Source organism: Perca fluviatilis, chromosome 18, assembly GCF_010015445.1.
Source record: "Perca fluviatilis chromosome 18, GENO_Pfluv_1.0, whole genome shotgun sequence".
NCBI classification, from domain to species: domain Eukaryota; kingdom Metazoa; phylum Chordata; class Actinopteri; order Perciformes; family Percidae; genus Perca; species Perca fluviatilis.
In genome coordinates, this window is record NC_053129.1 from 29857606 (window position 1) to 30001784 (window position 144179).

General features: G+C 40.7%; 3 protein-coding genes and 4 long non-coding RNA genes across 11 annotated transcripts; 6 read left to right on the forward strand and 1 right to left on the reverse strand.

The window, feature by feature from the left end:
• The first annotated feature begins 3768 nt into the window (after window positions 1-3768).
• LOC120546866 (cysteine-rich protein 2-like) lies at window positions 3769-18219 on the forward strand. The gene is given in 9 exon segments (XM_039782099.1): window positions 3769-3963; window positions 3966-3990; window positions 10743-10837; window positions 13846-13903; window positions 14714-14842; window positions 15229-15297; window positions 15479-15573; window positions 15689-15746; window positions 17636-18219. Coding segments are annotated over 9 exon segments (615 nt in total). The 5' UTR covers window positions 3769-3945; the 3' UTR covers window positions 17704-18219.
• A 1096-nt stretch (window positions 18220-19315) lies between these two features.
• On the forward strand, window positions 19316-25119 carry LOC120546867 (proline-rich nuclear receptor coactivator 1-like). The gene is made up of 2 exons (XM_039782100.1): window positions 19316-19962; window positions 22302-25119. The coding sequence occupies exons 1-2, from the start codon at window positions 19642-19644 to the stop codon at window positions 22776-22778; spliced, it is 798 nt and encodes a 265-aa protein (XP_039638034.1). The 5' UTR covers window positions 19316-19641; the 3' UTR covers window positions 22779-25119.
• Window positions 25120-29258: 4139 nt separating this feature from the next.
• On the forward strand, window positions 29259-31279 carry LOC120546868. The gene is made up of 4 exons (XR_005636969.1): window positions 29259-29535; window positions 30252-30353; window positions 30790-30960; window positions 31117-31279. It is a non-coding gene; the product is annotated as an uncharacterized LOC120546868 (long non-coding RNA).
• Window positions 31280-37819: 6540 nt separating this feature from the next.
• LOC120546870 lies at window positions 37820-86228 on the forward strand. 5 transcript variants are annotated; one of them, XM_039782112.1, is made up of 8 exons: window positions 37820-37844; window positions 40064-40488; window positions 40684-41007; window positions 41135-41167; window positions 44202-44282; window positions 45807-45896; window positions 45991-46019; window positions 86019-86228. In XM_039782112.1, exons 2-8 carry the CDS (start codon window positions 40428-40430, stop codon window positions 86082-86084), a joined length of 684 nt encoding a protein of 227 aa, XP_039638046.1. In that variant the 5' UTR covers window positions 37820-37844; window positions 40064-40427; the 3' UTR covers window positions 86085-86228. The 5 variants fall into 5 exon arrangements, with proteins under 5 accessions (XP_039638046.1, XP_039638043.1, XP_039638045.1 ...); XM_039782109.1 differs by lacking the exon at window positions 86019-86228 and adding an exon at window positions 47975-49089; XM_039782111.1 differs by lacking the exon at window positions 86019-86228 and adding an exon at window positions 47975-49089 and having other exon boundaries at window positions 40687-41007.
• LOC120546875 lies at window positions 76989-77881 on the forward strand. Its single transcript, XR_005636975.1, has 3 exons — window positions 76989-77024; window positions 77278-77346; window positions 77625-77881. It is a non-coding gene; the product is annotated as an uncharacterized LOC120546875 (long non-coding RNA).
• A 23136-nt stretch (window positions 86229-109364) lies between the features above and the next one.
• LOC120546874 lies at window positions 109365-121462 on the forward strand. The gene is made up of 3 exons (XR_005636974.1): window positions 109365-109473; window positions 119986-120455; window positions 121364-121462. It is a non-coding gene; the product is annotated as an uncharacterized LOC120546874 (long non-coding RNA).
• Window positions 121463-131816: 10354 nt separating this feature from the next.
• On the reverse strand, window positions 131817-132222 carry LOC120546876. Its single transcript, XR_005636976.1, has 2 exons — window positions 132155-132222; window positions 131817-131865 (listed from the first exon to the last, which is right to left on the reverse strand). It is a non-coding gene; the product is annotated as an uncharacterized LOC120546876 (long non-coding RNA).
• Window positions 132223-144179: the final 11957 nt, after the last annotated feature.

Consider the following 144179-nt stretch of genomic DNA (forward strand, 5'->3'; position numbering starts at 1 on the left):
TAGAGACTTAGTAGAAAAGGATAGTCTTACTGGCAGCTAAGTCCACGTGCTCAGCTTCTCCTTCCAGCCTTGTGTCATGAACCATTACGTTCAAAAAGCTTGGGGTACAGAGGGGGCATTTGTAATTTCTGTTAAATTTTTTGCCCTCAAAAAAAAAAAAAAAAATCTATATTTAAATTGTATGTATTTTTATTCCACACAAAAGTCCACCTAAAAAAGGTGAGATAAGACAGACGTTATTAATACCGCCACTGGGGTAATTCCCTTGTTACAGCAGCTCAAAAGAAAAAAAAATCACAAACGCATTAAATGGATATAAGAGAAAATATACAAAAAGTATTATAAGAAATGAAAAAAATAGAATAAGAGTTATAATAATAGTAGTAATATGTACACTATAAACACCTTATTATAAACAAAACAGGAAAAAATATATATACACAGATATACAGATGAGTAGTAGATGTATAGAAATCATATATTATGTAGATGATAGAGTAATATACTAAATAAATAAATATGCATAGTGCGGGATGTTGTCAAGCGATGGCTCATGTTGCAGAATCAGCTAAGCAGTGCTACATTATAATGTTATATTAAATAGTCTGACTGCTGCTTGAATAAAGTCAGTTATGTCAGTTCTTTTTGTATCTACGGTGCCAGGAATGTACAGAGCAGATCTCCCCGGAGCTGCAGAGCATCACTTAACATTCCCTTGCTTAGAGCCGTGCTGTCCGGCAGCGTAACCTAACAACCACACAGACAACACAAACACATCTGAAGGGTGACACTGATGAATGCATGCGAAGAAAACATTGGATTTATTCACATTTCCAAAATAAAAGGCACCTGCAACAACGCACCGACGACGGGATTACACATTTGAAGTCAGGTCACAGATGGAGAATATGTGGACATCTTCACTGACGTCGGCCTTCTGTACAGGAAGTCCTTACACCATGATGATTGATGACATCAGGGTGTCCCTCATAAAGTGACTATATGCAACTTTTAAATGTTTCTGAAACTGTGAAATTTTTATTTGATGATCATAAGTGACCTGCAATAGCAACCGAGACTAACAGTGAAAAGAACGCTATTTTGATATAGTTTTTACTAATGTCTTTCCCGGGTCTGATTTTTTCCAAAAAGTCACAAAATGATTTACTGCAGGTAGACGACGCTTAAAATAACTTTAGTTGTCGCGATGATGTGGTTTTACGTCAGTAGCCGACATTAAATTAGGTCCCCTTCCATTTAGCACGGACAATTTTATTCCTTTTAGTCCGTCTTTGTGTTAGCAGACTATTTTCTTTTCCTTTGTCCCCCTGTACTTATTGTGTAAAGTGTCCTTGGGTTTTCATGAAATGCGCTGTATAATAATAATAATGATAATAACTTTTATTTATATAGCGCCTTTCATGAACACAGAACCTAAGCCAGTGGCTGAGGAGGTTGTAGGCTGTGGTAAACAGCTGGTGTTTCAGGAGTTTTTGAACATGTCCTGGGATGTAGCATTTGGAATATCTACAGGAAGGGTGTTCCAGAGGGATGGGGCTGCATCACCCAAAGGCTCGGGTCTCCGAAGGTACAGAGTCTGGTGTGGGGAATGGAGAGCAGGCGGTGTCTGAAGGACCGCAGGTTTTCGGGGGTGGGGTGTGGATGGAGGAGGTTGGAGAGGTACTGTGGGGCCGGGGGCTTGGAGGGATGTATAGGTGAGAAGGAGGATTTTTATATTGGATCGCGGGACTTAATTGGGAGCCAGTAAAGGTGGATGAGGGTTGGGGTGATGTGCTGCCACGTCTTGGTGTGGGTGAGGACCTTGGCGGATAGATCGAGGATATTACGTTTGTTGCTACAGCAAACTCTTAATGGTTTTAGCTCGTGACACAGGGACAGTGATACCCATTTTAGCTCACGTTGATTACGTTCCGGAATGGCGGACCCAAAAAGCAGAGGCAGCAGGCTGAGTAGAGCTTAAATATTTAATAAATTAAAATAAATACAAACAAAAGATGTCCAGCAAACAGCAGGCAAAGAAAAGTCCAAAATCGCGTGAAAGACGAAACGGAAAATAACAGGGACAAAAACAACAGAGACTAAACGGGTAACTGAAAAACTGACACTCCAAAACAGAAAAACAATACAATGATCTGACACAAGACAAAGGGGGAACACAAAGACTAAATACACTGGGTAACGAGGTAACACGAGACAGGTGACACAAGGGCAGGGAAACAGGTGGAAACACATTAGTGCTGGGCAGAACAATCAAAAAGGCAGGAAAACACAGGACAGGAAGTAAAACCAGACAAAACAACACAGAAAACCAGACTACCAAAATAAAACAGGAAACAAAAACAAACACAACCATAACACAACGAGACATCCAAAAGTAGGCTAAGATACCGTATGCTACACTTGAAAGTCAACAATGCATCTGTAACATATTCTCTTATTGTAAATGAATGATTTTCTGGTTGAGCAAAACATTCATCGCGACTATATGACCTCTCCGATGTAACGCTAACTCAGTAATATACAGTGGGTAATAAACAGTGTTGGGCAAGTTACTTCCAAAATGTAATACATGTTTGATGACTAGTTACTGTCATTTGAGAGTAATTGGTTATATTACAATATCACGGTGTCTGAATTGTGATGCTTTAAACTACTTGCGTTACTTTTGTGTTACTTTCATCAAAATAAAAGCGAGTATGACTTGGCAGTAGGATCAACGAAGTATCATCTTTATCCCCTATATACGTCATAATTTATTCATATTCTTTTGTATCATTAATCTGAATCTGCAAAGTAACTAAAGCTATAAAATAAATAGATAAGTAAAACGTACAATAGCCTGCTTGACTCTGGTGGAGTAGAAGTAGCCTAATAAGTAGGGAAAATGAAAATAGTCAGTTAAAAAGCACCTTACAATTGAATTGAAGTAGCCTACCGGAATAGTTTCTTTCCACCGCTGATAAAATGTAATGATATTACGTGTAAGCAAGACTAGCATACATTCCCGACATGTTATTATCTGTCAGGTGCTCGGTCACATTGCTGTCGGCACTGAAAGGACACAGATGTCCTAGCCTACCGTCTCTGGTTCTGGATCTGACCACGGGAACAGTGACGGGACAGCTACCTTCAATGCAGCGTAAAAAAACTCAGTCATTTCAACCAACGAATCCAGCAACAGCAAATAACACTTTTCATATTATTAAGTTATGGTGATAAGCAGCATTTTAATTGTGCCACTACTTTATGTTGTGCATTGTAATCTATACCAATGCATTCTATTTGAAAATGTAGTCTTTTTTCCAACTCTGGTAGGAGAAAAGACATACTATATATATATCAATGATGTTATTGGTAGTAAACAGTAGGTGGCTGAAAAAATAAACTCAATATGGATGTGTACAGTTAACGTTTCCATTTTATAATTTCACATCTGCTGTTTTTAGTTGTTCACTGACAACATGCATTATACACAGAATCAGGTAAACAGCAATAGCACAAAGTCATCAAGTCTAACGATACGAAATATATAAATAAATAAAAAACACACGAAATAATACAAACAATAAATTAACAGATACATTACATAGAAATAATAATAGAAAGAGGTACATGTAAACATATAAAATCACATTTAGTCAGAGGGTTTCAGGGTTTCATATCTGCTGTGTGTGTAAGGATGAGAACTGCATGATGTCATCCTGGGGGCGGGGTTATGCACGTGAGGCAGCAGAACCAAGAGGGAGGATGTGAGTGACCCTACGGTCTCTCCCATCTCCATCCGCGCCACAGCCACCACCATCCTCTGAGGTGTGTCTGCTGCCGCTGGAGCTCCATTCAGACACAGCCAGACATCCAGACGAGACAGACAGAGCGCCGGGACACCGACTGAAAACCACTCCCGTGTCTTTGTTCACACGGAACATGGCGTCAAAATGTCCCAAAAGTGCGACAAGACGGTGTATTTCGGTAAGAGTTTTTGTCTTAACCGCCCAACGTCGAGGCATTTATCACAGCCACAGACGGGGGTTTGACTACTGGTGGGAGTGTTAGCTAACGTTAGGCTACCTACCATCCGCTATTCTATTAAGTCCTCATATTGTTTGTTTTCAGCGAGGCTAGATACATTTTTAGCCATGCAGAGCTCTATATCTGAGGTGACGTGTTGACAATGAGGGTTTTCCATTTTGTAAGTCATCATTTTATAATTATATTATTTGATAAATATAGCCTAATTTAATCACATATAAAAGCTGTTTTAAAGAAGAATCCAGATATAGGCTATTGTACAATATGTATCCTTAATTCATGATGTCTTACATGTACATCATATATTTTTTAAGGAATATAGGCTATATGCTACACATTGTTCCCACAAGCTGGGGCTTCATAATATGGTTGTAACATTTATGTGGTAACATAGACACACCGGTTCAATTATTCCAAAATCACCTAGTGAAAAGTTATACCATTGAGTCCAAGTGATTTCTAATGTTTTCAAGTATTTAAGATCTCACTTTGGCAAAAATAGCCTACTTATTAAAGTTAATATCATGTAGGAGTGGTGAGATAAATTACAGTAAACTAATATCATGATATTCATCAAACCTTCCTTTAACAATACTATCAGAGCTGAAATATAGCAAAATTACTCCACACTATTTTTGCATTAAAAGTGCTCATATTATGCTTTTTAGATTTTTCCCCTTTCCTTTATTGGGTTATATCTTTTTGTGCACGTTATATGTTTACAAAGTGAAAAGGCCCAAAGTCCACCCAAAGGGACTTACCATCTCCAACAGAAAACACTGTTCACCAACTGCTCCAAACAGCTCTATTGTAGTCCAGCCTTTACTTCAGAGACAAATGTGGGTCACTTTGTAACACACGTTATAATGCTCGCCTAGCTGCTAAGCGTGTGCGCCCTCATACTCTGCTTCTGACTGGCTAGTAGTCCTTACCTAGATACTGCACATGTGCGACTCCCAACAAAGATGGAACAGAAGTGAGATGTCTCACTCTGTAGCTAAAACAGAGAGCTCAACACACAGGGTGAAAAGAGGAGCTGCAGCAATGTGCAGTACAACAAAAATATGGTGTTTTTGAAAATTAAACCGTAGCAAACCTATTCTGGTATAACCTCTAAATACAATTATGAACCTGAAAATGGGCATAATATGAGCACTTTAAAAATACTTTGTACGCTTTCACACCACCAGCTAGCTGTTAGAACAAGCTTACTTGGTATTCTCAGTACAGACATGTATCTTTTTCCAATCTACTTTAGAGGAAATCCACAGATGTGTTAAAGAGAACGAGGAAGTCACGCCCACTTCCGGCGTGATGAAAGTTTACTTTTAGCTAGCTAACGCTCCGGCCGGACCCTCGCCAGAAGGCCGGGGAAGAAAGCCGGCAACAACCGTAGCAAATCAAGTTCAGCCATCCAATTCCTGCATGGCATAATGTTAGTTATGATGTATAGGGGGAGTGGGTGGTTAGGCGCAGTTTGTATTTACGACAGTGGTGTGCTGTACAAATCTCAAAAATACCAATTCTTACCGTTGGTTTAACTTAACTTAGCAAACTGGCCGCTTGGATAAGTAGCTAATTTAGTGTTGCCAAGGTCATGAGATGCCAATATGGCCTGGCATAAAGTAAACCTTTATTTTTTATTGCACTTTCACAACAAGGTTACAAAAGTGCTTTACGAAGAACCAGCAGATAAAAACCAGGGAACAAAACTTCAGAGTCCCAACAGAATATTGTACATAGGTCTCAGTGGCAATTAAATGCTTTTAAAGTCATCCTTTACAGTCTGAAATTCTGTCTGTGTTGTAATCTGACACTACACTTCTGTGCTGTTCTTTGTCATACTGTAGTGCACCAGTTTTGGGGCCAAGACATTTTCATACATTAATGCAACAACACTTCAATTATAAACTCCCGGCTGAGTAGCGCAGCCAGTAGGAGCCTGAATATTACAGTGATGTTCCACCAGGGCCAAAAAACAGCTGACAACCTAATCTAATAACCCTCCTGCTGTAATGATCTGAAGTCTGGTCTGCTCTGCCTCAATTTTTTTTGCCAGTTTGAATGCGTAATTACAGTTTTTCTCAAAAATGTCAGTGCCTCAGATGGCAAGTCTTGTGCGCGCAGCCCAGACTGAGCTATAATTGGTTCACTATCTTTGGATAAGATATACAGGAAGCCGTTCACAGTCCTGTTTGTGGTCATCAGCCTAAACTGTGTTATCTGACGCGGTATTAAAGCACCGTCTTTACATTTAACTCCACTTTTAAAATGACCTTTTCCCCAGACTGTTAGCGGTATCATTTTCCCGTTTTACATGAGAAAAAAGTGGGATATGATCTGGCTCGCGAGTGAGTTAAGAGCCCACATATCGGTTTTCAGCTTTTCATTTTGAAGCCACACCACATGGCTTTGTAAAAAATTGATTGACTGCTTTACATACATCTACATGGATCGATTTCCTTTTTGTTCTTTTCATCTTCAGTTCTCTGAAGAGCAGCAGCCAAAACCCCGCCCTGCAGCTTTAACCAAGCATGCTGCTTTTCTTTTTTTTTTTCTTCCTCCCTTCAAATTTGGAAAAATATGTTTCCTCTGGCAGCGCGTTGTTGTTGTTATGTAGCTGCACAGGGAATTTATTGCGGTGGAGGGTCATTTTGAACATTTCAAGCTAAGACATTTGGTCTATTTTGGGATTTTGTTATGTACAGCTTATAATTTTCTTATAAAATGTGTATATACCCAGCATTTCATTTATATAACAAACAACAGCATTTCATTGGTACAAGATATTGATGTAAAAGGGGAAAAGGAAAGAACAAAATAACAAGAAAACAACCACACAGAAAAAGAAAATCAGCTCAGGAAGGGAAAGAAAAGGAAAAATAGCCAAAAGTGAATAAATAAAAACTCAAACAAAGCTGTTTTAAGCCGGAGACTATATATATACAATAACTCAAAATAACCCCCTTAGTAACCCGCTGCAGCGGGCCTCATGTGGACTATGACACTGCATAAACAGTATTTTATTTATAAACGTGCAATAACAGTATCTATTTTTCTTAACGTGCCATAACTGTTTTTATACGCTGCCATTCAATTTGTACAATAACAATATTAATGCTGCTTTCAAACTCCTTTTTATGTCATATTTAAAGATAACACCCTGTAGCATTTGTATTTATTTATTTTTAAACTAGTTTTTTAGTGAAAATACAGTATTTATGAACCAGTGGAACAACATTTCATTCATATGTGCACTCTGTATGTACAGTTGAATGAAAACAAAATATATATATCTATCTAAAAGGAGTAAAACACAAAGAGCATGATTGAAAATGATAAGAACACACTACTCTACACTTGTTCCACACACACACACACACACACACACACACACACACAAACAAACACACACACACACATGTCCTCCAGCATCAGTGCAAAGTGCTCGCTGTGTGCCAAGGTGACTTATTGTCACATATCACAGTGACAGGCTGGCCAGTGAGTCTAAACAGGAAGTGTCACATTGTATCAGGGCCTCAGTCTGTCTGCTGAGATATTCTGGGACTGTCCATGACCCTCTCCATCTCTCTTTACCTCCCTCTGTCCTTCTGTCAGTTCTAAAAGAAACAAAAGTGTCAGCATCAAACTAAACTTAAACATTTAAAATCTTCATACAGCAGAATGGCCCATTTCAGAATCATATATATTGGATTATTGGATTATAATGATGCATTTATGTGTTAAATCGGTAACGGTGAAGCTCATTTTAATAACTTTATATTCTGCTGGATAGCTTGTTAAGTCTCATCTTAATCTGCAATAATATGTTTTTTTTGTGGAATATATTTTGAGTTATTAAACTGCAAAGCAACTTTTATCTAGTAAATCAAATAAATGTAGTGCAGCAAAAAGGACGTTTCCCTCTAAATGTAGGAGACTAGAAGTCTAAATTAGCAGAAAGGGTCGGTGTTCACAGAGGTAGATCATAGACTGTATATAAATATGGCGTCGCATCTCCATTTCCTCCCATCTTACAAAAATTAAAGGTCCCATGGCATGCAAATTTCACTTCATGAGGTTTTTAACATTAATATGAGTTCCCCAGCCTGCCTATGGTCCCCAGTGGCTAGAAATGGTGATGGTGTAAACTGAGCCCTGGGTATCCTGCTCTGCCTTTGAGAAAATGAAAGCTCAGATGGGCCGATCTGGAATCTTCTCCTTATGAGGTCATAAGGAGCAAGGTTACCTCCCCTTTCTCTGCTTTGCCCGCCCAGAGAATTTGGCCCACCCATAAGAAGAGAGAGACATCATGGCTTTCAAACCGGCAAAGTGACAGTTGGTCAAGGCCACACCCTTCGGGTTCTCTTTTGGGGAGCTGTCATGTCCTCCATCTTTATAAACAGTGCGGTGGTGCTTTTTGTGGTGGAATTTCCAGAAACACCATGTTGTGGTATGATGAGACTAAGGGAAAGCTTAGACAACATCAGTTCCTTCATAGGTCACAGGTCAGGGGACGAGAATATTCATGCCAGTCTCTAATAACCTAGTCTATATCCACGACGTTCCACTTCCGGGATTGCTCCGTTGCGGGGGTTGGCCGGTATGTCCTTCTTTTCGGCCAGATGTCCGTTACCTTCTAATTTCTTTGTGTTGCCGTTCTAAACTCCGGTGGATTGATGAGGACTATGGTTAACTGCTCCTCAGATCTCTGCAGGGTAAATCCAGACAGCTAGCTAGACTATCTGTCCAATCTGAGTTTTCTGTTGTGCCGACTAAAACAATTTTGAACGTACACACGTTCCACCAAAACAAGTTCCTTCCAGAGGCTATTTTGCAGAGGCACCGGGGCTCCCGTCGATTGTGATTGGTTTAAAGAAATGCCAACAAACCGAGCTCGTTCCTCTCCCATCCCGGAACGGTGTGGAGGAAGGTCTGGCAATGTGAGACTACTAATAAGCAAACCTGTTCATGTATAATTATGTTTGTCTCTCTACAGATTCAGGGAATCTAGGCAGCTGTATGATAACGGAATGTTTTGTCTCAGGACTGTCTCCTATTGAAGGTCAGTGAGCCTGCCACACTTAAGCAAACTTCCGAGAGAGACATAGGTCGAATCTGTGTGTTTAGAGCGACTGCAATATCTTTGTTTACCTTAAAGGTTGAAGCACGTAAGGCCTCCAGCATGAGTTTGAATACACCTTCAGGAAGACAGGAACTTCAGAGAGTTGGGACGTCACTGCACAATAACACAGTGGTTAAACTGTACTGCCTGCTTAATTGTCTCCTCAATTGAGTGTTCATAAAGGCTTCTGTGCAGGTCATCAAGGTCTCCGAACTTTCTTCACGTAAAGTGAGTTGTATGTGTGGTGCTCCGTCGTTAGTTTTTCCTAAGCACTTTTCATGGGCCGCTTACAGCGCATTCTCTCTCTTCCCATTACCCGAAATCATTCCCCCTGCTCCTTCATGAAGGATCTTCCAGTCCCTTAAAAGCACCTCGACTATATGAGGAGCTTAGGAGAACACAGGTGTATCCTACGCGGAAGTCTTTTATCAAGTGACGTATACATACCGCACCTCCACATGACAGATACAGCTGTGCAGGAACTGACGTTGCTCAATACGGATCGAACCAAGATCTCTCATTTGGCAGCCGCTCCTCCTCCTTCGCATCTCTCTCTCTCTACATCCTCACGGGAGACTGCCAGCCTGTGAAGAAGAGATCAGGTGAAGGAAGCAAGGAGACCAATAGCATAATGAAAACACCCTGTGAGTTGGACGGATGGAGAGAACATGCAGTAGCCTTATAAAAAGCCAGAATGAATCCCTCCGTGTCACTCTGCTCTCCCTCTGAGCGCAGTGGAAAGAATGTGCTCTAGGTTGATATGAACACCCAAGAGCCTGTCGAAGTGTCTTTTATCACTTTCACTGGAATGGTCTGGGACAAACTGCTCTGCTATAATTCAGAATACATGTTTGCTTATGATCTGAATCCAGATTGTGGATCAGCTGTTGTACTGTACACACTACGGTGGAATCTTTCTATCCATAAAATCTGAATAGCATTGCATGTCAGGTTCTCTAAATAAGTCATATTTTACGTTGATCTCCTTTATATCTGGTATTAAAAACAACTTGTTTGAATTATGTAATGTAGATTAAATGCATTTGCAAGGGGCGGAGGTTTAATACAGAGGCAAAAGTAGGCTGTGCACATCCCTGAATTTCCCTTTTTACATGCTGTTGCTGTGAACTTCTTCCACCCTTTCTTCCATTATACAGCTTTCAATGGATGGATGTAATTTCCCCTTTCATAATTTAACCTAGATCCTATCAAATTAACAGTAAACACCTTTTTCCACTAGTTCTCTATGAGGTATTTTTGGCGAGGATGTTATAATCTTAGCTCTGATTTGATTGTGTTTTCTGGACCGTTTCTGTTTATGCATCTCTGACCCCTCCGGATGTGTCTTGGATGATTGGATCTTCATTTTTTTTTTCTTTGGTGCATTTATACTCAGAATGTATTTATTTACTCTTTACCCCATTATCATCTGGTTTCCCAGGGCTTAGTACCTCCAGGTTCATTAATACTGTCTGGATTTTTAGACACGTTTTGAAAGGCTTAATGTTCCGTAAACTCCATAAACATGACTACATCAATTCCTCATTTCTGTCTTTTTATTCTGCAGCGGAGAAGGTGTCATCCCTAGGGAAAGACTGGCACAAGTTCTGTCTGAAATGCGAGCGCTGCAACAAGACATTGAATCCAGGAGGCCACGCTGAGGTAAGTAGGATGTAAGAGGAAGTGAACAGAAGGAGTCGTCAAACTGGAGAGTTGATGGAGTACATTTAAAGATAATCTGGAGTGGTTACGTGTAATGGTGTGTGTCCATTGTCAGCGTCATTTCAGCGCTTCCCATTCATTTCTATGGGAGCAGCTGAGAAGGGGCGCGTCGCCCGCTCCTCATTTGCATAAAGTTGAATCCAGTCAACTTTACCCGCGACCCGATACCGGATAAGCGGACGAAGATGGATGGATGGATGAATCCAGTCAACTTTATGCAAATGAGGAACGGCTGGCTCGGCTGATGAAAATCTTTTAAACTGACCTTTATCGATCTAAAATAAAGACTGCGTAGCCTATTTCTCGCTTAAAATGTTAGAGATCGTATTCCGAACGAGCCACCATGATGGTCCGTTTTGAAATCTGGGAGTAGCCAGCCCCAAATGCCGCGTTCGTCCAATCAGCTGCATCCATCGCAGTTATAGGAGGGTGTAGACTGTTTTCTTTGCTTGCTGGTGGTCAGTGGAGATAGACTGGTGGCGAGCCTACTAGCGTGCAATGCTGGGAAGCAACGTGATCCCATCCGTGAAAACAACGCGCATATGGACATGTACTATCACAATGGAATATGTCAAAACCAGGGCTGCACAATTCATTGCAGTTTTCCAAAATCGCAATATGGACTAGTGCAATATCCAAATCGCATGGGGGGGGGGTGCAATATTTGTTAAAGGCAAAATATGTGTCAAACCATTTTGAATTTAGTATTGTGGTGCTGCAGAAACGTCCCAGGCAACAAATCCTACCCTACAGACTAAAGAAAAATCTTTGTTTGGTACAGATCCTCGCACAAATCACACTATAACCATTTTTTTTTTAAAAATACATTTTCAATGCAAATTAGAATAAAGATACAAAAAGGATTAATCCCTCCAATATCGTGAAACATGTAGCAATCGCAATATCAGTCAAAATAGCGAATTAGATATTTTCCTCGTATCGTGCAGCCCTAGTTTAAACACATTATTCCCAAATTTTTGTGCGAATGTGTCGTCACATTTGTATGTGTTTTTATTTTACTTTAGAATAAACTTTTGATTGATAATGGACAGAAAGGGTGTAAGAGCAGTGATATCTAAGTAGTTAAACTACTACGCAGTTATAGGCTGTAGCTGTTTCAAATACACTTGCTGTGAAAGTACACAGAACATAACCTCAGCAGGAAGTATTTTTGGTTTGCTCTGTTGACTTTCTAACCAACTGGGAAGTCTGCAGAAAAATCAGTGCAAGTCTGACCACAAAGAAAACACACGTACTTCCTGTTGAGGTCACGCTCTGTGGTCAAAGGTCAGAAGTGAAAGTATCTAAGCCTAAGTTTTGAGGATCTGTTCACACCGAGCTTAATTGAAGAATTTCTTTATTTGGTGCGTGTAAAAGAGACTTCATTTAAACCAGCGCTGGTTCTGACTGTCTTCAGATCAGTAGTACTTTCAGTCTATTTGTGTCCCGAGCTGTTACTACAGTTCAGTACAAAACTACACTAGCACTGTACATGAGCTGAAAAAAAACTGTAGCAGCCTGTTATTTTACGCCTGTGATTGTTTCTGTGGCTTTTTTCGCGGCCATTCAATGAAAGTTAAATGAGGAAGTGAAGCAGTGTGAATCACAGCTGAGCTGACAAATGAGGAGCTCCACTGCTGAAAGCTGCTGACTCAGAATACATGTGACAATGCTTTCTTTCTGTATAGCCAGTTTAGGATTTGTTGTAAAATGACTTCTGAACACATCTAGCGCGAGTGAAATACGAGCCTGGAGTAATTCAAGGAGAAGCTGGTTGTTCGGTCAGGCTGAAAAACATGGCTAAAAACGCCTCCTGGGTGGATGACCCAGACATGTCTGAATAAAGCCACTACAGAGCATTGACATAAAGGACACCAATGTCTGAATGACATACATTATTACTTAAAATAAGGCGAGCAACGTTGCATATGTTATGTCTGGAAAGGAGTCGTACATGGAAAGTCAAGCTGAGGACCTTTTCCTGGACAAGACATTAGAGCCCCTGCACGCTGCCTGCGTGGCGTGAGTGTGTCAGCTGCGTGGCGTGAGTGTGTCAGCTGCGTGGCGTGTGTCGGCTCCCATGTTAACAGGTTAGAGCTTGCACACTGCCTGCGTGACATGCACGTGTCGAAAACGCGTGCATACTATAAATAGGGCCGACACCTATTTTTCACGCGACACTCAAGCATGTTGGAAGCGTTTCCAGGCTAAATAGAATAGGAAAAGATGTTTATATGTCATTTGGACACAAATACATATTAATAAATGACATATTGATGTTTGAAAGTCTCAAGGTTTTGACGTAAATTCAATAAAATTTTTTTTTTTAAAATTTTTAATAATTTTTTTTTTTTTTTTAAAATTTTCCCTCTCAAAACAAAACAAAAATTTGCCTATTTTGCCGTCAATACTGCCGACGTTGTCTTTGCTGTAATCTATTATTTCATTTTATCAATGGGAAACATACGTGTGTACAGACAAGGCGCGCAGCAGCGCCGCGTCAGACACATCTCTGGTGTGCAAAGAGAGAAAACGCCACGCACAGCTGCACACGAACAACACGCACGCCGCACGCGCTCATGCCGCAGCCAGTGTGCAGGAGGCCTTAGTCTTTATTTGCACTGGGGCACCGAGTCTAATTTTCCAGGGAACTGGCCTTCACAGAGATTAGTAACTAATAACAAAATGAAGGTAAACACCACAGAATGGACTGATGCTCATATTTAGCTCTTTTGTTGTACTTTATAAATGGTTGTGAACAAAGAAAACAACAGAGAGCAGACAGGTATTCTAAACGTCTGTGATTAAATCCTGGTTCATTTTTTGATTGGCATTATGTGAATCCAAACAGACTAAATACAAAAAAATGTGTTTAACTAAACTTTTCCACTCTGAGAAACTGGACCTGGATGTGTGTGCTTACTGTCCATCCCTCTTGTGTTTTGCAGCATGATGGGACGCCTTATTGCCATAAGCCTTGCTACGCCGCCCTCTTCGGACCAAAAGGTGCCATTTCTTCTTGTTTACAGCTAGGGCTGGGCAATTTATCAATCAAAATCGATAATCGACTAGATATCGTCTTAGATGTTGGATATCGTAATATGACGTGTGTTGTCTGTTCCTGGTTTTAAAGGCTACATTTCAATCGGGAGAGACTTTGTTGCAGATATGCAAACATTTATTTGTAAGTTACAAGTGCAAAGAAAGAAGGTACATAAACTTTGGAGATTAGACTCCACCGTAAAAAGGTATATATATATTTTAGAGGTTTAGAAAAACCCAAACATATCCCCCGATGGAGTCTAGACACTGGTGGTGGCGACTAAAAACCCAAAGACCAGGGGAGAGAACAGATTTAAAACATGGTTGTCATGCTGTGATTGGCTTTAACATACATGCACAATTCTGATTGGTTTACACGAACGTAATTCCCACAAACCAGCTGATCAGTTTAAGAGAAGAGTGTTAACGTTAATGAAGAATTTACGCTGAGCTGTATTTCAGTAAAAGGTTGTCATTTCTGAGCTTACCAGACTGTTGTAACTGTTCTTATTTGCCTTTACCCACTTAGTCATTATATCCACATTACTGTTGATTATTTATCACAAATCTCATTGTGTAAATATTTTGTGAAAGCACCAAATGTCAACCCTACAATGTCGTCGCAATATCTTTATCGAGGTATTTCGTCAAAAATATTGTGATATTTGATTTCCTCCATATCGCCCAGCCCTATTTACACCTTTAGAGAGAACATTTGTAACAACGCTGGTCATTTTCAGGTTTGTAAATGCAAACTTTGTCTGTGTTTTTAAGGCGTGAACATTGGCGGAGCCGGTTCTTACGTGTACGAGGCTCCTGTCAACGAAGCCCCTGCGGCCGTTTCCATGGAAACAGATGCCAAACCAGAGGAGAAAAGAGCCCCCGCACGGGGACCTGTGAAGGGTGAGAGATATGTGGAGTAAAAATAGAAAAAAAACTGTCACATGTCGGCATGAGAAATGCAACGTCTGCTAGAAGAGAATTCTCTCTGGAGGGATTAGGGTTAGTTTAGGTCACCTCAGTTGCATAGGGGATTGACATACTGAAGATATGAGGGGCAGGTTTTAGAGGATAACAGAGGAAAATCAAGATGAGAAAAAGTGGAACCTCACAGAGAAAGAAAATACATAAATCTGAGAAAAAAAAACTGCTATTGGGCCGATGTTCCAGTCAAAGTCATCATTTGACTTTCATCATTTGAAAAAATAGGGGAAAGGATAATAAGAGAGATTGTTTGTGTTGAAAAAGCAAAATATTATTACAATTCAATGTGCCTTTTTTTTTTTTAGCTGCAAGCTTCTCCTCTTTCTCCGGAGGACCCAACATCTGCCCCAGATGCAACAAGACGGTTTATTTCGGTAAGCCGATTGGTGTCTTCATATCTCACAGTTTGCATGTATGAGTGTTGGAATGTGTCAAAGTGACTAAGGCAGCTGGTTTCCATGGTGACTATCTCCATGGCGGTATGTGTGTGCATGTGTGCGTGTATGTGTGTGGGTGTGTGGTTGTGTCTGTGTGTGGGTGTGTGCGTGCGCACAGCTGAGAAGGTGTCATCTCTGGGGAAGAACTGGCACCGGCCCTGTCTGCGCTGTGAGAGATGCAGTAAGACTCTGGCTGCCGGCAGCCACGCAGAGGTGAGAGACACACTCATCACGCTGGATGTTTCCCTGTATTTCTTATTTCTTTTTTCTTTTTATCACATACCCATGAGGAGGAATTAAGAGGGATTTTGTTTTCTTTCTTTTGCAGCATGATGGACAGCCATACTGCCACAAACCGTGCTACGCTGTGCTGTTTGGGCCCAAAGGTATGAAGTCAGAAACCCTGTCAGTGCAGTGCAGGGGACTGGGCAGCGGGGTGGACTGGTGCTTAGAACAACCATCTTTAAAGGTCCCATGGCATGAAAATGTCACTTTATGAGGTTTTTTTAACATTAATATGAGTTCCCCCAGCCTGCCTATGGTCCCCCAGTGGCTAGAAATGGTGATAGGTGTAAACCGAGCCCTGGGTATCCTGCCTTTGAGAAAATGAAAGCTCAGATGGGCCGATCTGGAATCTTCTCCTTATGAGGTCATAAGGGGAAAGGTTACCTCCCCTTTCTCTGCTTTGCCCGCCCAGAGAATTTGGCCCACCCATGAGAGAGAGAGAGACATCATGGCTTTCAAACCAGCAAAGTGACAGTTGGTCAAGGCCTATATAAAAGAGACTTCAGATACAGTATTAGGGGACCACTAAGGTCTATATAAAAGAGACTTCAGATACAGTATTAGGGGACCACTAAGGCCTATATAAAAGCATCCAAAAAGCACCATGTCATGGGACCTTTAAGGCTTCAAAAACCACCACCTCCCCCAATAACAATCTTCAGAAGGCCATTTAGCGTCTACAAATATTCACCAGAGGCAGTTGTATTGGTTGACTCAAACTTCAGTGGGTGAAGCAAAATAAAAAATGTTTTTGTGGCCTTACAGTGTCAGATTGAAGCTCAGTAACAAGGGCAAGAGGGACATGAAGAGGGGAGGAACACTATTATTATGAGCTTCATGCTTTAACCGATACCATAATTGAAAAAACTAGGTAGTCAGCCTTCATGACCCTAGTTAATTTAACAATTTTGTTTCTTGATTAGTTGTAAGTATTTAAATGTGCTGCTTTCCAGTCCATAAAAACAAGTATGTATGTATGTATGTGTATATATATATATACAGTCTGAAAATATATATATATATATAAGTAATTTCCCAGTTTTGGATTAATGAAGTCTGTCTATCTATCTATCTATCTATCTATCTATCTATCTATCTATCTATCTATCTATCTATCTATCTAAAACTGTGGCTGTGTACTTAGAAAGGGAACCATTGATGCAATCTTGTTTGCGAGTGTGTGGGCACTGACTGCAAGAATTAATATATGCAGATTACATAATCTGTGCTCTCAATTTAATATTTATTGGCCTGAGACAAACGCTGTCAGGCTCTGTCACTCACTCTCACACCTCACAAACTAAGCTAAGGAGGTCTGAACATCAGGCTTTTTTTAAAATACCATTATTACCATTATACCATTACAATATTGCAGCTTTTGATACACAAGATAACATTTGTGTGACTTCAGCTGCACACAGACCGTTCCAAAATGACAATCATTTTCATTTAGATCTACAATTTTCACACAGTCTGAAATCCTATTTGTTATCTTCATTGTGTTTTTTATTAATTATGCAATACCTGTAGTTGTCACACAGTAGCAGGAATGGTATAGTATGTTCACAGGCTCCTTGTTTACAGTAGAATGCATACTTTAGTTACAGTATTCATAATGTATTATATTTGTTGCACTCTTTGCATAGTGTCTAAGTTTTTTGCCTTATTTTATTTTATTTACCTTGTATCATGTTTTTTCTATTTTAGTCTGTGTGTTTTTCATTGCCCCTAACTGTGTACTTGACTCAAAGAGCCTGCACAATAATGCCTATGTGCCTGGACTGTTTGGTGTACACACAAAGGGCAATTAAAAATCTGGGATCTTGAAATTCAGAATGAGCTTCTTTTTTTTTACGCACGTGGCACAGCAGCAGTAACTTCATAATTGTTATTGATTAACAGCAATAACTCCCCTGAAATGTTTTTAAAATGTTGTTATTTGGGTGGACTGGCCCTTAAAAGGTAACGACTGTGTTGTGCCCTCTATCAGGTGTAAACACTGGCGGCGTCGGCAGCTACATCTACGACGAGCCTGCTGAAGCCGAGGCCCAGCCCTGAGCCCTGACGCTGCCTCCGACGCCTCCAGGACCCTCCATGGTTTGCCTTCTACAGTCACACAGGTGACGGATGATATGTACTGCGATCACAGGGATGGATATTTAGATGTTTCCGTTGTATTTGTATATTGTTTATATATCTATTTTTTTGTACTGATACTAGCCTTTGACATGTCCTCCCATGTGAGTTTTAAGATTTGCCTTTCAGTTTCTTGGTTCTCTTTGCCAAATAATTATTATGTAGTAGATTAAAGCGCCTGCGTCACTCATGATTAATAGTTTTTCAGACTTTTGTGCACTTACGAAATGTACTGTATGAAACGTACAAGTCCCACCAATTTATTGTCAGTGTTTGTTGAACATGGTTCTAAAATATTGGGATGAGTTGTAGACGTAGTTGCACGCACAGAAGACGTGAATTTTACTGAATGTTATGAAGTTTGGGGTCTGTTGGGAACAAAAAGTGGTCAACTGTGCATCGCATTTTCTACAGTAAAACTGTGTGGTACCAAACTTGTGTTAAGTGTCTGTGGCTATTTATTAATTTATTACATATAAGCAAAAATACTAATTTAGCAATGCTAAGCTTAGTTATATAGAGCATTCCATACACAAGGAAAAAAATCTGTACAGCTGCACCTAAAGAGTATTTTCATTATTTATTCATCTGTATTTTCTCTGTCGATTATTATTAAACAATTAATCATTTAGAAAATTCTCAAAATTGCCAATTTATCAGAGCCCAACAGTTTTCATATTGCTTGTTTTGTCTGACCAACAATCCAAAACCCAAAACTATTTCATTTACAGTCATTTCAACAGAAAAAAAATCCTTAAAAGAAGAAGCTGGAACCAACAAATGTTTGGTATTTTGGCTTGCTTAATGATTTAAAAATAATTAGATACATTAAGGAGAGCTACTAAAACCATGTTCACATAAAAAAGTATAAAACATTTCAGGCACATTCTAAGGAAGGTTGTTACTGTGAGCAGAAGCATAAAAACTCAAATTAGCCAAATCAAATAGATTTAAGCATATAATATATTTACATACAGTATATTCTGTTGCAAGTGCTGTTATAGACAAATAAGAGAACCTGACACCCAGTTTTGGTGCAGGGTAAAGGCTGATGTATTTGTTTTTCATCTTATTATTCCCTGTTAAAACTCATACTATTTTCTTAATCTAAAGCACAGAGTGAACAGCAGGGACTCATTTGGAGACACAGTCCAGTTTTCCAGTTGTACAGAATTTCTCTTTAATTTCTTTTATCATTTTTTTTATCTCTTACATTTGCCCCGCCTTAGAAAAGTTCAACCAAACGTCACCGACAGGATGAACTGTGGTAATGCATGACCCGCCCTACTCTCCCTCTGATAGGCTAGTACCCTGGTTGAGAATGTCAGGTTACGCCAATCAGAGGCAAAGAGGCCCCTAAATGTAAAGATTTGTCAAGCTACACTACAATACTTTCGGAAGTTGAAAGTTTCCTACAAAATAAGTGTACAGAAAGTGACAATAATGCTCTGACGTCAATAGAGCTCAACGGATAACTATCTTATTATGAAATACATCACCGGAAGTCATGTTTTACTCTGGCAAGCTTAACATTTTGAGATAACGCAGCGCTACTTCTGCTTTAACAACACGCTCACTAGGACCGACGCCATCTCGGAATAAGGGACGTCTATAGGGTGTTTTTGGAAGCAGAAAATATTCAAATACCACAAGTTGACTTTCAGAAATTTCTGGGGAAATATAACGTTTTATTCGTTTAGTAATTCTTTCTGCGTCTGCGGATAAGAAAGTGTATCAGCCGCCCTCGAAGAAGTAGCTTAACGTTAGCTAACTGTTAGCTTGTGACGTAGTTAGCTAAACTAGCTAACTTAACCGCGGAGGAATTTCACAGCCTGTTTATGTTTTCGCCAGTTCGAAAAAATGTTGGACGGATCCCCGACTCACGGTGATGAAACGAACATCGGTAACGTCGAAAACAACAACCCGATATCGTTGATAAGCAGCGATGGGGTGAACAAGACGAGACAGGCGCTGCTGAAGAAAGGGAGGAAGCTGCGGTCGACGGCGCCACTGCATCACCAGAAACCTCCGAGAAACATCCCCAACATCCGTCTGTCCGACCACAACAACAACAACACTTTATCTGCTAACAAACCAGCAGCTCAGCCCGGTACCGAGCTGCCTCTCGGTACACAGGCCGTGCTGACCCTCCATCATCTCAACCAGGGACCCAGGACAGAGGTAACTTCCTGGTTCATTGTTGGTCTGCGCTGAACTTCAATTAACGGACTGTTTAATACCCAGATAGTCTGAAAATGAGACAAAATACATCTGTATTGACCTCCATCGTTGAAATTCGGTTGTTGTAGCAGTACAAAATAAATAAAAACTGTATATAAAGTTACACGAATAAATTATAAAAGTACAAAATTGAGGTAGAATAGCTATACAAGAAATTGTGCAACTTTAATGAAGAGGCTGTTTAAACCTATTTATGAAATCCAGTTTCCCTCAATTACCTGAAATTAAATATCCCCAAATTGTGTTTACATCTGTCCTGTTTTGGTGATTGCTTGATTAATCGATTGAAGTCATTTATATCAGTTGTAATAAAAATAACTTAGTTGTAGTCATATGCACATCCCTGTCAGCAAACTTTGGAAGCTAGCTATGTGCTTATAAAGCCTCACTAAAAAAAGTGAATAAAGTCTATCAAATAATAAAAAAAAAAATAATCCTGCATTCTTAAAATAAAGTAGATTTAATCGTGTCAAGTGCCTGAGGCAGTTTGAAGTGACGCAGTTACTAATCCTTGTTTTGATGAATCGAAACTAGACAAGCCTGTCTTTATACTGGCAGCTTGACAGAGATAAAACGCCCAACTTGCAATCTGCTGGCAGGCTTGCCTGCCTATAGGCATTAACATGGAGAGGAAGCTCATGTAAACAGTGCAGGGTTCATTTAATCAATGTATTATCCATTGAAACTATTAAACTTCATAGATTACAGCATAGGCGGCACAATATATCTGTATTTTTTATCATCATCGCAATAATAACCGTTACATTACACATTGCGAAAGGCTGCAATGTATCGCCAAGGTAACTCTGATTTTGTATCAGTAGAAAACTGCACTTTGAAATGTACCTGTTGTTCTTTTTCAAGCGGTGCTTTTTCAATGTTCAATTTGTTCAATAAAATAATCTTGGAAATCACTTGTTTTAAATTCAACAAGAAATGTGTTGCATTTTAGCAGAATCCTGTAAGCAGCAGAACTGAGTACACTGTAAAATCTGTTTATTTATCGCAAGTAAATATCATCACATTCAACAACATTTTAACATATCTCATATATTCCTCATATCGAGCAGCCCTACTACGGCTGCAATTGGTTGCTTTCGAATGGGGCCTCCCTAGGACCCCCAATGCAATAATTAAAACAAAAAAAAATTATATGAATTGAGTCGATGACATTTAAAATAAGGGCCGCCCCTCAATGATCTCTCAAGGATAAATAATGGTTTGAATAAGGAACAAATTGATTGACAAAGTCGTAAAAGCTTGGAACGCTAGAATGAAGCACATGTGAGATATGAAATAAATAAATCCCTCAGTGAGATGATAAGCATGTGGGACGTCTCACCCAGTAAGAGCGTTCGCCCCATGTTGGCTGAGTCCTGCAGCGGCGCAAGGTTCGAATCCGACCTGCTGCCCTTTGCTGCGTGTCATCCTCCATCTCTCTCTCCCACTTTCATGTCGATCTACTTCCCAATAAAAGGGAAAAGCCCCCAAAAAAAAGTGAGCATGTAAACTTTGAGTTCAGATTTTTTTGCCAAACTTCTGTTTCCAAGGTCAAGAATGATCTTTCCTTTTTAACCCTCATGTTGTACTCTGGGTCAAATTGGACCCGTTATCAGAATGTCTAGACCTATATTTAAAAAAGAAATATGGGTTTCTTTTCCAACCAAATTACCGAGAAAATAACATGGATGGTTCCAGGTTCACAAGTGCAGTTAATGATCACTATACTTTCATATAATTTTGAGTTGTTTTATTAAATTTTATAGCATTTGAAAAAAAAAATGAAACTGTTTCTAAACTCAACTTTTACATACACAAGTCTTTGATTATCCATCATATACATACATACATTCCTCTAATATTAGTCAAAATAATTCATAATTTCAGCTTTTTTGACTCAAAAATTAGGTTTAATTTAAAAATCCAACGAGGTTTATTAACCATGAATTCCGAAAAATAAGCGTAACACTTGTGGTAATAAGTTGGTGTCTGTGGTGTGTATACAGTACTGGTGGTAGTGGAAAAAAGCGTCAACAGTGGGGGGAAAAAGCAACAAAAACATTGAAAAAAGTGTAAAATAAAATCAGAAACGGGGGACAAAAACATCAGAAAATGTGTCAAAAAGTGTTAATTTTCTATTTTGACCCGTGAGGACAACAAGTGCATGGTCAGCGGGGGGAGACAACACAAGGGTTAATATGAGTGTTGTTTTGTCCAGTGAATAATGCTATTTCTTTTTAGATAACTCGATTAATAAGAGTTTGTTTTCTGTTTCTTAGCTGCTGAAATCCAAAGGCGGCAGGTCGGAGCAAGGAGCCGCACAGCCCGGTGGCCAACCCGGCCGCAACCAGCCCCGACAGGACCGAATCGCCCAGAACATGATCACGCGGAGCCACAAGCCCAAGCAGGGCCAAACCCCCGCAGCCTCCCGCTCCGCTAAGAGGAAAGAGACGGGCAGCCCGAACAAGCCCCACCCTCGCCACCAGCCTCCGCCCCGAGAGCACAACCAACCCCTCCGCGCCTTCGACGCTGCGCCGGTCGCGAACACGCCGCCTGCCGAAGCCGCGCCCGAATACCTCAAAGACGGCGAGAAGGTCTACGCCGGGGCCAAGTTCAGCGAGCCGCCGTCGCCGAGCGTCTTGCCCAAACCGCCCAGCCACTGGGTCGGAGAAAACGAGCCTCAGCCGAGCGACCGGAGCCGAGAGCAAATGACTGTTCATCTCAAGTCGCTGCTGAAGGTTCAGGAGAAGTCATGACCACGTCTGCTGTCGCATCCACGCTTGAATGCCAACAATTGGAAAACAGGCATTCATGTAAAAAATGTAGTTTGGCCTTTTAAACACACTGAAATACAATCTAGGGAGTTTTTTTATTAACTGTAGTACAATTTCTCATGATTCAACATGCTGCCTGCATTTGTAAACATTTTGACGCCGCGTTGTTGCTGGACATCTGACTAAACAAATATTTTCTGCCGGCATGTCGGCAGAGTAAAAGAGAAAATGTTTGTGATTGGATTTGTGTACTAGGAAGTCGTCTCCAGCAGCAACGCGATCAGCGCCTAATGGTTACATAGTGCAAAGTGATTTTTTTACGCTATTGAAAAGGCAGTTTTGTGTTGATTTTTTTTCCAAGAGCTAGTGCAAATGTACATAATATATTGTAAACATACATGTGTGTATATTTCTCCTTGTTATTTTTAACTGAGATTCTAGTTTTGTTACTGAGGTTTTTCCAAAAAAAACAAAACAAAAAAAAACAAGAAAAAAGAAAGAGGAAAAATATCCCCTGCAAACTGAGGCGCTTTGTTACAGCTTCTTCAGCGTGAGGCTCAGTGGAAGCACGAAAAGACTTTTCTATCTGATTTGCACTGAAAATCAGGGGGAAGGGCAGGGAACCTTTCGATTTTTATCCAAACGCTTGACCAGCCACTTTGATGACTTCATCAGCCTTCGTCGAGCACAGGAGAGCACTTCCGGGTTCCCGGCTGGCGGGGCGCCTTTTCAAAATGGCTCAGCCAGCGGACAAATCACAAAGTCCGAATTTACCATCCGGTCGCTGAAGTTCTTTCCCTTCCCCCGAACACGGGTCCAGCCTGGTGGAAAGCCACGGGTGGAATCAGGGACCGTGAGGCCGCCGAAGCCTCGCTCACAAACTGAAGAGAAATGTGAAAAGTCTCACGACCAGCTGCTGCACAAAAAAGCCAGTATCCAGCATCAAGACCATGTGCTGCTGCTTCTTTTTTTTATCTTTATTGCACTGACTCCAAGTCAGTCACATTAAGCTGTCTACATTTGAAATATCTTTTTCTCGTCTGTCCACACAGCCGGTGTATTTCACACCCCCAAAACAGATTTTTCATTCAGATTTCATGTTGTGCGTGTACGGGTGAAACTGAACTTGACATACATTACATTAGCCTGGCCCGGTCGTGGCTGAGGATTGTGAGGCATTAAGAAAGACAATCTTCTGTCCCCTCCAGCTTTCTCTGTGATCATAATGGTCAATACTGGCGATCGCCAACACCGCTTTTTGACAGAAGATGTCACGATTAGAAGTAGTCGATTGCCTCAAAAGCTACCTGCAGCTCTTTTGATAATCTATTAAATGTTTGCGTCATTGCCTAAGCAAAAAAAAGAAGAAAAAAAAGCCAAGCATTTGCTGGTTCCAACGTCTAAAATGTGAGGATTTTCTATTTTATGTCATCTAAGTATGTTTGGATTTTGGACTACTTTGTGGCATTTTAGGCAATAATAATGAGAAACTATGGGCTAATCGACAATGAAATGAATCATTAGTTGTACCGTTGGACATAATCATAAAATAATGACATGCAGTGAACATGTAGCATTTATTATATACTAGTTATACCATTATCTGGCAGTAAAAACAGGTAAACGCAAGTGAGGACAACTAAATGGTGACTTTGGCTGTTTTCAAACGGCCATATAGGTGATCACGGAGAGCAGGAGGGGACAGAAAACAGGTTTAAAAGATGTTAATGTTTGTCCCGCTCTCTACCAGATGGTAGAGGTACGAGAAGAAGCTGTTTTTGTGTTATTCAGGTGTTTCAGGATGGACGGCACGCAAACAAGCGCTCATGTGGACGCACATAAAACTGCCTTTTTAAAGATTGTATGGCTTCATGTGGATGTAGTTTCTGTATGTTAGACTGTATGTTGTGTCTTTTAAAGGGGACTCGGTTCCACACACTTCGTTTTCATTTCTTTAAGGTAATTTAACGCACGTCAATGTTTACCGAGAGTGCGGGACGTGTTCCGTTTTGGCACAGATGATCTTGTGATTGTGTACGACGTGTTCTTTTGTTTCTTCTGGATGGTTTCCAGGGATGCAGGCAGCTGCTGGATCTTGTTTTCTTGACCTCTGTGACGTCACGCGAGTGGGAAATTGTATTACTGTATCAAAAACTGCCCATTTTTATGACAGTGTTTTAAAAAGATGATTTCATTCCAGTTATGAGAACATGCTAAACGAGGCACCTCCATGCCACAATTTGGATGGGGAAAAAAAGTTTATTTTATGAAGTCTTTCATATCTAAATTAAAAATTATTAAAATATTGGTTACCCCTATTAAATGTTGCTTCTGTGTTTTATTACAAGCTGAACATGTCAGTTTTTGTTACAGAGAACGCAAAGATATGGTGGTTATAAAGCATGTTTCCCACAGAGGTACATTTAGTAATGTAAACGTGTAGCATGAATTATGTGAAATTGCATCACGGTTTGACAAACTGTTACAACGGGAGTATGTCTAAACACATTGCACCCTTTTCTTTCTCTTTGGAGAGAACCCTCTGAAAACCTTTTCATGCAAAAAGAGGTTATGTCACTAGATTAGCATTTTGGTGAATGTAGTTTGGCTAGAGATGTCAAAATAATAATACAGAATGAACGCAGGCTATGGAAGCAAATGGACCTTTTTCACAGCAGACATTTTGACTTGTCATAGTAGGAAAAGCACAGCTGAGATTGATAACCTTAACGATGGCTCAGTTCCATCAAGTGTCCCAGTAAGATATTTCAGTGAGTCAGCATGCACAATACCAGGACCTCTCCTAAGTGGAATGCAGCCATCAGTAATAGTTTGGAATACACCTGTGCTTTTCCTACTATGACAACATGTCAGCATGTCTGCCGTGGAAAAGGTCTTTGATTTGAAACGTAACGTGATTGTGAAATTGAATCACAACTGAAAACTTAATATTGAAATGTAAATGTCAATGAGTTGAAAGCTGTGAAATATTTTATTTAGAAAACCATCTGATCTTATGTACTGGTAATCTCCAACAAGTTAAAAACAAAAAAACCACCTCTGACATATTAACTCCTTGATTCATTTATATGGAGAAAAAACCTTTTAACGGGCTGTACTTGACATTCAGAACATTAAAATAGCAGCAAACAAATGTAGAGTAATGGCGTCCTGAGCAGAGAATGAAGTCCCACTCCCGCTGTGTGTTGTAATCTGAGCTTCTCTGTTTTGGTCACCGTTCTGGCGTGCATGTGGGAGCTTTGTGCGTCGGTATCAGACACCGAGGGCCGTGATAAGGCGTCACTATTTAGCTATTTTGCAGCGGCACCGTGGCTCTGTCCGGCGCTTACCCGATTGTGATTGTGATTGGTTTAAAGAAATGCCAATAAACCAGAGCTTGTTTTTCTCCCATCCCGGAATGCTGTGTGGACTAGACAGGCCCTCCTCCGCAGCGCTGTGGAGGAGGGCCTGGCAAAGCGAGACTAGTAGAAAACAAGCTGCATTACTGCAAACGTTAAGTTAACCAACAGTTATTACACACTCAACTTCCTCAGTCCTCTTCTTTTCAGGAGGTGAAAAACATCAGTGTCACAAACGCACCATAGAATTGTGTTTACTGTAGTAAAATCTGCTAAAATAGTTTCCGAGCACATTTCCATCCCGCAATTTAGGGCTTTTTTAGGGCTAAAATGTGTTAAAATACAGATAGAAATGCACCAACAGTGACATCTAATCGGTCAAATTTCTTTTGTAAGTTCTCATGGTGGATGCACATGACTACCTACTGCAGCGTAATATGAATGCAAGTACATCTCAGACAGTATTAACTAACTAACTAACTAACATGTTACAAAGATTTTCATTTCAGAACAACATGAACAGACCAGACACTGCATTTGTGCAAAATGGGATGGTGGAGTTTAATGCTCTACCTCCAGTTATTTAAAGGGATAGTTCAGTTATTTTGAAGTGGGGTTGTATGAGGTAATTAGGTGTCTAGAATGTGTTTAAATGCTGCCCACAGCAGTACATTAATTAGCTTGCGTGCCAGTATTAAATTAGAGGCGTGCCGACCGCCATCTACTGTAGCGCATTACTTACCCAACAATTATTACTTAACCAACAATCAACTTCCTCAGTCCTATTCTTCTTTTCAGGAGGTAAAAAACATCAGTGTCACAACATTACCGTTAGAGGGTATTTAGTTAATTTTTTTTAGGGCTTTTCCCCCTTTATTTTAGAACAGTTGAAGAGGAAAGGGGGGATGACTTGCAGCCCCACGTTTAATGCACACCACATGTGTTGAGCACCATAACACTTCAACAGACTGCCCCGCTAACTCCATACTACAGCACTTCAACACACTGTACCGTCGACTGTTTTAACTGTTTTAAAATGTTTTTATCTGTTTTTATGTATTTCAGTCTATGTATTCTTTCATACGTGTCAGAATGTGACTTTAGCGTTAGCTTTTCATTTTGATCCCAACGTTGCATGTTTTGGTTTTAGCAGTGTGTATTTTGCATTTGGTTTTATTGGTACATGTGTTGCCGTTTGTAGATGTTTCAACAGTTATTATTTGCATGGTTTGGTGGATTTTCTGTTTTCTTAATTGTTTGTTGGACTGGGAATCAAGGTTATGAGAAGACGCTGTGTTTGCCTGGGTCTCCACACACACACACACACACACACACACACACACGCTCAGGATAGGCCACAGCGTAGTAAGATGTGCTTGTTTAAGATAGATGTGAAACAGGTACAGAGGAAAAGGAGGACAAAAGAAAAAGAATATCAGGGTGTGACCAGCTGGAGGAGCGTCTTCGTTTTTTTTTTTTACTCTTTATGCTGTACCGACATAACCTTTTTTTTTAAAGATACATTATTGAAGAATCATCCTGTGGAGTTTTTTGGGGGGTTTTTACCAGTGGAAACTGTTTGTTGCTCATTTTTAAGTTAGAAAAAAAACAGATATTATGAATTATTTTGACTAATAGATTTCATCATAGGATGTTGAGTGGATCACTGACTGGTTTAGTCAGGATACTGTTTTGAAACCATTTAAACAATTTTTTCAAACTTCAATGGAAGGAAGTTGATTTGCTCCACCTTCAAAAGGAAAAAAAAAATGAGACAATGAGGAAGTGCCTCTTTCTTAACAGCAGATAATATTTATACTGATTTCCTCATGAGATGCATCAGTTTAGAGAGTCGGACAGTTGAGAGAATCAGAACAGCAGAGATACACAGAGGAAGAACGATGGCTGAATTCAGATGGACTAAGATGTCTTTATTTCTGATACTGGTGCTTCAGTTCACAGGTAAGGACACATAGCACATGTATATGAATAACAGAAACATAAGAAAGCTAATTTATTAATTTAACTTTACTACCTAATCTTCATTTAACCAAGACAGACAATTAGTCTCTTTGCTTTCCAGTAATAGTAAGTTAACCCTTGTGTTGTCCTCGGGTCAAATTTAAACCCTGTTTGTTTCAAGTTTTTAATATCAGAAATATGGGTTTCTTCCAACCAAATTGACAAAAATAACATGGATGCATGGATGTAGGTGATATGGTAAAATGAATGATTCCTTCCATTGAAGTTTGAAAAAATTGTTTAAATGGTTTCAAAACAGTATCCTGACTAAACCAGTCAGTGATCCACTCAACATCCTATGATGAAATCTATTAGTCAAAATAATTCATATCTGTTTTTTCTAACTTAAAAATGAGGGACAGTGTCATAAAGTCTGTTTATTGACCATGAATTTAAAAAAAAAAAAAGTTGAAAAAAGTGACAAAACATTTAAAAAAGCGCAAAAGCATCGAAATTAAATTAAGAAACACAGCATCAGCAGCTTTGATTATTCAAAGGCAGATTTTTGCAATCGGCAAAGCTAAATCCGACAGACTGAGGCGTTTATCTGTGTTTTTAGCCCCCCAACGTCTCCTTCCAGGCAGCGCTGCCTGGAAGGCACCAGGATTAAGCAATGGTTAGGTTTGGGTTAGGGCACGGACATCACTAGGATTGAAAGACGGGGGGGCTGAGCCCCCAGGGTATTTGTAACTTGTGTTTGCAAAATCTTTGCACACACACTTTTGTTACTGTATTAGAGCTACACTTATGTCAACAACCAGTCAAGAAACCAATATTATCAATTTAAAAAGTGACAGCCATATCCTTTTCTTCCATTTCTACTCTGTTCCTTCTGTCTTATCCTTTAAGATAAAACAAAACCCTGATGCTAATTTCATGACTTCGAAATGCAAATTAGTCACATGAAACAACATCCAAAATGTCCCAAAAACAGACAAACAGAGGCCAGACAGCTAATAAGTTGGTAAGTTAAACAACAATCAAAACATCACAATAATTATGATTACAGTGATGAAGTTAATTTAACTCTTGTTGTCTTTTTTCTCACAATATCTCCATCATTATCAGTGACTGAAGAGAAGGACAGTGATACGGTGACGTTAAACTGCTCTGTGTCGACATATGATGGATGTACTCACACAGTGAAGTGGCTGTATGAGGGTAAAAAAAACTGAGTTTTGAGGGTCCAGATGACAGAGGCGTGACAACATCGCAGTCTGGCTGCTCGGCCACTGTCTCCTTTCCGACTTCTCATTTCCTGCAGGTTTCTAAGACGTATGAGTTGCTCAAGTGTAAAGTGACAGATGGTTACGTGCCCACCATAAAAGTGTTCCCCTTCAGTCCTCCTCAGTCCTCAGGTGAGAAAAGCAAATGACACGTTGAGCTGTTTAACATCACATCATCCTGATGTAACAAATGTTTGATTATCTGATGTATTTTAAAGCCTTAGTGTGTAACTTTTTGATATTAATAAACGTCCGCTACATTCAAGCCATTGCCAAATGGGTTGCTACAAGTGGGTTCAAAATGTGATCCAAACTAATTACATGTGCCTGCTAATGAATGGTGTTAGCTGTTATCTCTGCAGCCCAAACAGAAAATGCATGGTTTACTCTCAAACACAAGGAGGGAACTGTTCTAATTTACCGGCTGTTGCTCAGGTGGTAGAGCGATTGCCTACCAATCGGAAGGTCGGTGGTTTCAATCCCTGGCCATGGAGTCCCATGTCAAAGTGTCCTTGGGCAAGACATCGAACCCCAAATTGCTCCCGATGTCATTTTTGTAATTCATACAAATTTTGTAGATTTGGTTAAAAATGTAGATTGTATTTACATTGGCAGTTGTTGAGATGTTTAAATAAAAAAATCAAAATACAAAAATATCAACCAGAGGAACCCCCAACGTCAGCAGGCATCATCCTCAGGAGATCATGAAGAGTTCATGGTAATCCATCCAATAGCTGTCCAGATATTTCAGTCTGGAACAAAGTGGAGGAGCGACCGACTTTAGCATGACTCGTGCTCCTGATTTTGTGTCATCAACTTTCTTCTCTGACGTCGTTTTTATTCCGCAGCTGGTACCGGTTGGTCTGCTCTGAACTACATCATGTTGGCTCTGCATGTGGCTGAAGTCCTCCTAATGGCTGGGATTACTGTTCTCCTCCTCAGAGCTCGAGGTGAGCACATTCACACCAACCAGCCTTGCTCAAGAGCACTTTGGCAGTGCCCAGGAGGTGAACTAAAGTGCTAATGTAATAAAAGTCATTAAATCATCATCAGTGGTGGAATGTAACTAAGTACATTTACTTAAGTACAAATGTTGAGGTACTTGTACTTTTCTTGAGTCTTTTGTTTTCATGCCACTTTCTACTTCTACTCCGCTACATTTCAGAGAGAAATATTGTACTTTTTACTCCACTACATTAATCTGACAGCTTTAGTTACTAGTTACTTTACAAGTTAAGATTTTTGCACACAAAACACATGTAGTTTATAAAATCTGATGTTTTATTATAAATGTAACCAACAATATAACGGCCTACAAGTCCATCTGAAATGATTAGACCATTAAACACTTAGCTGATTGACAGAACTGTATTCATCGTTTTCCAGTTTCTAAAAAGAAATAATGGATGCTGGATCAGGGAGGTTGGGAGTTAAAAAGCTGGACAGCCCTGGGGACAAAGGCTTCCCTTCTCTGCACCTGATTAACACAAAGTGTCAGCCCGGAGCTGAACTGTGGTTTATTTTCCAGGGAACCGTAGAGCACCTGATGACAACACTGTGAGTTAAAAATGTTTAAAAAAAAAAAATTGAAAATAATTATCATTTAACTGTTCCTGTTTTTGGGATGCGAGTTTGAGGCGTCGTTACACATGATGGACTGCTCGAGTTCAACATTGATTTCTTCCACTTCAAGTGTTTCTTTGTGTTTCACAGGTGCATGGTGATGGAGATGAACATGGCGGCACTGTGAACTTTGAAAACGTTGGAGAGCCTTCTGTTTCTGTCAGACTCCCCTAGAGCTGGGCATTATATCGATATCGTGATATGAGACTATAGATATCGTCTTAGATTTTGGATATCGTAAAATCGTAATATATTAAGTGTTGTCTTGTCCTGGTTTTAAAGGCTGCATTAGAGTAAAGTGATGTCATTTTCTGAACTCAGACGGTTCTAGCTGTTCTTTTATCTGCCTTTACACACACTCATTTAATTGACATTTCTGATGATTATTTATCAAAAATGTCATTGTGTAAATAATATTTTGTTTAAGCACCAATTGTCAATCCTACAATATCGTCGCAATATCGAGGTATTTGGTCAAGAATATCGTGATATTTGATTTTCTCCATATCACCCAGCCCTATACTCCCCTGATCAACAACTTCCACACAGACGTCAGCTCTCCAGAGAAATGAGTCCACTGCTGTTAAACATTTCTTCACAGCATCATTTTGAAGACAAAGTTGATGTTGTGTTAAGGCGCTGACACACCAACCCGATTATCGGCCGTCGGACAGTCTGGCGAGGTCGGTAACCCGAGTGTGTTTGGTGTGTTCCGTGCCTTCGTCAGTCGGAGGAGCCGTCTGCGTTCATTTGGGCCGATTTGACTTGTTGAATCGGCCGGTGGGCAGTCGGACTCAATGACCAATTACCGGAGATGACGAGCAGGATGAGCGTGACAAACGCCTCTCAAAATCTGACGAAAATCTTTTAAATTGACCTTTGTCGATCTGAAATGATGCATGGCCTATTTCTCGCTTAAAATGTTTTCAGAAACATTTTGTGAACTATTTTCGTAAAATACGAGCTCGTATTCTGAACGAGCCGCCATTATGGTCTGTTTTGAAATTCGGGAGAAGCCAGACCCACGTGACGCGTTCGTCCAATCAGCTGCTGGTTTTAATTTTTTGGGCGACAATACAGATTAGCGCCACCTGCTGTTATGGAGACGTATTACGTCTCGTGCACACGCAGAACGTACGCTCAAGATGGCGTCGCCTCGTTGTGTTCCGAGGCACTTTTTTGACCAACTCAGGGAGACTGATCAGTCCGACTGCCTTTTCTGCCGATGGTCGGTCGTCGATTTGGTGTGTCAGTGCCTTTAAAGCAACTCTCACTTGCAGCCAGATATTAAAGCCTTTTTTTTATAATTTTAGTTTGCTGTACATTTCAGAACATTTTATCTTTTCCTGCATCAGTTCTGAAAATCTTCAGAACATACTAACAACTTCCTGAGAACGACTTCTGTCTGATGACTTTTTAATGTGTAAGTAGCTAAGCATGATCTCACTTTGTATCCCTATGTGTGCAGAAAAAACTCATTTGAATCTACTTTGATAGGGTATGTTTCTACTCATTTACAGAGTAGGTTTGAATGAGTTTTGATTGTGAATAGAGTCAGTAACAGTGTTGTCTTCTTTAGAACTGAAAATATGATCTGCTGAAAATCAGTGTTGTATAAAGTACTAGAAAGCAATACTTGAGTAAAAGTACAAGTATCGTACTAGAAAAAGACTTCGGTAGAAGTGAAAGTTACCTTTTAGAATATTACTTAAGTAAAAGTCTTAAAGTATCTGATATATACTGTACTTAAGTATCAAAAGTAATTTTCTGATATTTAATGTACTTAAGTATCAAAAGTAAAAGTTGTTTTTTTTTAAAAGCAAGCGGTTAGAACTTTTATTGTGGCTTTCTTATAGTAAAGCATAAAGCATATTCAGGGACTTTTCAGACACAATTCTCTTAAGTTCAAAGAACAAACAGCATATGTTTAGAGCTGACATCAATGTACAGAAACATTTCTTGCAACACGGGTGTATGACGTTATCTTCACCACTACCCTGTTCACCGAGTTCACCACTATCGTCGGGGTGGTCGCAGGGCTCAACATAAAAAAAAATCCCCACTGGCCCCAGTAGATCAGAGTTTTCCTGGCCCCTTCTACATTTTTACTGGCCCTGAAAGAAATATCATAGGTGTGATTGGAAAAGGACAAAAAAACAGGAAAATATACGCCGCACCTATGCTTTAGAAAATGGTTCTAACCCAGCTAACCACTGCCACTGGATGTTGTGCCATTAGCAGCAAAGCTAGACCAGGGGTCATCAACTACATTCAAATAAAGAAAATAAAATTATACCTAATACGCATCATCTTGTCATCTTGATATTTTCACTTTCTTACTAAATTAATGCTATATTTTTTACATTAGTAAGCAAACCCCTAAAAACATGGAAAATCCATAATGATAACTAGATAGGCTACTTAACTAGAAAATGATCTCAGATTAGTCCTGTATGCCTAATTTGAAATAAGACGATTCTGTTGCTAAATAATAGCCTACAACCGGCAACATCGTCAACAATGAAGAACGCGTCATTCACGTGCATATTAAGTAGCCACGTGTATTTGTTTTGGTCTTTAAATACATCCATAGGTTTACCGCTCCAGCGAGAGGATGGCTCGTTTAGAAATCAGCAAGAGTCTGTCCAAAGTTCAAGATTGGTTGCAAATTAAGACAGTTAGACTACAAACTGACATCTTTCATTTTAGCTCGTTTGTAAAGTCGCTATTTGCAGAGTAGAGCTGTGTTTGCACAGCGCGGTGGACGAGAGTGGACAGCGCAGACTGAGATATGGTTTCTACGTGTTTCTGCCTGTAGAACAGGTACGTGGGTTATTGATAAGTATTGACTCTTTAATCATGGAGGTTTTATTGTAGTCTACCTACTTACAGTAACGAGTGTAGCGTTAGTTCATCTGCGCCATCGGCGGTAAATAATCCTCGGTAACGTTTCCAGTCAGTAGGCTACATGTGCTGCGTGAAGTAACGCACACACCAGTGACTGTGGCTGCAACCAACCCTACATACGTTTTTACTGGCCCCGGGCCATCGGGCCATTGCTTATGTCGAGCCTGGTGGTCTACGATAACGGGAGGTCCTCCAGTAGGTGCTCCAGTAGGTGCTCGTGCTTCCATGGCGGTTTGCAACAAACAAGCGCTGAAATAGAGCGCGCGGCGTGCGGAGCGTGCGTAATGCAATCTAGGAGCAGTGATTCGCCAAACGTCCCTTATTGCAGTCGAACACACATTTCTTCTAATTTTATTTTTTAGTAACGAGTAACGAAGATGCTTAGTGGAAATATAACGGAGTAAAAGTATACATTTTATCTAGGAAATGTAGTGGAGTAAAAGTGAAAGTTGACATAAATTTAAATAGCAAAGTAAAGTACAGATACGTGAAATTTCTACTTAAGTAGGCTACAGTAACGAAGTATTGTACTCCGTTACATTACAACACTGCTGAAAATAAATGTCAAATTCTCACTAATACATGTGTTCTAATAGATTCATGTGTCATGTCTTAAACAATAAAAGTTGGATGTATTGACAGAAAATATCAATCAACGACTGCACCCTCCATTAAGGGAGGTATTTTGGAAGCATGTTGACTTTGTGATAGTTGTCCAACAGACACAGAAACAGGCCTCATTTATTATTTCTGCAGAAGAACGTAAGAGGAAAATTACAGCTTACCAAAATGATTGCAACAGTGACATTCTGTGCATCTTTCAACAGAATGAGGAACTGACATGTCATCATATTGAGGCTTGTGGTTTCAATATGTTATGTGTTTTTTTTTTCTGCATGTTCTTATTTTTTTGTATTTTTAAAGTCAATAGTTTAAGGAACTTAAGACAGGAACAACGAAACTAACTGGTTATGTTCACTCAGATGATGCAAGCGAGGACCTGTTACCATTTCCTCCACCCTATACTTTATGGACAGAACAGAACTACATGAATTGATATGCAGGCAAAAGACACTTCATTCAGATATTAGAGACCCAGATTGAGACGCATATTCCGAATGCACTGTATATATGTCCAAAGAATGCCTCTAAAACCCAAATAATACCGGAATATCGCACGTCTTAATCGGAAAATGCTATATTCGGAAAAAAGCCTTATTCAGAATATTAAACCGCAATATGATGTTTACATGACATGTATCAAATTTGGATTAGTCTCCTTTCCGGGTACACGGAACAGATCACATCCCGAAAAATCCCGAAAGCCACCAAACATTTCCCTATGGACAGCTCTCTAGTGATGTTACCTGTGAACCCCCTGCTTCGAGGCATGTATCGAAGAAATGAATCAATTTGGAATGAAGCTTTGTATCGGAGCTTGATTCGTTTTGAGATGATCACGTGACCAGTGACGTCCGAAGCTTCGTTTCACACACACCCACGTGACTGCTTCGAAGTTGAATTCAAAGCTTTAAAAATAGTGCGACACAGGGCGCGTATTTGTCTGGTATTTGTGGGTTGTTGCAGTAGGAGAGTCAGGAGAGTTAGTGAATATAGAGAGATTATTATAGCGATTGTTATAGCGAGTAGAGAGTTCATAGAAAGTTTATAGCGAGTTTACTGCAGGTAAGAAAAGAAATAGGCTCAGCCCTGGAACAGTGGAAATAATTATGTTTCTGAATAAAAATGACATTTGATGTCTATTCCCACACACATTTGTCACCAAGCACAATAATATCCCCCAGACCTGTCCACGAGCACTGTTATTGTCCATAAGCACCATCACTGTCCCAAATAGGGTGACCAGACGTCCCGAAAAATTCGGGACAGTCCCGAAATCCAAGCAGGTGTCCCGAAACCCGAATCCTGCCCCGATAATTAGAGCAAAGTCTCAAGAGCAGACTCTGGAGTAGTTATAGTCTGATTGAACATTAAAAACTGTTCATGGTGGTTTTTAATTGAGTCATCCTGCAGCCAGCTCCCGTCGTCACCTGAGTTCATGATTTTAATGATTTTTTTATTTGTATTTTCGGGTTTACAAGACAGACAATTGAGTTTATGAATAAAAATAATAAATAATCTTGGTGCGGAGTTTTGAAATTCATGTTAATATAATCACAGAAACGAGTGTACAATGTCTGTTCTACATTAATTTCCCTCCAAAATTGATGTATTTGTTTACAAACACAAGAAACGTTCACAACCAAAATCCTAACTTTATAGTTTTATTTTGTGGAGAAGGCAATGACATTTTCATTGATGCTAGGTCACAAATAGGCATAGTTATTTATGTCATTATTTATTTATTCATGAATTCATACACAAAATGTACTCCTCTTCGACTCAAAGACATTCATGCCTAATATCTGTGGAACGGTTTTATTTTTGTCGTGATCTCATATTTTTATTTATACAATTAACAAACAATACACTGGGACATAACAACGCGTCCCAGGCCATCTGTGAAACAGTTTGTGACACAGTGCTATTCTTCCTTTCACCTCTAGATGTCCTCATAGAGTCCTGAAGCTTTGAGTATTGAACCTTTTTTTCGATACAATTGGATTGAAAGCTTCACTGGTTCAGAAAGCTTCAGTTCGCCATCACTACAGCTCTCTGCATAGCCTGGGGTCCTCTGATTTAAACACCGCAGAGAACCAATCCCCAGATACTAGATTTTTGTCGCATTTCGGGGAAGGCAGAATGAGGCTTACCAAAACAGAGACGGAACGAGAGCCACGCAGCCGTCTGAATGACAAAGTTGCCCGCGTTGCCTGAAACAACAGCTAATAGCACAGGGAGAGAAACAGATTTAAAGCGGGGTTGTGATGCTGTGATTGGCCCATCAAATTCGTGACTGATTAAATAGAGATATTTTGTCTTCATCTTGACAGTATTAAATCGCTATATATGAATAGCGATAACGGTCTATTATTTCCCGGTGTTTCGGGATCAGTAGCCCACGGCAGACTAATTACGGTCTTGGATAGGCTATTTATATGAATTGAATCTCTATACAGTTCATTAAATTGTGATGGCTGCAGTTTGGTGTGTGGTGGTTGACTTTGGCTGAAAACTTTGTCAGCACCCCCAATTCAAAATATGTTCCCGCGGCTCTGGTGCAAGCTGTCGCCGAGTTTGACAACGCTAGCAGAGCGCCTATCAGCTACAACATTTACGGGTGTGTTAAAGACAGTTCAGAATGACATATAGATAGAGAGCACTGCTCATGTTATTCAGGAAGAAATAGATAAAGAAATAAACACAGCCTCATTCATAGCAGTGGAAGTGGATGACACCACATAAATCATGCAAGTGCCAATTGACGGTCATTATCCGCTACGTAAATAAAAAGGGAATGATATGTGAGCGGTTTCTTGGTTTCTTTGACGTTAGCCTTGAACGAGATGCTGAAGCCATAACTGCTGTGGTGATGCGGGCACTTGCCAACTACAATCCTGAAACAAAGCTCATTTATCAGATATACGATGGAGCAAGTATACATACTAAGCTCACTGGCTTCCTCGGTCAAATTTGCCACGCACCGCCACTGACCAGAATAGGTTTACATGGTTTAATTTTCAAAAAACACCATATTGTTGTTGTACTGCACAGCTCTCTCTCACTGCTGCAGATCCTCTTTTCACCTGGTTTCTGTTTTAGCTACAGAGTGAGACCTCTTTTCATCTTCTTCTGTACTATCTTTGATTGCACTCGCACATGCTCAGTAGTTCAGATGTAGATCATGTCAGCTAGCTAACTCTAGAGACAGTAAAAGAAAGCCTGTTTCTCCAACTTTGGTCAGTCACAAGGCAGGATTAGCTGCGAGACTTCTAAATGAGGGCACACATGTAAGTAGTTCTTTTGTAGATTATGGTGAACTTGTGTGTGTTGTAGCAGTGCTTTGCTATTGAGAACGACGTAGCATGCTAGCGTTAGCATTAGCGTTAGCATTAGCGTTAGTATTAAGCGTTTGCATAAGCAAACGTAGATTGACATTGAAAAACCATCATAATACAAAATGTCAAAGGGAAATAAAATAATAGCATTGTGAGATTATTATTTGATGTTTGAAGGGTACACTTTCAGTAAACCGTATTTCACTCAGTACCAATATGGATTGATGTTTTCAATGCCAATTTGTATTTTCAACAGTAGTGGAAGCACTTACGGACACAAAGAACTACCCGCAAAATCCCAGAAAAAGTGATTTTTTTTTCATAATATGGGCACTTTAAAGCAGGGATGCAATGCTGTGATTGGCTCATGGAATTCATCGCCAATTCTGGTGGGTTTAGCTCAAAAGTGAACGCCCCGAATCAGCTGATTAGTTTAGGAAAGAGAGAGAGATGAATGAAGCTTACAAGTCTTTCTGAGAGAATTTACGCGTTTATTTAGCTGCTGCCCCCGTCCACAGCAGAACATTGCTTAGCTTCCGCAGTGATAGAGGCTCGAGTCCTGGACTCTGATTCGGTCCTGACTCATGATTTGACGCTGGCATGGACTCGGACTCGAGGGTTTATGAAATTGGACTTGAGCATTCATGAACTCGGAAGTTGTATGAAGTTTCTGACTACTTTTATGTGTAATGCGTCATGACCTAACATTTTTATATAAGATATTTATATATATTTAGTCTGTAACGTTTCAATGGGCCACTGATGGAGTACTCGATTCCTGGACTTGGACTCGAGTCCGACTCCAGTCACTATTCTCTGGACCCTTGGCTCGACTAAGACTTGATCTCACACTCTTTGTTGGTGACTCTGCTTTGAACACCACAGCCTCAACACTTGACTCGGACTTGACAGTTGGTGCCTCGACTACAGACTGCTGCGTCAGTACCACTAGCGGCGCCAGGATTGTGATTGTAGGTGGGTCTCCAGAAAACTGGATGGGCCAGTTAAAATAAGCCAAAAAAAAACAGGATACGGCTGCATACAGCCAGCCAGACACTAATGTTAATGTTTGCTTAACTGCCTACTTGCCTTGCTGGTGTGAGGGGGTGGCAACGGGAGGACTTGATGGGGAGAGGGCAGCCGAGCAGGATGGTTTACTCGTCACTTGTAACCGCGTTACTTAAAATGGCAGGAGTTTCCTCCTCCTGCTCCTCGAGGCGTTCTTGCTGAATTTAAATGAAAACAAGCTGTTTTGCTTTGCGTTTCATACTAACTAATAGCTACTGTCTGTGTCTGTCTCATTGAGCTTGCTTGAAAAGCTTGCGCGCAAACGTCATTCATTTCATTGGATCACTTGCTGGTGACGATGCAGCCTGTGGGCATGCTTAAGAGTCCACACGTGGGGAAGAATCCGCTGATTAGCTGAGAAGCTTTCACTCAAAGCTTTTCTCGGGCTGCTTATTGGATGAACTGCTAGAATGAAAATCACTCACTACACACTATAGGCCTGGGTCAAAAGGGGCGGGCCCAGACCTAAAATGGGTGGGCCCAGGCCCACCAGGGCCCAATGGTAGCGCTGCGGGTGGTCGGTACTCCTGCCTGCTTCTCCAAACTGGGGGTGTGCAAACCACCATCTACTGTAGCTAACAGACTGACTATGGAGAAGTAACTCATACAACCACAACTGAAAAATCTTAACTATCCTTATCCTTTTAAGATCTGTGAGACGCTCATTTACCGCATGTGTTCAATATTAGAATTTCTGATGTTTATCTTGTCGCTCATTAGAGGGTAAAACCTGCAGAGCTCTGCTGCTGGTGTTACCCACATTCTCACCCAAACACCTCTTCTTCAGTTCTCAGAAACAAACTGCAAAAATAAAATGAGGAACCAAGAGGTGTCAGACAGTAAAACCTCATCTTCTGTGTGTTCTATCAGCTGCTACAGTATCACCATATTACACCACGGACATCAAGAGTGAAATCCTGCTGGGCGAGGAGTTTGACTCTTCAGCTGTGTGTTCATGTGTGCTGTCAAACATCACCATGAATCCTGTCTGGTTTCTAATAAACACCATCTGAAGAAAACAAGCTGCATTACTGCAAACATTTATCTTAACCAATAATCTTCACACGCTCAACTTCCTCAATCGTCTTTTTTTGTCTTTTCAGGTGTGAAAGATGTCAGTTTCACAAATGCACCCTGGGACAGGACACAGTGTGAACACCGGATTCAATATGAGATTAATACAGTTTGTTTGTTGCAGCGTTAGATTGGATCAATGAACACAGAAACATTTAACTATGAGAAAACTACATTTAAAAAATGAAAAAGTGAAAATTGTAAAAACCTTTTTGGCTGTTTGGTGTCTATAAGGAATTCAAACAGCCTACAACTAACCCTAAAAGTCATAAGGAAGTGACATCCTAATTACAGGAAGTAGGTGCAGCATCTCTCGACTAAAGCACTATTTTAGAAACCGTTCTGAGCATCAGAACGAGAGAGAGAGAAGAAGCAGAGACACAGAGAAGCACGATGGAAGAGTTCAAATGGATCAAAATGTCTTTATTTCTGATACCGCTGCTTCACTTTACAGGTAAGAAGACTTATATCATATATAAATGGAAGGCACATTAAAAATGTATCATACTTATTGAATTTACTTAACTTACTTGTTAGTTAAATGGTATTTTAAGAGAAATCTGTTTTGTTTTTAACATGGTGAGTTTAGTGAACTAATCGTCACACTATGAACACAACAGACATTTATTTTCTCTCATCTTCTTAACAGCAGCAGCTGGAAACCATTTCCTCTCCTTCACTGTCAGAGCTGGAGATGATGTCACTTTGCCTTGTGAATATGTGATAGACGGTCAGAGAACGTGTAACAGTACTACCTGGCTCTTCAGTCGTTCAGGAAACACAGTGACGCTGTTTGAACTCGGGCAGATTAAAGAAGAAGCCAGAGTTAAATCAGACAGACTGAGTCTTAGAGAGAACTGTTCTCTGGTTATAAAGAAGGTCACAGAGGAGGATGCTGGTCCTTACACCTGCAGACAGTTCAGATCAGGACAACATCAAGGTCCAGATACTATGGTTGTTCTGTCTGTTACCAGTGAGTATTTACATCATAATGTTTTCAAATTGTCTTATTTGAACAATATACTGAAACATAATGATTACAGTGATGAAGTTAATTTTACTCTTGTTGTCTTTTCTCACAAAATCTCCGTCTTCACCAGTGACTGAACAGAAGAACACTGAGGAGATACCAGGTGAGAACATGTTGTGATGAAATATTAAAACTTTGAATCCATAAAATAAACTTTTTAGGTATTATTCTCATCAGTTTGAAGTGACTTTAAAGGAACACGCCAACTTATTGGGACTTTAGCTTATTCCCCGTATCCTCCAGAGTTAGATCAGTCCATACGTACCCTTCTCATCTCTGTGCGTGTCGTAACTCTGTCTGATGCACCCACCGCTAGCCTAGCTTAGCACAGATCCTGGAGGTAACCTGCTCCATCTAGCCTAACTTAACACAGATCCTGGAGGTAACTGGCTCCATCTAGCCTACTGCTCCCAATAAGTGAAAAAATAACGCCAACATGTTGTGATTTGTATAGTCACAGCGTGTACAAATAACAAGGTCACATGAGCCACAGCCATCTTGTAACCGTATACATACTAGGAACTATATTCTCAGAAGGCGAAGCACTGCTACTTCTGCTCAGAGGTGTCAAAAGTATTCACATTCCTTACTCAAGTAGAAGTATAGATAATAGGGTTTGAAAAGACTTCTGTAGAAGTTGAAGTATCAACTCAAGCTTTTTACTCAAGTAAAAGTGTAAAGGTAATGGTTTCAAAACTACTTAAAGTATAAAAGTAATGTAAGGGGGGAAAAATGCTTAGCCCCCACAGGGGCCTATAGTGCACTACCCCACCTCCACAAAAAAAGGAGCACCTTGTTCAATTGTATTTGTCTGTTCTGTACGTTCAAAAATATAAAACAATAAAAAGTATCTAAAAAAAAAATCAAAGAGAAGCGCAGGCATTTAAGTGGCACCTAATAAGGCACCGAAATCCGTGTTGCTGTTTGGTCCGGTAGATAACGGTTGTTATGGCAACGGTGCCGTATTAGCACCGGGTCTGTGCAGGTGCACAAACCAATAGGGTGTCGGTATATCTGTATAATGGTATACAGTGCCTTGCGAAAGTATTCGGCCCCCTTGAACGTTTCGACCTTTTGCCACATTTCAGGCCTCAAACATAAAGATATAAAACTGTAATTTTTTGTGAAGAATCAACAACAAGTGGGCCCAATTATGAAGTGGAACAAAATCATGTATTTCAAACTTTTTAACAAATAAAACTGAAAAAGTGGGCTGCAAAATTATCAGCCTTTACTCAGTCAGCAAACTTTCCAAGTTCAGTGAGATCTCTGAATATCCAATGTTCCTAAATGACTAATGATGATAAATAGAACCAGCTGTGTGTAACAAGTCTCCGTATAAATGCACTGCTCTGTATAGTCTCAGAGGTCCGTAAAGCAGAGACATCATGAAGAACAAGGAACACACCAGGCAGGTCCGGATACTGTTGTGGGAGAAGTTTAAAGGGATTGGATACAAAAATTTCCACTTTAAACATCCCAAGGAGCACTGTGCAAGCGATAATATTGAAATGGAAGAGTATCAGACCACTACAAATCTATGAAGACCCGTCTAACAGCTCGCAAGCTGAGACACAAGACATCTACGAGACTAAGGAGGTGGGAGCCTGTCCATAGACAACAACAGTGTATACTGCACAAATCTGGTTTAGGAAGAGTGCAAGAAGAAATTCTTAAGATACCATAAGTGGTAAAGTTTCCAAAACCTGGGAACACACCAAACATGTGGAAGAAGGTTGTGGATGAACCAAAACGAACTTTTCACAATCAAACGTTATTTTGGGAAACACAGCTCATCACCCTGAACACACCATCCCCACTGTCAAACATGGTGGTGGCAGCATCATGGTTTGGGCTGCTTTTCTCAGCAGGACAGGGAAGATGGTTAAAATTGATGGGAAGATGGATGGAGCCAATACAGGACCATTCTGAAGAAAACCTGATGGAGTCTGCAAAAACCTGAGACTGGACGGAGATTTGTCTTCAACAAACAATGATCCAAAACATAAACAAAATCTACAATGGAAAGGTTCACAAATAAACATATCCAGGTGTTAGAATGGCCAAGTCAAAGTCCAGACCTGAACAATCGAGAATCTGTGGAAAGAACTAAAACTGCTGTTCACAAACGCCTCCATCCAACCTCACTGAGCTCGAGCTGTTTTGCAAGGAGGAATGGGGAAAAATGTCAGCTCTCGATGTGCAAAACTGATAGAGACATACCCAGCAACTTACAGCTGTAATCGCAGCAAAAGGTGGCGCTACAAAGTATTAACTTAAGGGGCTGAATAATTTTGCACCCTAATATTTCAGTTTTTTATTTGTTTAAAAGGTTTGAAATATCCAATAAATTTCGTTCCACTTCATGATTGTGTCCCACTTGTTGTTGATTCTTCACAAAAAATTACAGTTTTATATCTTTATGTTTGAGGCCTGAAATGTGGCAAAAGGTCGAAAAGTTCAAGGGGGCCGAATACTTTCGCAAGGCACTGTATGTTTATACTTCTCATCCAACCACAATCAAATTCACTCTATCCGGATGGCGCGATTTCTCTGGATAGTTTTATTTTTTTATTTATTTTTTTTTTTAACGATGACGAGCCGGAATGAAAACAAGCCGAACTGAAATAGGAGTAAGGAGGCTATTTTTAAAATGTAAGGAGTAGAAAGTACAGATAATTGCGTGAAAATGTAAAGAGTAGAAGTAAAAAGTCTGCTGTAAAATAATTACTCCAGTAAAGTATAGATACCCAAAATTTCTACTTAAGTAAGGTAACGAAGTATTTGTACTTCGTTACTTGACATCTCTACTTCTGCTACTTGGGCGGAGTGATTTGCTCGCAGCACCTGAGAAGCCCCGTGGTGAGCTGAGAGTAACAACGGTGCTTTTCAGGTGTTGCGCTAATCACGCCGCCCAAGAAGCAGTGCTTCGCCTTCAGAGAATATAGTTCCCAGCATGTATGGACTTATCTAACTCTGGGGGATACGGTGAATAAGCTAAAGTCCCAGTAAGTCACGTGTTCCTTTTAAAGTAACTTCAAACTGATGTGAATAATACCTAAAATAAGTTTATTTTATGGATTTGAAGTTTTAACGTTACATCACAACAGTTTGTTGAGTTGTGTTCATCTGTTCAGGTGGGGACACAAAACCAACAACCACCGCTACCACAGCAACACCAGAATCAACACTAACAACTGAGAGCAGCATTAAATCAGGTACCAACACAGCAGTATCTCAATGCTAAAGTCAATGCTAAAAACAAAACTAGTGTCTCAGTATATTTATGTATCTTTATGAATCTGTCAGAAGACAATATAGCCTTTTTGTACTGATATATTGAAGCATTGAGACATGTAATATAATTAAATATAGTATGTAAGCGTTTTCTCTCTCTCACCCTCTTTTTAATTCAATTCAAAGGGGTTTACTGGCATAACAAACATGTTAACATTGCCAAAGCAAGTGTAAAATAAAAACGTACATAAAATGTACATACAATGGCCCTCATTTATGAAACGTGCGTACGACCTAAAACAGGCGTAGGACAGGCGTATGCCGATTCCTACGCAAATCTCGGCATTTATCAATTTGAACGTGAGCGTAGGCTGCGATAAAATCTCACGTCTGGTCTGAACTCGTGTACGCAAGTTTTCGAGTCAGCATGGACTTGGGGTGCAGCAAATAGTCAGTTTAACAGGAGAAGGAGAAGTCATCAGTTGATCACTTATCAGCAATGGCAGATCTGGCTCTTTTAGAAGACCTCTATGAGCCGGTACAACAGTGCACACGTACGCGCACGTGCCACTTTGGAGCGCTCCATCGGATTGTTTAAGGGCAGATGGCTTGCATCAGCTGGGGGGGGGGGGACCCTATACACGGCAGAAAAGGTCTGCAACATTGTTTTAGCCTGTGGGGTTCTGCACAACATCTCGCAGGAAAACACAGTGCCAAAAATGTAGCGATGGAGCCAGATGACCCGATGCCCAGAGAGCAGTGTCCAGCACAGCCCCAACTGGGGCATGCATGCAATAGGTACACCATGTAGGCTTATGAGATTACAATAGAAGCCTATATATTACTATTAGGACTATAGAAATTGTGTCAAGGATGTATAAATTAAATAGGCTAAACTTCAGAGTCCGATTTACTACGGCAACACTGTTGACTGCATCAGTGATCTCTTTTCATCCCGCATTCTTTCTACAGCCTTTAATACCAGTTTTCAGGCTGCCAAAAAGTACACATGTTAGTGCAAATGAACCAGAGATATCAGGGTTTCAATCTCCACCTCTGAAAAGTGGCGCTTCTCAGCCGGATTACGTCTCGCCATGTTGTAAATTGTAGGGGCGAGGCCTCAAAACCGAGAATATATTGGGGCTTGATATTTAAATTACGATCGTTTCCAGCCGCTGCATTTATTAATGTACGACCATTCTTACGCTCCGATTGGTGTGATACGAACGTTTCCGTAATCACACGTGAAGCCTGTCGTAAAATGATTTCTGCGCTCATATCTGCGCTGGTTTCTACGTTAGATCGATAAATGAGGGCCAATAAGTCTAGATCTACTAAAATTAAGTGTAAACAGCTGTGTAACATTGCAATCTCTCTCTCTCTCTCTCTCTCTCTCTCTGATGTTGTTTTTTGCAACACAAACTAACAAATAAGATGCCGTCTTCTTAGTTAGAGAAGAAAAGCTGCAGCCAAAACAGTTTTTAATGTTTTTATTCTCTTTCCAGGTTGGTGGTGGTGGACCATCGCTGTCTTTGTGGCTGTTGCAGCGCTCCTAATAATCACTGTGGCTGTCATCAGATGGAAGAGAGCTAAAGGTGAGAACACAGATGAAACAATTACAAACGAGATCTTTCAATAAATATGTATTTTTATTGTGGATCCTAAAGTCAACTCTCTTTTGTCTCTCAGGGAACAAAACACTGACGTATGAAAACACGGTGAGTTTTATGGCTGAGTTATCAAATGTCTGTACAGTCTAGCTCCTCTTTTTTAATTCGTAAAGACAGTGTAACAACAGTGACATTCAAGGTTAATGACGTACAATACATAGATGTATCTACAGGTAGCGACAGACAATAAAGACAAATACATACAGAATACAACAGTTATGATGATGTGGTAAGAGGCAGAGTACAGATACATGGTATGGTAATCAGCTCCTCTTTAAAAGTGTCATCAAAATCTAAACAGCCTTCATAGAGTGTTTTTAAGAAGATTAGATCTAGATCACACATTACACCCAGTCCAAATATTAGTTAAACATATTTATGTTACTTTTGGTCTTAAATTCAGTAATTATAACAAAAGCATCTAATGATATGATATATTTTATTTACATGTGATGCCACTAAGTGGTCCATCCCACACAGAATTACATGACACCAATACAAAATACATTTCATCCACAGCTTCTGCTCACACACACACACACACATACACATACACATACACATACACACACACACACACACACACACACACACACACACACACACACACACACACCACACACACACTCTGAGAAATAACTGTAAAATAACAGAAAGTTCTGGCAGCTTATTACCCGGATGTAATTAAAAAATGGAAATGACGTGTAACTACAGCTAAATACGGAACATGTTCTCAGAGGCCTGATATAAAATCCTCTCAGTAAACTTCTGAAAATTCTTCAAAAGGGTTTAAAAAAGCAACAAAAACATTGGAAAAAGGTTGGATAAAAAGCGACAAAAACTTCAGTAATGAAGTAAAAAGCGACAAACTGTGAAAAAGTGACACCATGGGCTGCATCTCATAACTCTTATCTGATAGCTCCTCGACTCCTCGGTCCTCGGCTGAACCGGAAGTTGTTCTGTCCCTCCTCGGTGAAAGCCGTCTCAAAGCTCTTATTTCGTCCCCGAGGTCCGAGGAGGGATCATCGAGGACCTATAGGCGAGGATACACGAGAGCAGCCTTCCTGGAAGCTGTGCAGCTGAAGGAGTTGCTAACTCCGCCCAAACAGCTGACAAATTCATGCGACGCTTCAGAGGAAAGGACGTCTCATCCCTCTAAAACACATTTGCTCGTTGCCTCTTTCCTCCGATACAGCAAAAAAGGAACAAGGCATGTCACTTGTAGACAGAGAATCATCGACACAAAGCCGTCTTCATTTTAGCCCATGCTTGTTCTAAATAGTCTGCAAATAAAAATGTTTAATGTTGAAACAACCAAACTGACAGATCTATATCTATACATCTCTTTTACTACAACTTTCTTAAATAATTGCGATCTTAAATCATAATAATGTGGACAATAGCAAAATGAAATTCATTTTCAATTTCATTGAGATCACATGAATAATAGTGATGGGGGGAAAAAATTCGATACAGCATAGTATCGCAATGTTGCAATACCGTATCAATACACAGACGCCAAGTATCGATCTGTTATTATATACATATGTATTGTTCAGTTTGTCTGCCTGACAATCCCATTTTGCAGCAATACAATTGAAGTGAGATGAACAAAGAGACATTTATCTTTTTAGATAAAACAGATGTTGACAAAGTTTTCATTTTGGGGACATAATTTGGAAAATATCTGAAGTTGGAATAAAGGTGATACATTGCGATATATCGCAGAATATCGCGTAACGTTAAAAATCGCAATAATATCGTACTGTGACATAAGTATCGTGAGTGATGATATCGTATCTTGAGGCCTCTGGTGATTCCAACCCCTAATAAATAACAGTCTTTCTTCCTCACTATAATGAATGTAATGAAATGTGCTTGTTGTCTTTAACTTATTTCTTATTTCCCTGAGCTAAATGTGGGGCGGTGGACGCCTACAGATCAGAGAAGTGGGATTGGGATTAGAAAGTGTGTCTTTGATTGTGTTGTGTTGTTTTTCACAGGTGCGTTATGATGTAGATGATGATACAGTGATCTATGAAAACCTCAGATCACCTGATCCACATTGTTGCTGCTGTCAGAGACTCTGCTAGTTGATCAGTCTCAGCTGGACTTGATTGCTGAGACGCTCAACTGATAAAGTAGAGCCGAGCGAGTGGCATGGAATTTTTAACTCCGGTGGATCTATGAGGACTATGGTTGACTGCACCCTAGATCTCTGCAGGGTAAATTGAGACAGCTAGCTAGACTATCTGTCCAATCAGAGTTTTCTATCGAACAACTATTTTGCAAAGGCTCCGTGCGGAGTTTAGCGCCACCCATGGCGATTCTGATTGGATTAAAGGAATGCCACTAAACCAGAGCACGTTTTCCTCCCATCCCCGAATGCTATGTGGAGTAGCCAGATCCTTCTTCAGAGCACTTTGGAGGAGGGTCTGGCTGTTTGTGGACGTCTGACACACTGTCAGCCGCTCCGTTGCTCCAGCGATGGACTGACTTCACCCCCACAGTCCAATCACACATGGGCCGGTTCGGACCAGTTTAACAAGCTCAGACCCCGGGGGAGGGTCCTGACAACTCGAGAGTTAAGTGGTCACATTTAAATAAACTGTTAAATGTTTTAAGTGTAGTCCTGTCTAGTATTGTCTGTTGGCCTATTGATTGTTTATGAGTGGGTTTTAAAGCTGCAGCAACAGTAATTGACTTGTGCTAAGCTGTGTGAGAGTTAGCCAATTGGTACGGGTGGATACAAGCCTGTCTAGCCCAGGTTAATTAAATGGGGGGCCGATAGTGTAAGTGATAGTGTGCGGTGTCCTGCATTCAGTTCCTTGTGCTTGAATGCCCTTTGCAAAGTTTTGCATGTGCATATTGACTGCCGTAGTGTGGTTACCTGTATGGTTTGCTTTACTACTTAGGGGGCTGATTAGCGAGAGAGGACAGACTTGACGAAAGGGGTACGCTATAGTTTGACCTGTCTTGGCGCTGTCCACAAAGGAACTGTTGTTGCCTTATGAATTATGCATTGTTGAAAAAAGGGGCTGTATTTTTCCAGATTGGTTTGGCTAACTCAAAGTTCATTACAATATAATCTGCAAATAAAGAAATGTTCACCACTTAATTTTACTGTGTTCTGTGATTCCTTTATGTACTAATAGAGTCATAATGGAAAGTGAATCCTTATTACTGATGCATCAACACATAAGAAGTTGGGGTGGCAGTAGCCAGGGACGGACTGGGACTAAAAAACAGCCCTGGACTTAATCCCAAATAGGCCCATCATCAGGCCATTCACCCCTATCCGTGCGCGACAGACACTAGCCAGGATGTCCTGATACTATGCCACAATGCTGTAGCCTATCAGACAAGGTATTCACAGTACTCAAGTAACATCTCAAAACCAATGATGATAATTGGGGTTGTGTTTATTAATGAAGCCTCAGCCTTCAAATAAAAACTAAAAAATGTCAATGCCATTACATCTGCATTGAAAATAAAATACAAATAATGAAATGTCACTGGCTACAGAATCCCCAAATTACACAAACTTGTAATTATAAAACAGTACAGAGTATTACTGACAACAATTTCAGAGATCAAGTAGGCTACTTGCTGTACCTGAACATGGGGATTAGATATTATGTAGGCCTATACCAAAACTACACAGAGTTTTAGTTACTATATACTATAACTTATAACTATTCAAATATAATGTAAGCAACTTTTATGTTGGAGAAGTAAAAGTTTCTCTGTTTCTCTTTCACAAACAACCACCAGGTCTTTGCCAGTTCCACAATAGTAAACACAAATATGAAAGACAAGGAAAAACTGCACTCTGATGGAAGACAGAAAGTGCAAGCTAGGATTTTTTGGTTAAATTTGGTGAATTATTTAGCCCCCTTCCCTGTTTGTTAGCAGGTTTAGAGTGGTACCAATGCATGCCTGATGTTTTCCCATTTAATTCAGTACCATAGTCTTCATCTTAACAGCAAAAGTGAGCTCATTACAACCTCTCATATACAACCAAGTGATATCGCGGTCAACCTGTGATTAATTTCTAACGCGTTTAATGTTTCAAATTAACCTAACAGAAATTATTAAACACATTAAGTCTGACAGCACTTAATGGCACGATCATTATCATAATCATGATGCACACCCATATTTATAGCTGACTATGCAATTTGCTAAGATAGGGATAAAACCAGCCAGCCCCTGCATCAGTAGTCTGTTCTGCTTAATTTCCCGTAACCTCCGTCATGAACAAATGATGCCTAAAGTTCCGGTTGTTTAAAATCGTTCCTCGTAATTTCGCCCCGTCCTCCTTTCCGCCAGCCGTCTTCAAATGAGCGCTGCCTGCCTTCGCCAACGGTGACCTACTGCTTCTGCCGTTATGCTGCCCGCCAGAATTTTGCGCATTTGCCAGCTTGAATTTTCCAATTTTAATAGCTGTTCCTTCCAACGGAAGTTAAGGCCGGGAACCCGGATGAATAGTAGCTCGTCCCCGCCAGCGTATCTGTCCCTCCAAAAGTCTTCCGTCCCTCACCTCGGCATTCCGCTGGTGCTGCAAAAGTCCATGCCGCACCAGCCCGTACGTCTGGCGGCGTTAGCTGGCATCACGCCGTCGTCGCCTGGTGCCGCAGCTCTCGTCGCATCTTCACACGGCGTGGCCCCGTGCCCGTTCGGGTCGCCTTTATCCCACTTCCGCCGCCTCCACGGCAGCTTCCGTTCCATAGCCCACCATCCTTTCAACCTGATCGGGCAGCGAAGTTTTTTCAGTCATTACTGGCGCGGGTGGTTGGGAGAAAAGCGAAGCTTTTTGAAAGCGCTTTTCCAGTCAGAATCACCAGCCCGCCGTCGCCCGCGTCGCGCCTGCCGCGGCTGGTTCGAGAAGCGACCGGTGTCGTCGTCAAAGCCAAAACGAACGGTCGAAGAATTTTAATAAGTCGAATTGTTCCGTAAGCGCCGTTAAGCGAATTAAAGTCGAAAACGTTTAAGCTGGGCTTTCGATTTTGGTTCATCTGGCAGCTTCGGTTAATTGGCACTTCTCGTCCTCGCCATCGCAGCAGTCCGTCGACGTTCAAAGTCTAAAGCAAATTTGGTTGAAAAGGAAGCTTTTAAACGGTAGGGACAGCCAGTTCGCGTCCAGCCGCCCTTTCGTGTCGTAGATAAATAACGGTCAGGAGAACCGGGAAGGCAAGCCGGTGCCAGTCAATATTGCCGTGCTGGCCCGGATAAGCCTCTGCTCAACCCCTGATCGTAATTCCGATTGAAGATTTCTTCAGCAGCGCCTTCAGCGATCCGCCTTTCGTTTCGTAGTGTCGCGTCGTCAGCACCGACCGGTTCTTCCGTAGCCTTCGAAAGCCCGCACCGTAAGTCGTTCCGCATAGTGCGCCCTTCGCGAATAATCCTTCATCATCCTGGAAAGTCCTTCAGCAGTCGTTCCAACCAGTTTATTACCGGCCAGCGATCCACTCTCTCGCAAAGCCTTCCAGCCGGAATCTGGTCAGGTGTTTTCAAGCTTTAGCTTTTTCGGTTTTCGGCGTATGTAAATGCAATGCAGTAAACCAGCGGCGTTCAGCAAAACGCGTCGAACGCGCCCTTAGCGTCGTCCCGCGTTTCGTCTCAGCCAGCCACGACTTTGCCGTAAGCAATCGTCTTTACGAAACAGTTTGCGGAAGCCCAGCGAAGTGCGTCTTTTCGGGTCACCGGTGGACCGTGCCCGTGTTCTAAGCGTCGCCCGTACGCCATAAAATGAAACCTTTTGCGTTCGGAGATTTGATCCTTCCCGCTCCAGCGCTATGTGCCGTTAAACCAACAAACCAGCCTGGTCGTTCGTCACCAAAGCGCAGTTTCAAACAACGCGTCAGTTTCTCCGTTCCAGTCCGCCCATGCCCACCAGCGCGAAGTTCTTCCAGCAAATATTTTTAAAAGGCGTCGGCACATAACTTGGGACTGGATCAATCGTAGGAACACCAGACTCAACATGAGATTAATACAGTTTGTTTGTTGCAGCGTTAGATTGGATCAATGAACGCAGAAACATTTAACTATGAGAGAAAACTATGTTTCAAATATGCAAAAGTGTAAATTGAAAAAACCTTTTTGTCTGTTTGGCGTCTATAAGAGATTCAAACAGCCTACCCCAACCCTAAAAGTCATTATGAGGAAGTGACATCATCCTAATTACAGGAAGTAGATGCAGCATCTCTCGACTAAAGCACTATTTTAGAAACAGTTCTGAGCATCAGAACGAGAGAGAGAAGAAGCAGAGACACAGAGAAGCACGATGGAAGAGTTCAAATGGATCAAAATGTCTTTATTTCTGATACTGCTGCTTCACTTCACAGGTAAGAAGACATATAAATGGAAGGCACATTAAAAATCAAATGTATCATAATTATTGAATTTACTTTTTTAGATAAATTTTACTTCATGACAAATCTGTTTTTAACATGGTGAGTTTAGTGAACTCTTGGTAAACAAGGATGAAGAAAAAAGTCATCACACTATGAACAGACATTTATTTTCTCTCATCTTCTTAACAGCAGCAGCTGGAAACCATTTCCTCTCCTTCACTGTCAGAGCTGGAGATGAAGTCACTTTGTCTTGTGAACATGTGATAGACGGTCAGAGAACGTGTGACAGTACTACCTGGCTCTTCAGTCGTTCAGGAATCACAGTGGAGCTGTTTGTAGACGGGAAGATTAAAGAAGAAGCCAGAGATAAATCAGACAGACTGAGTCTTAGAGAGAACTGTTCTCTGGTTATAAATAAGGTCACAGAGGAGGATGCTGGTCCTTACACCTGCAGACAGTTCAGATCAGGACAACATCAAGGTCCAGATACTGCTGTTGATCTGTCTGTTACCAGTGAGTATTTACATCATAATGTTTTCTAACTTGTCTTGTTAGAATAATATAACGAAACATTACAATCAGGCCAGCTGACAGTTTTGCCTGGGCCCGGGACAAGATAATCTTAGATGGGCCCCCCCCACGCCCAGATCTCTCCTTTTCCCTTGCTCTAACTCTCCTCTGCTCTTTCTCTCCTGCTCCTCTCCTGTACTCTGCTCTTCCTCTCCTCTGCTCTTCCTCTCCTGTTCCTCTCCTCTCGCTGAAATTAAGTGTGTGATCAGTCTCTGATCCATCCTGCTCTGACTCTCTGACAGGGCAGCCGCTTCCGCATCACTGTGACTCTCTCTCTCTCTCTCTCTCTCTCTCTCTCTCTCTCTCTCACCGGTAGCCTGACTCTGTCCCTCCGTTGCGGGGCACCTCCCGCATCACTCTCTCTGTCCCCTGACTGCAGCTGGCTCTCTCTCCTCTCTGTCTCCTCCTCTCTGACGGAGCTACCAAACTCAACTCTTTCTGTCAAAGTTAACGTGTTGTGTCAGACTTTTCTACGAGCTAATGGACGTTAACATGAGAGCTGGCCTGTTATGTTACGTTACAAGGCTCGTAAACGTTGGCTGCGCTGTTTCTTACCTTGCTCTACGTTGACTTTACTAGTTCCAGCTTCACCGTCACCACCTTTTTTTTAAATATGTGTTTAGAAAATCTCTAGGGCCTCTATTTTTTTCTTCTCTTCTTCTCTTTTCTTTCCTTTTCTGAGCACCGGACTTGTGCTGACCGGACATTTTGAGCGTATGACAACATCAAATTTTGATCAGTGGCCAAACCATTTTTGTGTTGGGGTGGGGGGGTTCTTGACCACTATTTCAAGGACAATTAGGAAGAAAACAAAGAAAAAGCTTTTATGTAACTCAAATATTACATATTGTTTCCACAAATAGGCCTATTTTAATTTCTTTTTTAAAATTATTATTCCATAATTTAATGAGGGCCCAGTTCTGCCCCCCTGCCCACTCTGCCCTGGGCCCGGGACAACAAACCCGTTTGTCCCCCCCTATCGGCGGGCATGATTACAATAATTATGATTACAGTGATGAAGGTAACTTTACTCTTTACCCTCTTAACTTTACTAAGTTGAGCTGTTTAACATCACTTCATCCTGATGTAAAAAATATGTTTGATTATTTTATGTATTTTAAGTTTAAAGATGACATCATTCTTCATCATTGATAAACATGAGGTATTTTCTCATTTTTTCTTGTTTAATTTGTCAGGTATATGTTAAATAATTGTTATCAATATTATTTTTATAAAATGTACTTTATTAGATACATTTTATTGGACTAAGAACTAACATGGTGAGTTTAGTGAACTCTTGGGAAACAAGGATGATGGACACAACAGACATTTATTTTCTCTCATCTTCTTAACAGCAGCAGCTGGAAACCATTTCCTCTCCGTCACTGTCAGAGCTGGAGATGAAGTCACTTTGCCTTGTGAACATGTGATAGACGGTCAGACAAAGTGTGACAGTACTACCTGGATCTTCAGTCGTTCAGGAAACACAGTGGAGCTGTTTGTAGACGGGCAGATTAAAGAAGAAGCCAGAGTTAAATCAGACAGACTGAGTGTTAGAGAGAAATGTTCTCTGGTTATAAAGAAGGTCACAGAGGAGGATGCTGGTCCTTACACCTGCAGACAGTTCAGATCAGGACAACATCAAGGTCCAGACACTACGGTTGTTCTGTCTGTTGCCAGTGAGTATTTACATCATAATGTTTTCAAATCGTCTTATTTGAACAATAGCTGAGAACATGTTGAGCTGTTTAAAGTAGCTTAAAACTGATGGGAATAATGACCTAAAATATGTTTATTTTATGGATTTGAAGTTTAAATATTACATCACAACAGTTTGTTGAGTTGTGTTCATCTGTTCAGAGGCCTGTACTACGACTCAAGATCAACATGGCCTGGATTTCTTTCATTTACCCGGCTTCACTAACCCTAACAACCGCGGTCCTGCATAACCTGTGTCACGACGGTGGTTATCAACTAGTTCAGTCAACCCAGGGTTTCCCAATCCAGCAGCGCACACGTTCAAATAAAAGAGGCGGTGTTTGCACAGCATGACCAATCGCAAACATCTACCAGAGCCGCATATTTTATATAAGAAGAACAAATTATAATTCTACATAAATATGAAGAACACAGACATGGTTTTGCAGGCAAAACGCAATACAGTCGCTGCTTCCTAAAACAGGAAGGAAAGCTGGCAAAAAAATAGTCGACACTGTAGATGTGTATATCACAACACTTATCAATATCACTTCCCAATCAGTCAGGACCAAGATCTGACCATAATTACACTTGTGGCTTTCCATAAACTGCCGTTGCTCTAGTCTGTTATTTCAGTTGCAACTCTGGCAGTGGAAGCAATCGTGAATGCAAATAAAACATTTCAAACTGATGTGCGCATTGGCAACACACTGATCAACAAGCTGACAAATAGCCTATACGTAATTCCCTCCGCTGAAAATCTATATCTTTCATAAAAATACCCATCAGGGAATGTTAACGGGGTTGTCGGTCTCTAAATGTTTTAACTTTTCTGAGCGCATCTCTCTCTCTCTCTCTCTCTGCGCACCGAGCTCCACCTGATCTTCTAAGAACGGTGACGCCGTTATCAATCGAGTATTGATTGGTCAGTAGGTGGTGCTTTTACGCCGGTTGATCTCTAATCTCCAACATATCTTGTTTCAGAAAGCAGGTTTAGTGAAAACTCAGAGTTTGTTAACCCTGAGATGAAAGAGAGGTTAATCAAACCTAAGAGAGAGGGGTAACTCCAGTCCGTTTCAGAAAGAGAGGGAACTTAACCTCAGAGTCAGTTACTATGGTGACTGAGCCTGTGAACCTAACCGGCGTTCCGTTCCAGGAAGGAGGTTTAACAAACTCTAAGTCTAACCCTGATGTCTGGGTTGATTTACCCTGAGATGGGAAACTCTGAGTTTTTGGTTCCAGAACAGCTGATATGAGTTGGTTCCATCAACTCGGAGTAGGTTCACTCAGGGTTACGCGCGTGCATATAAGGCAGTATGAATGGAGCCATGATTCTACGATTCACCATGGTAACAACCACAAACAAACAGGTCGGCAAAAATACTCATGCGCACAAACAGCGAGTTTGAACCATGGTTTGAACATGTATTTCGTTAAAAAAGCAAGACAGCGGCTGCTGCTGCAAAAGAGAGAGAATTGGTGTGGGAGAAAATTGCTGCTCGAGTCAATGCGTACGCTAACAGTGTATTAATTTCATATTTAATCACAGTTAACTTATAATATTAGGCTACTGGTGAAAACTGGAATTGTAAGCTACACCTATAATTTTATTCAGGTGCAATCCTGCGGGTGAAAAAGTAAACTATACTATTCCCATTCTGAGGCTGCAGCACCATGATCATTAACAGAACTATAATGTATAATCATTTATTTCTTTTTAATGGCTCTCACTGGTTTGTGTCCAGGGAACACGTTTAAAAAAGTTTCACACTTTTCTGACGGCTCTGCATACAGAGGCTTTACTATTACAGTATGATCCGCTACACTGATATAAAGAAAACTGCCGTTTGCAAAAAACGTAATGCGACACAAAGAATCTGCTGGGATGTTAAAGCCTGTCCACGATGTTGAACTAGTGGAAGGATAAGGTATCTACATATCTAATAGACTGTGATAAAAAATACCACTCAAATCGGTTATGTGGAAATGAAAAAACATCTAGTCGGGACTCAATATCATCTCCCAACGTAAACTCTCTGAATTAATACAGCTTTTTCATCAACGGGATCGTCGACAAAAGGACATGACATGTTTGAGAAAAAAAACATTTAGTCTGCCTAACATAAACCAATAAGCTTTTTTATTCATGCAGATAACAAACTGCATTAAAATGCGCCTGATACAGACTGAATGAATGAGGAAATGAGTTCCCCTCCCTCTGAGAGGAGGAGAATGAGATAAACTCGAGGTTTCTTGAAGAAAACCTGCTCCCGACCAGGTTAGGTTCACAGACTCAGTTACCATAGTAAATGACTCTGGATAAACCCCCACAAAACCAAAAACCCCACCACCACAAATCACCGTACCCTTCCACGTATGTTGGATAGCATTATCGAGATGCGAAGTGTGTAAACATAACACTAATAATGCCGAAATGATACCAAGTAATTAATAAAATTTATTTAATAAAAAAAAACGTTTAAAATATACAAATAGTTTATGCACACATAAAACGATGGATTGTAAAATTTACGAAGTACATTAGGTTTATGTAAATAACACTTGCCTGCTGGCTTGTGCTCTTTGCTGCTGCTGCTGCTGCTGTTACTACCGGCAGTAAGATTGAGACATCTACAAATTACAACACCGAAAAGAGATGCAACAAAAATATTTATTAATTTAATGATTAAATAAGGTAATGTCTCCCAACTACTACCTCAATTATTACTTGTCTCCTGCTAGTTATACTACAGCACTTACTTTAAAAAATAAGTTAAATTAAAAATATATTTTGTTGCATCTCTTTTCCGGTGTTGTAATTTGTAGATGTCCCTAAGCACTCGTCTTACAGCAGCAACAACAACGGAGAGAGCAGAAGCCAGCAGGCAAGTGTTATTTACATAACCTTCTGGTGTACTTACAAACTTTACAATACATCCGTTTATGAGTGCATAACCTATATATACTAGTGTAGACCTTTGGTATCATTTCGGGCATTATTAGTGGGGTAATGTTAAGAGACACTTCGGATCCATTAGCCTCTGCGCTAAGCTATTCAGCGGCTAACGCCTTTACTCTCCACTCTCCCAATGTTAGACCCAGGTGAAAAAGCTTCTGGGGGGTGTTTGGCTCGAGGTCATGGTGCAAAGGACCCTAGGGTGAAATTACTCCGAACCATCACTTTAAGTTACCTCTCTTTCTGGAACGGAAAACCCAGAGTTTCCCTCATCTCAGGGTTAACCAACTCAGAGTTTTCACTAAACCTGCTTTCTGGAACGGGCCTGTGGTCGGGAGCAGGTTTTTTTCAAGAAACCTCAAGTCTCCTCCCTCTGACCCAGCGCTCTCTCATTTCCTCATTCATTCAATCTGTATCAGGCCAGCCCGGTCTCATGGCAGTTCATGATACGGTCACGTTATTGAATCTATTAAGTCGTGGACAGGACACGTAAATGTGTTTTTTTCGCGTGGCGATTACGAATTTTAAAGCAATGTATTTCAATGGGAAGCATATTTCATGAACACAGAACGATGACGGTAGCGAGTAGTATTGATAAAGCGAAAGTCCGCGCAGTTATTTTGGTCGGGATGGTGGATGGGTCAAACAACACAGGACATTCACCCCGGAGACCAGGGATCGCATCCTGCGTGTTGCAGTTCCTTTCCTCATTATTCTTTTCCTAACCACAACCGTCCCGCTGTTGTCGCCATTTCATTTCCCCGTTGTTGTGTGCCCCTGCGCCCGGGATTCGCATCCCACATGTGGCGGTCTGTCCTGTTGTTGTGGTCGGCGTGTGGCGCCTCATTCCCCCGTTGTTGTATCCCCCAGAGCAGGTTTGAAAATCGTGACCTGTAAACGTTAAAATTTCGTGGCGTGTACACAAAATAAACGTCAAAATCGTGACTGTACACAAATTAATAAATCTAAATAACGTGACTATTTCACGACCTGCCGTGAGACCGGGTTGATCAAGCGCATTTTAGCGCAGTTTGTTATCTGAACAAAAAAGAATCCGTATTGGTTTATGGCAGATTATAAAACGTTTTATTCTCAAACACTGCATCCTTTTGTCGACGATCCTGTTGATGAAAAAGTTGTATTACTTCACAGGGAGTTTACGTCAGGAGATGATATTGAGTCCCAACTAGATGTATTGTCATTTCTAGATAACCGATTTGAGAGGTATTTTCTTCACAGTCCATCAGATATGTAGATACCTTATCCGTCCTCATATCAATAACATCCAAAATCGTGGACATGCTTTTACATCCCAGCAGATTCTTTGTGTCGCATTACGTTTTTTTGCAAATGGCAGTTTTCTGCACAACATTGGTGAGCGGATCATATTAGTAAAGCCACTGTATGTAGAGCCGTCAGAAAAGTGTGCCTTGCTCTGACATTTTTTTTTTTTTACGTTTTTGTAGTGTTCCCTCTACACAAACCAGTGAGAGCCATTAAAAAGAATTAAATGATTATGAATTATATTTCTGTTAATCATCATGGTGCTGCAGGCTCAGAATGGGATTAGTAATAGCTTTTTTGCCCGCAGGATTGTACCTAAATGAAATTATAGGTGGAATACCATTCCAGTTTTCACCAGTAACATTATAGGTTACCTGTGATTAAATATGAAATTAATACACCGTCAATGCTTACGCATTGAATTGAGCAGCAATTTTCTCTGACACCAATTCTCGCTATTTTTTTTTGTTGCTTTTTTAACAAAATACATGTTCAAACTCGCTGTATGTGCGCATGAGTATTTCTGCCGACCAGTTTGTTTGTGGTTGTTACGATGGTGAATCGTACTATCATGGCTCCATTCATGCTGCCTTTTTATTGTGGTGGTGCACGCGCTTAGCTCTGAGTCAGCCTACTCCGAGTTGATTGAACCAACTAAAATCAGCTGTTCTGGAACCGAAAACTCAGAGTTTTCCATCTCAGAGTAAATCAACTCCGAGATCAGGGTTAGACTCAGAGTTTGTTAAACCTTCTACCTGGAACGGACCCCAGGTTAGATGTTCAGCATAACTTACCACGGCAATTGAACAAGTGATCCACCGTCGTGATACACAAATCCCTGGGTTGAACCTGAAGTTACTTTCTTAACGCCAAATCTTGCTTCGTAGTACAGGCCTCTGGTGAGAACATGTTTAGCTGTTTAAAGTCACTTCAAACTGATGACAATAATTACCTAAAATATTTGTTAATTTTATGGAGTTGAAGTTTTAATATTACATCACAACAGTTTGTTGAGTTGTATTCATCTGTTCAGGTGGGGACACAAAAACAACAAAACCGACAACAACCACTGCCACCACAACAACAACAACAAAACCAACAACAACCATCACCACCACAACAACAACAACAAAACCAACAACAACCATCACCACCACAACAACAACAAAACCAACAACAACCATCACCACCACAACAACAACAACAACAAAACCAACAACAACCATCGCCAGCACAACAAAAACAACAAAAAAAACAACAACAACCACTGCCACCACAGCAACACCAGAATCCACGATAACAACTGAGAGCAGCATTAAATCAGGTACCAACACAGCAGTATCTGCAGTCGATGCTAAAAACAAAACTAGTGTCTCCATATATTTATGTATCTTCATGAATCTGTTTCTCAGAAGATTATATAGCCTTTTTGTACTGATATATTGAAGCATTGAGACATGTAATATAAATATAGCTGCAAGCAGCAATGAGGGGGCCAAGCAGTACACTAGCAGGAATGGCGTTGCCATGGCATGAGCAAGCACTCACAGCAAGTTTGATGGCAATTGGATAAAGAATGGCTGAGATATCAGCTCATTTACTTTGTTACAGTGAGGGGCACTGTAACAAAGTGAATGAGCTGATATCTCAGCCATTCTTTATCCATTGTGAGAATACACAAGGACATTGGTGTACTATGAGCCTACTTCCTGTGATTATAGCGCCCCCCTAGTGGTCAAAAGTCACCACATTTTTTAGCCTCCTCCTCAGGAGTCAGGAGTCCAAGTATTGAGATTGGTTTTGATACATGAAAGCCTCCCCGAGATATGAGTACACTTCCTGTTTAGCGGCTTCGCCGTCTATTTTGATTGGTTGTGACGGGCCAATGCTTTTGAATATCAATATGCAATGGAATACGTTTTGTGCGGCTTGGTCTGAATATCATCTGTGCTAAGTATCGTAAAAATCTGAAACATTTTGTGACCTGTGAAAACCTTTTAGTGTTTTTGATGAAATCCAATATGGCGGCCGGATCAATTAGGTTCACGTCACAAATCGGCATGCGTCGGCCTTAGGACCTCCCACAGTATTAACAGACACTGCTAGTAAGTTTTAATTCCAAACACATCAAACGTTATAGGCCAAAACTTAATTTTGCTAATTACAGCGCCCCCTATAGGTCTAAGGTCACCTAATTTCTTGAACCTCTTCCTAGTTGGGCTCCATACCTATCTACTAAGATTGGTGTTGATACGTGAAAGACTTGCCGATATTGATTGGCTGTGACGGCAAACACTGTTGAATATCAATATGCAATGTAATAACTTTTGTGAGGCATGGTCTGAAGATTATCTGTGATGTTTCGTGAAAATCTAACCAATTTTGTCACCTGTGAAAACTTTTTAGTGTTTTTGATCAAATCCAATATGGCGGAAGGTCCAACATGGCGCATATTGACATCATGGGGTGCATTGAGTTTGGCGTCTTCCAAGGATTCCAACTATATCTCGATGTTCAAAATCGGGCATACGGTTCAAAAGTTAATCGCATGGATGCAACGCCAAATACGACCCATTGGTGGCGCTAGACTGCCTGTGGTGCAGACCTAAAACTTGGTGAAATGGATTATGGGACTGTCCCAAATCAATGTGCCAAATTTCACAACTTTTTACTGTACAGTTCTATGGCTGACTTACTCCTAATTTCTACTGGTTGCGGAACGGCTGCGGAACGGCTCCGTGCTCTGCCGTCCGTCAATACCCACCAGGTCCGGATTTGTTGCGGAACGGCTGCGGCCATGTCTGACAGCTGAAATCACAAGGACCCACGAGATCTCACAAAATCACGTAGAATAGAAACACAAAACAGTTTGTATCCATCCAGAGGAGAGGGGAAACAACTCTGTGCAGTGTTTTCAAGGTGTAGTGAAGGGAAATATGATCCGCCATGAGCACGGTGTATTTTATTTTGAAAATTAACCTGATGTTTTATTTTGTTTCTGTGCTCGACTTCCTGTCCAGCACAATCTGAATTGTGCTGAATTGCTGCGGAGCTCTCCGGCATCCGGCAAAAATAGAAGCTTTACATATCTGCTCCGGAGGGCTGCGGACCGCCCGAGCTGGGACGCAGTCGGAACGCAGCCGTTCTGCAGTCAGTGGAAATACACACATTGACTTTAATGGATCCGCAGCCGTTTTTTTAGAAAGACTCCCATGGCAAAGGAAAGATGTGTAATAATAAGAAAAGGTAGAATCACAATTAAATAGATGTAAAGTGTATTCTCTCTCTCTTACCCTCTTTTTAATTTAAATCAATTCAAAGGGACACTCGGGTGAAGAGAGGGGCAGAGCTGTCAACCGATCACCATCTGGTGGTGAGTTGGGTCAGGGGGTGGGGGAAGACTCTGGACAGACCTGGTAAGCCCAAACGTGTAGTGCGGGTAAATTGGGAACGTCTGGGGCCCCTGTCCAACGGACTTCAACTCGCACCCGCGGAGCTTCGCACCCTGTGGAGGCTGGGGCATTGAACCAGAGTACAATGTCAAAGTTCCATTGCTGAAGCCGGCGAGGAGCTGTGGTCTTAGGGTCTAGGTCCTCAAGGGCGGTAACCCACAACACCGGGTGGACACCGGTGGTCAGGGAAGCCGTCCGACTGAAGAAGGAGTCTCCGGGATATGTTACCCAGAGGACTCGGAGGCAGTGCAGGTACCGGCGGGCCGAAGGGCTGCAGCCTCTGCCGTGAAAGAGGCAAAGCAGCGGGTGTGGGAGAGGTTTGGAGAAGACATGGAGAAGGACTTTCGGTCGGCACCAAAGTGCCGAAAACGTCCCACCTCAGGAGGGGAACCACAAGGAACCCACGAGGTACCCTGAACACAACCATTAGAGCAGACAGAATGAACCGGGTGAATCACTGATGACAAACAACCCACAGTGCAAACCCGATGAGACCCAGAAACCACCTGGTTGGGGGTGTTGACACCTCCAACATTGCGTGGAAGTCTGGAACAGTGCCAAAGGAGTGGCAGACTGGGGTGGTGGTTCCCTTTTAAAAACCAGAGGGTGTGTGCCAATTACAGGGGTATCACACCTCAGCCCCCTGGAAAGTCTACCCAAGGGTGAAAGGAGGGTCGCGAAGCGCCCAGGTGAACAAGGTCGCTGGCGTGGAACAACGACCAGCTCTCACCTCGCAAGGATCCTGGAGGGCCTGGGAGTACCAACCGGCTCATGTTTTGTGGATTTGGAGAAGCGTACGGGCCCCGAAACTGTGGGAGGTGCGAGTATGGGGTGGGGGCTCTACCAGGCCACCACCTGTACGCACCAAAGGAGAGCGTGTCCGGGTTCTCGCAGTAAGTCGGACTCCAGGTGAGGGTGGCCTCCGCAGGGCGCGCTTTGCACCAACCTGTTGTAATATTTATGGACAGGATACGGGGTACGGGTGGGGGGGGGGTGAGATGCACCCCACGGTCCAGCCGAGGTGGCGGGGGACAGCACAAACGGGCCAGGTCTCAGCAGACCGGGAATGCATAGAAGCCTACCCCAAGTGAAGGAGCAGCCTGGGGTTGTTGCGAGTGGACAATGGCGGGAGAGGTGGAGAAACGGCGAGGCGATACACCATCTACGCACCGTATTAGTGAAAGGGCCAAAGGGTTGTGAACTAGGGGTGGGAGTGTATGGGGGCGAACAGGGGAGGGATATATACCTGTGGGAAGGGACCCATCGGCTGGTTATGTTCTCGAAGGGAGTTTGGGGTCCCTTGGAGCGCTCCCCGCACCGACGGATAGGGGATGGATGATGGATGGATCAATTCAAAGGGGTTTTATTGGCATAAGAAACATGCTAACATTGCCAAATCAAGTGTAGCATAACAACAAAAATGTACATGCAATAAGTATAAAGTGTAAACAGCTGTGTAACATTGCAATCTTTTTCTCTCTCTCTGATGTTGTTTTTTGCAAAACAAACTAACAAATAAGATGCCGTCCTCTTAGTTAGAGAAGAAAAGCTGCAGTCAAAATTTTTTATGTTTTTATTCTCTTTCCAGGTCCGTTGTGGTGGCCAATTGTTGTCTTTCTTGCTGTTGCAGCGCTCATATTAATCACTGTGGCTGTCATCAGATGGAAGAGAGCTAAAGGTGAGAACATTCACAGATGAAACAATTACGAATGAGATCTTTCAATAAACATGGATTTTTATTGTGGATCCTAAAGTCAACTCTCTTTTGTCTCTTCAGGGAACAAAACACCGATGTATGAAAACGTGGTGAGTTTTATGGCTGAGTTATCAAATGTCTGTACAGTCCAGCTCCTCTTTTTTAATTCATAAAGATAGTTTAACAACAGTGACATTCAAGGTAAATGACGTACAATACATAGATGTATGTACAGGTAGCAACAGACAATAAAGACAAATACATACAGCAGGCAGAGTACAGATACATGGTATGGTCAGGGGTGTAGCACAAAATTCTGGGCCCTGTAGAATGGCCATTTCTATGGGCCCCTCCCCGCATCCACAGCTATTCATTCTAGCATCTTTTCTAAACAGCCTTCATAGAGTGTTTTTAAGAAGATTAGATCTAGATCACACATTACACCCAGTCCAAAGTTACACTGACTGGTTTATAGATTTCAAAATGTATCTCTGTGAGCCACTCGGTGAGTCTGACTTCCTTCTGCGAGAGAAGACGTGGAGGAGTCTGATGATGCAGCTGGACGACACCACAATAGAACCCAATGAAGTCCCCACATGTTACTGAGCAGCCTTTATGTTGTCTCCTCTGTGCAGGCTCATCGTGAGGGTGGTATTTCCTACGCCTCCATCGGCTACACCAAGACCAACAGGAGAGCCCAGGTCAGCTGCTGATTGGTTACTGTGATGATGATGCTGTGTCATTATTCCGCATTGTGTTGTGTTTACGTGGCGCTGGATGTCATATTGTTGCATTATTCTGTCATTTCATGTTGTGTAATTTACGTGTTGTCTTTTATTTCCCAGGCTCGGGGTGGAGATGATGATGAAGATGATGCAGTGACCTACAGCAGGGTGACAGCTCCCTCTTCCTCTGCTGCTGCTGCAGCCTCTACTGATATCAGGAAAGTCTACGCCACCGTCAACAAACCCCCAAAATAAGACAGCAAAGTGTAGTTACAGCTCATATCATTAGTTATTTTACATTCACTACGTTTACATGCAGGCAATAACCCGGTCGCGCACGGCCATGTAATCACCGGCAAAAACCCGAATATGCTCATATTCCGGTTTTTAAAAACCCGAATATGCTACCTGGGTTACCCCTTTTCTAACCCGAAATTTTGGTCATGTAAACGCGTATCGGCATATCCCCATCAAAAGGAACATTGATTTGTGTTCTGCGCATGTTCTATTCGCAAGCAGTGTTTTATAAAGTACTAGAAAGCAATACTTGAGTAAAAGTACAAGTATCGTACTAGAAAAAGACTTTGGTAGAAGTGAAAGTTACCTTTTAGAATATTACTTAAGTAAAAGTCTTAAAGTATCTGATACATACTGTACTTAAGTATCAAAAGTAATTTTCTGATATTTAATGTACTTAAGTATTTGAAGTAAAAGTAAAAGTTTTTTTTTTTTTAAAAGCAAGCGGTTAGAACTTTTATTGTGGCTTTCTTATAGTAAAGCATAAAGCATATTCAGGGTTCCCATATCTTCTTAATCTCACTCATCAAATCAAAATCACATTCTTTTCTAGGACTTTTCAGGGACAATTATCAAACAGCATATTTTTAGAGCTGACATCAATGTACAGAAACATTTCTTGCAACACGGGTGTATGACGTTATCTTCACCACTACCCTGTTCACCGAGTTCACCACTATCGTCGGGGTGGTCGCAGGGCTCAACATAAAAAAAAATCCCCACTGTAGATCAGAGTTTTGCTGGCCCCTTCTACATTTTTACTGGCCCTGAAAAAAATATCATAGGTGTGATTGGAAAAGGACAAAGAAAGCAGGAAAATATACGCGGCACCTATGCTTTAGAAAATGGTTCTAACCCAGCTAACCACTGCCACTGGATGTTGTGCCATTAGCAGCATCCAGCAGCATTCTGGCCCTTGCCATTCCAAGGGCCAGAATTTTTTTAAGCAGACACTCCAGGGGCCGGACTTTCAAATAAAGAAAATAAAATTATACCTAATACTTACTTACTAAATTAATGCTATATTTTTTACATTAGTAAGCAAACCCCTAAAAACATGGAAAATACATAATGATAACTAGATAGGCTACTTAACTAGAAAATGATCTCAGATTAGTCCTGTATGCCTAATTTGAAATAAGACAATTCTGTTGCTAAATAATACAACCAACCCGTCATTCACGTGCATATTAAGTAGCCAGATGTATTTGTTTTGGTCTTAAAATACATCCATAGGTTTACCGCTCCAGCAGAGAGGATGGCTCGTTTAGACAGCAGTTTGTCCAAAGTTCAAGATTGGTTGCAAATTAAGACAGTTAGACTACAAACTAACATCTTTCATTTTAGCTCGTTTGTAAAGTCGCTATTTGCAGAGTAGAGCTGTGTTTGCACAGCGCGGTGGACGAGAGTGGACAGCGCAGACTGAGATATGGTTTCTACGTGTTTCTGCCTGTAGAACAGGTACGTGGGTTATTGATAAGTATTGACTCTTTAATCATGGAGGTTTTATTGTAGTCTACCTACTTACAGTAACGAGTGTAGTGTTAGTTCATCTGCGCCATTGACGGTAAATAATCCTCAGTAACGTTTCCAGTCAGTACATGTGCTGCGTGAAGTAACGCACACACCAGTGACTGTGGCTGCAACCAACCCGACATACGTTTTTACTGGCCCCGGGCAATCGGGCCATTGCTTATGTTGAGCCCTGGGTGGTCGTCTACGATAACGGGAGGTCCTCCAGTAGGTGCTCGTGCTTCCATGGCGGTTTCAGTTGTGTGTCCTCCTCCTTTAGCAACAACCAAACGCTGAAATAGAGCGCGCGGCGTGCGGAGCGTGCGTAATGCAATCTAGGAGCAGCGATTCGCCAAACCTCCCTTATTGCAGTCACACACATTTCTTCTAATTTTATTTTTTAGTAATGAGTAACGAATATGCTTAGTGGAAATATAACGGAGTAAAAGTATACATTTTATCTAGGAAATGTAGTGGAGTAAAAGTGAAAGTTGACATAAATTTAAATACCGAAGTAAAGTACAGATACGTGAAATTTCTACTTAAGTACAGTAACGAAGTATTTGTACTCCGTTACATTACAACACTGTTCGCAAGGAATCTTGGTCTTTTGAGTAGAGGAACTTCTTGTATGCGCCAGAAAACATAGTTATAATAATAATTATATACTATAATAATATAGTTATATATATGTTAATGCAGAAAACCTGCGCGCAGTATACCGGAAGTAAACAAGAAGTAGATGTAAACATGGCGAGACTTAGCACAGCACCACACTTTTGGAGCGAGGAGGAAACCAATGTCTTCATTAGTGTGGTGAAAACCATGAATATAATGTCTTTTGTTGACGGCAGAAAGTACCGAGATAGTGAGATTTATAAGAAGGTAAAGAAGAGAAAGAAGAAAAAAGTTATTGCGTCTTAAGGTTGTCCGTACGTCCAGACGCTAACCGTGCATCGCCGTTTACATCGGGATATTGCCAATTGATTACAAATTCCATACAGGAGTAACTCTCTCTGCTCACGCATGTAAACGGGTTATTCCGAATGTTTCAGAAACCCAAATAATGACCTTAACCCAACCATAACCCGAAAATTGACAGCTTGTAAACGTAGTCAATGATAATTAATACTGCTAAATGCTTTTTTTATTAGCCTAGAATTATTTTTAGCATAAGTTTTATAGCTGCAAAAAGCCTTTTAGTCCACAAGGGGGAGCTGTAGGTTAACTAGTAGCACAATGTGAAATGGAGAAGGAATAACCAGTGCTGAAAGAAGTATTCACATCCTTTACTGAAGTAAAAGTATCAGGGGCAGAGCGGGGGGGTTGCTCTGGGGCTCCAGCCCCGAATGTCTGTCTCAAAAGCCCAAAATCTTTCAAGCTTTAGTGTGCAACTTTTTTATATTAATGAACGTCTGTTACATTCAAGCCATTGCCAAATGAGTTGATACAAAGCTAGTCAAGACTATCAGCTCCACACAACTCTCTCTGTATTTCTCAGTATGGCTATGGTCAGAAGATTGGGTCGTCCGGTGACATTCATGCACAAAAAAATTTAGTGAAGATAAATGTTTTTTTAATCCTTCGTGTCCTCCTTGGCTAGAAGTAACTGTGTGGAGGAGGGGTGGGGGTGGTGCGCGATCACAGAAGGCTTGTATCATGTGGATGCCCCAACAGTTTTGTTGTCATTACTTACAATTCCTCATGTGGTCGACAGAAACTACTCACTATAGCTTTAAGGTTTTTAAATAACTTCAACTTTACCGTGTGATTACCCCTTATGGTATGTATCCATTGGCAAGCATCATTGTCACCCTTCCCATTTATTGTCTATGTGAGCAGCGGCGCAATGTATACTGATAGCATGGCTCGACTTTTGAGAAGCGGGGCGGCGAGTTGCTCGCTCCTCATTTGCATAAAGTTGAATCCTGGCTACTTTATGCAAATGACAAACTGACCAAGATCTTATAATCTGACCATTGCCGATCTGAAATGGAGACAGATTCAGCAACCGCATCTTATTTCTTGCACAAAATGTTTGCAGGAACCCATTTCGGTAAACTATTTTCGTAAAATAAGAGAAGGTTTTCCAAACGAGCCGCCCTGTTGGTCTGTTAAGAACTTCGGGAGCAGACAACCCCAAGTGAAGCGTTCTTCCAATCAGGTCCAGCCACCGCGGCTGTAGGAGGGTGTAAACTGATAACTGCTAGTTATAATATAAGTTATATTACTGCGGAAATATCGCCGTTCAATATGTGAACTCTACTAAAAATAGGTTTTAGGATTAGTAATGCTGCTTACGTCAAAATCCTACCCTATGTTATGTAACTTAAATAGAAACATCAGACAATGAATGCCTGTTTTTAGGTGTCAGAAGTAAAAATGAGTCATCTTCAACATTTGTTGTGTTCTGGTTTCAAAATGATGAAGACAGTTGGAGAAGAATTAGATACAAAATAGGATGTCGGCTACAGGATGATTATTTTCCTTGGCAACTGTCATGTTTTCCCAAATTACGTACAGATTTTTAGGCATTCTATTATCAAATGGCATGAAAAATAGTTCATATAGCTGCCGTAAGCGGCCTAGGTTTGGACTGAGCCCCAAAGGTTTACAACATCTGACTCTGCCCCTGAAAAGTATGTGAGTATTATCAGCTAAATGTACTTAAAGTTAAAGTACTCATTGTGCAGTAAAATATTCCCTGTAAGTGTATCCTATTATATTTTATGTTTTTGGATTAATAGTACTGCTGCATTAATGTGTAGGTTTCATTTTACTGCTGTAGATGTTTAAGGATGTGCTCATTTTAACTCCTTTATATACTGTTGGGTAGTTTTATCTACATTAATGCATCATATTCTAAAATATCATCATATGTTTGTAGAGTCACTGTCCTGTGAGAACCACTTATCTCTAAACAGTTTTAAAACTTTTCATGGTGTCAGAAAAACAGCCGTCTTCAGCTTTGTGACGATGTATTTTTAAGCTGATCCGAGAGGCTTTTTAAAGACTTTATTTAGCTTAAGAAGGAGGAGGATTTTCTCAACACATGAAGGAACACTTCATCCCTCAGTTTATCACAAACATTCAACATCAACACATCTGGAGATACGTGGTTTTCACTGGACAGGAAGGGGATGATAAGTAACTAAAGCTGTCAGACAAATGATGTGGAGTAAAAAGTACAATATTTGCCTCTGAAATGTAGTGGAGGAGAAATATAAAGTTAAAGTGTGGGGGGGTGATGGCGCAGTAGATATGACACATGCCTTTGGTGTGGGAGATCTGGGTTCAATTCCCACTGCAATACATCAACCAATGTGTCCCTGAGCAAGACACTTAACCCCTAGTTGCTCCAGAGACGTGCAACCTCTGACATATATAGCAATTGTAAGTCGCTTTGAATAAAAAGTGTCAGCTAATTGACATGTAATGTAATGTAAAGTGGAGCATTCGGGGTCAGCCCTATGTTCCCACATTCCTATGATTTTTCTTAAAATTAGGCCCTATGTTCCCACAGCCCTATGTTCCCACATTTCTAGGACATTTTCAAAATAAGGTCTTGTGTTCCTACATTTCCTTTCAATTTAAGCCCTATCCTCCCACAAGATTTTTTAGGGTTAGGGGTTAGGGTTGGGGTTAGGGGGATACAATCTGATACACATTCATGAAAAAGGAAATGTGGGAACATTTGTAAAAATCTTAAAAATGTGGGAACATAGGGCTGTGGGATCATAGGGCCTAATTTTCAGTGAAAACAAAAATTCTTATAAAATTTGGGAACATAAGGCTGTGGGAACATAGACACGCTCCCGCGCATTCCACCTCTGGTAAAAACCCAATATTATGGCTGCTTGAAATGTAAGCAAGCATAATTCATGTTTGTCTTGATTAACTTATACTGTTAGTCACTGGAATGTGTCTTTATTGCTGTTCAGTTTATTTTCTATGTTTTGATGAAAGTAAATAAAACAACAGATAGTCACACATCGCTCATCTTGACTGGGTCACTTTAGAGAGTTCAATTGACATGAAAAGAAGGATGAGGAAGTGATACTTTGCTGTTTAGAGGAAGTCGGTAAATCATTTGTCTTTAAGAAGCAACTAGTTCAGAGACTTACAAAAAGAAGAAGCAGAGAGAGACAGAGAGACACGATGGCTGAATTCAGATGGACTAAAACCTCTTTATTTCTGATACTGGTGTTTACAGGTAAGAATATATTACATGAATATGAATAATTTAAATATTAATAAAGGTAATTTATTAATATCATTGTTACTTTGTTACCTAACCTTCATTTAACCAAGACAGACAAGTAGTGTTTTGTTTAAAACTTTTGTTTGACCAACACTTCTGCCTCCATCAGACTCCACTGATCAACTCGTCACCTTTTACTGGACTAGTTCAAGACTGGAAATAACTAAAAGAATCATTAAGGCTTATTGTATTTTAGTCTGATGTATTTTCCTGCATCAATTGTAAAAACCTTTTCTCATCTGCAGCCAGTTGAAAACAGCAGCTGGATTTGAACTTCATTTAACTCTTGTTAACTTCCTGAAATAATCTCCCAGCTGCAGATTTCAGAGCTGATTTTAAGATGTAGGCTACTGCTTGTTGTTGAAGCTCCAGCAGCTTGAGGTGTGTGCGTGTGCGTGTGTGTCCCTAGTAGAGTCAGTAACAGTCTTCTCTTTATTCTATGTGATTACAATATTGTAGTAAACTTGGGTGGTGGTTGTCTGTGAGGACTGTGACAACTAATCAAAGACTAATAAGATCCACCTGATCCACATTGTTGCTGCTGTCAGAGACTCTGCTAGTTGATCAGTCTCAGCTGGACTTGATTGCTGAGACGCTGAACTGATAAAGTAGAGCCGAGCGAGTGGCGTGGTGTTCTGGGGGAGCGGAGCTTGTTTCCGGTTGTCGGGCCGGGGGTTTGGGGGACACCACCCCGGTGTTTTTTTTTTTTTTTCTTTTTTTGTGATCACCGTATCAATGGCTCAATTCCATCAAGTGTCCCAGTAAGCTATTTCAGTGAGTCAGCATGCACAATACCAGGACCTCTCCTAAGTGGAATGCAGCCATCATTAATGGTTTTGAATACACCTGTGCTTTTCCTACCATGACATGTCAACATGTTTGCCGTGAAAAAGGTCCATTGCACTCACAGGATGGGGGTCCGTTCACAGCCGGTTGGGTCTGCTGGCGGTGAAGACAGAAAGACTAGGAATAGAGTTCCTGTGATAGGGGCCGATGACAGTGAGGGACCCGGGGAACTAGGAGTGCTGTCCGTTCTCCAGCTCTGTTTGTTAGTCTATATCCTTGACGCATGGGCGTAAATCTGATCTTACAGTAGGGGGGGACAATAAACAAAATTTCTGAAGAGCAATTTTTGAATGGGACACAAATAATATAGCCACAATTATACTCATAGAGGACATGTGTACACAGAGGAAAGCCTTAATACTATCGTTACTGTAGCATGGAGACTGTACCATTATCCTTTTTTTCAGTGTTTCTCTTGATTCAATGAAAAAGCTGACTAAATTGACAAATGTTCTTCTTTAAAACCATGTATTTATTGTTAAGTTGTTTATAATCAAGCCACAAAAATACCTTTAAAACATAATGACTTATTTTGAAAAAGACTATAAAAGAAATAACAATATTTTGTATTACACTAACATAGTGAACTTTTTTGTCATGACTAATCCATTAATTACTCAGCATCATTTCTATTTGAAAATAGAAAAACTTAATCCGATGTTTAATGTGAATAAAATAGCCTTGAACCGCCTACTTACTAGATTCCTGTCACTACCCGATGTGACTGTGAGTCTAGTGCAGATCCTAACGTACAGCAGGCAGTGGACCAAACCACTGTGAGGCAAGGGAGGGGGGACTTAAAATGTTTCTAAACTTAAAAAGCATTTTTTGGGGTTTGTATTGTTTTACTACTTACACAGATATTTTAAGTATACATCATTATGCCATTTACAATACACAGCATTATTTTAATTATATTTCTAGGGGGGGGGTGGGACAACCCTTAGATGGGGGGGGGGGGGTCCTGACCCCCTCAACCCCTCTGGGATTTACGCCCTTGCCTTGACGTTCCACTTCCGGGATTGCTCCGGTGCCCCAGGAAATTCTGCCGGATGCATGTATTTGTTGGAATTTTAATTAAAATAAAATGTATGAGGACTATGGCAGGGTAAATCCAGACCGCTAGCTAGGCTATCTGTCCAATCAGTTCTCTCTCGCATGACTATTTAACAAAGGCTCTGTACGGAGTTTAGCACCGCCCATGACGATTCTGATTGGATTAAAGAAATGCCATTGAATCAGAGCACGTTTTCCTCACATCCCCGAATTCTATGTGGAGTAGCCAGACCCTCCTTCATTGCACTTTGGAGGAGGGTCTGGCAAAGCAACGTCTGACACACTGTCAGCCGCTCCGTTGCTCCAGCACTGGACAGACCTAACCCCCACGGGCTCCGATCGCACATGAGCCGTTTCGGACCAGTTTAAGGCAGAGGTCCTGACAACTCAGAGAGTTAAGTGGTCACATATAAATAGAAACTGTTAAATGTTTTATGTGTAGTCCTGTCTAGTTTTGTCCGTAGGCCTATCTATTGTTTTATATATATATATATATATATATATATATATATATATATATATATATATATATATATATATAAATATATATATATATGTGTATATATATATATATATATATATGTATATGTTATATTATATATATGTATATATATATATATATATTGTATATTATATATGTATATATATGTATATATATATATATATATATATATATATATATATATATTATATATATATATATATATATATTATATATATATATATATATATATGTGTGTATATATATATATATATATGTGTGTGTGTGTATATATTTTTATATTATATATATATATATTGTGTGTATATATATATATATATATATATATATGTGTGTGTGTGTATATATATATATGTTATATATATATATATATATATATATATATATATATATATGTATATGTATGTGTACAATATGAGTGGGTTTTAAAGCTGCAGTAACTGACTTGTGGTAAGCTGGGTGAGAGTTATCTGATTAGTACGGGTGGATACAAGCCTGTCTAGACCAGGTTAATTAAATGAGGGGCCGATAGTCTAAGTGATAGTGTGTTGATCTGTGGTGAAAACAAGTGTGCAGTATCCTGCATTCAGTTCATTGTGCTTGAATGCCCTTTGCAAAGTTTGGCGTGTGTATTTGCATGTTGATTGCCGTGTAGTTACCTGCATGGGGGGGGTGGTTTGCTGCGCTACTTAGGGGGCTGATTAGCGGGAGGACAGATTTGACGAAAGGGGTACGCTATAATTTGACCTGTCTTGGCGCTGTCCACAAAGGAACTGTTGTTGCCTTATGAATTATGCATTGTTAAATAAAAGGGCTGTATTCTTCTACATTAGTGTTGGCTAATTAAGAGTTTATTACAATATAATCTGCAAATAAAGAAATGTTCACCACTTCATTCTACTCTGTGTTCTGTGATTCCAGAGTCATAATGGAAAGTGAATCCTTAATACTGATGCATCAACACATAAGTAGTATTTCATTGTTGAGGTTGAGCTACTTTTAACTACTTTATAAACATTGGTATACTGTGATCTAATATTGATGTAAAAACATTTCACACATCTTAAACGTCCAACTAGTCGTCTCTGCAGTGTGTCCCATTATTCCTCTCTGTCCCTCCAGACACAGTCACACTTCCTCAAACCAGTTCACTGCCATTCTCTTTCTGTCCACCAGGTTGTTGGACAAAAATTGTAATTTCTATATTAACTTATTTTTATGAACTGTGCATAAATATATATTGTTAGTAGAACTAAACTTATTGTAAACTGGTGGGGTTGTGTTAATTGTATGTGGTATGTGGACATGTCAACATGTCTGCCGTGAAAAAGGTCTATTGATCCATGATTGTTGGTCAATTTAAAATATAATTTAGCAACTGAAGATCTGAAGGTCTCAGTTTGTGGTAGTTCCACTTAGTTTTTGTGAAACCGCTCAGTGAACTACATCTCTCGTCTCCCACAACATATGTCACCTTGCTTGATGCTCGGCCTGGTCGCTAGCGAGCTAGCTTAGCTCTCTTCCACAACACGTTACGTTATCTTACCTGATGTGTTTTATTCTGTGAAGTTTTTGTCAGCCAAGAAGCAAAAGATCGAGCAAGATCCATTGCTCGTGAGAGTAACGTTACATCCCGGTACGAAACACACATAGACATCACAGCTTCAGAGAGACGTCATCCATGCAACTTTGAAGTGTGTAGTCTTATTACGTTTTCCCCCGGTCTTATACATCTGATACCTGACTTGGAAAATTATCTTTTATCATCGTGGCTCTGGTTTTAGTAGCACTCTTAATAATCATTGTGGCTGTCATCAGTTGGAAGAAAACGAAAGGTGAGAGAAAAGCTTAAAACTTTTATAAAGCAGGACATTTTAATAAAACTGGATTTCCTTTGTGCAAGCTTATAGATCAACCTCCTATTTTGTCTTTTCAGGAAACACAACATGGAGGAACGAGAACGAGACGTAATATGTCTCCATAACAGCAGGCGACGCTAATCTGTATTGTCGCCCAAAAAATGAAAATGAAGGCGTCACGTGGGTCTGGCTTCTCCCAAATTTTAAAGCCGACCATAATGGCGGCTCGTTCGGAATACGGTCTCGTATTTTACGAAAATAGTTAACTGAAACGTGTTTCTGAAAACATTTTAAGCGAGAAATAGGCCATACAGTTGCTGAATCTGTCTGTTTTTTTGATTGACAAAGGTCAGTTTGAGAGATTTTCGTCAGATTTTGAGAGGCTTAGTCACACTCATCCCGCTCGTCATTTCCGGTAAGTGTTTTAACATAAGTGCACTGATTCGCTAGTCAAGGGCTAGCACTCCACCAATCAGATTGGTCATTGAGTCCGACTGCCCACTGGCCAATTCAACAAGTCAAATTGGCCCAAATGAAAGCCAACAGCTCCTCCGACTGACGACGACACGGAACACACCAAACAGACTTGAGTCACCGACCTCGCCAGACTGTCCGATAATCGGGTTGGTGAGTCAGCGCCTTAACAAGTATGAGACATCAGTTTGTCCGTTGGCAGGCAGGGAGGGATCATCACAGACCCTGTGCATGTTTTTCATGGCTGTGTCTCGTTTCTGATTGGTGCAGTTTGAGATGTTACATCGCCCCTGGTCTCACCTACTGACTGTGTTGTATTACAGTAAAAACTTATGTTTTATGTCTATTGTAAAACCTAAGAGGTTACGGCAGAAAAAGTCAAGGAAGTGATTATGAGATAAAAGTTGATTGTTAATACAGCCATAAACAACATAACAGCCCCTAAAGTGACGACAGAGTTTAATCACCTCCTCTCTGACACAGTGTCAACAAAAACATTGAACATTATTAGCATCTCAAGTCAAATTTAATTCATTCACTGGACTGAAGTTGTAGATTTGAAAATGTTTGGATACTCCAGGGCCGGATTAACAATTCCATGTGCCCTGGGCAACAAGACTCAAGGGCCCAATCAACTATATCAACATTTTATATTGATACACTACTATATATTCTTATTATTTTATTTTAACAAATGGGCCTTACAACTGGCCTCTTCCTCCCTGTCATCTTCATCCTCCTGATCACTCTCTGCCTCTGTCCCTCTCTCTGAATCTGCAGCCTCCTCTTCCTCCCTGTGATCCTCATCCTCCTGATCACTCTGCCTCTGTCCCTCTTTCTGAATCTGCAGCCTCCTCTTCATCCCATGAACATGCTGTTCTTGTCTTTACTAAAATCAAAACTAATCAAAGGGCTGAGAGCTCTACAAATCACGAGGGAGCGATTTGACTTTTGGCTAACGTAATAGACTCCGCTGTTGTTGATGCTGATTCGCCTTTACCATACATTACATTCATTACAAATTCAATTTAAGATGAAATGTTTGTTTAAACTTCACCTGGGGAAACTGACTTCACTTTCATAGACTTGGGGTGCAGCTCAATCGCTCCTGTCTTTGCCGGGATGCAGCGCCACCACACACGCAGAGCTTCGCTGTGACAGACCGTGGTAAAGTTGGTTTTACATTCGAAAAAATTATTCAGCTTGACCTTCCAATATAAAACCAACTTTACCACCGTCTGTAACAGCTCGTTCTCTTCCGCTCGCTATGCAGGAAGCTACAGACACTGTTTTTGGGCGTGATTTAACATAATATTTTGATGGAACATATAATTAGGAAAGTAAGGACTGCGTTTATAATGTGATCTAACATAATATTTGATGGAGCCCAGGGCCCTTAGATGTCCTGTGCGCTGTGCCCCTGGGCAAGTGACCAGTTGCCCTAATGGTTAATCATGAAATATGCTTTTTGTCCAGGGTCTGTCTGCTCTAGAAACCAGTCAGGACACGGTGAGATCACACACACAGACAACACCCAGTACAGACACAACCAATATGTGTGTCTAACACAAGAGTCTTGAGAGCGAGAGAATGCAAGAAAGATAAAAACCATAAAAAGGGAGGAGTTAGATGATGCAACTGTACTTTACCAGAAGAGAACATGGGTGTAAAACCAGAAGTTAAACCACCATGAAAGGACTACTATTTATGTTTTAGTATGTTTAAGTTACTGAGCAGCCATTATGTTGTCTCCTCTGTGCAGGCTGATCCTGAAGGTTGTGTTTTCTACGCCTCCATCAGCTACACCAAGAAGACCAACAGCAGAGCCCAGGTCAGCTGCTGATTGGTTTTCATCGTGATGTTAGTGAAGAAGAAAAAAAACAACTCCCTTTGCTTTTGCATTGTGTTGAACTGTGTCACAATGTGTGCTGTGTTTTGATGTGTTCTAATATGCTGTGTTGTAAAGTGTGATGATGATGTTTTGTATGTTGTGTTTTACTGTTGGATAGCATTATCTGTTATCTTTTATAGTGTCATAGTGTGTTACTGTGGTGGGTACCACCGTGCCATATTCTGTTGTGTAATTCATATTGCGCTGTTTCCTTCCAGGTTCGGTGTAAAAATGATGATGATGCAGTGACCTACACAACCGTGAAAGCTTCCTCCGCTGATCCCAGTGACCTCTACGCTACCATCAACTAATCTGTCTAATCTGTCATCAGATATTTGCTAATCTCTGTTAATGTTCATGATCATGTTCAGCATGGATTATTGTAAACAGCTTCCTATTCAGAAGGGCGTGTAGTAGGTTAACTAGTGTTGCAATGTAGAAAGGGGAAGTAGTAGTTCAACATGTATATATGTGGTGCTTAAAATGTAAATGAGCAAAACATATGATCATTTTGCTTGATGTACTTGCTGTAATTAACTTTATTGTGCTCAGTGATGGATGTGCTAATCTTAGGCTATAGTTCAAGGTTAATAAGATTTTTTTTTGTTTTATACTACATATATTGCCTGTAATTATTTAATATGCAACAATTTATCAAGGGCAAGCAATTTTACTGATTTTCTGTGTTCTTTATTTTCATTTTTTTCTGTTTAGTTTCATCTGTTATTGTTTCATATGCAATAATTTGACCATTTATGCCTCCTTTTATCAAAATATTCAAAGCATCCTGAAAAGGGGAGGATGTGAAATTACTTATTAAACAACTGAATAAGTGAAAACTGGAAATTAATATGTAAATTTGATTAAAATCAATTAGAAATGAGCAATAAGGAAGTTAAGCACTTAAGAATGAGAGAGAATGAAAAAGGATGAAAGTCACTATGAGGAAGTGACACCTTACTGATCACAGAAAGTAGTAGGCTATGTAGTAGCATGAATTTCTCTCTAGACATGTACGGTGAGCTCTTTATAAAAGAATAATGTATGTTTTTTGTCTCCTAATATACAATAAATGATTTTTTTTCCAATAAAGTTTTGGAGGAAAAGTATTTCTCTTTAAAGGTTTTAAAATCTTAATCTTCAAAGTAACTATATCAAGGGGCCTACTATAGGCTACAAGTACTTCTGAATAGTACTCGTAGTACAGGCCTACTTGAGTATTTAAGTTATTTTCCACTAGCATAAAAGATTGTGTACCAGGGTTAATCAGGCTTATTTCTGCTGTAAAGTTGGAAATTTTAATAGAGGGGTCTATGGGGATTGACCATAGATGTAAGATTGACTCAACTTTGGAGCCAGCATCAAGTGGCCTCTCGATGAACTGATGAACTGAAGCTTTTTGGCACTTCCACATTGACTTTATTTTAGCACCGGAAGTTGCCGCTTGGTTGGAAGGGGACATTTATTTTAAGTATTTCTCGAACCAGAAGAGCCTGTCAGTTGACCAAGAATTGGTTTCCGTTGGTGTGATGTTGGAAGGGTTGTGAATTTGGTGCTGAATTTTGCTACAGTGGAGTGACAAACCACGACTGTACTTTTTTTCATGTGATCAACTTTTTTATTGGCACCTTCAGACATGCAAAACAAATTCTACAGCGTATGACAGGTAATAGCAGATGGTGCAAAGAACAGATAAACACAAATTAAACAAGAACAAAACCCCTCTCCCACCCCCACCCTCTGCGGTCTCGAGGAAGACTGTACTTTTTTAATTATTTTTTAAAAAAAAAAATATTAAAAATACCTCCCTACCCCCTTTTTGAACCCTGAAGGTTTACGTCTGGCTCTGCCCCGAAAAAGTATGTAAGTATTATCAGCTAAATGTACTTAAAGTAAAAGTACTCATTGTGCAGTAAAATGTTCCCTGTCAGTGTTTCCTGTTATATTTTATGTTGTGGGATTAATGTTACTGCTGCATTAATGTGTAAAACCAACGCTAGCCCCATAGCTGCCTCTACACCTGGCGAGTCACCACTCCCACACCGATCCGGTGGCCTACACTACCTGGACCGGCCAAACGACAGTGCGTTCCTCAAAAACAATCTCCCCCAACCGAACGGTAAGCAATCGTCCTCTTTTTCCTTGTCCATCTGTAACCGACACTGACTGTTTCGCTCCTGTCAGCCGGCCATCCACCCCCACAACCCTCGTGACGCTCTTCCCCAACCACAGTAATTATTGGTGACTCCATCACCAGAGATTTAACGTTTCATAATGCTGTCACACACTGCTTTCCTGGAGCCAAAGTTGCAGACATCCTGGCTAAAGTTGTGGATCTGAAACCCTCATTCCTGACCTCTATTAAACGCATTGTGGTCCACTGTGGACACAACGACATGTCCTATCAGGAATCCAAACGCACAAAGAAAGAGTTCACCACTCTCATTGAGGCTTTAAAAGCACTGGGAAGTCGGGTTTTATCTCGGGCCCACTTCCATCTCTAGGTCGCGGATCATGCCTTTTTAGCAGGCTACTCTCCCTTAACAACTGGCTCCAGCTTACATGCAGTATTCATGAGCTAGGTTTTATTGACAATTTTAATCTGTTTTAGAAACGTGGGTCCCCTGTTCAGCAGGGATGGGATCCATCTCAATACGCACGGAAACCAGGTGCTCCGTGAGAATTTGCACCACGCCTTGCACACTCAGAACTATGATTGACTGTGCTCCTTTGTGCTTGCTCCTTTGGAACAACCACCCGTTCATAATCCCATAACCACCAACTTTTGCCCTCAACTTCTAAAAGCTCACCAGTGGGTGCAGGAGGACTGGAGAGAACGATAAGACCTGATATATACTTAAGCTGCTTTTATCCTAAAGACCTTCAACAATTAATGTTAAAGGTCTCTTCAGCCAAGCCAACTACCTGTCTCTTAGACCCCATTCCAACGAGGCTACTTAAAGAAGCACTACCCGTGGTCAACACCACAATACTAGACACGTTCAATTTGTCTTTATTAACAGGTCATGTACCGCAGTCATTTAAAATAGCTGTGATAAAACCTATTCTGAAAAAACCTACCCTCGATCCTGAAGTCTTAGCCAACTATAGAACTATATCTAATCTTCCCTTTCTCTCCAAAATCCTTGAGAAGGTAGTCGCTAACCAATTATGTGACTTTTTACATAGGAATAGTCTATTTGAAGACTTTCAGTCAAGATTTAGAATGCATCATAGCACAGAAACGGCACTGGTGAAAATTACTACTCCAGCTGATCCAGAACGCTGCAGCACGTGTTCTGACGAGAACTAAGAAAAGAGATCATATTTCTGCGTGTATTAGCTTCTCTGCACTGGCTTCCAGTGAAATCTAGGATCAAATTTAAAATCTTCCTCCTGACCTACAAAGCTCTAAATGGTCAAGCACCATCATACCTAGAAGAGCTCTTAGTACCTTATTGTCCCACTAGAGCACTGCGCCCCAGAACTCAGAGCTACTTGTGGTTCCTAGAGTCTCTAAAAGTAGACTGGGGGCCAGAGCCTTCAGCTATCAGGCTTCGCTCCTGTGGAACCAGCTCCCAATTTGGGTTCGAGGTGCAGACACCGGCCACCACATTTAAGAGTAAACTGAAAACCCTCCTCTTTGATAAAACTTATAGTTAAGGAGTGAGGAGTTGCAGCGTCCGCCTAACCCAGCCCACCTGCTTCTCTTCGTAGTCATCAGATTTATTTATCATATAATCAATAATATAGTGAGATAGAGGGAGGCAGGCCAGTACAGCCCGATCCGGCAGGGGAGAGTTCAAGCCCGATCCGGCACCTCTCTAAGCTAACCTGCCTCTCTTAGCTATACTATTATAATTCTAGACTGCCGGGGAAGTTCCTTCCTTCCTATGACACACTGAGCTGCTCTCTCATCTCTGTTTACACTTGTTTCCCTTTTGTATGCATCCTGTCCCAGAAATGCTTGTTACTAACCTAGCTCTGGGAAGTTTACTCCCCGGAGTCCTTATGTCTTTTCTTCGCAGAGCAAAGCTCTGCGATTCCCCGCAATGCCCGGCCGCATCCTGCTGCGTCTGCCGCATCCACCCATGCTCTGCAGTGCCACGTTACATCCTGCAATGCCCTGCTGTGATGTTCATACGCACAGAGTAGTCAGGATCCGGTATAGGAGACTGCATTACTCAGTATGACACAATGTGCCCTGCTATGACATGAACTTCCGCGACTACCTTCGAAGTCACTGTTCCATTATCTCTAATGTGACTATTATTTGCCACTGCTCATCACACCCCAAACGGCCGCCCGTCAGACACCGCCTACCAAGAGTCTGGGTCTGCTGAGGTTTCTTCCTAAAAGGGAGTTTTTTCCCTAACACTGTCGGCAACGGCCACTGCTAATGCTTGCTCTTGAGGGAATTACTGTAATTGTTGGGGTTTTGGAATTTATAGAGTATGGTCTAGACTTACTCTATCTGTATAAATGTCTCGAGATAACTCTGTTATGATTTGATACTATAAATACAATTTAATTGAATTGTATGTTTGATTTTACTTCTGTAGATGTTTTCGCTCATTTTAACTCCTTTATATACTGTTGGGTAGTTTTATCTACAGTAACGCATCATATTCTAAAATATCATCATATGTTTGGAGGTGTCGCTGTCCTGTGAGAACCACGTATCTCTAAAAAGTTTTAAAACTTTTCAAGGTGATCTTAGAAATGTGGGAACTGTGGGAACTGTGGGCAACATAGGGCCTAATTTTCAGTGAAAAGTAAACTTCTCAGAAATGTGTGTGTGTTGGTGTTGTTGTTGTTGTTGGGGTAGGAGGGCCTAATTTTGAGAAGAAAAAAAAACTTAGAAATGAGGGAACATAGGGCTGTGGAAACATGGCCGCCGCTCCGAGGATTCCACCTCTGGTAAAACCCAATATTATGGCTGCTTGAAATGTAAGTGAGCATAATTGATGTTTGCCTTGATTAACTTATACTGTTAGTCACTTTAATGTGTCTTCATCACTGTTCAGTTTATTTTCTATGTTTTGATGAAAGTAAATAAAGCAACAGGAAGTCACATCGCTCAGCTTGACTGAGTCACTTTAGAGATTCCAATTGGCATGAGAGGAAGGATGAGGAAGTGACACTTGGCTGTTTAGAGGAAGTGGATACAACATTTGTCTTCAAGAAGTAACTAGTTCAGAGACTTACTACAAAGAAGAGAGACACGATGGCTGAATTCAGATGGACTAAAACCTCTTTATTTCTGATACTGGTACTTCAGTTTACAGGTAAGAACATATTACATGAATAGGAATCATTTAAACATTAATGAAGGTCATTTATTAATATCATTGTGACTTTATTACCTAACTTTCATTTAACCAAGACAGACAAGTAGTGTGTTTGTTTTCCTGTAAAGTGAATCAACGTGAAGCCACGATGAGGCGAAATGCAAACTTTTATTTTATTTAACATTTATTTAACATTTTCAAACTTTTCAAACTGATTAAAAATAATCACCTAAAACATTTGTTTATTTTATGAATATTAAGTTTTCATATTACATCACAACAGTGTGTTGAGTTGTGTTCATCTGTTCAGGTGGGGATACAAAACCAAAACAAACAACAACTGAAAGCAGCATTAAATCAGGAACCAATGATGCTTCACCAAACCTACAAGGTATGACTCAACATGTTGATGGATCTGTTTCTACAATCTCTCTCTCTTCCTGTCAGTCTCCTTCTCTCGTGTTTAACTCATTCATATGTTTTATTTTACTCAGTAATTCATTTATTGTTCTTTTTTTTTCTTTTGTGATTTCAATGGAAAAAGAAAAAGAAGAGGTCTTGGAACTAGTATATGTGAAAATAAGACAGTGATTTTTGGTATGGGGAACAATGAACAAATACAGTAGGCATCAGTGAAAAATCCAAGGCAAATATCCCAGGATCAATACGTGGAGATGATAGGATCAATTAACCAATGAGATTTTCAAGCTAAGAGAAACACATCACCCTGGACTGAATGAGGATTTAGATTTCAGTCATTTCCTGCAAGGTTTTTTTTACTGTTATGCATATATATTTCACTGTGTGTCCGAATCTTAGATTGTGGTTATGGACGAATCATTTCTTTTCTCCTTGTTTTCTTTATCGTGCTTTTCTTTGTCCCGAGAGGTGACCCTTTTGACTTTTGGGGACATTGCCCCGTGCCGCTGACAGCATTCATTATTTGAGATGGAAGGAACTCTGTTGTAGAGTGGTTAGTCTATATCCTTGACGTTCCACTGACAGGATTGCTCCGGTGTTGCAGGAAATTCCGCTGGATGCATGTATGTGCATGTGTTCTTTTGTTGGAGTTCTACACTCCGGTGGATTTCTGAGGACTATGGTTAACTGCTCCTCAGATCTCTGCAGGGTAAATCCAGACAGCTAGCTAGACTATCTTTCCAATCAGATTTTTGCACAACTGTTTTACAGCAGCTCTGTCAGGCGCTTAGCCCCCCCAAGACCATTGTGATTGGTTTAAAGAAATTCCAATAAACCAGAGCATGTTTTTCTCCCATCCCAGAATGCTGTGTGGAGTAGCCAGACACTCCTCTGCTCCACAGCGTGTGGATGGTCTGGACGAGGTGAGACTATAGAGTAAGTTGACCCTGATTACTGAATGTCTGCACCTGCTGATTAGCTGGTGTTTGTTAATGTTTCACTTCAGTCTTTTGCCTGTAACTTCCTGAAGAAGACTGGACCGAAACCGCGTTGAAGTGATGTTTTTAAGGTTATTCTAGAGAGAATGGACCAGATGGATTAAAAGGTATTTTACATTTTTCCTAAAAGGCGTGCCGGAGTTTTTACTTGATGCCTACTTACTTTCGAAAACCCAAAACTGACCTTTCAATGTAGGCTAGTAGGAAATAGAAAGCGGTCAAGAAAATTATTTATTTATTTTGAAGAACTCAGTGACAGCATGAATAAAGCTGGAGTACAAGTCTTTCTCTGGAATCAAAGACATGGATACTTTTAATAAGATCTGGTTTAATCAGCTTTTTCTCTTTTAAAATGATGAAATCTGTTTTCAGAATGAAATAACAATGCATCTTTGCATTGATGTAGTGGAACATTTAGACACTTTAATGTTAACTCTCTCCTCTTTTAAGTCTGAAAGCTCCATCTAAAACATATCTCTGATGTAGTCCTTCTTTCTCCAGGTTGGGGAGGATCCTCTTTGTGCCCGTGGGTTTAGCAGCTCTCATAATAATTGTTGTGGCCGTCAACATGTGGACCGAGAGCTAAAGGTGAGAACATTCACAGATCAAACTTAGAAACAACAAGTTTTGATGAAGCTGATTTTCACTGTGGAAACTGAAGTCCTCTCTTTCTCTTGTCTTTTCAGAGAAGAAAACACAGACGCGAGGAAATCGCTGTGAGTTTTTACAACTAAATAATGAAATGTTTTTACAGTTGATGCTTTACACACTCTTAATTTTAAACTGTACATTTAGATAGAAGAAGACAGGAAACAATAATAAAGAGGTGAAGTGGATGCAAATGTTTGTTTTGGTCTTAAATTCAGTAATTTGTAACAAAAGCATCTTCCTAATGATACAATATGATATATGATTTATATGTGATGCCACTAAGTGGTCCATCCCACACAGAATGACATGACACCAATACAAAATACATTTCATCCACAGCTTCTACTCCAATGTCCACACACACACTGAGAAATAAATCTGTAAAATAACAGAGAAAGTTCTGGTAGTTTATTACCTGGACTTTGCCCTAAAAAATGGTTGAAATATTTTGGAAAAATCGCCCAAAATGTCGAAAAGTGACAACATGGACTTCTCTAACCTCCCAAAACCCTCCTTTCCTGTCTACCAAGTGACAAAAACATAAAAAGCACTAAAAACATTTAAAAGGAACAAATGTTGAAAAAAAGTACGAAGCGATACCGAAAAAAGCTGCAAAAATTTCAAAACAAATTCAACTTTGAAACTTGTTCTACAGACAATTTCTATTATACACAGACATACAACTGTTAATAAACAGATATTTCTTAGTGCAACGTTCGCAACGTACTGCACAAAGAATAAAGAAAACCTATTACAGCAGCCACAACATGATAGTGTAACCCCTAAATGGACCAACTAGAACTTAACATTTCATTTATAAAACAAAATAGACACCAAAAAGAAACGAGGAATGTCCCTTCCAGACAGATAATCATCGATACAAAGCCATCTTTATTTTAGCCCATGCTTGTTCTAAAAAGTCTGCAAATAAAAATGTTTCATGTACAAACAACCAAACTAACAGATCTATATCGTGAATCATCTCTTTTATTACAACTTTGTTAAATAATTAGAATCTTAAATCATGATAACATGGACAATACAAAGTAAAATGAACTTCATTTTCAATTTCCTTGAGATCACAAATACCACAATCTGTCTTCTTCACTATAATGAGTGTAATGAAATGTACTTGTTGTCTTTTAACTTATTTCTTATTTCCCTGAGCTAAATGTGGGGGTGGATGCCTACAGATCAGAGAAGTGGGATTGGGATTGGAAAGTGTGTCTTTGATTGTGTTGTTTTTCCCCAGGTGCGTTATGATGTAGATGATGATACAGTGAACTATGAAAACATCAGATCTCCTGATGGAGTTTGACCAACACTTCTGCCTCCATCAGACTCCACTGATCAACTCGTCACCTTTTACTGGACTAGTTCAAGACTGGAAATAACTAAAAGAATCATCAAGGCTTATTTTATTTTAGTCTGATGTATTTTCCTGCATCAATTGTAAAAAAAAAATTTCATCTGCAGCCAGTTGAGAACAGCAGCTGGATTTGAACTTTATTTAACTCTTGTTAACTTCCTGAAATAGTCTCCCAGCTGCAGATTTCAGAGCTGATTTTAAGATGTACTGCTTGTTGTTGAAGCTCCAGCAGCTTTAGGTGTGTGCGTGTGCGTGTGCAGTAACAGTCTTCTCTTTATTCTGTGATTGCAATATTGTAGTAAACTTGGGTGGTGGTTGTCTGTGAGGACTGTGACAACTAATCAAAGACTAATAAGATCCACCTGATCCACATTGTTGCTGCTGTCAGAGACTCTGCTAGTTGATCAGTCTCAGCTGGACTTGATTGCTGAGACGCTGAACTGATAAAGGAGAGCCGGGCGAGTGGCGTGGTGTTCTTGGGGAGTGGAGCTTGTTTCCGGTTGTCGGGCCAGGGGTGTTTTACTACTTAGGGGACTTATTAGCAGGAGGACAGATTTGATGAAAGGTCGCCGCTATAATTTGACCCGTCTTGGAGCTGTCGACAAAGGAACTGTTTTTTGCGCGTATGAATTATGCATTGTTAAATAAAGGGGCTGTATTTTTCTAAATTAGTGCTGGCTAATTTAAAGTTTATTACAATATAATCTGCAAATAAAAACATGTTCACTTCATTCTACTCTGTGTTCTGTGCTTCCTTCCTGTACTAACAGAGTTATAATGAAAAGTGAATCCTTAATACTGATGCATCAACACATAAGTAACATTTTATTGTTGAGGTTGAGCTACTTTTAACTACTATATATACAGTGGTATACTGTGATCTAATATTGATGTAAAAACATTTCACACATCTTAAACGTCCAACTATTCGTCTCTGCAGTGTGTCCCATTCTGCCTCTCTGTCCCTCCAGACACATTCACACACTTCCTCAAACCAGTTCAGCGCCATTCTCTTCCTGTCCACCAGATGTCCTCTGACTTTTCTCCTGTCCCAGTTGCCTCACTCAGTTCAGTCAGGAACTCAGTGTTTCAACCGTTTGTTGAAACTAGTCTCAGTGAGCCCAAACCTTCCAGGGGTTGAAGTAGTTTTCAACACAACTCAATAAGTGTCTCTTTGTCCTAATAAAGTGTGGACTGTCTGTGTGTTTCTGATGTTTATCTGGTCCTCATTAGAGGGTAAAACTTGCAGAGCTCTGCTGCTGGTGTTACCCACATTCTCACCTAAACACTTCTCCTTCAGTTCTCAGAAACATACTGCAAAGATACAATGAACCACAATCTGAAGAAATCAAGCTGCATTACTGCAAAGATTTCTTAACCAAAAATCTTCCCACACTCAACTTCCTCAGTCTTCGTCTTCTTCTTTTCTGGTGTGAAATACGTCAGTGTCACAAATACACCCTGGGACAGGACACAGTGTGAACACCAGACTCAACATGAGATTAATACAGTTGGTTTGTTGCAGCGTTAGATTGGATCAATGAATGCAGAAACATTTAACTGAGAAGACTACGTTTAAAAATTGCAAAATTGAAAACTTTTTGGCGTCTAACAGATTCAAAAAGCCTACCTCTAACCCTAAAAGTAACGAGGAAGTGACATCATCCTTATTTCAGGAAGTAGATGAATCTCTTGACTAAAGCACTATTTTAGAAACAGTTCTGAGCATCAGAACAGAGAGAGAGAAGGGCAGAGACACAGAGAAGCACGATGGAAGAGTTCAAATGGATCAAAATGTCTTTATTTCTGATACCGCTGCTTCACTTTACAGGTAAGAAGACATAATAAAAAAAATAGATAGAGAGAGAAAGGCACAGTAAAAAATCAAATATTATTGAATTTACTTTGTTAGCTAAATTTTACTTCAAGACAAATCTGTGTTTTTAACATGTTGAGTTGTAGTGCGCATGCCACGCACACAATGAAATGTGAGAGAGGTTCTTTAAAATTATACCAGCAATTAACTTTCCACTGACAGTAATGAACCAGGACCACTTCAAGATTTAAATTTACACTTTATTTATAACAAACTTCGCCGGAGAGCTCCGCAGCAATTCAGCACAATTCAGATTGTGCGGGACAGGAAGTAGAGCACAAACAAAATAAAACATCTGGTTAATTTTCTAAATAAAATACCGTGCTTCACGGGCGGATCATATTCCCTTGCACTACACCTTGAAAACACAGCACAGAGTTGTTTCCCCTCTACTCCTCTGGATGGATACAAACTGTTCTTGGTTTTGTGGTTCTATTCTACGGAATTTGCGAGATCTCGTGGGTCCTCGTGACTTCAGCTGTCAGTTGTGGCTGCAGCCATTCCGTAACAAATCCGGACCTGGGGTCTCATTTATAAAACTGTGTGTAGGATCTTTACTATATAAGTGTCGCGGTGCGCTCAAAAGCCCAAATTGGCGTATGCTGAAAAAAGTCAGATTTATAAAACCGTGTGTAACGCACACCTGTAAGCAATGTTCCCTTTATAAATCAGAGATTACCTACAAGCGTGCGTGCGTGGATCAGCCTCTTATCCTGCCCTGTACCGCCCAGTTTTAACCATAAATAGTCAATGTCAAGCACCTCGTAAATGCTGATCAGTATGGTAATGACCCTGGCAGTTGTTCTTTCGTTACACCGATAAATCCGAATCATGACGACTGGCGGAGAAAGAAAAACAAAACAAAAAACCTCTCAGGCGCCTCCGGGAATTGCTGCCAATTGAATTATAATTTCGGCCTGTTGTCGCACAGTGTAGGGAAACCGGATCTATAGACTACCTTTATTAATAAAATCTTCCAAAACAGCAGGCATTATGGCACTCGGGGACAGCTTCGATATACCAGAACTGAACTGAGCTGGGAAAAAAGGCATTTAAGTTTGCTGCTCCCTCTGCATGGAACAAGTTACAGAAATCCCTGAAACTTACTAAACTGGTCTCAGTGGTCGCTTTTAAGACGATGTTGTTTAACTTGGAGGGAATGACATCTGGCTGTAGATGTTTTACCTGATGTGTTTAGGATTCTGGTTGACTCTGAGGAGTTGCTGTTTCAGTTGTTTTATGTTCTTAGTGTTTTTGTGTATTTTGTGTTGGCATGTATGTGTGGTTGTACTGCTGCCTGCCTTGGCCAGGACACTCTTGAAAAGAGATTTTTAATCTCAACGAGTTTCTTCCTGGTTAAATAAAGGTTAAATAAAAAAAAAAAAAATACCAGACATATATAATAAAATTTAACAGAACTATATATTATATCCAAACAAGCCTTAGTGATAAAGTTGAAGATTCTATATAATATTTATTTAAAAAACACTTAGCTGTCTGACATTTCCCTCTGGAAACAGCCGGTTTCCCCAGAGTGGCGAGGACCTGTATTTGGACCGGAGGGCACGGTTCGCGCCTTGCCCCTCTCTACTGGACCCAATTTCAGTACATGATCCAAGAGCTCAGCTTTAGGGAATCTAAATCGGCATATTAGTCATCGTCATGGTCCCTGAAGTCTCTTTTTCTCCTGATTCTTCCATTGGGGGTTAGTCCTCCTGCAGGGCCAGCAGTGCCATCCGCGCAGCATTACGCGCGGGGTCACGCGAGTATTTATATGTTTACAGCACAGCCAACACAGCATCAACTAGTGGTATCCCCACCCTGAGATACAAATTGTTGGGGACCAAGAAGCTGGTTAAACCTAATTTAACCAAAAAGGCCTCAGATTGAGCTGACCAGAGAGACAAATCTGTCCTAAACCCAACTCTCACAACCAAAAACCCCAACAAAAACACACACAAAAACCAGAGGTCGTTTTTTTTTTTTTTTTTTTATATAAAATAAAAGATTACATAATCAATCGACGTTCAAGAGTTTCGAGTCTTCCTATTGGGTCAGCGGCGACCATAAACACAGCATGGAGTCTTGACCTATAAATAAGCCTGATCACCCAAAATCCTGTTGTCTTCACTTGCAACTCCACGTTGCTGACAGGAGACGCAAAGCGCTTGTGCTGAACTTCCATTTTCTGGGGAAAGTGGATTTAATTTCGGTGGATCCTTGAAAACGCACAGTGTTTTCATATCTGCAGTGAGAAGGAAACGACATTTTTCTTCTCAAAGTCGACTAAACTTGCCCCCTTGCTGCCTTTTTGGGGGAAGTTTCTCCGTGGCGCGCTGACGCCAGGGACCCGTTCTGTTTCATTTCTGTGGAAACTTATGGACAGGAATAAACGGACTGAACACACCGTAAAAAGGCTGACATCTGGGCAGAGATAAGTAGTGTGTTTATTAATGAGCAAAGGGTTCGCTACCACTTCTTGCCATTAATGTGATCTGTGTTTTAATTATGTACTGGTCTATACGTGATTATTAATCTGTTTTCTGTGAATGTATAAATTGATCACTATACTGTTTTGTTGTGTTAAGTAGCTGGTTAAAACCCGTAAGTGCTACCTGCTAAACCACTCCTTTCACGGAGTTTAGTTACTGTCTGCGAGACAATCGCGGAAATCAGCTGTTAGCCACTGAGCTGGCCGTTATGTTTTCCTCCTTTATTCTGTTCCTTTTACTAACAAACACGAACACAAGCTAGCCACGTAGCTCCGAAGCGCACGCTGGCTTAACCACATGGGGTTGCCTAGCAACCTCCGACCTGTTCGACCCCTCCTCGTGCACCCAGCACCACTATCGCCCTCTTGAGGCTAAATAATTTTGTGCAGCTCACAGGAGTAACCAATTATGGGGAGTTGTTTTGTATTAGAACTACACTCGACACCGCCCCTCCTCTTTCACTCTCTCACACACACACACACACACACACACACACACATACACACACACACACGTGTCCACAACACATGCTGTTTTGTTTTTGCTTTGTTTTGGGTGGTGATACTGAAAAAGGTATATACTTTTTATTATTGAAGGATTATTTATTGGCTACTGATAATTGTGACGTTAATAAATTCGATTATACGTAATTAGCAGTTGCTGGTGATTATTTGTGTATTTGTTGTGATAATTGCTCGGTCGAACGGGTCGCGCCGAAATCACCCTTCCTTTAATTCCTTTTAAAGGATTTTTACAGAAATGAGACTGTTCCACAGTTTAATTATTGGTCCCTGACTTGCAGGGTGGTGCCCCGTTTTGATTGTTTGTCGATTTGATAAAGTTATGAAATAACCATATTCATAACTTTATTAATATTGATAAAACATATTTGATAATTTGCCAATGTTCAAATCTGTACCCTACGTTGATCCTACACAAATTGAAGACGAAATAAAAAGTGAAATAGGCAAACACACTTTTCTTCATGCAGGTTTTGTTATGAACAGTTTTAAAGTTCGGACTGATAACGAGGACATTAGGCGTTTTCACACGAAAGTCCGAACCAAGGTCCGTTACCAAGGTTCATGTTTTTGTTACGTTGTATACATTTGATCCGGTAAGTTTTGGTTTCACACTGCAGTTTTGCAAGCGCACTACAGATCTATGCGTGACAAAACTACGTCCTGCCGTCATCACATGCGTAGCTGCGTCTCCAGATACTTAGAACTGATTGGTTTGTTGACGGACTTCCCCGTCCTCGGTATCTCTCTCTGGGTCCGAGTTTAGGCTATTCAACTGACCGCTGCTCTCCCCTACTGCCGCGGCTCTTTTTGTTTTTGTTGTGATGTAGAGAAGCAAGACACGGAACTTTCTTTCTGGAGCATTTATTCAGAGACAAACTGAAACCTACACTGTACATTTACTACCACTTAACAAATAAACTGCTGATGTATTCTCTGCTCTGATAGCCGACAGCTGTCTGCTCTGAGCGCATTTACCGCCTCTCTCTCTCTCTCTCTCTCTCTCTCTCTCTCTCTCTCTCTCTCTCTCTCTCAAGCACCGAGCTATTCCTTAAAGGAGCTTCCCGGTCTTGTAACACGAGGAGAGCCTGCCAGAGCTTCCTGTATTTGGTCGAAGTCCGAACCATCCAAAAATGCTTTCACACTATCAACGAACCGGACCATGGTTCAGTTTGGTCCGGACCGAGACCACCTCTTTTGTCGGACCAAAATTTGGTCTTTTGATCCGGACCATGGTCCGGGGAGAGTTCCACACCTTTAATTTTGGTTCGGATCAAACTAAAAGTCCGAAAGTCCGGACCAAACGAGGTATGTGTGAAAACGCCCTAAGGGTAAAGATTGCGCGAGCTTAACGGTTATTTTCAGACTTTGACATTTGATGATATATGCATAGTTTTAAAGATAGATATTTAGTTATTTACACTGTGTTCTGCCGTTATCTAATGCTAGGATATTTGATGCTATCCTGTATTCCATGCAGTCGGGCCATCTCCTCCTCCCGCGCTCTGTAGCGGACAATGTGACGGTGAGACAGCACTGATTTAAATATTAAGAACGAGTTTTTATTTAAGATTTGAGTTGGAAGTGTTTATGGAACAATTATCACTCTGTACAAGCGCAAATAACACTGCTGGATTTAATCTTCATGGTAATGTGGATGATATGGAATGAAAAAATGTGCGGGGGCATCAATATATTTTTTTTACTTTTAAAGTTATTCCCATTTACTCTCTGCAGTCTGACTTCAGTTCACCACCTCACCATTCGCGCCGCCAATTCCTATTTTGTCTCCAAAATGCGTACGCATGGGTCCGAGAGTTTTGCGTGGAGGACCGCATTATTCTCCGCCAAGTATTTGTTTTTATAAATCACAACCTTTCGGTGCTCCCCGTCCGTTCTCGTTTGTCCCTTTTCACTGCCCCGAAGTTCCTGCCACACCTGTCTTTCATAAATCCTAAGGCACGATTTTCCGCACCTGTCTTTGATCAGCCTATCAGTCCAGGCCGTGCCGTCCCAAAGTCAGAGAAAGGGGTGTAGCAATGCCTAGTGGGGTGTGTGTGTATGTATATGTATGGGTGTGTTTGTGTGTGTGTGTGTGTGTGTGTATATTATTTTATATATATATATATTAACCCCACCATAAATAATAAAAGTGTTCATGGTTAAAGAAAGTTACACTACGCAATAACGTTAATTAAAACACACGGGCACAGCAAACGGGATTAAAATAAACATGCAAACACCAAAATCATTAAAAACACACGTGACATTGTTAATTAAAACACACAGGCACAGCAATTCACATGCAAAAGTTAAAATCAATGGGCACAGGGGTAATATTATATGCTGAGATTTTTCACATTTGACATGAACACTTTGAAAACAAGGATAAAGAAATAATCATCACACTAACTATGAACACAACAGACATTTATTTTCTCTCTTCTTAAAGTGATGGTTCGGAGTAATTTCACCCTAGGGTCCTTTGCACCATGACCTCGAGCCAAACACCCCCAGAAGCTTTTTCACCTGGGTCTAACATTGGGAAAGTTAGCGAGTAGCGTTAGCCGCTGAATAGCTTAGCGCAGAGGCTAATGGATCCGAAGTGTCTCTTAACATTACCCCACTAATAATGCCCAATGATACCAAAGGTCTACACTAGTATATATAGGTTATGCACTCATAAAACGATGGATTGTAAAGTTTGTAGGTACACCAGAAGTTTATGTAAATAACACTTGCATGCTGGCTTCTGCTCTCTGCTGCTGGCACTAGCACCGGCGCTGGTCGCGCTAACCACGCTTAGCCCCAGCCGTGCAAGCACGCTAGCATCCTGCGGTGGCGAGACAAAGATGTGCTAGGCGTTGTGGATCTCAGCTCTCTTTCATCTCCTGGTTGCAGCGATGACTCTGAGACCGTTCGCGTTACGCGTTAAGTACCTAAACAACGGCTGTTACAACCTTGTCCTTTACTGGAAATGATTTTCACACTCTCAGATCACTGTTAGCTAGCCTAGCATACCTACGCAACGGCATCCGATCCGAACCTCACTGTCTGCTGAACTTGGCGCGAAACATAAATATAGACATGACCAGTTTTTAAATTTTTTTGAAAACTAAACATTTAGACAACTTTAGCACAAATTATGAGATTATTTGCCGATTTTTAATAATTCTTCACCAAATTATAATATATTAATTAATTAATGTTTTTGAGGAAATGTTTTGGGTGGGCCTGTTGAAAAGTGGGTGGGCCTAGGCCCGCGCAATGCCCACAGCAGAGCGTCCATTATAAACCTGAAGCTGCACAGACCAGGGAAGGTGCGCCGCTGCGCCCGCGTTCGTGTCTTGCTGCTCGTCTCTATTTCTACAGCGCAGAGTGGACACTAAGCAACGCACAGCTCTGCTTCAGAGCTCCGCGTGTTTGAGTCTGACCCATAGACTGCAAAAGTGTAATGAAAGGTTGACAAGTAAAGCGTGTGGCTGAGGGGCCCTAGGATGATCATGTTTAATAAACACGTTTTATTTCGCTTGTCGTTCTAATTCTATTATTAATTGGAAGAGCACCTAAGGGCCGACGGGCGCCCCGAACACTTTGGACGCCCTAGGCAATCGCCTCAGGTCGCCTATAGCAATCGCCGGCCCTGAGTACATTTGAAAAGAAGACGGTGCTTTTGGTAGGGGGCATGAACAAATACAGTAGGCATCAATGAAAAATCCAAGTGTAGTGACGGAAAAGGGTAAGTGTCCAGAACAAACCAGGACGAGAGGCCAGTTACAAAATATAAATTGAGTTAATTCACAAAGTCGGCATAGATTAAAAACACTAAAAGGGAAAAGGCCAACAGCGCCCGCGTGGAACTGCACAGTAGTGATTAATATGCTTTAGGACCCAATACACACAATAAAAGAGCAATAAAACAAAATACCACTACACACTTTAAAACTCACATTAATTACATGCAGGTAATAATAGAAGACTTAATACCTCAATCCACACTAGCAGGCAATAAGGGGTCTCTAAAGCTATATCTGAGCCTATAACCCCGCTTAGAATTGCACAGCGCCTGTCAGCGATATATTGCACTTTACCCTTTAATAATATTTTTTAAAAAATGAAAGAAAACAAACAAACCCAACTAAGAAAGAAAACAAATTGTACAAATAAATGCCCATTACTATAAATTAATGTGTGGGGAAAAACAATGACAGACAATATTGCACTCAAAGACAGTCATTTAGGTTTCATTCAGACCAGCAGCATGTTTTAATGTCGTGATGAACGATAAATCATTATCTCGCGGTCCAAGTTTGAGCTTATCTAAACAGCTGACTGGAATTGTTTGACAGCACCTATACGGCAACCTGTCTTCCGTTACTGCATTCTTCTGCACTCGCATAGGGCAAAATGTTTGGCCTTCACATGAACAACCCGCTGCACTTCCTGATTCTGCGGATGATAGAGCAAGAGAGGGAGCGCAAATTACCGTTGTCCCCTAAATAACCTCCGCCCTTCACAGGGCCATGACGTCACACCCATTACACAAGGCAAATTTTAGATTGTGGTTATGACGTATCGTTCTTTTCTTCATGTTTTCTTTATCATGCTTTTCTTTGTCTTGAGAGGTGACCCCTTTTGACTTTTGGGGACATTGCCCGGTGCTGCTGACAGCATTCATTAATTGAGAAGGAAGGAGTGAACTCTGTTGTAGAGTGGTTAGTCTATATCCTTGACGTTCCACTTCCGGGATTGCTCGGGTGCCGCAGGAAATTACGCCGTATTTTCACTCCATTTCCGTTTCCTTCTGCTCTTTTTTGTTGGAATTTTAAACTGCTCATATTATGCTCATTTTCAGGTTTACAATTGTATTTTGAGGTTGTACCAGAATAGGTTTACATGGTTTAATTTTCAAAAACACCATATTTTTGTTGTACCGCACATTGCTGCAGCTCCTCTTTTCACCCTGTGTGTTGAGCTCTCTGTTTTAGCTACAGAGTGAGACATCTCAACTTCTGTAACATCTTTGGTGGGAGTCACACATGCTCAGTAGCTAGGTAAGGATCACATCAGCTTGCTGTTTCTCCAGCGTCAGTCAGTACAAGGCAGGATTAGCCAGTAGACTTCTTCTAAACGGAGAGAGACATGTAAGTACAGTGCCTTGCGAAAGTATTCGGCCCCTTGAACATTTTCGACCTTTTGCCACATTTCAGGCCTCAAACATAAAGAAAAATCCATCCATCCATCCATCCATCCATCTTCGTCCGGTTTATCCGGTTGTCGGGTCGGGGGGAGCAGCCCCAGCAGGGGACCCCAAACTTCCCTTTCCGGAAGCAACATTAAACAGCTCCGACTGGGGGATCCCGAGGCGTTCCCAGGCCAGGTTGGAGATATAATCCCTCCACCTAGTCCTGGGTTTTCCCCAGGCCTCCTCCCAGCTGGACGTGCCTCGGAACACCTCCCTAGGGAGGCGCCCAGGGGCATCCTCACCAGATGCCCAAACCACCTCAACTGGCGCCTTTTTCTCCTTTCGACGCAAGGAGGAAGTGGCTCTATCCGCGCTCCTCACAGATGACTGAGCTTCTCACCCATCCCTAAGGGGCGATCTCTACGGCCCCCCTGAGGAAACCCATTTCCGCCACTTGCACCCTGGATCTCGTTCTTCGGTCATGACCCAGCCTTCATGACCATAGGTGAGGGTAGGAACGAAAACTGACGATAGATCGAGAGCTTTGCCTTCTGGCCTCAGCTCTCTTTTCGTCACAACGGTGCGATAGATGGAATGTAATACCGCACCCGCTGCCCGATTCTCCGACCAATCTCCGGCTCCATTGTCCCCTCACTTGAACAAAACCCCAAGGTACTTGAACTCCTTCACTTGGGGTAAGGACTCATTCCCTACCTGGAGAAGGCATTCCATCGGTTTCCTGCTGAGAACCATGGCCTCCGATTTAGAGGTGCTGATCCTCATCCCAACCGCTTCACACTCGGCTGCGAACCGATCCAGTGAGTGCTGAAGGTCGCAGGCCGATGATGCCATCAGGACCACATCATCTGCAAAAAGCAGCGATGAGATCCCCAGCCCACCGAACCGCAACCCCTCCCCACCCCGACTAGCTCGATATCCTGTCCATAAATATTACAAACAGGATTGGTGACAAAGCGGCCAGCCCTGGCGGAGGCTAACCCTCACCTGAAAAGAAAAATAAAACTGTAATTTTTTGGTGAAGAATCAACAACAAGTGGGTCCCAATTATGAAGTGGAACGAAATTCATTGGCTATTTAATACTTTTTAACAAATAAAAAACTGAAAAAGTGGGCGGGCAAAATTATTCAGCCCCTTTACTTTCAGTGCAGCAAACTCTCTACAGAAGTTCAGTGAGGATCTCTGAATGATCCAATGTTGACCTAAATGACTAATGATGATAAATAGAATCCAGCTGTGTGTAATCAAGTCTCCGTATAAATGCACCTGCTCTGTGATAGTCTCAGAGGTCCGTGTAAAGCGCAGAGAGCATCATGAAGAACAAGGAACACACCAGGCAGGTCCGAGATACTGTTGGGGAGAAGTTTAAAGCCGGATTTGGATACAAAAAGATTTCCCAAGCTTTAAACATCCCAAGGAGCACTGTGCAAGCGATAATATTGAAATGGAAGGAGTATCAGACCACTACAAATCTACGAAGACCGCCGGGCCTCTAAACTTTCAGCTCATACAATGAGAAGACTGATCAGAGATGCAGCCAAGAGGCCCATGATCACTCTGAATGAACTGCAGAGATATACAGCTGAGGTGGGAGACTCTGTCCATAGGACAACAATCAGTCGTATACTGCACAAATCTGGCCTTTATGGAAGAGTGGCAAGAAGAAAGCCATTTCTTAAAGATATCCATAAAAGTGTCGTTTAAAGTTTGCCAAAAGCCACCTGGGAGACACACCAAACATGTGGAAGAAGGTGCTGTGGTCAGATGAAACCAAAATCAAACTTTTGGCAACAATGCAAAACGTTATGTTTGGCGTAAAAGCAACACAGCTCATCACCCTGAACACACCATCCCCACTATCAAACATGATGGTGGCAGCATCACGGTTTGGGCCTGCTTTTCTTCAGCAGGGACAGGGAAGATGGTTAAAAATTGATGGGAAGATGGATGGAGCCAAATACAGGACCATTCTGGAAGAAAACCTGATGGAGTCTGCAAAAGACCTGAGACTGGGACGGAGATTTGTCTTCCAACAAGACAATGATCCAAAACATAAAGCAAAATCTACAATGGAATGGTTCACAAATAAACATATCCAGGTGTTAGAATGGCCAAGTCAAAGTCCAGACCTGAATCCAATCGAGAATCTGTGGAAAGAACTGAAAACTGCTGTTCACAAACGCTCTCCATCCAACCTCACTGAGCTCGAGCTGTTTTGCAAGGAGGAATGGGCAAAAATGGCAGTCCTCGATGTGCAAAACTGATAGAGACATACCCCACGCGACTTACAGCTGTAATCACAGCAAAAGGTGGCGCTACAAAGTATTAACTTAAGGGGCTGAATAATTTTGAACCTCAATATTTCAGTTTTTATTTGTTTAAAAGGTTTGAAATATCCAATAAATTTCGTTCCACTTCATGATTGTGTCCCACTTGTTGTTGATTCTTCACAAAAAATTACAGTTTTATATCTTTATGTTTGAGGCCTGAAATGTGGCAAAAGGTCAAAGTTCAAGGGGCCGATACTTTTGCAAGGCACTGTAGTTCTTTTGTAGATTATGGTTAATTTGTGTGTGTTGTAGCAGTGTTTTGCCATTGAGAATGACGTTTCGGCTAGTGACGTAGAAAGCCCTGCAGATTTTGAACAGCTCACCTGGAGACTGAAGGCAGGATACATTCAGAAACCCGTATCTCACCTCAAAACAGCATGGATGTTGTTTTTTTCAAGTTTGTATGCGTGTGCAAGCACCAGGGACACAAAATAACACCCCAAATCCCAGAAAATGTGATATTTTTTAATAATATGGGCACACGCATGTATTTTCCCGATTCCGTTTCCTTCGCGCTCTTTTTGTTGGAATTTTAAACTTCGGTGGATTTGTGAGGACTATGGTTAATTGCTCCTCAGATCTCTTCAGGGTAAATGCAGACAGCTAGCTAGACTATCTGTCCAATCTGAGATTCTGTTGTAACCGATTGTTTTACAGCAGCTCTGTCGATGCTTAGCACCGCCCAAGATGATTGTGATTGGTTTAAAGAAATTCCAATAAACCAGAGCACGTTTTTCTCCCATCCCAGAATGCTGGATGGAGTAGCCAGACCCTCCTCTGCTCCACAGCGTGTGGATGGTCTGACGAAGTGAGACTATAGAGTAGTTGACCCTGATTACTGAATGTCTGCACCTGCTGATTTGCTGGTGTTTGTTAATGTTTCACTTCAATCTTTTGCCTGTAACTTCCTGAAGAAGAATGGACGTCAAAACGCCGTTGAAGTGATGTTTTTAATGTTATTCTAGAGAGAATGGACCAGATGGATTAAAGGCATTTTACATTTTTTCCTAAAGACGAGTGCCCTTGGATTATTACTTGATGCCTACTTACTTTCTGAAAAAACAAAACTGGCCTTTCAATGTAGGCTAGTAGAAAATAGACAGCGATCAAGAAAATTATTGATTTAATTTTGAAGAACTCAGTGACAGCATGAATAAAGCTGGGAGTACAAGTCTTTCTCTGGAATCAAAGACATGGATACTTTGAATAAGGACTGGTTTAATCTGCTTTAATCTGCTTTTTCTCTTAAAAATAGCTACATTTTCCGAAAAGTGGACTATTTCTGTGTTCTGGTGAACACCTTGGATCCTATGAAAACCGCACGAGTGTTTTCATATCTGCAGAAGAGAAACAATGTCTACACAGAAATCAGACAACATTGGACACCGCTTTTCTTTTTCTTCAAAGTCGACTAACTTGGTCTCCACTGCCTTTGGAGAAAACCAGGTTTTTCTCTCTGAACTCTCGACGAAGCGATCCGGACTTCATTCTGTTTTTACCGCGGAGAATCCATGGACAAACGAACGAACGCACACACAGTAAGAGGCTTGAGGTTTCTGGGGAGCAGAAAACAGTGTGTTTATTAATATTAGTAACTGCTAATGCTGCAACTACTGTTGCACACTTTGATTATTAATCTGGTTTTGGAATGACTGAGTCCGTCTATCAACATATCAACACAACAATGTCCCGTGATCTAGGACTTTCACGGGACATTGTTGATATGTTGTGTTGAATAATGAAGCTTGTGTGAAACTGTAATTGCTATCCTTCTAATTCCTCCGCTGACGGAGATGCTTACTGTACTGAGCTAGAAAATAACCGTCTGTTTGTCATTCGGACCACAGCACTGTCAGCTGTTGGCTTACTAGAGGCAGAGAGAGATAAACCTCCCCTCGTTAGCAAACTTCCCGGCCCTGCCATAACGTCACGTTGGACAGAGTCCTGAGTGAACTGAGAGGAGTGGTTATCTTCAGAACCTCCAAAAACAAGACCCAAGTGTTTCTTTCGCTCTAAATGTGCTTTCTTTCTTTTCTTTACATGCTAACCAAACACACACACACACACACACACACACACACACACACACACACACACATTACGGCTAGCCCATAGCATACGGTCCCCCTGCTCTTGATATCGCGTGTGCTTACCCACGTGGTCGTCACCCACTTCCTCACACAAACAACGCGAGACGCTACACAACACACACACACACTAATAAAGTGTGGACTGTCTGTGTGTTTCTGATGTTTATCTGGTCCTCGTTAGAGGTAAAACCTGCAGAGCTCTGCTGCTGGTGTTACCCACATTCTCACCTAAACACTTCTCCTTCAGTTCTCAGAAACAAACTGCAAAATAAAATGAGGAACCAACAGGTGTCAGACAGTAAAAACCCTCATCTTCTGTGTGTTCTTTCAGCTGCTACAGTATCACCATATTACACCACGGACATCAAGAGTGAAATCTTGCTGCTGGCGAGGAGTTTGACTCTTCACCTGTGTGTTCATGTGTGCTGTCAAACATCACCATGAATCCTGTCTGGTTTCTAATAAACACCATCTGAAGAAAACAAGCTGCATTACTGCAAACATTTATCTTAACAAAATCTCTTCACCGCTCAACTTCCCTCAGTCGTCTTCTTCTTCATTTTAGGTGCGAATACGTCAGTGTCACAAATGTCACAAATTTTCTTATAGGTGTGCGAAATACGTCAGTGTCACAAATGCACCCTGGGACTGGACACAGTGTGAACACCCAGACTCAACATGAGATTAATACAGTTTGTTTGTTGCAGCGTTAGATTGGATCAATGAACGAAGAAACATTTAACTATGAGAGAAAAGTATGTGGAAAAGTGAAAATTGAAAAAAACTTTTGGCTGTTTGGCGTCTATATCGAATTCAAATAGCCTATCCCTAACCCTAAAAGTCATTATGAGGAAATGACATCATCCTAATTTCAGGAAGTAGATGCAGCATCCCTCGACTAAAGCACTATTTAGAAACAGTTCCTGAGCATCAGAACGAGAGAGAGAAGAAGCAGAGACACAGAGAAGCACGATGGAAGAGTTCAAATGGATCAAAATGTCTTTATTTCTGATACCGCTGCTTCACTTTACAGGTAAGAAGACTTTTATCATATATCTATGCAAGGCTCATTAAAAATCAAATGTATCATAATTATTGAATTTTACTTTGTTAGCTAAATTTGAAAAATCTGTTTTAAAAATCGTGAGTTTTAGTGAACTCTTGGGTAAACAAGGATAAATAAATAATCGTCACACTATGAACACAACAGACATTTATTTTCTCTCATCTTCTTAACAGCAGCAGCTGGAAACTACCCTCCATCACTGTCAGAGCTGGAGATGATGTCACTTTGCCTTGTGAACATGTGATAGACGGTCAGAGAACGCGTGACAGTACTACCTGGCTCTTCAGTCGTTCAGGAATCACAGTGTCGCTGTTTGCACTCGGGCAGATTAAAGAAGAAGCCAGAGTTAAATCAGACAGACTGAGTCTTAGAGAGAACTGTTCTCTGGTTATAAAGAAGGTCACAGAGGAGGATGTTGGTCGTTACACCTGCAGACAGTTCAGATCAGGACAACATCAAGGTCCAGATACTCACGGTTGTTCTGTTCGTTACCAGTGAGTATTTACATCATAAGTTTTCAAATTGTCTTATTTGAACAATATACTGAAACATAATAATTATGATTACAGTGATGAAGTTAATTTGACTCTTGTTGTCTTTTTCTCACACAATATCTCCATGTTCTACCATTGACTGAAAAGAAGAATACTGATGAGGAGAAACCTAGAGGCCTGTACTACGAAGCAAGATTTCGGCTTACGAGCTAACTTCAGGTTCAACCCAGCGGTGTTCTGTAGCCTACTACATAAAAACATTATTCAAACCGATAGCGCATATAGACCAACGGCTCAAGAAGCCGATATGTAATTCCCTCCATTAAAATATATATATTTTATAAATATACCCATCATCCCCACCCCCCCCCTCTCTCTCTCTCTCTCTCTCTCTGCAACGCTCCGCCTCGGTCTACTAAGAACGGTGACGCCGTTATCAATCGGTATTGATTATCAGTAGGCGGTAAGCTTTTACACCGTTGATCTCTAATCTCCCAACTTAACCTGCTCCCCGACCAGGTTAGGCGTTCAGCATGAGTTACCACCGCACATTGAACCCATGTAATAACTAATCCACACTACGTGATACAGAAAAACCTGGGTTGAACCTGAAGTTAGCCTCGTTAACGCCAAATCTTGTTTCAGAGTACAGGCCTTCCTGGCCTCTGGTGAGAATGTACGAGCTGTTTAAAGTCACTCAAACTGATAATTTTGCTTTATGTTTTGGATCATTGGCATGTTGTTGGAAGACAAATCTCGATCAGTCTCAGGTCTTTTGCAGACTCCATCAGGTTTTCTTCCAGAATGGTCCTGTATTTGGCTCATCCATCTTCCCATCAGGTACAACCATCTTCCCTGTCTGCTGGAAAAGAAAAGCAGGCTGACCATGATGCTGCCACGCATGTTTGACAGAAGTGGGATGGTGTGTTCAGAGGTGATGAGCTGTGTTGCTTTTAAGCCAAACATAGCGTTTTGCATTGTTTGCCAAAAAGTTGATTTTGGTTTCATCTGACCACAGCACGCTGTCTTCCACATGTTTGGGTGTGTCTCCCAGGTGGCTTTTGGCAAACTTTAAATGAAGCACTTTTTATGGATGCTCGTTAAGAAATGGCTTTCTTCTTGCCACTCTTCCATAAAGGTAGATTTGTGCAGTATCACGACCCAGTTGTTGTCCTATGGACGAAGTCTCCCACCTCAGCTGTAGATCTCTGCAGTTCATCCAGAGTGATCATGGGCCTCTTGGCTGCATCTCTGATCAGTCTTCTCATTGTATGAAGCTGAAAGTTTTAGAGAATGACGAGGGTCTTACGTGGAATTTGTAGTGGTCACAATGCTCCTTCCATTTCAATATTATAAACACAGTGCTCCTTGGGATGTTTAAAGCTTGAAATCTTTTTGTATCCAAATCCGACTTTAAACTTCTCCACAACAATATCTCGGACCTGCCTGGTGTGTTCCTTGTTCTTCATGATGCTCTCTACGCTTTACGGACCTCTGAGACTATCTAGAGCAGGTGCATTTATCTGAACTTGATTACACACAGCTGGATTCTATTTATCATCATTAGTCATTTAGGTCAACATTGGATCGTTCAGAGATCCTCACTGAACTTCTGGAGAGTTTGCTGCACTGAAAGTAAAGGGGCTGAATAATTTTGCCTTACTTTCAGTTTTTATTTGTTAAAAAGTTTGAAATAGCCAATGAATTTCGTTCCGCACTTCATAGGTGGGACCCACTTGTTGTTGATTCTTCACAAAAAATTACAGTTTTATATCTTTATGTTTGAGGCCTGAAATGTGGCAAAGGTCCGAAGCGTTCAAGGGGCCGAATACTTTCGCAAAGGCACTGTATGTGCATGTGTTCTTTTGTTGGAGTTCTACACTCCGGTGGATTTCTGAGGGACTATGGTTAATTGCTCCTCAGATCTCTGCAGGGCAAATCAGACAGCTAGCTAGACTATCTTTCCAATCAGATTTTTCTGTTGCACAACTGTTTTACAGTGGCTCCGTCAGGCTTAGCACCGCCAAGACCATTGTGATTGGTTTAAAGAAATGCCAATAAACCAGAGCATGTTTTTCTCCCATCCCAGAATGCTGTGTGGAGAGGCCAGACCCTCCTCTGCTCAAAAGTGTGGATGGTCTGACAAAGCGAGACTATAGAGTGGTTGACCCTGATTACTGAATGTCTGCACCTGCTGATTTGCTGGTGTTTGTTAATGTTTCACTTCAATCTTTTGCCTGTAACTTCCTGAAGAAGACTGGGCCGCGAGCGTGTTGAAGTGATGTTTTTAAGGTTATTCTAGAGAGAATGGACCAGATGGATTAAAGGTATTTTACATTTTTCCTAAAGACGAGTGCCTTGGATTTTTACTTGATGCCTACTTACTTTCTGAAAACCCAAAACTGACCTTTCAATGTAGGCTAGTAGGAAATAGAAAGCGGTCAAGAAAAGTATTTATTTATTTTTTGAAGAACTCCGTGACAGCATGAATAAAGCTGGAGTACAAGTCTTTCTCTGGAATCAAAGACATGGATACTTTTAATAAGATCTGGGGCCTCATTTATAAAACTTTCCGTAGATTCTATTCTGAAAGATTTCGATGCGCAAAAAGTCAAAGTTACCCGTGCGCAAAAACAATATTCTGATTTATAAAACCTTGCGGCGCTACACCGGTGACGCACTCTTCTCGTTATAAATACAGGACTTGCGTTACAGTATGCGGTCATGCACGAGCCTCCGCGCTCCTCCCCAAGGTCTTCCCATATTTGTCCTAATAAGGTCCATGTTAATCAATCAATGAATATTCCAGCCTTGAAAGGAGCCCTTGATCACCAATCACGAAACGGAAAAATGGGGGAAAAACACAATTCAGTGATTGTGAGATCGATGTGCTCCTAACAGAGGTAGAACATCAAACTAAATCCTGTTTGGAAGCCGTAACCCGTGTGTACTGTTCATATTGTTACACAGCCTTACTACTTAACAGCTCAATTACCAATGATATACATCATTTATGGTTCATATTTGCCATTTACCCTGTGAGATCACATTTATGATCATATGATCATTTTCGTTTTTTGTGAAAGGAAATTCAATTATTAAAAAAGTAAAAAATAGAAACAAGATTTTGGATCATTATTGGTGCAAAACAGGTGAAAGTGCTTGAAATGTGACAATTTGGTTACTTGTATGGTAACTGTGTGGAATAGCAGGTGCAGAAAGACAACATTCACACACAGACATCTACAATCAGACACGACCACATAAAGACGCGCGCGCAACACACACACACACACACACACACACACACACACACACACCGCATTTCCCGGGGAGATGCGGTGTTTATTGCGGTGGGAGAGTTTGCACGGTGTGGGAGGATCCCTTACCTCTCCCCGTTGCTGGCAGCCCCTCCGGGCGCCGCGACCGGCTCTGGGTCGGTTTAGCAAGAACGGGATTGTTGGGTTCAGGAAAACAAAAACTGGGTTGGGTTCGGAAAACGGGCATACCATCTGAGTTCACTAAAACGCAGTCTACAAAACCTTGGGAGCATTACGTACGATCACACGTGTGGTCAAAAGGTTGCGGAAAACTGGGAACATTTTTACGCATGGAAATTCTTTATAAATCCCGACTATTGCGAGGAATGTTGCGACGACAAATTTCACCGTGCTTCACGCAACTTTTTCTTGCGTAACAGGTTTTATAAAAGGAGCCCCTGGTTTAATCAGCTTTTTCTCTTTTAAAATGATGAAATCTGTTTTCAGAATGAAATAACAATGCATCTTTGCATTGATGTAGTGGAACATTTAGACACTTTAATGTTAAACTCTCTCCTCTTTTAAGTCTGAAAGCTCCAACTAAAACATATCTCTGATGTAGTCCTTCTCTCTCAGGTTGGGGGGATCCTCTTTGTGCCCGTGGGTTTTAGCAGCTCTCATAATAATTGTGTGTGGCGGTCAACATGTGGACGAGAGCTAAAGGTGAGAACATTCACAGATCAAACTTAGAAACAACAAGTTTTGATGAAGCTGATTTTCACTGTGGAAACTGAAGTCCTCTCTTTCTCTTGTCTTTTCAGAAGAAGAAACACAGGAGGAAATCGCTGTGAGTTTTTACAACTAAATAATGAAATGTTTTTACAGTTGATGCTTTACACACTCTTCATTTTAAACTGTACATTTAGATAGAAGAAGACAGGAAACAATAATAAACAGGTGAAGTGGATGCAAATGTTAGTTTTGGTCTTAAATTCAGTAATTTGTAACAAAAGCATCTTCCTAATGATACAATATGATATATGATTTATATGTGATGCCACTAAGTGGTCCATCCCACACAGAATGACATGACACCAATACAAAATACATTTCATCCACAGCTTCTACTCCAATGTCCACACACACACTGAGAAATAAATCTGTAAAATAACAGAGAAAGTTTAGGAGAAAGGTAGTTTATTACCTGGACTTTGCCCTAAAAATGGTTGAAATATTTTGGAAAAATCGCCCAAAATGTCGAAAATGTGACAACATGGACTTCTCTAACCTCCCAAAACCCTCCTTTCCTGTCTACCAAGTGACAAAAACATAAAAAGCACTAAAAACATTTAAAAGGAACAAATGTTGAAAACGTGCAGCGATACGAAAAAGCTGCAAAAATTTCAAAACAAATTCAACTTTGAAACTTGTTCTACAGACAATTTCTATTAAAATACACAGACATACAACTGTTAATAAACAGATATTTCTTAGTGCACACGTGCACAACGTACTGCACAAAGAATAAAGAAAACCTATTACAGCAGCCACAACATGATAGTGTAACCCCTAAATGGACCAACTAGAACTTAACATTTCATTTTATAAAACAAAATAGACACCAAAAAAAAACGAGGGAATGTCCCTTCCAGACAGATAATCATCGATACAAAGCCATCTTTATTTTAGCCCATGCTTGTTCTAAAAGTCTGCAAATAAAAATGTTTCATGTTCAAACAACCAAACTAACAGATCTATATCGTGCCTCATCTCTTTTATTACAACTTTGTTAAATAATTAGAATCTTAAATCATGATAACATGGACAATACAAAGTAAAATGAACTTCATTTTCAATTTCCTTGAGATCACAAATACCACAGTCTGTCTTCCTCACTGTAATGAGTGTAATGAAATGTACTTGTTATCTTTAACTTATTTCTTATTTCCCTGAGCTAAATGTGGGGTGATTGGACGCCTACAGATCAGAGAAGTGGGATTGGGATTGGAAAGTGTGTCTTTGATTGTGTTGTGTTGTTTTTCCCAGGTGCGTTATGATGTAGATGATGATACAGTGAACTATGAAAACATCAGATCTCCTGATGGAGTTTGACCAACACTTCTGCCTCCATCAGACTCCACTGATCAACTCGTCACCTTTTACTGGACTAGTTCAAGACTGGAAATAACTAAAAGAATCATCAAGGCTTATTTTATTTTAGTCTAATGTATTTTCCTGCATCAATTGTAAAAAAAAAAAAAAAAACTTTTTTAATCTGTAGCCAGTCGAGAACAGCAGCTGGATTTGAACTTTATTTAACTCTTGTTAACTTCCTGAAATAGTCTTCCAGCTGCAGATTTCAGAGCTGATTTTAAGATGTACTGCTGGTTGTTGAAGCTCCAGCAGCTTGAGGTGTGTGCATGTGCGTGTGCAGTAACAGTCTTCTCTTTATTCTGTGATTGCAATATTGTAGTAAACTTGGATGGTGGTTGTCTGTGAGGACTGTGACAACTAATCAAAGACTAATAAGATCCACCTGATCCACATTGTTGCTGCTGCCAGAGACTCTGCTAGTTGATCAGTCTCAGCTGGACTTGATTGCTGAGACGCTGAACTGATAAAGTAGAGCCGAGCGAGTGGCATGGTGTTCTGGGGGGAGTGGAGCTTGTTTCCGGTTGTCAGGCCAGGGGTGTTTTACTACTTAGGGGACTGATTAGCAGGAGGACAGATTTGATGAAAGGGGTACGCTATAATTTGACCCGTCTTGGAGCTGTCGACAAAGGAACTGTTGTTGCCTTATGAATTATGCATTGTTAAATAAAAGGGCTGTATTTTTCTAAATTAGTGTTGGCTAATTTAAAGTTTATTACAATATAATCTGCAAATAAAAAAATTTTCACTTCATTCTACTCTGTTCTGTGCTTCCTTCCTGTACTAACAGAGTTATAATGAAAAGTGAATCCTTAATACTGATGCATCAACACATAAGTAACATTTTATTGTTGAGGTTGAGCTACTTTTAACTACTTTATATACAGTGGTATACTGTGATCTAATATTGATGTAAAAACATTTCACACATCTTAAACGTCCAACTAGTCGTCTCTGCAGTGTGTCCCATTCTGCCTTTTTGTCCCTCCAGACACATTCACACTTCCTCAAACCAGTTCACTGCCATTCACTTCCTGTCCACCAGATGTCCTCTGACTTTTTCTCCTGTCCCAGTCGCCTCACTCAGTTCAGTCAGGACTCTCATCAGTGTTTTAACCGTTTGTTGAAACTAGTCTCAGTGAGCCCAAACCTTCCAGGGGTTGAAGTAGTTTTCAACACAACTCAATAAGTGTCTCTTTGTCCTAATAAAGTGTGGACTGTCTGTGTGTTTCTGATGTTTATCTGGTCCTCATTAGAGGGTAAAACTTGCAGAGCTCTGCTGCTGGTGTTACCCACATTCTCACCTAAACACTTCTCCTTCAGTTCTCAGAAACATACTGCAAAGATACAATGAACCACAATCTGAAGAAATCAAGCTGCATTACTGCAAAGATTTCTTAACCAAAAATCTTCCCACACTCAACTTCCTCAGTCGTCGTCTTCTTCTTTTCTGGTGTGAAATACGTCAGTGTCACAAATACACCCTGGGACAGGACACAGTGTGAACACCAGACTCAACATGAGATTAATACAGTTGGTTTGTTGCAGCGTTAGATTGGATCAATGAATGCAGAAACATTTAACTGAGAAGACTACGTTTAAAAATTGCAAAATTGAAAACTTTTTGGCGTCTAACAGATTCAAAAAGCCTACCTCTAACCCTAAAAGTAACGAGGAAGTGACATCATCCTTATTTCAGGAAGTAGATGAATCTCTTGACTAAAGCACTATTTTAGAAACAGTTCTGAGCATCAGAACAAGAGAGAGAAGGAGCAGAGACACAGAGAAGCACGATGGAAGAGTTCAAATGGATCAAAATGTCTTTATTTCTGATACTGCTGCTTCACTTTACAGGTAAGAAGACATAATAAAAAAAATAGATAGAGAGAGAGAAGGCACAGTAAAAATCAAATATTATTGAATTTACTTTGTTAGCTAAATTTTACTTCAAGACAAATCTGTGTTTTTAACATGTTGAGTTTAGTGAATGCCACATGCACACACACAATGAAATGTGTGAGAGGTTCTTTAAAATTATACCAGCAATTAACTTTCCACTGACAGTAATGAACCAGGACCACTTCAAGATTTAAATTTACACTTTATTTATAACAAACTACGCCGGAGAGCTCCGCAGCAATTCAGCACAATTCAGATTGTGCGGGACAGGAAGTAGAGCACAAACAAAATAAAACATCTGGTTAATTTTCTAAATAAAATACCGTGCTCACGGCGGATCATATTCCCTTGCACTACACCTTGAAAACACAGCACAGAGTTGTTTCCCCTCTACTCCTCTGGATGGATACAAACTGTTCTTGGTTTTGTGGTTCTATTCTACCGGAATTTGCGAGATCTCGTGGGTCCTCGTGACTTCAGCTGTCAGTTGTGGCTGCAGCCATTCCGCAACAAATCCGGACCTGGGGTCTCATTTATAAAACTGTGTGTAGGATCTTTACTATAAGTGTACGTGCGCCCAAAAGCCCAAATTGGCGTATGCTGAAAAAAAGTCAGATTTATAAAACCGTGTGTACTCACACCTGTAAGCAATGTTCCCTTTATAAATCAGAGATTACCTACAAGCGTGCGTACGTGGATCAGCCTCTTATCCTGCCCTGTACACGCCCAGTTTTAACCATAAATAGTCAATGTCAAGCACCTCGTGAATGCTGATCAGTATGGTAATGACCCTGGCAGTTGTTCTTTCGTTACACCGAATCATGCCGAATCATGACGACTGGCGGAGAAAGAAAAACAAAACAAAAAAAACCTCTCAGACGCTCGGGAATTGCTGCCAATTGAATTATAATTTCGGCCTGTTGTCGCACAGTGTAGGGAAACCGGATCTATAGACTACCTTTATTAATAAAATCTTCCAAAACAGCAGGCATTATGGCACTCGGGGACAGCTTCGATATACCAGAACTGAACTGAGCTGGGAAAAAAGGCATTTAAGTTTGCTGCTCCCTCTGCATGGAACAAGTTACAGAAATCCCTGAAACTTACTAAACTGGTCTCAGTGGTCGCTTTTAAGACGATGTTGTTTAACTTGGAGGGAATGACATCTGGCTGTAGATGTTTTACCTGATGTGTTTAGGATTCTGGTTGACTCTGAGGGATTTGCTGTTTCAGTTGTTTTATGTTCTTAGTGTTTTTGTGTATTTTGTGTTGGCATGTATGTGTGGTTGTACTGCTGCCTGCCTTGGCCAGGACACTCTTGAAAAAGAGATTTTTAATCTCAACGAGTTTCTTCCTGGTTAAATAAAGGTTAAATAAAAAAAAAAAAAATACCAGACATATATAATAAAATTTAACAGAACTATATATTACATCCAAACAAGCCTTAGTGATAAAGTTGAAGATTCTATATAATATTTATTTAAAAAAACACTTAGCTGTCTGACATTTCCCTCTGGAAACAGCCGGTTTCCCCCAGAGTGGCGAGGACCTGTATTTGGACCGGGATGGCACGGTTCCGGCGCCTTGCCCTCTCTACTGGACCCAATTCAGTACATAGATCCAAGAGCTCAGCTTTAGGGAATCTAAATCGGCATATTAGTCATCGTCATGGTCCCTGAAGTCTCTTTTTCTCCTGATTCTTCCATTGGGGGTTAGTCCTCCTGCAGGGCCAGCAGTGCCATCACGCAGCATTACGCACGGGGTCACCACAGTATTTATATGTTTACAGCACAGCCAACACAGCATAAACTAGTGGTATCCCCCACCCTGAGATACAAATTGTTGGGGACCAAGAAGCTGGTTAAACCTAATTTAACCAAAAAGGCCTCAGATTGAGCTGACCAGAGAGACAAAGGAATCGTGGCCTGTATGTAAACCCCAAAGCCTGGTTAATTCACACCTCTATGCTAAAGTGCCAGCCAGAAGGGACAAGCCTCACAACTGGCAGGAAGTCAAAGAACTACAAGATTGTAGTCTCGACACGTTCAAGAGTTTCGAGTCTTCCTATTGGGTCAGCGGGACCATAAACACAGCATGGAGTCTTGACCTATAAATAAGCCTGATCACCCAAAATCCTGTTGTCTTCACTTGCAACTCACGTTGCTGACAGGAGGCACGCAAGCGCTTGTGCTGAACTTCCATTTTCTGGGGAAAGTGGATTTAATTTCGGTGGATCCTTGAAAACGCACCAGTGTTTTCATATCTGCAGTGAGAAGGAAACGACATTTTTCTTCTCAAAGTCGACTAAACTTGCCCCTTGCTGCCTTTTTGGAGGGAAGTTTCTCCGTGGCCGCTGACGAGCGCCAGGGACCCGTTCTGTTTCATTTCTGTGGAAACTTATGGACAGGAATAAACGGACTGAACACACCGTAAAAAGGCTGACATCTGGGCAGAGATAAGTAGTGTGTTTATTAATGAGCAAAGGGTTCGCTACCACTTGTTGCCATTAATGTGATCTGTGATTTTAATTATGTACTGGTCTATACGTGATTATTAATCTGTTTTCTGTGAATGTATAAATTGATCACTATACTGTTTTGTTGTGTTAAGTAGCTGGTTAAAAACCGTAAGTGCTACCTGCTAAACCACTCCTTTCACGGAGTTTAGTTACTGTCTGCGAGACAATCGCGGAAATCAGCTGTTAGCCACTGAGCTGGCCGTTATGTTTTCCTCCTTTATTCTGTTCCTTTTACTAACACACACACGAACACAAGCTAGCCACGTAGCTCCCGAGCTAACGCTGCTAGCTTAACCACATGGGGTTGCCTAGCAACCCCCCCCCCCTCAACCTGTTCAACCCCCTCCTCGTGCACCCAGCACCACTATCGCCCTCTTGAGGCTAAATAATTTTGTGCAGCTCACAGGAGTAACCAATTATGGGAGTTGTTTTGTGTTAGAACTACACTTCGACACCGCCCCTCCTCTTTCACTCTCTCACACACACACACACACACACACACACACACACACACACACACACACACACACGTGTCCACAACACATGCTGTTTTGTTTTTTGCTTTGTTTTGGGTGGTGATACTGAAAAAGGTATATACGTTTTATTATTGAAGGATTATTTATTGGCTACTGATAATTGTGACGTTAATAAATTCGATTATACTTAATTAGCAGTTGCTGGTGATTATTTGTGTATTTGTTGTGATAATTGCTGGTCGAACGGGTCACGCTCGAAATCACCCCTTCCTTTAATTCTTTTTAAAGGATTTTTAAAGAAATGAGACTGTTCCACAGTTTAATTATTGGTCCCTGACTTGCAGGGTGGTGCCCCGTTTTGATTGTTTGTCGATTTGATAAAGTTATGAATAACCATATTCATAACTTTATTAATATTGATAAAACATATTTGATAATTTGCCAATGTTCAAATCTGTACCCTATGTGAATCCTACACAAATTGAAGACGAAATAAAGTGAAATAGGCAAAAGTTCGGACTGATAACGAGGACATTAAGGGCGTTTTCACACATGAAAGTCCGAACCAAGGTCCGTACCAAGGTTCATGTTTTTGTTACATTGTATACGATGGATTGTAAAGTTTGTAAGTACACCAGAAGGTTATGTAAATAACACTTGCCTGCTGGCTTCTGCTCTCTGTTGTTGTTGTTGCTGCTGTAAGACGAGTGCTTAGGGACATCTACAAATTACAACACTGAAAAGAGATGCAACAAAAATATTTTTTAATTTAACTTATTTTTTAAAGTAAGTGCTGTAGTATAACTAGCAGGAGACAAGTAATAATTGAGGTAAGTTTGGAGACATTACCTTATTTAATCATTAAATTAATAAATATTTTTGTTGCATCTCTTTTCAGTGTTGTAATTTGTAGATGTCCCTAAGCACTCTTACTGCCCGGTAGTAACAGCAGCAGCAGCAGAGAGCAGAAGCCAGCAGGCAAGTGTTATTTACATAAACTTCTGGTGTACTTACAAATTTTACAATCCATCGTTTTATGAGTGCATAACCTATTTGTACTACTGTAGACGTTTGGTATCATTTCGGGCATTATTAGTGGGGTAATGTTAAGAGACACTTCGGATCCATTAGCCTCTGCGCTAAGCTATTCAGCTGATAACGCTACGCTACGCTAACGCTCCCAATGTTCGACCCAGGTGAAAAAAGCTTCTGGGGGGGTGTTTGGCTTGAGATCATGGTGCAAAGGACCCTAGGGTGAAATTACTCCGAACCATCACTTTAACAGCAACAGCTGGAAACCATCCCCTCTCCGTCACTGTCAGAGCTGGAGCTGATATCACTTTGCCTTGTGAACATGTGATAGACGGTCAGAGAACGTGTAACAGTACTACCTGGCTCTTCAGTGGTTCAGGAAACACAGTGGAGCTGATTAATCTCGGGCAGATTAAAGAAGAAGCCAGAGATAAATCAGACAGACTGAGTGTTACAGAGAACTGTTCTCTGGTTATAAAGAAGGTCACAGAGGAGGATGTTGGTCGTTATACCTGCAGACAGTTCAGACCAGGCCTAGGCATCATTTACTCTTCCCACTTTTGCTTCTTTTGTTGAGGAAGTAAACTCCTTAAATGTGCATATGACAATTATTCACCTGAATGATACATGAATTAATTTTAATGAATTAAGAAACCCCTGGACTGTAATATTTCAGATGTGTTTGAGCAAGATTTCTGCTCATGTTCAAAACTTTGTGCACATTCAAAACACAGTATATCTCATCTGTGTTCTCTGAGGTTTGGAGGAGTTGTGATATTGTGAGAAAAATAAAGTGATAATACAATAGACTATTACAAGAATAAAGTCACTATATTTCAGAAAATAATCCACCTGCACCATAGTCTGCTGTACATTACGTCAGGCACGGCGCCAGGATTCCAGTTTTGGATGGGCCAGACCAATTGTGGGTGGGCCTTAAATTAAAAACGTTATCAAATCCCTGTTTAACCTAATACAAATGACTGGCTAATATACTGTTATATTATATATATTATATGTGCTTACATAATAAAGATTGTAATAGCTTGATGCTATTTATATGTTGTTGCATTGTAAAAAGTTTCGGTGCAAAGGACGGACCTATCCGCGATCGCTCTCCTTGGTTCTGACCAAAAGAAGAGCGCTTCTCTCCTAACCTAAGGCCTATAGACTGTAAAAGTGGTCAGGAATCTAATATTTCCCCAAAACATAGTTTAGTTCTGCTCGTAAAACATGAGGCCGAATATTTCACAATTCTTTTCAATTGTTTTAAGTTTTCAACAATATACAAATCAACAACCCCGACAGTTTCAATCAATACTCGGCCACAGAACTTGTTCATTGACAACGTCATCTGTCATGTAAAACAAGACTCAAGTTATTTCCTTACTTTAGTGTGATGATTCATGTTATAAACATGTTTAACAAAAATAAATAAATCGCAGTAACAAGCCCTAAAGCATTATTGGCCATAACAAGAGAAAACCATGAGGGAACAACAACTTGACAAGAGTAACAAGCTGTTATAGAAATAGAACTGCGCCTGCAGCTCTGTAGCGGGTTATGAATTGATTATTTTAATCCATATATCTCATATAACGACATAATACAATACAGGCAGATTAGCCTTCACATACCTTACTGTTATCATCTGGCGGTCCTACACAATTAAACTCCCTAAAGCAGAAGAAGTGACCGGATACTTTAGCACTGGTTGAGTTGCGGGCTCATCCACGGAAGACAGATCCACAGGGCTATATCCATAGGGGCTATATCATCCACTCGCGAGGCAAAGGCACTAGCACCGGCGCTGCTCGCGCTAACCACGCTAGCCCCAGCCGTGCTAACCGCGCTAGCATCCTGCGGTGGCCGAGACAAAGATGTGCTAGGCGTTGTGGATCTCAGCTCTCTTTCATCTCCTGGTTGCAGCGATGACTCTGAGACCGTTCGTGCACGTTTAAGGTACCTAAACAACGACTGTTGCAACATTGTCCTTTACTGGAATTTTCACACTCTCAGATCACTGGGAGCTAGCCTAGCATACCTACAAGCGGCATCCGATCCGAACCTCACTGTCTGCTGAACTTGCGCAGAAACATAAATATAGACATGACCAGTTTTTTTAATTTTTTTTGAAAACTAAACATTTAGACAACTTTAGCACAAATTATGAGATTATTTGCAGATTTTTAATAATTCTTCACCAAATTATAATATATTAATTAATTAATGTTTTTTGAGGAAATGTTTTGGGTGGGCCTGTTGAAAAGTGGGTGGGCCTAGGCCCGCAGCATGCCCACAGCAGAGCGCGTCCATTATAAACCTGAAGCTGCACAGACCAGGGAAGGTGCGCTGCAGCAGCTCGTGTCTGTGCCGCTGCTCGTCTCTATTTCTACAGCGAGAGTGGACACTAAGCAACGCACAGCTCTGCTTCAGAGCTCCGTGTGTTTGAGTCTGACCCATAGACTGCAAAAGTTGCGTAATGAAAGGTTGACAAGTAAACGTGTGGCTGAGGGGGCGCCCTAGGATGATCATGTTTAATAAACACGTTTTATTTCGCTTGTCGTTCTAATTCTATTATTAATTGGAAGTGCACCTAAGGGCGACACGGCGACCCCAACACTTTTGACGCCCTAGGCAATCGCCTAGGTCGCCTATAGCAATCGCCGGCCCCTAGTACATTTGAAAAGAAGACGGTGCTTTTTGGTAGGGGGCATGAACAAATACAGTAGGCATCAATGAAAAATCCAAGTGTAGTGATGGAAAAGGGTAAGTGTCCAGAACAAACCAGGACGAGAGGCCAGTTACAAAATATAAATTGAGTTAATTCACAAAGTCGGCATAGATTAAAAACACTAATAGGAAAAGGCCAACAGCGCCAGCGTGGAACTACACAGTAGCAATTAATATGCTTTAGGACCCAATACACACAATAAAAGAGCAATAAAACAAAATACTACTGCACACTTTAAAACTCACATTAATTACATGCAGGTAATAATAGAAGACTTAATACCTCAATCCACACTAGCAGGCAATAAGGGGTCTCTAAAGCTATATCTGAGCCTATAACCCCGCCTAGAATTGCACAGCGCCTGTCAGCGATATATTGCACTTTACCCTTTAATAATATTTTTAAAAAATGAAAGAAAACAAACAAACCCAACTAAGAAAGAAAACAAATTGTACAAATAAATGCCCATTACTATAAATTAATGTGGGGAAAAAAACAATGACAGACAATATTGCACTCAAAGACAGTCATTTAGGTTTCATTCAGACCAGCAGCATGTTTTAATGTCGTGATGACCGATAAATCATTATCTCCGCTCCAAGTTTGAGCTTATCTAAACAGCTGACTGGAATTGTTTGACAGCACGCCTATACGGCAACCTGTCTTCCGTTACTGCATTCTTCTGCACTCGCAAGGCAAAATGTTTGGCCTTCACACATGTACAACCCGCTGCACTTCCTGATTCTGCGGACGATAGAGCAAGAGAGGGAGCGCAAATTAACGGTGTCCCTAAATAACCTCCGCCCTTCACAGGGCCATGACGTCACACCCATTACACAAGGCAAATTTTAGATTGTGGTTATGACGTATCGTTTCTTTTCTTCATGTTTTCTTTATCGTGCTTTTCTTTGTCTTGAGAGGTGACCCTTTTAACTTTTGGGGACATTGCCCCGTGCTGCTGACAGCATTCATTAATTGAGATGGAAGGAGTGAACTCTGTTGTAGAGTGGTTAGTCTATATCCTTGACGTTCCACTTCCGGGATTGCTCCGGTGCCGCAGGAAATTACACCGTATTTTCGCCCATTTCCGTTTCCTTCTGCTTTCTTTTTTGTTGGAATTTTAAACTGCTCATATTATGCTCATTTTCAGGTTCACAATTGTATTTTGAGGTTGTTCCAGAATAGGTTTACATGGTTTAATTTTCAAAAAACACCATATTTTTGTTGTACCGCATATTGCTGCAGCTCCTCTTTTCACCCTGTGTGTTGAGCTCTCTGTTTTAGCTACAGAGTGAGACATCTCAACTTCTGTAACATCTTTGGTGGGAGTCACACATGCTCAGTAGCTAGGTAAGGATCACATCAGCTTGCTGTTTCTCCAGCGTCAGTCAGTACAAGGCAGGATTAGCCAGTAGACTTCTTCTAAACGAGAGAGAGAGACATGTAAGTAGTTCTTTTGTAGATTATGGTTAACTTGTGTGTGTTGTAGCAGTGTTTTGCCATTGAGAATGACATTTCGGCTAGTGACGTAGAAAGCCCTGCAGATTTTGAACAGCTCACCTGGAGACTGAAGGCAGGATACATTCAGAAACCCGTATCTCACTCAAAACAGCATGGATGTTTTTTTTTTTCTTCAAGTTTGTATGCGTGTGCAAGCACCAGAGACACAAAATAACACCCCAAATCCCAGAAAATGTGATATTTTTTAATAATATGGGCACACGCATGTATTTTCACGGTACCGTTTCCTTCCGCTTTCTTTTTGTTGGAATTCTAACCTCCGGGTGGATTTCTGAGGACTATGGTTAACGCTCCTCAGATCTCTGCAGGGTAAATCCAGACAGCTAGCTAGACTATCTGTCCAATCTGAGTTTTCTGTTGACGACTGTTTTACAGCAGCTCTGTCAGGCTTAGCACGCCAAGACGATTGTGATTGGTTTAAAGAAATTCCAATAAACCAGAGCACGTTTTTCTCCCATCCCAGAATGCTGTGGGGAGACGCCAGACCCTCCTCTGCTCCACAGCGTGTGGATGGTCTGACGAAGGAGACTATAGAGTAGTTGACCCTGATTACTGAATGTCTGCACCTGCTGATTAGTTGGTGTTTGTTAATGTTTCACTTCAGTCTTTTGCCTGTAACTTCCTGAAGAAGACTGGACGCAAACGTTGAAGTGATGTTTTTAATGTTATTCTAGAGAGAATGGACCAGATGGATTAAAGGCATTTTACATTTTTCCTAAAGACGAGTGCCTTGGATTATTACTTGATGCCTACTTACTTTCTGAAAAAACAAAACTGGCCTTTCAATGTAGGCTAGTAGAAAATAGACAGCGATCAAGAAAATTATTGATTTAATTTTGAAGAACTCAGTGACAGCATGAATAAAGCTGGAGTACAAGTCTTTCTCTGAAACAAAAGACATGGATACTTTGAATAAGATCTGGTTTAATCTGGTTTAATCTGTTTTTTCTCTTTTAAAAATAGCTTCATTTTCCCGAAAAGTGGACTATTTCTGTGTTCTGGTGAACACCTTGGATCCTAAGAAAAACCGCACCAGTGTTTTCATATCTGCAGAAGAGAAACAATGTCTACACAGAAATCAGACAACATTGGACACCGCTTTTCTTTTTCTTCAAAGTCGACTAACTTGGTCTCCACTGCCTTTGGAGAAACCAGGTTTTTCTCTCTGAACTCGCTGACGAGCGATCCGGACTTCATTCTGTTTTACCGCGGAGAATCCATGGACAAACGAACGAACGCACACAGTAAGAGGCTTGAGGTTTCTGGGCAGAGAAAACAGTGTGTTTATTAATATTAGTAACTGCTAATGCTGCAACTACTGTTGCACACTTTGATTATTAATCTGGTTTTGGAACGACTGAGTCCGAACTATTTTTGTGAAAGTCCTAGATCACGGGACATTGTTGATATGTTGTGTTGAATAATGAAGCTTGTGTGAAACTGTAATTGCTATCCTGCTAATTCTCCCGCTGCCGAGGAGCTGGTTACTGTACTGAGCTAGAAAATAACCGGTCTGTTTGTCATTCGGACCACAGCACTGCGAGGCAACAAGACCTCTTGGCCTTCTGTAAACAAGGGGGCAGTTATTTTTTCAGCGAGAAGTCAGCTGTTAGCTTACTAGAGGCAGAGAGAGATAAACCTCCCCTCGATAGCAAACTTCTCCGGCCCTGCCATAACGCCACGTTGGACAGAGTCCTGAGTGAACAAGAGGAGTGTTATCTTCAGAACCTCCAAAATCAAGACTCCAAGTGTTTCTTTTTGCGCGCCTAAATGTGCTTTCTTTCTTTCTTACATGCTAACCAAACACACACACACACACACACACACACACACACACACATTAGCTTAGCTAACGGCTAGCCCATAGACATGCGGTCCCCCTGCCTCTTGATATCGCGTGGTTTAGCTACCTATGTGGTCGTCACCCCGCCCTTCCTCACACACACACACACACACACACACACACACACACACACACACACACTAATAAATGTGGACTGTCTGTGTGTTTCTGATGTTTATCTGGTCCTCATTAGAGGGTAAAACCTGCAGAGCTCTGCTGCTGGTGTTACCCACATTCTCACCTAAACACTCCTCCTTCAGCTCTAAGAAACAAACTGCAAAAATACAATGAGGAACCAACAGGTGTCAGACAGTAAAACCTCATCTTCTGTGTGTTCTATCAGCTGCTACAGTATCACCATATTACACCACGGACATCAAGAGTGAAATCCTGCTGGGGGAGGAGTTTGACTCTTCAGCTGTGTGTTCATGTGTGCTGTCAAACATCACCATGAATCCTGTCTGGTTTCTAATAAACACCATCTGAAGAAAACAAGCTGCATTACTGCAAACACTTATCTTAACCAACAATCTTGTGAAAATAAAAAAAATAAAAACTTTTTGGTTGTTTGGCGTCTATAGTCTATAATATAATCAAACAGTCTACCCCTAACCCTAAAAGTCATTATGAGGAAGTGACATCATCCTAATTACAGGAAGTAGATACAGCGTCTCTTGACTAAAGCACTATTTTAGAAACAGTTCTGAGCATCAGAACGAGAGAGAGAAGAAGCAGAGACACAGAGAAGCACGATGGAAGAGTTCAAATGGATCAAAATGTCTTTATTTCTGATACCGCTGCTTCACTTTACAGGTAAGAAGACTTATATCATATATATATATATGCAAGGCACAGTAAAAATCAAATGTATCATAATTATTGAATTTACTTTGTCAACTAAATTTTACGTCAGAACAAATCTGTTTGTTGTTAACATGGTGAGTTCAAAGTCAAAGTCAAGTTTATTTCATCCATAAAAATGGAAATTATATTGCTCATACCCGCCTAATACAATACAATAAATACAATATAATCCAATACAATACAAAATTTATTAAAAATGTATGTTTGAAGTGCTTGTTTTGCTGTCTGATAGTCTGTGGTATAAAAGAGAGAACATACTGCTTAGTTCGTGTCACGGGAGGCCTTAGCCTACCACTACGTTTCATAACGCTGCCAGTCAAATTACCATGAAGAGGGTGACCCGGGTCCCTCGTTATTTTCTGTGTCATTTTTGCCAGACGGTCATCATATACTTGATCCGCTGTATTTTACTCTCCTACCATTTTTCCAGCCCTTTTAAGTCACTCTATCAATCCTGGCCTTCTCGGTTATCCCAGCATTCCCACCCCAACCCACCACACAGTAACTCCAAACACTACATACCACTGACATAAAAAACATTCTCACCACATCTGTCTTCACCAGGACTGCAACTTCCTCATACAGTATACACGTGGAATTTTTTCATCAGTAAGTCAACATGATCTGACCATGTTAGCCTATCATTAAAAACAATCCCCAAATACTTGTATGTGTTCACTCTTTCTATTACTGAACCTTTAATTTCCACTGCCTCAGTTGTCGTCTTATTTCTCCTGTAATCAATTACTAATTCTTTAGTTTTCTTACTTTAGTGAACTCTTGGAAAACAAGGACAAAGTAATAATTGTCACACTATGAACACAACAGACATTTATTTTCTCTTATCTTCTTAACAGCAGCAGCTGGAAACCATTTCCTCTCCTTCACTGTCAGAGCTGGAAATGAAGTCACTTTGCTTTACTTCACTTTACTTTGAACATGTGATAGACGGTCAGATAAAGTGTAACAGTACTACCTGGATCTTCAGTCGTTCAGGACAAACAGTGACTCTGTTGGAAGACGGGCAGATTAAAGAAGAAGCCAGAGTTAAATCAGACAGACTGAGTGTTAGAGAGAACTGTTCTCTGGTTATAAAGAAGGTCACAGAGGAGGATGTTGGTCGTTACACCTGCAGACAGTTCAGATCAGGACAACAACAAGGTCCAGATTCTATGGTTGATCTGTCGGTTACCAGTGAGTATTTACATCATAATGTTTTCAAACTTGTCTTGTTAGAATAATATAATGAAAATTACAATAATTCTGATTACAGTGATGAAGGTAACTTTACTCTTTTAACTTTACTAAGATGAGCTTTTTAACATCAGTTCATCCTGATGTAACAAATATGTTTGATTATTTGATGTATTTTAAGTTTTAAGATGACATCATTCTTTATCATTAATAAATATGAAGTATTTTCTCATTCTACTCTGTTGTTTTTTTCTGGTTTAATTTGTCAGGTATATATAAAATAAATGTTATCAATATTATTTGTATACAATGTATTTTGTTAGATACATTTTATTAGCCTAGAAATCTAGACTCACCCTAGCGGCAGCAAATATAATTTGCAGCCAGGGTCAGTCTAGGCACTCTCCATTGGCTTGCGAGCTGAAAAAAACAAACTCTAGTCAGGCCAATCACATCGTGTATAGAGTCGGTGGGCGGGGCTTATGGCTGCTGCTGCTGCTGCTGCTGGGAACAGCGGTCTTCTGGAAGACTTGGCGTAAAGAGAAAAGAAAAAAGAACGGCACTGAAATCATTCGTAAAAAATTAAGATGTGTTATGGCCAAAGTTTAAAGTTTAATTTATCAACTAGCGTTGCTCTGCCTGGTTGTAGCGCTATCCTATTGCGTGCAGAGGGAATTTGAAAGACAACCGTTTATCCCGCCCCTCGGATTGAGCCCTGCTAATGGTGAGTTCCCAGACCCAACATCTTGATGTGGGTCTGGCTAGTCAGGCTAACAATTTATTGGACTAAGAGCTAACATGGTGAGTTTAGTAAACTCTTTGAAACCAAGGATGATGAGCACAACAGACATTTATTTTCTCTCATCTTCTTAACAGCAGCAGCTGGAAACCATTTTCTCTCCGTCACTGTCAGAGCTGGAGATGAAGTCACTTTGTCTTGTGATTACAGTGATGAAGTTAACTTTACTCTTTACTCTCTTAACTTTACTTAGATTTCCCAATCCAGCAATGTGCGCGTTCACATAAATGAGGCACTGTTTGCTCCATATTACCAATCGCAAACATCTACCAGAGCCGCATATTTTACATAAGAAGAGCAAACCATAATTCTACATAGATATGAAGAACACAGACACGTTTTTTCAGGGAAAACACAATATAATGGCTGCTTCCTAAAATAGGAAGGAAAGTTGGCAAAAAAATAGCCGACGCTGTAGATGCATAAATCACAACGCTTATTAATATCACTTCCCCATCAGTCAGGACCAAGATCTGACCATAATTACACTTGTGCTTTCCATAAACTGCCATTGCTTTAGCCTTTTATTCCAGTTGCAACCTTGGAAGTGGTAAGTGATTGTGAGAGCAAATAAAAAATATAAAAACATAATTTTGCTGTGCACATTGGCGACACACGGCTTAAGAAGCCGACAAATAGCCTATATGTAATTCCCTCGGCTGAAAATCTATATCTTTCATAACAACATCAGGGAATGTTAACGGGGTTGTCGGTCTCTAAATGTTTTAACTTTTATGAGCGCACCTCTCTCTCTCTCTCTTCTCTCTCTCTCTCTCTCTCTCTCTCTCTCTCTCTCTCTCTCTCTCTCTCTCTCTGCACCGAGCTCCGCCTGATCTTCTAAAGAACGGTGACGCCGTTATCAATCGAGTATTGATTGGTCGGTAGGCGGTGCTTTTACACCGGTTGATCTCTGATCTCCAACTTAACCTGCTCCCGACCAGGTTAGGTGTTCAGCATAAGTTACCATGGTGATTTAACCCAGTAACAAGTGATCCACCGTTGTGGTACAGAAAACCCTGGGTTGAACCTGAAGTTAGCTCGTTAACGCCAAATCTTGATTCGTAGTACAGGCCTCAGAACTACTGCTGCTGTTATTTTTACTCGTTTTCTTTCTCTCACAATATCTCCGTCTTCACCAGTGACTGAACAGAAGAACACTGATGACGAGAAACCAGGTAAGAACATGTTGAGCTGTTTAAAGTCACTTCAAGCTGATGAGAATAATGACCTAAAATATTTGTTTAATTTATGGACTTGAAGTTTTAATATTACATCACAACAGGTTGTTGAGTTGTGCTCATCTGTTCAGGTGGGGACACAAAAACAACAAAACCAACAACAAAACCATCAACAACCATCACCACCACAGCAACACCAGAATCAATGACATCAACTGAGAGCAGCATTAAAGCAGGTACCAACACAGCAGTATCTGCAGTCGATGCTAAAAACAAAACTAGTGTCTCAATATATTTTTTTTATTCAAAATAATGATTTATTCATTTTGAATTGGAGTCTCTCTAAAACCAAAGACATGGTTACTTTAAATAAGATCTGGTTTAATCTGCTTTTTCTCTTTTAAAATGATGAAATCTGTTTTTCAGAATTAAATAACATTGCATCTTTGCATTGATGTAGTGGAACATTTAGACACCTTGATGTTACTAAATGTTGATACATTTTATTTTCTGATGTCCTCTCTCCAGGTTTCTGGTGGAGGTACCTCTTTGTGCCCGTGGGTTTAGCAGCTCTCATAATAATTGTTGTGGCGGTCAACATGTGGACGAGAGCTAAAGGTGAGAACATTCACAGATCAAACTTAGAAACAAGTTTTGATGAAGCTGATTTTCACTGTGGAAACTGAAGTCCTCTCTTTCTCTTGTCTTTTCAGAAAAGAATACACAGACTGAGGAAATCGCTGTCAGTTTTTACAACTAAATAATGAAATGTTTTTACAGTTGATGCTTTACACACTCTTCATTATAAACTGTACATTTAGATAGAAGACAGGAGACAACAATAAACAGGTGAAGTGGACGCAAATATTAGTAAAACATTTATGTTACTTTTGGTCTTAAATGCAGTAATTTTAACAAAAGCATCTTCCTAATGTCACAAACCGACTCCATGCATGTGACAAAAGAGGGGAGACCAAACAGGTTAAAATGCCAATAAAGTGTTTATTGCAACATAAAGTAACTACTATTAACAAAAGAATCAAAACAGATGTGGAATCAGTGTTATCAGTAGTGTAAGCGGTGTATGTGTGAGTGAAAGATATATAAGCAAATGACAACTGCAACCAAAGAAACAAACCAAACCCAAACCAGGAAATGTGGAACCTAGGAGAAGGAGAATGAAGACCCAGAACAATCAAACATGACTTGTATAAATAGTCTTGGTTGAGGCCTACCCAGGTGTCCACCAATCAAGTAACGAGCTCTCCCAAACTGCCAGCTCAGCCAATCAAGCCAAAGAAGCCAACAGCAGGCAGAAAAGGGAGGGTTCGTAACACTAATGATATGATATGATATGTTATTTACGTGTGATGCCACTAAGTGGTCCATCCCACACAGAATTACATGACACCAATACAAAATACATTTCATCCACAGCTTCTGCTTCAATGCCCACACACACACTGAGAAATAAATCTGTAAAATAACAGAGAAAGTTCTGGTAGTTTATTACCTGGACTTTGCCCCGTAATTAAAAAATTGTTAAAAAAAAACATTGGAAGAAATCTCTAATCTCGCTAAACCCTTTGTTGTTAAAAAAGTGAAAAGAACGTCAATAAAGCACTAAAAACGTTTAAAAAGGAACAAATGTTGAAAAAAGCTACAAAAATTTCAAAACAATTCAACTTTGAAACTTGTTTTAAGGACTGTCTGTTAAAATACACAGACATACAACTATTAATACACAGATATTCCTTAGTGCAACGTACTCTACTCTGCACAAAGAATAAAGAATAAAGAAAACATATTACAGCAGCCACAACATGATAGTGTAACCCCTAAATGGACCAACTAGAACTTAACATTTCATTCATAAACAAAACTACTACAGACACAAACCAAAAAATAAATGTCACATCCACACAGAGAATCATTTTAGCCCATGCTTGTTCTAAAAAGTCTGCAAATAAAAATGTTTTATGTAACCAAACTAACAGATCTATATCGTGCCTCATCTCTTTTATTTCAACTTTGTTAAATAATTAGAATCTTAAATCATGATAATATGAACAATATGTAAAATGAACTTAATTTTCAATTTCCTTGAGATCACATAAATACCACAGTCTGTCTTCCTCACTATAATGAGTGTAATGAAATATACTTGTTGTCTTTAACTTATTTCCCTGAGCTAAATGTGGGGCGGTGGACGCCTACAGATCAGAGAAGTGGGATTGGGATTGGAAAGTGTGTCTTTGATTGTGTTGTGTTGTTTTTCCCAGGTGTGTTATGATGTAGATGATGATACAGTGAACTATGAAAACATCAGATCTCCTGATGGAGTTTGACCAACACTTCTGCCTCCATCAGACTCCACTGATCAACTCGTCACCTTTTACTGGACTAGTTCAAGACTGGAAATAACTAAAAGAATCATTAAGGCTTATTTTATTTTAGTCTGATGTATTTTCCTGCATCAATTGTAAAAACCTTTTCTCATCTGCAGCCAGTTGAGAACAGCAGCTGGATTTGAACTTCATTTAACTTGTTAACTAACGTGTGTGTGTGTGTGTGTGTGTGTGTGTGTGTGTGTGTGTGTGTGTGTGTGTGTGTGTGTGTATGTGTACATGTGTGTGTGCCTAGTAGAGTCAGTAACAGTCTTCTCTTTATTCTATGTGATTACAATATTGTAGTAAACTTGGGTGGTGGTTGTCTGTGAGGACTGTGACAACTAATCAAAGACTAATAAGATCCACCTGATCCACATTGTTGCTGCTGTCAGAGACTCTGCTAGTTGATCAGTCTCAGCTGGACTTGATTGCTGAGACACTGAACTGATAAAGGAGAGCCGAGCGAGTGGCGTGGTGTTTTGGGGGAGCGGAGCTTGTTTCTGGTTGTCGGGCCGGGGGTGTTTGCGCCACCAAGCCACCGGTATTGCACTCAAAGGTTGGTGGTCCATTTGCAGCTGGTTAGGGCTGCTGGAGACAGAACGACTAGGAATAGAGTTCCTGCGCTGGGGGCCGATGACAATGAGGGACCGGGTGAACTAGGAGTGCTGCCCGTTCTCCAGCTCTGTTTGATAGTCTATATCCTTGACGTTCCACTTCTGGGATTGCTCCGGTGCTGCAGGAAATTCCGCCAGATGCGTGTATTTATTCGCCGATTTCCGTTTCCTTCCACTTTCTTTCTTTATTGTTGTAATTTTAAACTCCGGTGGATTTATGAGGACTATGGTTGACTGCTCCTCAGATCTCTGAAGGGTAAATTGAGACAGCTAGCTAGACTATCTGTCAATCAGTTTTCTCTCACACGACTATTTTGCAAAGGTTCCATGCGGAGTTTAGCGCCACCCATGACGATTCTGATTGGATTAAAGGAATGCCACTAAACCAGAGCACGGTTTCCTCCCATCCCCGAATGCTATGTGGAGTAGCCAGACCCTCCTTCAGCGCACTTTGGAGGAGGGTCTGGCAAAGCGAGACTACTGTTTGTGGACGTCTAGCACACTGTCAGCCGCTCCGTTGCTCCAGCGATGGACTGACCTCACTCCCCCACGGACTCCAATCGCACATCAGCCGGTTCGGACCAGTTTAACAAGCTCAGACCCCGGGGGAGGGTCCTGATAACTCTGAGACTTAAGTGATCACATATAAATAGAAACCGTTAAATGTCTCATGTGTAGTCCTGTCTACTTTTGTCTGTAGGCCTATTTACTGTTTATATATGTGCAATATGAGTGGGTTTTAAAGCTGCAGCAACAGTAATTGACTTGTGGTAAGCTGGGTGAGAGTTAGCTGATTGGTACGGGTGGATACAAGCCTGTCTAGACCAGGTTAATTAAAGGGGGGGCCGATAGTGTAAGTGATAGTGTGTTGATCTGTGGTGAAAACAAGTGTGCAGTTTTGTGCTTTCAGTTCATTGTGTGTGAATGCCCTTTGCAAAGTTTGGCGTATGTATTCGCATGTTGATTGCCTTGTGGTTACCTGTATGTGGTGTGGGGGGGGTTGGTTTGCTTTACTACTTGGGGGGCTGATTAGCAGGAGGACTGACTTGAGGAAAGGGGTACGCTATAGTTTGACCCATCTTGGTGCTGTCCACAACGGAACTGCTGTTACCTTATGAATTATGCGTTGTTAAATAAAAGGGCTGTATTTTTCTACATTAGTGTTGGTAAGTTTATTACAATATGATCTGCAAATAAAGAAATGTTCACCACTTCATTCTACTCTGTCCTGTGATTCCTTCATGTACTAACAGTCATAATGGAAAGTGAATCCATAAGTGCTCATTATGCTTTTTGCCTTTTTCCATTCCATTTATTGTGTTATATATCTTCTTTGTGCATGTTATAGGTTTACAAAGTGAAAAAGCCCAAAGTCCACCCCAAAGGGACTTACCATCTCCAACAGAAAACACTGTTCACACACTGCTCCAAACAGCTCTATTGTAGTCCAGCCTTTACTTCAGAGACAAACGTGGTCACTTTGTAACACGTTATAATCATCATACTCTGCTTCTGACTGGCTAGTAGTCCTTACCTAGGGACTGCGCATGTGTGACTGAAGATGGAACAGAAGTGAGTTGTTGAGCTCTCTGTAGCTAACACAGAGCTCAACACACAGGGTGAAAAGAGCTGCATCAATGTGCAGTACAATTAAACCAACCTATTCTGGTACAACCTCGAAATACAATTATGAACGTGAAGATGAGCATAATATGAGCACTTTAATACTGATGCATCAACACATGAGTAGTATTCCATTGTTGAGGTTGAGCTACTTTTAACTACGTTATATACATTGGTATACTGTTACCTAATATTGATGGAAAAACATTTCACACATCTTAAATGTCGAACTAGTCATCCCTGCAGTGTGTCCCATTGACATGTGTAATTCATGGCTCAATTTAGAAGAATCAAAAATTATTCATCTCTCCCCGTTCACTACAGTACTTTTTTTTTTTTCTGTATAAGATCCCATGGTGATTCACCAGGAAGGGGAGGGACTTCACCTCTATAGTCACACCCTTCTGACCATCAGCTGATTGAAGCAGTAATTGTATCAGCTGGTTTATAAGAGCTGAGCTGTCATTCAGTCTTTGTTCTTTGATTTGTAGCCACGCGTTTTGTTGACCGATGAGTACCACTAAATGACTGAGTTTAAGTCATATTTTAAAATATATTTTACTTTTCTACTCTATCAACACAATAGTGTAACCCCTAAATGTACGAACGAGAACTTAACATTTCATTCATAAAACAAAATACAGCCACAAAAAAAGAAACAAGGAATGTCACTTCCAGACAGAGAATCATTGATACAAAGCCGAATTTATTTTAGCCCATGATTGTTCTAAAAAGTCTGCAAATAAAATGTTTTATGTTCAAACAACCAAACTAACAGATCTATATTGCGCCTCATCTCTTTTATTTCAACTTTGTTAAATAATTAGAATCAAAATTTCTTGCATCATTTTTGATTTCATGAATCAAAAATCTTAAATCATGATAATAGGGACAATAGCGAAATGAACTTAATTTTCAATGTCCTTGAGATCACATAAATACCACTGTCTGTCTTCCTCACTATAATGAATGTAATGAAATGTACTTGTTGTCTTTACCTTATTTCTTTTTTCCCTGAGCTAAATGTGGGGCGGTGAGTAGTATACATCCCCAGTAACCTATGCGCAAGTCTAACGGTAGGGGGGCGCTGTTACGCTTATTGCTTTCTAGCGTTGTGATTGACAGAGTAGCCATAGATGCGCGAGCGTGATGATGTCATCATCTGATCTGTATCTGCATGGGGGGGGGTGTGACCATGGATGTATTAAGAGAACTGGATACAGTGTTAGGGCTGGTAAGTTAATATAACCTGAAAACAATTATCAGCTGAAATATAGACGTTTCTTTCGCCAGGCAATGTCTATGTGAAAAGTCTTTCTGGGCCATGGGGTGCAGTACCACCCTATCCGCTAAGCCCTATGGTGGTTTTAGACATGGCACTCTTCCTTCCGGGGGCTTGGGTGTGACGGGCGGTGCTAATAATGCATTTTATTTACATGTTAAAAGCTGCGGGATTTTTCTGTGTCCTACATACCAGAAGGCGGTTCGTCGCGGGGCCCCTCCTGCTGCTAGGCACAGGGAGGGCTGATCTCGGGACATAGTGCCGACAGATTCAAACTGATAAATGGGTAAGTGGGCTGTCTGAACAACTTTGTGTAGCTGTAAAGAGCCTATATAGCCTATCTGATGTTGGACCGTCACTCAGAACAAAAATTACGTTGTTATCGTAACCTATCCTACCATTTATATATAGCCTACTGATTTGATTAAAGCAAGACAACGTCGGCAGTATTGACTGCAAAAATGTTACAGAATATTTCGTTCTGTATGACAGGTGCAATATTTGAAAATTCTTTTCTCTGAAATTTTGTATTACATTTATATCTACATTGATGTCAAAACCTAGACTTTCAAACATCAATATGTCATTTATTAATATGTATTTGTGTCTAAATGACATATAAACATATTTTCCTATTCTATTTTGCCTGGAACGCTCTAACACGCGTCCGCTGCGGAAAAATAGGGCGTCGGTTCTATTTCTAGCAGGCACGCTTCAGGCGTTGCCTCTCGAGACGCCTCCACGCCGCAGTGTGTAAGCTCTAACCTGTTAACGGGAGCCGAATATAAACGGACACGCCACGAAGACACGGTCGCTACGCTCCAGTGTGTAACGGCTAATACATCCATGGTCACACAACACAACACAACACACACACACCACACCCAACAACCACACAACACACACCACACACAAACACACACACACATACATAACACATTGTCAATATATTTCAATAAAATTATTATTCAAAAGATAAATTGGCGAATTAGCGCACTAAGAGTGCCCGACCCGGGTTTTGGAACACTGCTGAGTACCGCTAAGTGACTGTGATTTTAAGTCATTTTTAAAAATATCTTTTACTTTTCTATCAACCCTTGTACGCCATCTGGTAAGGACAGTTCATTATTTGTTTGTGGGAAAGAAGAAAAAGGTAACACTATAAAGTCTGAATAACAAGGAAAATAAATGTAACAAAAGAAATAAATGGGTGGACTCTGAGTCGTGTGAGCATGTCGACCCAAAGGACAAGAAGGAAACAAATACGCTGGTTTCAAATGTGTCTAAAAAACACATAGAAATGCACCCAAATTGACCTCACAATCAACAGAAATATAATAATAAAGAAGTTTTGGATGCACACGACCTTCTACTGTGATCTAATATCGATGTAAAACCATTTCACACATCTTAAACGTCCAACTAGTCGTCTCTGCAGTGTGTCCCATTCTGCCTCTCTGTCCCTCCAGACACATTCACACTTCCTCAAACCAGTTCACTGCCATTCTCTTCCTGTCCACCAGATGTCCTCTGACTTTTTCTCCTGTCCCAGTCGCCTCACCGGCAATTTCCACTGGATGCGGAACGTCTGCGTCCCGACTCCGTCCCAGTTCCGTCAGTCCGCAGCCCTCCGCAGCAGATACGCAGAGCTTCTATTTTTGATGGACGACGGAGAGCTCCGCAGCAATTCAGCACACGGCAGATAGTGCGGGACAGGAAGTCGAGCACAGAAACAAAATAAATATCCGGTTAATTTTCAAAATAAAATACACCGTGCTCACGGTGGATCATATGTCCCTGCACTACACCTTGAAAACACAGCACAGAGTCGTTTCCCCTCTACTCCTCTGGATGGAAACAAACTGTTGTTGGTTTTGTGGTTCTATTCTACCTGAATTCGCGGTTAAAGTAGTTTTCAACACAATTCAATAAGTGTCTCTTTGTCCTAATAAAGTGTGGACTGTCTGTGTGTTTCTGATGTTTATCTGGTCCTCATTAGAGGGTAAAACCTGCAGAGCTCTGCTGCTGGTGTTACCCACATCCTCACCCAAACACTTCTCCTTCAGTTCTCAGAAACAAACTGCAAACATCACCATGAATCCTGTCTGGTTTCTAATAAACACTATGCTGTCCTCACTAAAGGTTGTTGCAGGCAACGTATTCTTCAGCTATACAGCTAGCTTAACATTATATTCTCCAGCATTATATCCTCCAAGGAACAGGCAGGTTGTTGTGTTTGGCAGGATTTAATTAAGGAAAATATCACTTATTTTGTAAAACTGCGAAAAAGAACACAAAAATACAAACACAGTAAGTATCTTTGCAAGTACCAAATATCTCATTACATTAATAGAGAATTATTGATATAAACAACAGAAACAGGTGCTTAAACTATGTATTGCAATCTGTAAATATCATTTACACAAGCACCAATGCTTTAATAACCAAAGATTGAATACTTCCATATGTAGTTGACAACAAACTAAACATCCTCAAACATACTGTACTCAAACCAAATAAATATTAACATAAACATGTTAATATAACTGTAAATAGTGGATAACTTACAGATGAAGCCGGTTTGTGGACTTTAAGGCACAGGATTAAGTGGATTTGTACACTGTGATGCTCCCTCTATGAAGCCATGGGAAAAAGGAACTTTCTCAACATCACTTCCTACTCCTATTCTCTAACTGTTACCTCACTTCCTCTTTAGTGCAGCTACTTACAATCACCAGTAGGGGGCGGAAAAGAACATACAAAAACAACTACACCAATTCCATTACAAACACCATCTGAAGAAAAGAAGTTGCATTACTGCAAACATTTATGAATGAATGAATGAATGAAAGTTTATTCGGTTACTGAACATAGAACGTAATATATGTACAGCAAATTCATTAGAAACAAGGGTGGTAACCGAAAAGGTGTAGGCTGAAGCCATGGCTTATTACGCCTACCCTGTTTTACAAAACAACATCTACCCATCAGAATTTAAACATATACATGCGTAAACATGTGTATTCATACACACATACATGTATACATACTATATATATACTCATACGTACACATATACATACCATACCTGTCAAGTTTTGGATTTGAAAATAAGGGAAATTTTCCGGCGCACACCGCGAGCAGTCCCACCACCCCAACCAAGCTCCAGTATCCCTTACATTTTAAGACAGGTGTACAAGAAAGCTAAAATCACCACTTGATGCAGAATGCTGAAAACATTTACAATTTATAACATTGCTTGTCTTTACATTTAGCCTACATTTTATTTTCATTCCACACATTCTTTTCATTTCATATTGCTTTTCTTTTACAGTTTTTCTTTTAATTTCACATAACTTTTCTTTAGTGAGTTATTGTACAAATTTGTTGCAGACTTTGCATTCTTTAAGACTGTTTTGGAAGGAGTGTATTTGTGGGCTGGGCCAGAGTGGTTAATTTTGCATTAGAGTAGAGCGCAAACAGTTCTGTTGTCTAACGTCCTCCTATTCTCTGTAACAATCTTTCTCAACTTGCATTGCTATGGGGAATGCACAGTAAAGCCTTCATAAGTTTTGGCAGCGTACCGTCTCTGTCGTAGCGTCCATCATCCGTCTCTGTGTTTTTTCTTCTTTTTTCCCTGCGTTGTCAATCATCATCTGACCTCACACACTAACCTTGCGACAACTGCCACCTACAGTACCTGTAGTAGGCTACTGCAGGTGGCAGTTATTGTGAGGCTAGTGACAGAGCTCAGATTGGGAATGTTTTTTTTTTTTTACTCCGCTCGGGCACGGGCTATTATTATTTTTTAATAACGCAGGTTAAAATACGTGACTTTCCCGGCCAAAACGGGATAATTGACAGGTATGATACATACATACATACCTACAGACATATGCACTTAATCACAAACAATTTTTCTTAGGCCACCATACATTGTTTTTTAAAATAATAAATGGAATTGCTCCTCTTAAGATCATCGGTGAGACCATTCCATAAGTCGACCCCTTTTACCGAAATCGTATTCATTTTAAAATTTGTTTTAACCATTTGTTTTTTAAACAGGTTATATTTCTGTTCCTGTTTTTCAAACAAACATAATATGTTTTCAGGCAAAATTTTCCTATAGACTTTGAACATAAAGAGCGCAGTATTCGGACTGACAAGATCTGAAAGTTTTATTGCTTTCTCTTAACCAACCATAACAAGCTCAACTTCCTCAGTCGTCTTTTTCTTCTTTTCAGGTGTGAACAATACGTCAGTGTCACTAATGCACCCTGGGACTGGACACACTGTGAACACCAGACTCAACATGAGATTGTTTGTTGCAGCATTACATTGGATCAATGAACGCAGAAACATTTAACCATGAGAGAAAACTATTTTTTATAGTTTCAAATATGGAAAAGTGAAAATTTAAAAAAAATGTTGGCTGTTTGGCATAATAATGCAACATAATCAAACACACCCTAACCTGAAAAGTCGTTATGAGGAAGTGACATTATCCTCATTACAGGAAGTAGGTGCAGCATCTCTCGACTAAAGCACTATTTTAGAAACAGTTGTGAGCATCAGAACGAGAGAGAAAAGAGGCAGAGACACAGAGAAGCACGATGGAAGAGTTCAAATGGATCAAAATGTCTTTATTTCTGATACCGCTGCTTCACTTTACAGGTAAGAAGACTTATATATATATATATATATATATATATATATATATATATATGGAAGGCACAAAAATTAAATGTATCATAATTATTGAATTTACTTTGTTAGCTAAATTTTAATTCAAGACAAATCTGTTTGTTTTTAACATGGTGAGTTTAGTGAACTCTTGGAAAACAAGGATAAAGACATAATCGTCACATTATGAACACCAGGGACGTCGTTAGGCCTATTTTAGGGGGGCTGAAGCTACCCCAAAATGTTCCTAAGCCCCCTAAATAATAATAAGAACAACAATAACAATTTGATATATCCTCATTCATATTTAGATGCAACAAATTATATATATATATATAGCTAAAAAAAAGAAGCCGAAAAGTCGGAAGTTAGACAGAAGTACAAAGAGTTGTGGTGCTACCAAGAGGATGCACCGCACCATCTCGTTGTATTGGTGTGAACTGGCCCTCCACAGACACACATACACACACCAATACACACGTTAATGGTGAAAGGAAGATTGATTACACATAGTGATACAGAGTGAAATTGTAAGTTGTTTTTAATGACCTGCTTACCTTTTAGGTACGTTTTCTTGAGGTAAAGGAAAGGGGATATTTTGGTTTGCTATGGAAAACTATAGTCTAGCTAGAGTGAACGAAGGAAATACAAGAAATGGTTAACTTAGCAAGCTAAGCACAACTTTTTATTCATTGCCAATAATATAGCCTATCTCTATAGTAGGCATATTCTACAACAATATCAATCCCCATTGAATGTTGTTGTCACTGAAAACTAAATGTCATAGGGTCCCTGTTAAAGGAGAATTCCGGTCGATTTCAACCCGTAGCTCTGTTGTTTTGTAAATCAGGAGTACTGTCAGTAGCGAGAAAAACGAAAACAAACGTTGCCGCCTACACCGAGTTATCCTCCTGCTAGATTTTGCACCCAACTGTCTTAAACAAGGCTTAAACAAGGCAAGTTTTAAACGTGTTTTTAGCCTCTAAACATGTTCGAAATGCCATTACAAGTGCTTAGCCATGTGCAGTTATTCCTTACGAGGGAACACAGCGAATTTGACTGCAGTAGATGTGACAGAAAGGCATAAAAGTTGTGTTAATCCATACATCTGTTGATTTCCTGCTTTCGGACAAGTCCACAGCAATCGAGTGCCGATCTCATACAATCAAATATTCCAAAATGTATTTTTTCCACAAAAAAACGATTTGCCGAGGTCCTGTCCTTAGCAATGAGTATGTATTAACAGGCTGTAACCTGACACCGCAGTGGAGCAGAGCTGACCTGCAGTTCAGGAGTTCAACAGCTCATTTGCATAGGTAACCTAGCAACGGCGGAGCCTGCCTGTCGGCAGAAGCAGGGAGGAGCTCACAGAGCTGACAGACGGAGCTTGGAGTTAGATCAGGACTATATATGAGAAAATGGTTCGTTTGTGCCTTTCTAAAAATTGCGGCAACCAAATGAAGAGATATTTGAGCTTGAGCTTTCACCGTCTACAACCTCGCGCGGCCGGGAGATTTTACCGTTATGGCTGGTTGCACTTCAACTTGATAACTTGGTACATGGTGGTACTTTCGTGTGGAAGAAAGCCTGTGCTGTAAGGAATGGCATCTACGTATATAGCCTGGTTTGGACGTTCAACAGGACATAAGTAATTCTCACTTTTTTTTCTATGAAGAAATGTTTCACATTAATAACATCAGGTTTCATCGATATTGTAATGGTGATTCAACATTTATTTTGCATTGAAATTTCAATATCAACCATAATGATGATTCCGATGGAAAATCAATATTTATTCAATGTTGGTTTGCTGTCTGGGATTGTAGTCAGACTCAATGGCCAAAACAGTAACATTGAGGATGCATCTATCATAATCAGTTTTGGGTGTAAGGCAATTAGCCTTTCGCCAAGCCCCGCCCCCCTTAGTTACTGTTGCTACGTCCGACAAACAAATGGTCAAACACGACCAGCGCGACAGATTGCCATGACGGGAGGAGGTATACCCGTGCGTGTCAGTGACCTTTTTTGGAGCAATACCTCCGCGATATCCTCCAGATCGAGGCAAAAGGGGTTACAGTATGCAGTGGAGGGATGTATTCAAATGTTCGACTTTGTTGTAAACTGACGAAAAATAAAGTTGGGGAGCTCAAAGACCCAACACAACAGCAGCTAATGTAGCTAGCATTAGCTAACATGTTAACTAATGTTGGCTAAAGCTAAAGGGCTCGTTAAACTTAGCTTAGAGAGTAGGTTAACTTTGGTCCAATTTGTGTTCTTGCCTCTAGTTAGTAGATCAAGTAGTAGTAGACAACACGGTAACTAGTTAGCTGTTAGCCTTACCTTTGAGCAGACGTATTTATACTTCGTAATGTTCAACACATTTGTCCACACGGTTTTATCCATTGTAGGCACCGCTCACGTTGGCCCTCATTTATGAAACGTTTTCTCTTGAACGTGAACGATTTATTTGTACCATTGACCGAGTTATTTCGGATTGTTTTTCCAGCCCCTCTGCTGTCAGGAGACCGGGTCCAGCACGGGGGTGGCGGAAGGCGCACGCTCTCCGCAGCTGTTGCCTTGTTCTGACTCATGAAAAAAACGAGTAAAATAAAAGACACTGCATAAACTCAGCTACTGTGTGTTTATTTAAATATAAGTACACCTACATGTAGGCCTAAGAGATTGCAATATAAGCCTGTATATTACTATTAGGACTATAGAATACATGTGTCAAGGATGTAGGCTATAAACTTCAGCTGGAGTCCGATTTACTACGGCAACACTGTTGACCGCATGATCTCTTTTCATTCCGCATTCTATCTACAGCCTTTAATACCAGTTTTCAGGCTGCCAAATAGTAAACACGTTAGTGCAAATGAATCCTCCAGACAATCTCTCAGGGTATCTAGTGTCCGATTTACAAACGCCGTGGGCGCACCGCTTCACCATCTTGCTTGTTTGTCGGACCTGCTCACATAGTAACGGTTGCTATGATGTGTGATTGGACAATGGCCGTTTTGGGGGAGGGGCCGGTGAGAGGTCAATTACAGTAATATATACATTTTTGCTGTAACGCAGTAATATAAGTCATTACTAATTACATGTCGGTAATATCATACACGGGTCTCAGTAACGGGAGTTACAACATTTAGTGTTTTTTTTTTTCAAAAATTCACCAAATTGGAACAACATTGATCTGTAGTTATCTTTATGATTGATTAAGCATTGATATTTGGTTTACCGGGCGATATTGCCAATGTGTTGAAAAGTCATTGATTTAGAGTTGACCGGGAAACGACCTGTTGTTGAAAAGCCATCCAAATATAGTTGACCGAGAAATATGATTGAAAATGCATTGATATATAATTGACCGAGAAATATGATTGAAAAAGCATTGATATATAATTGACCTGGAAATATGATTGAAAAGCCATTGATTTTTGGTTGACCGGGAAATCATCGGGTGGTAGACCAACGTACTGCACCGAACACATCTCATTTCTGGACTCTTGGGGCGAATATGATCAGGTAAGCTTGCTTAAAATGTAATGTTCGATATGAATGAATTGTACTAAATCAAATACTGTTACTCGTTAACATGATGGTTAGTGTCCATCTTGCTTTTTGATTCTGCATCAGACAACTTTTAAAAATAGCTAATGTTAGCTAGCGTTAGCTAACGTTAGCTAGCGTTAGCTAGCAGTAACAGTCTTAGAATATGATACAGATGAAGTTGGAAATGTTTTGGCAAGGAAATTATTGGATATGACTGAATTTCCATTTGTAGTTGCATTATAGCTTTTGGATTTTGGTGAGGACAACGTTTAGAATTCGGTCATGTTAGCTAATGCTAGCTAACGTTAGCTAGCGCTAGTCTTAGCTTAAAAATCCATTTTGAACTGATGTTTGGCAAGTATGTGACAGTATTTGTTGCTCTAATTGTGTTGTAATGTGTTTGTAGAGAGGAAAATGCCAGGCGGAGAGGGATGAAAAGAGAGATCACCTGCCGGAGGGACTGAAGCAAGTAAAAAGGTAACCTTCAATTTTGAAAAGTGATTTGAATGTAGGGAAATCATGATAGGCTAGCCTACAACACTGGACAAATTGCCTTATATCCGATCATTGAAAAATACTAGGCCTAGTGAATTTGTTTCCAAGTGTGCATATGTGGGTGTTCTGTTTAACTTAAATGCAAATTTTTTTGCATTGTGCTTGTATTTTCTGTTTTACATGCTGTTACACAGCAGATGGGGACAGCCGCCGTCACCCAATTTACTTTTGCCCAGGCCGTGCAACAGTTGCTGCGCTATGCGCCAGACCGGGCAGGATATCTGGACGACAAACCAGTCAGACGTCAGAGGACCATGAACTGTAAATATGCTAAAGAGGACAAATAATGAAATAAGAGTCTAATAAAATGAATTTGTTTTTACCTTAAACAGTGTGGTGTGGTCAGTGTTTTAGGCTAGGCTATAGGCATACAAGCTTTAAAATGTTCCACTTTTTAACATCCTGGCTGTAGATAAAGCAGGATATTCATTATAGGCTATTTAATTTAGGGCATTACATTTTCGTATGCCTAGCAATACTTTTCTATGGTTTAATAATGATTGAAATTCCACTGAAATCATGTTGATCCTTAGTTCAGTTGAAATTTCAACATTGTTTTAATATTCCTGATAATTGAAATACCATTGAAATTCCGTTGATCTATGGACAGGATATCAACATTGTTTCAATATTAAAACAGGGTGCAAAATTATGTTGAATCAACATCAGAATTTGATGTTGTTTCAATGACTTAATGTTGACAACGGAATGTTGATTTAACATAGTTTCAATGACTGTTTGCTATCTGGGATGCTCTTTCTCCTTATTTATTTAGGGGACACCATCCAGTGACATAGAGACAGAATTAGCTGCAGTGCCACAGTCAACTCCCAAGAAGGCGTCAAGCTGGTCATCCAGCCAGTTTCAAAATAGTTCTTTTAAGTCCAAAGAAGAAAAAAACCCTTACCCCGTCATGGACAGAGAAGAAGGCGACTGCTTTGTAACATAGCCCCAGTTGTACACTTCAGACTATGCTGCAGCATGATTATGTATAAAACCACACACTGTACTGTACATACTTTACATTGATTGTGTCTAGATTGTGATATTGTAATTTCCTTTTTGTTGTTGAAGTAAAGACACAAAAGCACAAATGTAATGTGTATTGGTATATTATAAAACCACTGTAACAGACAGTTGCAGAAATATATTATAGAACTGTACAATGTACTTATTCTTACAATTTATTTATTCTTACAATTTACTTATTCAACTTTACTTGTACAATATACATATTCTTACGTTTTCCTAATAGAACTGTGCAATTGCTTTGTTTATTCCTAGTAATGGCAATACCAAGTATTACTAGAAATCATAGTTTTTGACCTCTTTGAATCCTGTGTAACTTCCAGTTGGGGAGGGGTACTCTTGTCTGATTGCTGCTATAACACAGGTAGGCAATGTTCTTCTGGTGCCACGGCCAAGGCGCTCTCCTCTCAGAACCCACTCCAGAATCACCCGGTAGGCCATCAGTCTGCATTGGCTGGGGGCATTTATAATAAATAATAATACATTTAATTTATAGAGGGCTTTTCATCGTACTCAAAGACACTTTACAGTAAAAACCAGCACATATATCACATTAAAAACAGATAAGCAATAAAACCAACACATACAACAAGGATATTTAGAAGCAATTAAAAACAATAAAAACAGTAACTATCAGGTGAGAAATGTAAGATTATTGTATGTGGAAAGCTAATCTGAAGAGGTGTGTTTTGATTAGTGTTTTGAATGTGTATTTACAACTAAAAACAAATGTACCTAAGCTAGGACAGAGTCACGAAAGCCTGTTGTACTCAGTCATTACAGCTGGCCATCAGGTCTGTCCGGTTAGATCATCCTTATAGATCAGATGGGGAAACCTCTGTATGGGCGAAACAATGTCCGTTGACCCGCCCAGACCAGGCTGTATGAGATGCCATTCCTTACAGCACAGGCTTTCTTCCACACGAGTACCACCATGTACCCGCATCAAGTGCAACCAGCCATAACGGTAAAATCTCCCGGCTGCGGAGGTTGTAGACGGTGAAAGCTCAAGCTCAAATATCTCTTCATTTGGTTGCCGCAATTTGGAAAGGCACAAACTCGAACCATTTTCTCCTATTAGTCCTGATCTAACTCCAAGCTCCGTCTGTCAGCTCTGTGAGCTCCTCCCTGCTTCTGCCGCCAGGCAGACTCCGCCGTTGCTAGGTTACCTATGCAAGTGAGCTGTTGAACTCCTGAACTGCAGGTCAGCTCTGCTCCACTGCGGTGTCAGGTTACAGCCTGTTAATACATACTCATTGCTATGGACAGGACCTCGGCAAATCGTTTTTTTGTGGAAAAAATTCATTTTGGAATATTGGATTGTATGAGATCTGCACTCGATTGCTGTGGACTTGTCCGAAAGCAGGAAATCAACAGATGTATGGATTAACAGAACTTTTATGCCTTTCTGTCACATCTACTGCAGTCAAATTCGCTGTGTTCCCTCGTAAGGAATAACTGCACATGGCTAAGCAATTGTAATGGCATTTCGAACATGTTTAAAGGCTAAAAACACGTTTAAAACTTGCCTTGTTTAAGACTGTTGGGTGCAAAATCTAGCAGGAGGATAACTCGGTGTAGGCGGCACCGTTTGTTTTCATTTTTCTCGCTACTGACAGTACTCCTGATTTACAAACAACAGAGCTACGGGTTGAAATCGACCGGAATTCTCCTTTAATGCTATTGTCGGTGTATCCTTCAATTCATTGAGCAGATGAGATGGATATTGGAAGATATTTCAGCAGAGAGAAAGAGAAGCAGGAGATTGGCAGGGCAGTTGTGGTCTATAGGTCTAAGGATTGTTTGGTTTTCTTCTAACAGTAAGCATTTGTTGGCAGGTCTAGGTACTATGCATAGCCTAAACTAAATTATTTCATTATATTTATTATATATTCTAGCTATATTCTAACCAACTTAACTTTCTGTATTCATTGGCTGTGATAAATTAAATAAATATGTAGATGTTACCTAAATGTAGGCTAGGCTAAAGATGAGCACATGCCCACAATAAAATAGTTTTATAGTCTGCCTAACACGGTTAATAAACCAAACCTGTTAGTCAGTTACCAGAGGCCTGTACTACGAATCAAGATCAACATGTCCTGGATTAATTTCAGTAACCCAGCTTCACTAACCCTAACAACCGCGGTCCCGCATAAGCTGTGTCACGACGCTGGTTATCAACTAATACAGTCGCTGCTTCCTAAAACAGGAAGGAAAGCTGGCAAAAAAATAGCCGACGCTGTAGATGCATAAATCACAACGCTTATCAATATCACTTCCCCATCAGTCAGGACCAAGATCTGACCATAATTACACTTGTTCTTTCCATAAACTGCTGTTGCTTTAGCCTATTATTTCAGTTGTCACCCTGGCAGTGGAAGCCATCGTGAGAACAAATAAATATATAAAAACAAAATTCAAACCGCTGGGCGCATTGGCAACACACGGCTCAAGAAATGCATGTTCAAACTCGCTGTTTGTGCGCATGAGTATCTTCCGCCGACCAGTTTGTTTGTGGTTGTTACCATGGTGAATCGTAGAATCATGGCTCCATTCATGCTCCATTCAAGCAGACATATAGCCTATATGTAATTCCCTCCCATTACAATCTATATATTTAATGAATATACCCATCAGGGAATGCTAACGGGTTGTCGGTCTCTAAATGTTTTAACTTTTATGTGCACACCCCTTTCTCCCTCCCTCTCTCTCTCTCTCTCTCTCTCTCTCTCTCTCTCTCTCTCTCTCTCTCTGTAGTACAGGCCTCTGCTCCCGACCAAGGGCCTGTACTACGAAGCAAGATTTGGCGTTAATGAGGTAACTTCAGGTTCAACCCAGGGTTTGTTTGTTACCGGGTTCAATCGCCGTGGTAACTTAAGCTGAGCCCCTAACCTGGGGTCCGTTCCAGGTAGGAGGTTTAACAAACTCTGAGTGTAACCTAGCCTGACGTGGTCCTACTCAGATTCTAGTCAGAATGTGAGTCTGAAACCGCTCCATTGGGCTGTGATTATGGGACGTGTTCCAACCGAACCAGGAAAAAAAATGCCTCTGCATTCATTGGATAGACCTACAACCAATCAGAGCAACGGAACTCAACTCAGCTGTTAACAGAACTCAACACTGTGTATCGTCTCCATAGCAACCACTCTTTGCACAACGCATTCGTTCTAACTTCGGACTTTTAGACTTTTTTGAAGCTGGATATATCATTTCTTACGTGTAAATGTGGATAATGTTAGTGATAGTGACATGCTCGCTACAGTCGCATTTCTAGAGATGAATCAGCGAAAACACGTTTTATTTCTCTGATTAACGGCTTTGTTCTAGCATCGCTGGGCGCTCCCTCTCTTCAGTCTCTCTCTATCTCTCTCCACCATATAACGCTCCCTCTCTTCAGTCTCTCTCTATCTCTCTCCACCATATAACGCTCCCTCTCTTCAGTCTCTCTCTATCTCTCTCCACCATATAACGCTCTCTCTCTTCAGTCTCTCTCTATCTCTCTCCACTATATAACGCTCTCTCTCTTCAGTCTCTCTCTATCTCTCTCCACCATATAACGCTACCGTGCTTTCGGGCATCCTCCGATGAGGATTTTAAAATGAATGCGCTGTCGATATCTTCTGTAACAGACATGATGGTGGAATCTACACATCTCAATTCTCCAGCGGCAACTGTTGGAAACAAATTCAACCCAAGCGTTCTTTGGTGACGTGGTTGATTCTGTTACTGTTGATCATCTGTCCTACAATCTGATTGGTCCGAACAGATCCCGTTCGGGCAATAATTGTTTCTCAACGGAGCGACTCCAGACCAAACTTCCCGACCTCGAATGTTGTGGGCGGGGCTAAGTTCGGTTGGCATCCAGGCTAAGTGTAACCCTGATCTCTGAGTTGATTTACCCTGAGATGGGAGACTCAGAGTTTTCGGTTCCAGAACAGCTGATATGAGTTGGTTCAATCAACTCAGAGTATGTTCACGCGCGTGCACTACCACAATAAAAAGGCAGCATGAATGGAGCCATGATTCTACGATTCACCATGGTAACAACCACAAACAAACTGGTCGGCGGAAGATACTCATGCGCACAAACAGCGAGTTTGAACATGCATTTCGTTAAAAAAGCTTCTGCAACAGAGAGAGAATTGGCGTGGGAGAAAATTGCTGCTTGAGTCAATGCGTAAGCATTAACAGTGTATTAATTTCATATTTAATCACAGTTAACTTATAATATTACCGGTGAAAACTGGAATTGTATTACACACATTTGAGTGCAATCCTGCGGGCAAAAAATTAAGCTATACTAATCCCATTCTGATCCTGCAGCACCATGATCATTAACAGAACTATAATGTATAATCATTTATTTCTTTTAAATGGCTCTCACTGGTTTGTGTCCAGGGAACACTACAAAAACGTTTAAAAAACGTTTCAGAGCGAGTCACACTTTTCTGACGGCTCTGCATACAGTGGCTTTACTATTACAGTATGATCCACTACACTGTTATAAAGAAAACTGCCGTTTGCAAAAAACGTAATGCGGCACAAAGAATCTGCTGGGATGTTAAAGCCTGTCCACGATGGTTGAGGTTAGTGATATGAGGACGGATAAGGTATCTACATATCTGATGGACTGTGATAAAATGTGGAAATGAAAATACATTTAGTCGCGACTCAGTTTCATCTCCCGAGGTAAACTCTCTGTGAAGTAATACAGCTTTTTCATCAACGGGATCGTCGACAAAAGGACATGACATGTTTGAGAAAAAAA

Excerpts from the sequence above, each read along its gene's own strand:
- LOC120546867 (XM_039782100.1), top strand. The coding sequence starts at position 19,642 with ATGTTGGACGGATCCCCGACTCACGGTGATGAAACGAACATCGGTAAC. Across the intron at positions 19,963-22,301 it reads ACCAGGGACCCAGGACAGAG|CTGCTGAAATCCAAAGGCGG; the intron begins GTAACTTCCTGG and ends TCTGTTTCTTAG.
- LOC120546870 (XM_039782109.1), top strand. The coding sequence starts at position 40,428 with ATGGAAGAGTTCAAATGGATCAAAATGTCTTTATTTCTGATACCGCTG. Across the intron at positions 45,897-45,990 it reads CAGATGGAAGAGAGCTAAAG|GGAACAAAACACTGACGTAT; the intron begins GTGAGAACACAG and ends TTTGTCTCTCAG. Across the intron at positions 46,020-47,974 it reads CACTGACGTATGAAAACACG|GTGCGTTATGATGTAGATGA; the intron begins GTGAGTTTTATG and ends TGTTTTTCACAG.